This window comes from Peromyscus eremicus, chromosome 5 (assembly GCF_949786415.1).
Source record: "Peromyscus eremicus chromosome 5, PerEre_H2_v1, whole genome shotgun sequence".
NCBI classification, from domain to species: domain Eukaryota; kingdom Metazoa; phylum Chordata; class Mammalia; order Rodentia; family Cricetidae; genus Peromyscus; species Peromyscus eremicus.
Window position 1 is genome coordinate 3210246 of NC_081420.1, and position 144179 is coordinate 3354424.

A 144179-nucleotide genomic window follows, 5' to 3' on the forward strand; every position below is an offset into this window, starting at 1 on the left:
GGGGAATTAGCCTGCGAGGCCACCGGAACATGTCTGTATTTTGCTTCTGGTCCTTGAAGTGACAGGAAAGGCTGCTGAAAAGACAATTCCCATGATGAAAGAGAAGGTTCCATCACTGAAGGGCTTCTAGAAACGTTGATAAGTTCCTGAAATATTATGAACTAGCATAAGGTTGGAGTGTCAGGGAAATATGAGACAGAAAACTCAAAGCCAAAATAGGCTTGGAGGATCCTTGCCAAAGTCAGTGCTGGTTCAGGAACCCACTGAAGTCACTGACCTTTAGCTGCTCAGGTACAAGTAGGTTTAATGAAGATACAATTTGCTGAGTGGCATTACTAAAGGGCAGGCCAGCCGGTGGCAGAGATGAGAGTGTTTTCACAGAGTGGTAGGACTGACGGCCTAGGGGGTCTACTAAGGAAATACAGAAGTAACAACTATGTATTCAGTTGCCTGGAGGGACTGGGGGGTAAGGGGCTGTCAGGACGAGTCCCATGGGAACAGGTGGTCAGAAACAGTGACATACTGAAGGTAGCTCCAGGCCTTGGTGAGGTCCTGGGTGTAATTAAGGAGCTGCTGTCTGTGAAGGACAAGAGGAAGTTAGCATCATTCATGTCCCCTGAATAAAATGAAAAGTGGGATCAAACGACCATAAAACCCATCAGCACCACAACTGGTCATCTACACTTTCACAGGAATGTACCTAAGACAAAACAACCCAAGGATGTCAAGGACAAAAAGAATAGAGAAGTTATGGTCAAAGAAAGTGAAGCAGGCCAATGCAGATTCCTGCTAAGGATGTAAGAGGAGAAGGCACAGGAGGAAAGGAGACACTGACTAGAGAAGAAGTAACCAAGGTGAGTCCTGCTCCCAGCAATGCGGATCTGAAACACACAGAGGTCAAAATATTTCAGAGGACAGATAGGTACATTTTCAGTCGCAGTGGGGAACGTTGTGAGTTCAGGTTAGAGTGGGTAAGACAAACAGCCACTATATATTTTTCAAAGAGGGATGAGTTTGTTATTTGTATCTGAGTGTTTTTCCTGCATGTCTGTCTGTGCATCATGTGTGTGCAGTGCCCACAGAGACCAGAAAAGGGTGTTGGTTCCCTGAGGTGGTTGTGAGCTGCCATGTAGGTGCTGGGAACAGAATGGAGCAAAGAAAATCCACTGCAGTTATTAACTGTCGTCTGACCTTGACTTGTCACTGTTTGTGTATGAGATAGAAGCCCCGGAGTCTTATGCTCCCGTCTGCAGGTCTCCAGCTCTAAGTTAACCTCCAGACAGGCGTGGCATCTTCCTCCTGTTCTTCATATATTGCTCATACGTCTGTTTTCCTTGCCTTTGATGGCCATCCGTTCCAGGATTCTCATTTCCTCTCCTCCCAAGATTTGGCCAGCCTAATTTTGGATCTTAAAAACATATGCATCCCATGTTTTTTCTCATAGCTTCATTTGCATTTTCATCTATTTTGGCTCTTCCCTGCGATGCTGTACATGTGCTCTATTTCCTGTTTTCAGAAGCTCAGTGCAGCTTCAGAACAATGAGGCATGTCTAGGCTAGAGGCTAGTCACTTGACTTTTATTTTCTTCATCTAATATGGAATATTTTGACCTGTGCAATGGACACTGGGCATGACTGATGGTGGACTTGTCTTTAGGGGACACAGACTACAGATGATTTCCCAGCATCCTGCATCTTTGGGACTTGGCATTGTGTCATTGGATAGGACACAGATAGTTAACACATATGTACCACAGCTTTTCATCTCCACAGCAAAGGGTGGAAGTGCCTGTTTTCCTTTCAGCCCCTTTTCTTTGTTTTTTTTATGTTAATAGTATTTTATTATATTCAACCATAAGCACAAATTATGAGTGTTTAGCAAATGATTTTTGGCATCTTGATTTACACACAAGACAGTTCTATGACTTCAGACATCAAGCTCCTTCAACTCCGGTCTGTGGCTGGCCTGCTCTGTCACTATAGTCTTTGATGCTTAAGCACTCAGCACAAAATGAAGCTTGCATGGGTGTTCCCTGCTTACACTTTAGCTCATTTAGGATATTTTGAAATCATGTCATGTTGTATATATTCATATTCTATTTTAAAATAAAAAAGTAATTTTTTTTGTGTGTGTGTGTGTTGCGGAGTAGTATGTGCACATGAGTGCAGTGCCTGGAGAGGCCTGGGAGGGCACAGGATCCCCTGGAGCTGGAGCTCCAGGTGGTTGTGAGCTGCCTGATGTGGGTGCTAAGAATCAAACCTGGGTCATTTGGAAGAGCAGTACTCCATCTTAATTACTGAGCATTTCTCCAGTCTATTGTGTTTTTTATTGCTCAATATTCCTCCATTTCACATGGATATATCACAGTTTACCCATTTTCCTATGAAGAGTGTTGGGCTCTTGCCAATTTTTCTTATTCTGAATAAAATGGTTATTTATGTACAGAGCTTTTTGGTGATTAAGCTCATGCATCAGTTTCTCTTGGACCGTGTCAAGTAGTGTTATGCTGTTGCAGGGTCATAGTTAATCAGAATGCTAAATTGTTTTAAAAGTGATTATAGAATTTTAAACAGGAGTAGTACACTGGAGTGTTCCATGCCATTGCTAACACTTAATTGACTCAGCTTAATTTTTAGCTCCTCTGTTGGATGTGTAGATATATCTCAGGTGGCTTTGCTTTGTGTTTCCCTGGTAACTAGTGATGCTGAGCATATTTTCATATTCTTATGACAATTTAAATATTTTCTTTTTTGAAGTATCTGTCCAAGTCTTTAATAAATTTTCACTGAGTTATTTGAATTTTGAATGTTTAATTTCCCTTTGAAAAATCTGAATATGCTTCAGCTTAGAGCCAACTATTTGCCTGCATTGCCATGGACTTTCAAATTCAAAGCCTGTCCACTCTTGCTTTTGTTTTTGTTTTCCAAATAGGGTCTTACTATATATATATAGCTCTGGATGGCCTAGAAATCACTTTATACACTCTGCTGGCCTTCAACTCACAGAGATATCTGTCTGCCATTGTCTTCTGAGTTCTGAGATTAAAAAGTATGTACTACCATGTCCAGTTCGAATTTAATATCTTACTCAATTTAATCAGATACTGGTCTCAAAGATTTTCCCATTTTATAGAATAAGAAATTTAGGTCCAGATATGCTGTAAACCTCCCTTAGGCTGAAACTCCCCATCCTGAAGTACCAGGCCTCTACCTAGGAGACAATGTTGAAAGGAGACCACTGCAAGAGGGCACACCCACCACTGAATTTGATCCTCCTTTTAAAAAATGTTATTAAACAAAAGTTTTTATTTGTGTCTACCATACAAGCCACGGACACTGCAGAATTCAATGGTTTTACCTCATTGATATGTGCAACTGTAACCATGTCACATTTCTACTGTGCTGTCTGTAGTCATCAGGCTCTCCCAACTCCTTCCAAAAGCAGCCACAAGTGTGCTTCTGTCACCATAGATTAACTTGTCCTGGACTTTTCATAAGGACTGATGATGTCATCCATGGTCTCCTGTGACTGGTTCTTTTGATCCTGGCTGTGTTTAACACCTTTGGCAAAAGATTGTGTACAATTGCTGAGACTCTCTAGTCCTGTGCTTCCTGGGTGCTGCCTACTCACCTCCTCAGGCGTAGTTGTGACTGAGCTCCAGAGAGAAGTGGGGTGTCTGCTAGTTCTAGGTCTTGCTTTTGTGGAGAGTAGGATTCTTGCTATCTTTTTTTAAATCAATATTTTTGTATACTAAAATTTTTTAGTTAAACCTAACAATCACACGTGTTTGTGGGGTGAAGTGTCATATTGAGAAAACACATATAATTATCAAATAACTGGCATGTCTGTCACATCAAACTTTATTTATTTTGGTTTCCTTCAAAAACCAGCCCCCACCAAGCATCCTAACACTGGTCCTCACCCTCCTTTCTCATACTCTAGCTGAGCATGAAGTATTCAGAAGATGCAGAGGAAACAAAGCACAGATGGAATAAACCCTCTTCTCAAGCTGTTGGACTGAAGCCAAGGGCTATAAAGAAATGTTTATTGTGTTAAGTTAGCCCCTGAGATTTAGACCTGTTTACCCCAGCAACTAATCTTAGACTACTAATACACTAAAACCACTCTTTGGAAGCCTGTAATTGCCCTAAATGTGCATCGCGTTTTAAAGCAGTGTATTGGATGGGCCACTCTCCTGACTGGACGTGAAGAACTCTAGTTCCTTTCAGATAAAGCCATGGGTGGTGGCACAGAAGAACACTTTCTCTTACTTCCAGGCATCTTGCAGACAGATCTTTCCTAACTGTTCAGACATTAAGCACTTGAAAAGAGTCAGAGAGGACATTATTTTTATTTTAAATTATGTGTATGTGTGTGTCTCTGGGTGAGTGTATGCAAAGGTGTGCATGTGTGTACAGGTGCACACAAAGGTCAGAAGAAGGCCCCCTGGAGCTAGAAGTGGTGGTGAGCTGCCTGATATGGGTACTTTGAGCAGAACTCAGATCCTCTGGAAGAGCAAACAGTACATGCTCTTACCCACTGAACCATCTCTCTAGGCCCCATACAGGCCATCCTTAAGGAGTAAATCACACACATCCAAAGACATTTATGAACATTCTTAGAACTAATTCCTCAAGCTTCCCTGTCATTCACTGTCTTTGCTCCAATCTTGCAATACACAGGGGCTCCACAAGAAGCCCCTGGAACAGTGCTATGTGCATTGTAGGGCACTGTGTGAATTATAAAAATCTGCGCTGTTCTAAAGATCAAAACGTCTACCCATCTGGGATATATAAATCCCATCACAGAATTTATGAGGGGGGTTATCTTGAATTATGTGCTGGGTGTTGGGTTTGGCACGTAATAAATATAAATGATCCTCTCAGGACAGTAGATTAGCATCCAGGGGGAGAAAAGAGTCAGGCATCTATGGAATTTAAATGGGAAGATGCCCGATCCCTGCAGAGAGGACAGGGCTCCCAACCCCAGGAAACAAAGTGGAATCCTTGTTTTTCAGCCTGGTATGATCTCCTCCCAGAAGGGAAGGCTGATTTATCTTCCTATGGCTTAGAGTACAAGCTGTGCACGTTTGACTCTCTGGAATCACTCTATTCTAGATCTTTCCACAAAAGGGTGTATTTGCTGTGTACCAGATGAGTTACACCAGTGTGACTTGTGGACTTGTTTGTCCAATCCTAAAGGGAGGTGAAAGGAGACCCTCTATTCGTGCCACACCCTCCCAAGCAGCTCACAGATTCCTCTTCATCTACACAGCTCTTTCTGCTGCTTCTGAACTGGGGATATGTAGCCAGAGGAATCCAAGCACTTACCACCCCCTTTGATGCTAACACACTTCAACAGCTGCTATGAGTGAAGCTACTCTGCAGACTGGGTGAGATTCAAAGGCATAAAGGCGGCGGCTTTTAATCTTCTCAGGTGGATCAAAACTCCTTGAAACAGGGAACGGACTTGCAGGAGATGACCTAGAAATAAGGCGTATGTGAGAGGCAAGATGGACGCTTTACCAGGAGTTCAGGTGTGACTGTAGAATTTGATGCCCACGAAGACCAAGTGTGGCATTGACTATGGCTCTTACTAACACTCGTGTGTGGAGATATTCATGGGAGGGACTTTAAAATCAATTTACCCCAACCGGTGTGGTTTAAGTTTCCAGGAAGCTTTTTTTAGTCTCTTTTCTCTTTCTGGTTATAATGGTTTACATGGCACACAAGAACACCCAGGAACACAAAAGCAATGTGAGGATTTCAGATGGATCCCTAATTGTGTATTTACAAACACTGACCTGTACATTTTGAATTCTTCGAAGAACATCTGTGCGAGGGTGTGTCAGCAGGAAGAGTGCTGTTGTACCTGTCAATCATTCCGTGTGAGGGTGTGTCAGCAGGAAGAGTGCTGTTGTACCTGTCGACCTTTTTGTTGTTGTTTTGTTATGGCATTCTTCATCATGTGGGTTTCTCTCCACACTTCTCCTAGACGTGTGCGTTTTCTATGTAAATAGAAGAGCAGACAAGAAGATTTGCCAGGGTACCTTCATGTATTCCTGCCTCCCAAAGAAGGTACTAGTGAGATGGCTCGGCAGTTAAGAATATTGGCTGCTTGCTCTTCCAGAGGACTTGGGTTTGGTTTCCAGCACCCACATGGCAGCTCACAATCATGTGTAACTGTAGCTCCCTCTTCTGGCCTCTGCAGACACTGCATGCAGATGACAGAAATACATGCAGGCATATATACTCATGCACATAAAATAAAATAAATCTTAAAATAATAAAGCAGTGAACACATGCAGCTAAGAGAGTCTCAACAATTATTAGACAGTCTCAAATCCTTCAGGGCATCTGAAAGGCTTGGCAGTTCTCATTCTATATTCTACACTCATTCTATTTTCTATTCTTTATCCCCTCTTTTGGCACGTTGTCTATTTTGTCCTTTTAGCTATCTCAAGTATCCACATTCCACAGTTCCTCCTGTGGGCAGGGTGGTCATATACGGGAGTTCCAGTCTAAGGGACTTTAGTAAAATAACTATGTAGGGCCTGTGGTGAAAAAGTTTTAAGTAGCTGTTTTAACTGGTACAAACCTCTTTGTCTTGGGCCCTTTAACTTCTTCTTGCCTGGAGAGCCACTGTGACTACTTCAATGCATACAATGTTTTCCAAACCTTTTAAGTTTGGAAGCTGGGTGCAAAGGACAGGAGTCTGTGTCCTGATGACATTGTAGAAATGTCACACCAGTCATCACTGACTCCTTACAAGCCATTTCAGTTTGTCTTTTTCGTTACACCTTGCCAACCTCAATTCCTAGCTAATAAAACCCGTCATTTCCAGATTCTTTACTTTGGAGAATGCATGCTCAGCAAGAAGGCTCCTTTCTCCTAGAACATGAGTTTGGTGAAACTCTGACTAAACATTGCAGATGGGACATGTTTCACTTCCATATGATTTCTTCAAGGCACCAATGAGCCTTAGCTTAGCAAGAAGCATCCTTTAAAGTTCAATTTAGTCTGAGGGGGAAAAATCACTTTGCATTGGTTCTTATCTGCAAGGTGAAGAGTGGTAGGCTGTTCAATGGGGAGAGAAGGCCTGGGTTAGCGCAAAGCAGAAGGCTTCTAGTGGCTGGCGAATCTGGGCTAGAGTACATGTCCAAGTCCATTATTGTCCTTTCTCAGCATTGAGTTTGGGAATTGGAAAATGAGCAGGGCCTTGGATTGAAAGAGGAAAGTTCACAAACTAGCTTACCAAGAAGAGACATAGGCAGTCACCTGGGGCCATTTCCTGCATTTATGTGTCCTTCCTTCTCCAATTAAAATTAACATTTTATTTTGTGTGTCTGGGTATTCTGCCTGCATGTATGTCTGTGCACCGTTTGTGTGCCTGGCCTCCATAGAGGCTGGAGGAAGACATTGTGTCTCCTAGCACTAGAGTTACAGATGGCTATAAGCTGCCATGTGGGTGCTGGGAATCAAACCTAGGTCCTCTGACAGAGCAGCCATTGCTCTCAACCACTGAGCCATCTCTCCAGCCCCCATTCTTCTCTCTCTCTCTCTCTCTCTCTCTCTCTCTCTCTCTCTCTCTCTCTCTCTCTCCTCACAGATTATGACCTACAGTATTCCCAGTCAGTGCTGTGGGCTCAGTTCTTTGATCCTCTGAATTGTGGTCAGTTCATTACAGCTGAGTGCTGGGGGATAGTGCGTGGTCCATTCAGTTCACCTGAAACAACTGTGAGGCGTGAGTCTGAGCTTCATTTCAGGGTTCCACTTAAGAAACCAAACTGAAAACTTAGTGGTGTGGTGAGGTTGGTGATTTCCATCTGAAACCAGATGTGAGGGCCGGTGGTGAATCCGGAGGAGACAGGCTGTGTTTGGCAGCCAGAGCCAAACCCATCTGGAAAAGGTTGTTCTTTTCCAGGAAGCAGAATGTGCAGTGAGACCCTAAAACCTGAAGTGAAATGGGGCTTGCTTCCATGTGACATGAACCCCACCACTGGATTCTTATGTCCTACAGATGTGAGACCAAGTACTTAAAAATAATTAAAGCTGATGCGTCATTTAACTACGCACAAGCACACACGGATCCTGAGCCTACCGGTAGGTCTTTCCTCAGTTACCCCTCTATGAACTTGGTCAGCTTTGCGGACTCTCAAAGTGGCACCAGCTTTGAAATTGCTTATGTGGATTGTGGCATGTAAAATATTTAAAAACCAGACTTTGAATGGAGGTAGGTGGTACAGACACTTCACCTTCAATGAAGGTTGGTTGCTTACTTTACCCCCTTTTTGTCAACAACTCTGGGATCAGGATTGGCAATTATGAAGAAGAATTGTCACAGCAGCTTGTATTAGCTGAGTATGTTCAGGTTGTGGGGACTCCATTTCGCTGTTAGCAAATACCACTGGAGCATGGGACTGGATGCTGGCACTGCTTCCAGTGGGCATCCTTTGGACTGTGCTGGAAGCCCCACTGGGTAAGTCTGCAGGCACCTTTGAGCGTCTCTCCACCACAGAGGTCATTTCCCATCGTGGCTGGTGTTTTCATGAGAAAATTGAATCTCGAAGAAGCCGGGTCTCCTGGCAGTGTAGCACAGCTGGTCTAGAGAGCATCGCGGTGGGGGTCTGGTGAGCTGTGCGTTTCCACGTGCAGCACACGGCTCAGATGTAAGGGGCCTCCGGGACCTAAGATGGGGCTGGAAACACCCCCTCTATACATGAGGAATGAAAGGCTCCAGGGGCAGGGCTGGCTGCCCCAGGTCAGGCTGGAATGAGAGCCATAGTCCCTGCGCCTTCCTCTAAGGAGGTAGTGGGAGGTGCATGTGGGGGAGAAAACAGAGAGTTCACTCATTCCCCTTCATTTTTTCGTTTTCTGGCTCCACAGCATATGTGAGGATAAGATCTGGAGTAGACCCACCCTCCTGGCTCCAAAGTATCACATTCCTGCACTACTGATGGACATCTTCTCTTGTGCTGGAACACAGGCTGCTGGAGATTGTGTTTACATTTTTCTCTTATCTCAGGCAGCCTCTCTCTGGTCTCACTCCTCTGTATGTTCTGTTGGATAAGCTTTGCCATTCGAGTCTTCCCATGGTCCATATGACTGACCCTTCACCTTCTCTGAACCTCTACACTTTTCTTTGCATAAGATGCGAGTTGTGCCTGAATGTCTGCTTGTGTAATTCCCTCCCTCCTGGTCAACACTGAGATGTCTCCCCCTCCTTCCTGGTCATACTGAGATGTATGTCTTCTCCATCCGTCCTCACAGTGCTGAGATGTCTACTGCATCCTTCCTTACAGTACTGAGATGTCTCCCCCATCCTTCCTGGCAATTCTGAGATGTCTCCTCCATCCTTCCTCATAGTGCTGAGATGTCTACTGCCTTCTTTAACTTGCTGGGGATCAGTACTGTGATTCTCCCTCCCTTCATGAAAATGTTTTTATCGTAAAATCTCTCAACCCTGAGCTCATCTTTCCCTTCCTAATAACAAATGTTTTACTGTCAGTTTATAGACGGTTAAAGAAACACTGGCTTTAGACTCTTAATAATACAGAAAACATTTTTTGTTCCAAGCCCCAGAACAGTGTTTTGAGGAATTTTCTTTTTTTAAAAAAAAAAACAGAACAAAGGAAAGTTACAATAGCCAAGTTCCTTGGCTCTTGCTGTTTCCTTTCAGGCCCTAAATGGTAACCAGACATGAACTTAAATTCCCTGGCCCCCATGGCCGCCTTCCCCTTCCCCTTTTTCTCTTGAGGTTCATTATTTTCTTCAAATTAAAGCATTCTGGTTGGAGTGAGGGAGGATAAAGAGACAGGGCAGCAGGGAGCTCCCGTTGCTCAGACGGATTACCTCTCAGGGAAGCATTCCTTGCCAGTGTCTGGTATGATTAATTGTCTGAAAGAACATGGTTTTATAGTTAGATGTGATCAGTTTTAAAAGGAAGTCTTCCCACATTACCCATGGTAGTGGGGTTGAAAAACAATTTCTTAACATATTTTAGAGACTCATATCTAAATATGGAACCACACTGCCATGTTGAGGTTTCAGGGTTCCAGGACAAAGCAGAAGCCGACTGATTCCTGCTTTCTCAGGTCTGACAAGAAAGTGGACGTGGCAGATATTTACACTCAGAAGAAAATGTGAACTTCCATATCCTGTGATAGGTACATGGGAAGAGGAGAGGTATGTCACTTCTAGGAGTGTGTGCTGTGCATGTGTTGACATAAGATTCCTCCCAGGAAGGGCAATGGTGTTGGCTGGGAGCAAATTTTGCATATGCCTGAGGGAGAAGATGGTGTGTACAGTAGCCACAGGATGTGGGAGGAGATTACCATGTGCATGCGAAGAAATGAGGAAGAGATGATTTTCTGAGTATGGGATGGAGAATGGAGGAAGGGGAGTGGGAGCCAATGGCAGGCCAGAATGAGCGATTCCCTCTTTGTCCCTGGAGCCAACAATGTGACCTACACTGAGCAATGTCCCAATGACCATTGCATTCGAAAGGACTCCTCCTGTTCCAGCTCAGACAACAGATTTTTTTCAGAAGTGGATTAATTCTAACATTCACCATCTCTTAGGTAGCATAGGCCTTGGCCTTCTCTCTATAGTCATGGGATGTTCCTGTTCTCTGAGAACTCAGTCTGTGAGTGAAGACAGACCCTAAGCAGGCACATATAGAGAGAAGAGGCCTGTCCCCATGGTGGTGAGTATAATGAGGAACATCAGTAGTCAGACAAGAGGATGAAAAAACATCCTGGGTTGGGGGCTTTTATAATAGGATTCTATCAGGTGTCAGGGAAAGCCTCTTACAGGAGGTGTGGGTGTCCAACCTGGATCCAAGCCTGTTACACTGTGAGCTCTTCACATTCCGGTCCTCAGACGTGCTGACTCCAGGGATGCTTCTTCTGCCCACTGTTCTTTTTGGCCTTTGTGTTGTTCTTGAGCAGCTGGACTTAAAAAGAACTTTAAAAACACCTAGTTCAGCTCCCTTGTTTTAAGACAATGATCCATAAACCCAGAGAGGTCCTACTATCCTGACTGGGAGCTGTCCCAGGCTCCTGGTTAGTTTTTCAGCACCCCCACCCCCACCCCCCCACCCCCCTTACCCCACCCCCGCACTGCCGCCCCTCATGCCCGCATTGGCCCTTCCATCTGTGCCGAGTCCCCTGCATACTGGTCCCTGACCACTTTCATCCCTGGGTTTATGGAGACTCCAAATACCTGCAGAAAATGATTAATGATCCATTTTATTTCTTGGCATCTCCTAATGCTAAAAGTCTTGGACAGCAACCAATTTAATTTAGACTCTAAAAACTGCCATTTTTTTCAACCTGGCTTATATTAATAATATTTTTAAATGCCTGAATCTATGAGGCATAGTTAAGACCCTCAAATAGCATTTTTCCATTTATAGAGTTGCATTGAATGCAAAGTCCAGATTTGAAATATATATATATAAGAAAAAGATCCTTCTTTCTTCTTCATTTACTTAAAATTTGAAAAATGAAAAATTAATAAGGCATTTTATAGGGCCCTGGCCCTCCCAAATTGAGTAAGCTGCCGCCTTGCTTGCCGACCTTGACCAGATGTCCTCCCTATGCTAATTCCCTGACGGTTTCCACCCTCCCGAATGCTTAAGGGAAATTCCTTGTTTGTGTATCCTGCATATTGGGCATTAACAGCTTAGATGTAAGATTGTAAACATCGGTAGAAAGAAATCTATTGGAAAATTTTTGATGCAGCCCACTGTGGAAAGATTTCCTGTGTCTTCCTTCTCTTCTGGATGATGCAGATATTTCATGAACTCAGTTTGCAGAGATGAAACTAATGTCCAGAAAAATGAACCAAGCTGCCCCAGTTCAAACAGATAAAGCCCTCATGGCTTTGTGTGTTGGGAGGACATTCTGTGTGGTGTACTGCTTAGATGAGAAGGACAGGGCTCAATGTGGGGAGCCCACCCGGGAACACTGGAATTCATTTTCGAATGTCCACCAGAGGCTTCATTTTCCTCTTGTGTGATTTGCAGAGGTCAAAGTGGCACGCAAGCTTCTAAGAGTCCCCAGGTCAGACCTTTCTCAGCACTGTCACAGTGATTCCCAGGCTGAGATGCATGAGACTGCTTCTAAAGCAGTGACTCTAGGAAGCTGGCACGCTAATGGTCTGATCCAGCGTATGAGTTTCCTTGGGCTGCTGCAACAAACACAACACCTTAACACACCGTAACTTTATTCTCTTACAGTTTTGGAAACCAGAAGTTCAAAGTCAGGGTGTTAGGATGACACTGGTTCCTCCTGAAGGAGCTGGAAGTTAATAGAGTCCTTGCTTCTAGCATTGAGAAGCTTCCAGCTATGACTTGCAGCTGCTCCACACTCTATGCTCTGCATCCGTGGTCCTGTTGCCATCTCATGTCCGTTTTTGTGAAATTTCCCTTTGCTTTCCTCTTTTAAGAGTACGTGCAGTTCAGGTCCACCAAAGTTATTCAGGAAGGCCTCACCACACATAATCTTAGATACAGTCATGTTTTCAGATAACTCACTTTTACCTTAAGGAAGGTCCCAGGCCTTAGGGCCATTACTGACCTTGCCATTCTGGTCCACCATGCTGTGTCATATACTTATGGAGGATAAAGGAAAACCCTGCAGGCAGGAGGCCAGAAGATGAGTGTCTGCTTGCTCACCAGATCTGGGATGAAATGTTATAACCAGACTCTACAGAACAAACGGCTGAGGGATACTTGAGTAAGCCCCACAGCGACCACAGCGCCATGATTGCTGTTGAGTTTGTTTATGAGAGGAAAGAAAGCAGCCATGTTGGGGAGCCATGGTGGTTTTCACATCCTGGAAGCTATGTAGAAACAGCTGTGGAGGAATGCATTCCCCGGGAGTATAAACTGATTTCATGTTCAAAAGGACCACAAGGCATGAACAATGAAAAAAAAAATCTTCCCAGGGTTAAGACTATGAAATGGCTTTCAAAAGGATCTTAAGTCATTGTGATTGTTCTGGCCGATTTTACCCCTGCATTCAGGCTGTTGAAGACACACAAGGAAATGGAATATATGGCCACAGTTACTGAACCTTGTGCTGGAGAAAATTTCCCTTCCTAATCTTATTCCCAAGCCAGCAAGGGAAAGCAGTGAGGGTGCCTCATTAGTTTCCATGTGCAGTCCATTGTTCACTGCTTTAAGTTAAGAGCACAGCAGCATGCCCTTCCAAAGGGGTTCTTGGTCAGTCTGGGTCATGTAGCAATGCTCATGAGAGAAACTTCCAGTAGGTCAGCTTCACTGTCTTGGGACACTTGAGAAATGGCAGTGATGTCCTGTTGGACATCAAAAGCTCTCAATTCCCTGCCTAATGCTTTCTGTTCAGTGAACAGCATGACCTCGGTGGATCTCTAGAGATTAGACATTAGGACAAGCTGTTTTGAATTTATCGATGGATGAAGTGTATCTTCTCTTTGCCAGAAGTCCAAGAACTCATTCCAGGGCATAATATGTAGCAAAACGTGATTACACGGCATTCAGTGACAGTCTTAGACAAGATCAGTTCCAAGGACCTGCTGGCCGTTGGACCTTTTATTTCTCCTTGGGAATACTGTGTAAATATTGCTCCTATAATGTAAATTTCACTCTATACCCGTTTTTCTGAACTCACCAAGCATGTGAAGTAGTGGTCACAGTGTGGAGGACATTTTTTCTTGGCACTATTGCATTGGTCTTGGAGTTGAGTTGAGAAGGCACCATACCCAAAATGGTGGTGATTAGACTGGATTCATGAAAATTCATTGATTGAATTCATTGAAGCCTTCCAAATATTTAGAAAGTTTTGTGTGTGAGAAGTAGTGTAATAATAATAATAATAATAATAATAATAATAATAATAATGATAATAATAATAACTATGAGACAGGGTCTCACCATGCAACATTGGCTGCCCTTTAACTCACTATGTAGACCAGGCTGACCTTAAACTCACAGGAATCCCCCTGCTTCTGCCTCCTGTGTGCTGGAATTAAATGTTGCATTTGGAGGATAGTTCACCAGATAAAAAAAGTATATTCATTATAGGTTTTTTTTGCGCAAGACCAAAAGAGAGACTTTCTAAATCTCCTCTTCTGGTGGAGAAATCAGCAAGTAGATTGGGTCATAAAATGACTGTAAGTTTCAGCCCACTCTTACCACTCATAAATAATTATTCATGGTCCCCTGCTGTGGTTGGAGCATGAAAGTTTCCAAAAGTACATGTGTGGAATTTTACTCCCCAATGCAACTGTGCCAGAGGTGGGGACTTTAAGAAATGTGTAGATCAAGTCTCCAGCATCACGAACGGGTCAATGCTGTTTGTGGGAGTGGATTTGTTATAAAGCAGCTCTAGTCTTCTCCATGTGCCCTCCCACCATGTGATTCCTATTGTAAAGTGAAAAAAGAGAAAGATGGCCTCACCAGATGTGGCCCTGTGACCTTGCTTTGCCCAGTCTCCAGAGCTGTGAGCCAGAGAAGCTTCACCATTTTTAAATTACTCAGCTGCAGTACTTTGCTAAAACAGAAAATTCAACAAGGACAGTACCCTTTTACTTTCCAAGCTCTGTGTATGGACATTAAATTTTATTTATTATCTGTCCAGTTAGAGAAAGCTTGAGAAGTACTCATCCAATAGAACCTGCAAATGAGGTCCTAAGTTGTCTTTGCAGACAAGGTACATGTGTGGATGGAAGTTTGGGTTAGCAGAATAGCTTTGCAGCAGATATGCAAATTTGGTTACCATTTCATAGAAGAGATCAAAGTGTGGTCAGCTGCTCAGTGCTTGAGAATGCATTGTGTCCCACAATTCTAAAGGGCCCAGGGGGAAAATGGTATAAGAAACAAATGCAGTTCTTGCAAAAGAAACACTTCAGAAAGACCGTAAGGGCTGAGATAGAGGAGGGCTCTGAGAACAATGGACACAACTGCCCATGGCACTCACAAATCCACAGCAGCTCTGGTTACCTGCACAAGACTGAGCCTGTCAATCTTCCAGCATGAGTAGTGGAGGAACTCATGAGGGCTGACTTCTAGCTAAGGAATTATTGGAAGTCAGTGGCTGCTGGGGGACAGGAAGGCATTTCTCTTCAGTGGTGTAACCACAGGTTACATTGCCCATGTCCTAGTAAATGACCCCATACCCAAGCTCATGAAAGCAACTCCAAGGAAACACACTGGGTTATTTTAAAAGGGGGTTAGGTGGGTGTTGAAGAGATGCCTGATCAGGTAAGAGTACTAGCTGCCCTTCCAGAGGACCATGCTTGATTTCGAGCACACACGGCATAGCTCACAATCATCTGTAATTCCAGTCCCAAAGCATCCAGTGCCCTCTTCTGGCCTCCATAGACACTGCATACATGTGGTGCATAGTCATTTCTGCAGGCAAAACATTAAAGACTTGGTTCTGACTTCTAAGAGGTTAGGGGTGTATAGCTGAAGCACAGCTATAGAAGTCCATGTGGCTCCCACATCTACTCAGATTATACCATTATTCCTGTCTTGGCCCTGGGAGATATCCGGCCTCATCTGTTTCCGAGAATCATTGATCACCTTTGACCCACATGCACTGACCTGAGTAATGATATGTTGAAACATGGGTTGTGGTCACTCATTAGTTCTCTTCAACTGATGTATGAACACCTATGATTCACACACCCAAACACCACCAGCAGCAAACAAGCTAGGTGCTGGCAGCCGTTGCTTATGGGCTTTCCTCCCACTAAGATCTTACCCTGGACTTTGACATAAGAGTTGCCTCACTCCTCTATTTATCCTGAAAGCAAAACAAAAGGTGACATTTCGTTCTCGGCTGCTGTCCCTAAACCACCAGGTCCTGGGAACCTCTGATAGATTTGTCTGAAGGCTCTTCTTCCCTGTGTGCACAAATAAATCCCAAGGTTTTTGTTTCCTTCAGTTTTATAGGTGCCCCAGGCTGCTGCCTGCATTCTTCTGTGGTCGGCTCACCCTTCAGCGATTCCCTGGAGGCTTACTAATCTCCACCACTCCGTGTTTTATGAGGCTTGAGTTGTGCAGGCTCCATGCTGCTTTTGTTTCTTCTCGCATGGAAATGATTTGCTTTTCCCTTTCAGAAGCCTTGATGGTCTGCATCTTAAACCTGGTCTGAGGATAGAGAGAAAAGAAACTTCACTCCCTAGCTGTCAGAGGGGCCTGCTGTCTAAAATCTGAAGGGGTCAGCTTGAGTCTCTACCTGAGCCAAACTGTGGCTCATCAGAATCCATACCAGTGTTTTCCCAGGATCTACTGGAGACACTTGGAGTCACGTGTTTCTGTATTGCGGTGCATCTTTCCACAGATGGCAGCTGTATTTCTATTTCACATAGTTTTCAACATCTGCCTTCATCATTCTAAGATGTTTTGCACAAATTTGCCATTTTTTCTGCAGTCCCACTCAGGATACTGGAAGTATGGGGACATATTAGTAGGAAACTCTCAGAAAACATCTCTTTCATTCACCCCTTGTTCAAAAACAATGTGTCCACAGTTATCTGTACAGCTTGGCTCAAGGGAACAGGAAAGTTACCCCAAACACTTCTATCCTATTGGCCTGCTAGGGCACTTAAACCCCAGTTGTCAGACCATACTTCCTTACCTGTGGCATGTGGGTTTCTCGGAACTGAAATTAGCCTATAGAAGTCACTTAGCAGTTTGACTTTTAAGTGTGCATTTCTGTCTTCCAGCTTCATGACCCGTGTCTATGAGTGTGGACCATGGACACCAAGCATTTGTTGACATGCTAATCAAGTTTTGAGAATGGGAGCCATGTGTACCTGACTCTGCCAGGAGCTGTGGTGGCCTTCCTGGGATCAACCTCACTCGACCTAGCCTCTTTGGGAGGCTCCAGAGATCAGGTAAGACAAGGAAAGCGGAAACGTGAAGGACTTGGGTTAACCAGTCCTGTAAATCTCCTTTGTGGTCCCCAGGGCTTGAGAAAATGAGTGCCAGAAAAAGCACAAGGTTCTTGACCTATTATTTAAAATTTGCTTTTCATTTCCTTTTTGGTAAGAGCTTTAGTGAGATATAATCATCATACCATTCAATTTACCCACTTAAAATGTATAATCAGCTGGGCTTCATCTGCGCCCAATGTACAATGCACAAGGTACAAAATAAACCCATATTTTCTCAAAACAATAATATAAAAAGTGTACAGCTTGGTGGCTTCATACTGCTGCAGTCTGTCCAGTGGATTTTGATCACATTTTCATTCTTCTGTGTCCTCTCTAGAAAGTCCTTAACCACCACTATTGACTCATTCCCTTCTCATCCCTTGCTTGGTGTATTCTTCTAACTGGTGGTCTTTCTAATCCACCTCTCCCATCTCCCTCCTCACTTCTGGAGGCTTCACCTCTTCCCAGGGTGGACAATGCCTGTTCTCACAGGTCCTCAGTTTCCAGGGCTTGAGACTGTTGTGGTCTGAATACGAAATGTTCCCTACAGGTTCAAGTGTTGGATGTTTGGTCCTTAGCTAATGGCTCCATTTTGAGAGGTTCTGGAAACCTCAGGAGATGGGGCCTGGGGGAAGAATGTGTGTGCTCTCCCAGCTTATACCTGACTCCCAGGCTGCTCCTTGCTCTCTGCTTCCTTCCTCCTCTCTCACGAGTTCCATGGCATTCCGACTAAGCTCATGGTGTACTGGACAAACTCCTGGAGACTGTGAGTAAAACAGTGTCCCTCCAGCCTGCTGTCTGGCCACAGTGATGGTTACAAAGGCAGGTCTGCGTTAGGGGTGGAAGGCAGAGCGGGAGTAGGCTGCGAAGAGACGTGACTGTCGTCTCTACTAGATGTGGCTCTTCCAGTGGGCTGCTGTCAGGGTTCCAGGAGCTGGCAGGGGTGAAGGGAGAGAACATTTGGCCCCAGGATGCTGGGAGCTTGAGTTGTAACCTTCTGTGTGATCTGGAGAAATGCTTTCTCTGAATCCATGAGGGATGAAGGCACACCACCTCTGGTTCCTGCAGCTCTGCCCCTGAGGATGCTGTTGAGCCCTCTGTCTCCAGCAGAGCCCGTGTCTCCAGCTGCCTACCATACAGGCTGCAGCTCTCCTTTTCTCACTCCCCACACCCAGCACACACTCTTGTAAGGATGGAATTTCCTAACGCCTGGGGTCTCAGACCCATGTGGCAGAAGAAAGGGCAGAGCGAAAGCTGTGCTTTGGGTGTGCAATGAGCCAGGGCTAAATTAGTGTGAAAGCCTTGTCTGCAAGTTTACAAACACACAATTACAGCTCACACAGTTATCTAAATCCACTTTCTTGCCTTATAATTTTATGGTTAGAAGCATTACAGTTGTTTTTAGATTTTCATTATAACTACAGTAGCCACAGACGGAACCCAATAGTGTTTGTTTATTTGTATAACAAATTACACCCCTCAGCTAACTCCACTGTATAATTTGCATTGGGTGTATATTCTAAAAAAAATAAAAAGAGTATGCATTGGTCTGAGGGTCTCCTTTTTTAATTCTATTGTCTTCCTAGATCAGCACTTGAAAGTACAATTTAAGGAACAAACTGTACCATATATCAACTGATGTGAGAATTACACATATGCTGTAGGATGGGCAGCTGAGCCAAACTTCCAGTTCCCCACACAGCCTGGTAAAGTTGAGGAAGTCAGCTGACTTCACTTTTATTATTTACCCATGGAGTGAACCCTGGCATTTTATTCCCTTTGTCATCTTAACACAAGCTAGGGTCATCTTGGAACAGGAACCTTGGCTGAGAAGTTGCCTCTGTCAGTTGGCCTCCAGGCAGGTCTTTTTCTTGATTAATGATTGATGTGGAAATCCAGCCCACTGTGGTGATGACACCCCTGGGCAGGTGGTCCTGGGGTGTAAAAGAAAGCAGGCTGAGAAAGCCTTGGGGCTCAAGCCAGGAAGCAGTGTTCCTCCATAATTTTGCTTCCGCTCCTCCCTCTAGGTTCCTGCTTGAGTTCTGCTGTGCCTTCCCTCCATGATGGACTGTGATTGGGATGTGTAAGCCATATAAACCCTTTCCTCCACAAGCTGCTTTTGGTCAACAAGCAGCAAGCTGGGGCAGATGTCAATCACTTACAGATCTTGCTAGAGGAGGAACCTGGTGTCAGGAACCCCGGAGTCACATAAATTCCTTAGTTTGATGTGTCCAGTAAGGTGGGTTTTTGCTTTTTGCTTTTGTTGTTGTTGTTTTGTTTCTTCTTACTTTTTGACTGGCTCATTTCATTTCATGTCTTAGCGGTCCATCCATGTGTAACTTGTGTCACGATTTCCCTCATTTTTAAGGCTGAGCAGTTGTCCGTTGTATGTATGCGCTGCACTTTTAAATGCACCCATTCTCTGATGGACGTTGGATGGCTTCTCTCTTTTAGCTGTTGTATATAACACTCCTGTGAACATGGGTGTGCGATATCTTTTTGAGGCCATATTTTCAGTTCTTTTGGGTAAATACCCAGAGAAGAACTACTATATGGTGTATACAAATAAACAAACTAACATTTTAATTGCTCGAGGAAGGGCGTGCCAGTTTCAGTGGTGGCTGCACATTTTACATTCCTACCAATTTCTCCACATCCTCACCATCATTGACCTCTTTGTCATCCTAATGGTCCACAGGTGTACTTCATGAGGACTTTTCACTCCCCTGGTAGTTAGTGGCTTGAGCATCTTTCTGGATACTTGCTGTCCATTTGTGCAGACTCTGGAAAATGTTCTAGACTTTTCCTGGCTTTTGTTGATGTTGTTCTTATCCATTCTCCGGACATTCTGGATATGATATCTTCTCAGATACAAGATTTGCGAGTATTTTCTCTCATTCTTGCCTTGAATTTTTATTTACATTTAGCTTTAGCCATGAAGCACACTCAAAACATGCTTCATAAATTGCAAGTTGACACACAGAAGAATAATTTTCTGAGTTGTACTGAGTTCGAACAAGGAAGTATCTGAACTTGTCTGAGGATTGAAATATTGCTTAAATATATATTAAAAGTATCTTGAAGAACATAAGTGCTGTCCTTCCCAGCAGGCTAATTTTTTTTGTCCAAGATAACTTTCTGCCATTGACATGAACCAAATTTGGATGAATTCTTTTGGCTCATCACTGGAAATTCCTTGTGTGAGTGAGGACCACTGCCAGTGGGGCCAGCTGAAAGGGTTCTGGACAACAAAACCTTGGAAGCCTCTGCCGAGAACAAATCCTTCCATGTGGCCTTCTCTGGTCTTTCTCAACAACCACTGAGCTGCTCTTGAGACCCTTCTTGCTTGTGGTCACCCAGGGATTTTGCCTGTAGAGAATTCTATCCACCCATACTATTTTTACTTTAGTTTCATTTATGGAACAAATATGTCTTAAGAAATAGTAAAGCTGAATTTATTCAAAGGGAATTAAAAATAAGCAATATATTTAGGAAATTGGGTGGGATGATATTGTCTTTCTAAATAATGAAGCATCTTCAGTAAATTTCCAGTTCCTCATGCCAAGTCTAGACCTTTCCAGAGTCCTCTTAAGTTCGGATGGCCACAAATGGCTCTAAAGAACATCAGGCATTGCTGATGTTCACACATCACGGTGGGGTAAGCCTTACAGCAGGTGGTCTCATTCCTGCTGTAGAGCAAGGTTCACTTGGCCAGGACCCATGCTCAGGAGCCTTTATCTTCCCACCTGAGAAGGTGAGAGCAGTGGCCCTCGCCATCCTTCTGCAAAGTTACTTCTGGCTTGAACATTCACCTTGGAAACCTCTGCTTTTGTTCCCTGTGCCTCCGCAGCTTAGAAGCCAGAGGCCTCACAGTTTCTTGTGACCGGCAGACTTATTTGCAATGTTGAGTGGCAAAATATATTAATTTACTTACCAATTAAATAAATGTAACTTAAATTTCCCTCCCTCCCTTCATCCTTTTGTTCCTTCTCTCTCCTCCTCTCCTTTCCTCCCTCTCTCCATCCTTCCCTCCCTGCGTCTTTTCTCTCCTTCCTTCCTTCCTCCTTCTTTCTCGTCCTCCTTCCCTGTGTTCTCGTCCTTCCCTCTACACAAGTTCTGGGCCCCTGCCTTCACTCTTGCTGTAATAGGGAAGTGAATGAAGCCGCCACTGCCCTAGCTTACAAGACGGTCAGACTATGATGTCATTGACGATGCTTTACTGGATTGTGCTGGAGTGGCAGGTTTCCACAAAAACTGGAAAAGCCCCTGCAAAGTGAGGTAACACGGTCACTCCTGGGTCAGAGATCCTGAGCATGAATGACTTTTCAAAAAGTGGACTAAGTGACTCAAACTGTCAATCATTTTGTAGGAAACTCTAAGGATGATGAGGTTGGGGCTCTGATGGTCAACAGAGAGCTCTGCAGAGGTCAGGTTTATGGGGCAGACGGGGCGGGGCCGGCGAAGAGTCAGCGATTTCAGAGGTCCTTAGGTTTTTCATAGGGAAACAGAAAGTGACGGGGACGGAGCGTCTCAGCAGGGAAGGTGCTGAGGGGCTCCGAGACTCCCAGGACCACAGCAGCTTTACTTCTGGGATGTTACTTCCCAAGTCACCCGGTCTATGGAGCAGGACCCCCAGACTACAGACTCGAAGGAGGAAAGTGCCTGAGGTCACACAGCTCACAGATGGTAAGCCAGGACCCACCCTATGGGAGGGCACAGAGCCCACACTTGTCACCTACACTGGGTTGAGGGGGCTGGAGCAAGAGAGAACTGTGCAGCTTCTGTGGTTTTGTGAATTGCTCCAGCTTCGGGGGCAGTTGTGGGGTGGCTTAGGGACTGTCACTGTGTGTAACCAGGCCACTTCACTGCAAAAACATTTTTGTTTCCTCTTCCTTCCTATCCTGGGTCTCATCCAGGAACAGGGTTCTGATGCCCTAAGCCACAAAGACCGGAGATAATGGACACAGCAGGTCAGTGTTGTCAAGGGGGCAAGCTTTCGGTTAGGAGGGTTATGCGTGGCCACTAGCTGAGTGTGTATTGTAGAATATGCTCAGCAATACGCTGCTAAGGAAAGAAGGGCAGAGTTCCTAGTTTCTATTTTGTTTGTTCAATATCTCCCTTCTTGCCAAGTGGTGACAAGAAATATGCACACACGCTGAGCCAGTGTGTAGAACAGCAGAAGGGCCTAGGCTGCCCTTTCCTCTCTGTCTCTGTTCTCATGGTTGTGGGTCACATCCGGTGCCAGTATGGCCATTTGCAGGCTGGGCTTGCTCTGCTGTCCTCTCTAGATGTAAGGACAGTAGGGGACAGCCTGCTTAGAAATGAGAGTGACCTTTCCCTTAGGGGAAACATGACATCTAATGATGAGGGTCATAGGTAAGAAATAAATATGATATGAAAAACATCAAAGTTTTGTTCTGGAGTTTTCAATTCTCCTATAAGAGAGCCATTGTATTACTTAGACCCCAATGAGTCCTGAAATACAGTTTTCAAAATTGCCTTTTTTTTCTTTGTCACAAGCATATGTTGACTTTTTAAGCTGTGAGAACTGGGGCTGGAGAGATGGCTTAGCAGTTAAGAGCACTTTCTGCTCTTGCAGAGGACTTAAGTTCTCCCATGTCAGGTAGCTCACATCTGCCTGTCATTCCATCTCTGGGGATCCATCTTTTCTGGCGTCTTCAGGCACCTGCACACATAATTTAAAATATTAAAAATATTAAAGAAGAGATATGAGAACCAGTGGGGAGGAAGATGCAAGCTTGAGGACGGAGTTGGAAATCTCAGCACTCATGTTAAAAAGCCAGAGGAAGCAGCATCTGCCTGTGACTCTGCAATGAAGTGGTAGAGATGGGAAGATTGCTCAGTGTGGCTGTCTAGACAGTCTAACCAAGTTAGAGAGCTCTGGGTTCATTGAATAAGGTAGGGAAGTGATAGAAGACACCTGCATCTGGCCCTTACACACACACACACACACACACACACACACACACACACACACACACACACACGCATGAGGGAAGAATCAGAAGCAACCTGTGGAAATGACTTCACATGACTTTTTTTTAGAACTTTCTCTCCTATTGTTGGATTTTGACATTAGACTCCAACACCCCTGGTGCTTCCTTTCTTCACAAGCCTAGACAATACAAACCCATTTGCTGCAGCATGGTCCACATGGACCAGGCGTTTATAATAATAATTGGAAGACTGGGGCTAGGAGCCAATCCTTCTCTGTTGGTCAGGATTCAGGCTCATCCTCTGTCCTTCTGAGAGACACTTGTGGCAGTGCCTCATTTGGCCCTGGAGTGTCTCCGTGTGGCTGTGCTGAGTGCTGATCAGAGCTGATCTGACCTCCTGGGCTTATCAGCTGTATGTCCTCAAGCAAGCGACTTGACCTTCCTGAGTATGAGTGTTCCTGCTCACAAAAACAGGATGCCATGGCAGCCTTGCAGAGTTCTTAGACTCAGCATAAGTGTTGCACACAGGCAGAGTCTACACCATTCTGCCCATGAGAGATGTTTGCTGTGTTTTAATTATTTCTTTAGATCTCCAATATTGTTCCACAGTCAGCAGTAAGGAAGATGGAGGACACACTGTGTCTGAAGCTTGTTGAGGCTTGGGGTGGTATGAGGCCACACAGAAAAGCTGAGGAGGAATAGACCTTCCTTCCTCTGCTTCAATTCCCCTGTGCTGCCTAGGTGCACAATCAGCTTCTGCCTAGGGTTGTCCTCTGTCAACAACCACACCTACTTCCAGGGAAAAACTGAGACAGGTCTACACATCACTGCAGAGGAGCACTGGATTCAGGAGAGAAAGAATGACTCTGGTCCCTGGCCCAGAGCCAACATGGGACATCTCTTCCAGCTTGTGTCCTTTCAACAGGGGTTCATGTCCTCACACTTGTCGTGGCTCAGATGGAAGAGGGTGGGTGATATGTGTGGAAACATTTGGCAACTCTAAGAGTAACGTTAGTGGCAGTAATGGTAGACTTTCTTTTATTCTCTGCTGCTCAGAGTTCTGCTGTCACCCGTTGTATTTCTGGAGTTCCCTTGAAATGTTTTTGCTTAATGTCCTTTTGTTTTTCAGTCTTCTCTTCTCCATGGTATATAAGCTGCCATGTACATACAGACACAAAGACATGGACATGTACTCTACATGGTTTGCACACATACAAGCGCATACACATACACATACACCACAGACCATACCTGCACACACACACGTGTGTGTGTGTGTGTGTGTGTGTGTGTGTGTGTATCTATCTATCTATCTATCTATCCATATCCATCCTTGCATAAATGTATTCACACACCCCACACCACACACTGATATACCCTCTACCATCTTTAGGGTCTTGTTCCCCTTGGTTATCTGAAGGGACAGGCTGACAATATTTCTAGAGCTGTGATGTGTCCCTGTAACACCCAGTTGCATCGGGCAGACAGGATGTGGACCCAGAGTCCCCCAACTTTCTGTAAAGGACTAGTTCATTAACATTTTAAGCTTGGTGGGTCTCACAGTTCCCATGGTGGTGACTCCACCTGGCTGTTGTGACACAAAAGATCCCAGGGACAATTCAGAAGGAGCCTGCCAGGCTGTAATACAATAGAATGGTATTTGCAAAAATGGACAAGGGCACCTTTGTCAGGGGCCAGTGGTTTCTGCGAAGCTCCTTTGCCCATGGGCCTGTCATTTGTCAATCCTAGCTGTAGTAAAAAGGATGAGGATGGCAGTATTATCTCAAACAGGCGACCAGGACAGAGTTTCAGAGCAGCTGACCTTTGAGCGCCCTGACCTTGGGGATCTGACTGTCCCACCCCAGCTCCCCAGGCCAGGCTGTGCGGCTCCAGCCAGGGAACCCTGGAGGCTGCTGTGGTGATTGGTTTCAGGGGCTGGGAGGATGGAAATTTACAAGAGGGCGGGAAGACTGCTCTCTGCCAAGGCCTGATTCAGAGCTCAGGGATTAAGCCTCTGGCTAGGGGATTAAGCTGGAATTTCACATCCATGGATCCCACTCGCACCAGGCTCCAGGCCCGCCAGGTTCTTGTGTGGCTGTCTCAGAAATTTCCATGTGCTGTGGGCACAAGAGTCAAGAAAGAAATGCCAGGCCTCCATTTTCTGCTTTTGGGCTCAATTTTGTATATTTCTTCTGAATCTGAGATGAGAACATACTTTGGAAACAGCCAAGAAACATGAAGGAATCTACTCCCGAGGCCAAGAGTGACTGAATGGCTGAGTGCTGGGCTCCAGTAGGGGTGCAGAGCCACGAGGGTGCAGCACTCACATTTCAGCCCCAGGCTTTGTTCTGCTGGCTCCGGCTAGCTGCTTCCCTAGGGCTTGGAAACTAACCCCTGCTTTCCTAAGAGCTGGGTCCTTGCTCCGCAGCTCCCTATGCCTGGGCCACAGACAGGGTTGACTTCAAAGGGAACTTTCAGTTCCCAGTTGTCGTTCTGGAACCTCCTGGGTGTCGATGCTCTCAAACCGGGAAGGATGCCTCCTGGCTCCCTGGGTCGTCTTGGTTTTCATATAGAAAGCTTGGGATCCAGACAATGATCTGAGTGCTCAAGAGCCCAGCATCCACGGTGGGGAGAAAGAAGGTTTAGAGACCCTTCTCTTCTAGGCTTCCATTCTGATCTGCTTCAGTCCTAGGCACACTGGTGTCCTAGGTGAGATTTTAGTTACCAGTTCTCGATTTGAAACTGTGTCACGGATGGAATTTTTTTTTTTTTTTGACCTCGAGATATAAAGAAGTTTTTAATCTCGTTTAGTTTATCTAACCTTATTGAATCAAACTAAGTCAGCTTTGGTGTAGTTACATGGAAAGTATCTGCTTATGTTATATACCAGTTTGCGTAGGATGAGTTATACTGTAGTAATAAATGACTCCAAAGCTTAATGGCTCAGAAATACAATGTGTTAGAGCTGGAGAGATGGTTCAGCAGTTAAGAGCACTGGCTGCCTTTCCAGAGGACCAGGGTTGGGTTCTCAGCACCCACACGGTGACCACAAATGTCTATAACTTGGGTTTTAGGAGATCTGATGCCTTCTTCTGGCCCCCATAGGCACTGAACTCATGATACTGATACACGCAGCAAACAAAATACCCATACACATAAAACAAAAATTAAAAAAAAAAGGAAACACAATATTTTATGTCTCCCAGGACACATGCTGATTTTTAAGTTGTGGTGTTTCTGTCCTTATCTCCTAAAGCCAAGACTGTGGTATACAGAGCTGCCTTTTTCTGAGGGGTAGGAAACAATTGGCCAATTGTGTCTGGGCACCTGTTTTTGTAACTAAAGTTTTACTGACAGGTATGCATAAAGATTCATTTGCACACTTTTCACGATGGCCTTTTGTCTACAAGAGCAAAACTAGGCAGTTGGAACAGAGGCTGTGCAGCCCACAGCACTGGTCATTTTTTCTCTCTGATCTTTATACGGCCAGGCAGTCGGTCCCAGTATGCTTGCACTGTGCATGCATTTATGCATTCTTTGCTGCAATAGAAGCAGGCTTACTTGACTAAAGCTAGAAAAATTTGCACAGAGGCAGATAACTGCAGTAGGAAGGTAAAGACCAAGGCTCCTGAGGGCGCATGTTCCCACTGCAGCAGTGGCTTCTGCGACTGCGAGCCCCCTAGTGTTCATCTGCCCACGTGTCTCTGAAACCACTGTGAGGAGCTACAATTGCACTTTGGCCTATATATGGCTCTCCTGTGATCTAAAGTGCTGGGTAGGTTCTGCTGACTGACCACTTGTAAGCCACGTTCTGCTGCTTAGAGGCTGGGAAAATGAAAGCAAGATTTCTTCAACTTTATTAGTAGGAGGGGAGCCCCTTGACTGCTGTGGGACGGTCTTTCTGAACGCTGTGATTATGTGTTGCTTTCATTGGTTGATAAATAAAGCTGATTTGGCCTATAGCCAGGCAGAATATAGCTAGGTGGGAAAGCCAAATGGAATACATGGAGAAAGAAGGGCAGAGTCAAGGCAGATGCCATCCAGCCACCCAAAGAACACAATGCTAGCAGACTGGTAACACCACGGCCATGTGGCAAAAAAAAAAAAAAAAAAAAAAAAAAAAAAAAAAAAAATAGATTAATAGAAATGGGTTAATTTAAAATGTCAGAGCTAGCTAATAATAAGCCTGAGCCATAGACCAAACAGTTTGTATTAATATTAATCCTCTGAATGATTATTTTATAAAAAATGGCTGCTGCCCGTGTGGGACTGGGCAGGACTAAGAAACTTCAGTTTACACCTTGACTCCCCTAAAGACTTACATATTAGGGATCCCATCCACATAAGCCCTGCTGAGTGCTGCTGGCAAGAAAGCCTGTATCATCCTCCTGAGCTGGGATGGAAAAAAAAAAAAATGAAAGCAGTAACAAGGGACTTTTGTTTTCTTTCCCGGGTGTTCAAGTGCATTTAGAAGGAAGCCGGGTGGAATGGCAGCCACCGTGATGGGCTTTGCTCTGACTTCAACTTCTTAACTCAGGTTTTTAAAGGTTGCCTTCAGCAAACTGTCCAGAGGGATTTGAAAAAGGAAGAAGAGTAAAGATGTAGCTCAGTGGTAGAGGGCTTGCCTAGCATGTGTGAGGCCTGAGGCTCCATCCCCAGTATCACAAAAATAAATAAACCAAGACAAAGAAAAAAGCAGCTAGAAGGAGTTTCATTTCCTGTGCTTTTTTTTATTTTTGTCATGTTTTCCTCTCCATTTAAGATCTCTAAAAATTTACTCTGCCATGGAGTCATGACCACCACAAGAGGGAGGGGAATGATGCTGAGACTCAAAGACTTGGTATTGTCCTTCTTGTTAGAGATCTGTGTCACTGGGGTTGTGGTGTGCCTATGTATCTGCAGCCTCATAGAGCTGAGTTTGTGTGTAAGGAAGTGAGCGTAGAAGATTCAGATGAGGCCAGGGTGTTGCTCTAACTAGTCTCATTGCCACAAACACCCTCCCACAGAACACTAAGTTCCAATCAAAGTGAAGTTATCACTCTCTATGATTGAAAAAGAATATCTATTGTGTATTTAAAACTTGTATTCCATTTCTGAGCTATAACCTTACAAGTAGGTATTCTTAGTTTCTCTGTCTGGAGACTGACACGGACTGCTAGAGGAAGCCAGGGTGAGGCACTGGGTCCACTGGAGCTGGAATTACAGGTGGTTGCCAGTCACTATGTAGGTGCTGGGAACTGAACCCAGGTCTAGAGCTCTTAACAACTGAGCCATCTCTCTATCCCCTTACCCTCAGTTTTAAACTCTATTTTTAATAGTCTTCCTCCTCTTTCTCCTTCTCCTCCTTTTCTTCCTTCTCCTTCTCTTCCTGTTCCTCTTCTTCCTTTTTCTCCACCTCTTCCAGTGAATGTTAAGTCTCAGAATATGAATCTGCCTGGGAAGTTCTTTAACTCTTGACCTGTCTGAGCTGCTTGAAGAAGAGATAGACTCATCTAAACACTAAGAGGCAGAGCCTATGTATGGTGTTAGAAGTCAGTCTGTCCTAACTGTGTGTGTGTGTGTGTGTGTGTGTGTGTGTGTGTGTGTGTGTGTGTGTACATCCTGATGGTTGATTTGGATCTGATTGTTGGCCAAGGGCTTCCTCACAGTGTGAAGCATTTACCACACCTTGTTACACCCTCATTAGGATGCATCTGATGGAAACAGTGTATGACATAGACCCATGTCTCTACTGGTGATGTCAAATGTGTTTAGAAACTGACTGAAATGAAAATAGTGTTTCTGGAGTTGGCCCAATGTGAGAAGATTCTGCCCTGCCTGGACCACATAGGATTCACTATGTGACTGACAGAGGTTGGAGGTGAGGCTGAAGCCAAGAGATGTAGACTTTCATTTGATAATGAAATGGTGGATTCTGCAGCCTGCCCCCAGCTCTGTGAAGTGATGAGTCTGGGAAGGGGAGAGCTAAACGCAGGCGGACTAGACAAGAGCCCAGGTTCCCAGGTGGGAATAAACCAGCCAGCAGGCAGGCAAGCTGAGTATGTAACAGGACTGGAGTCACAGGCTTGGAGGATGCACATAGCAGGGTCAGAGTTCTCCCTTCTGTCTTTTTCAGTGACTCTACGTTTCATGCCCCAGAAGCTTTGATAGAGGGCCTGCCCCAACTCCCAGTGGAGACTAGTTAGGATCTGAAGTTAGCAGTCTGGTTCTTACTGGAACCAGGACTCCAGCACAGCCAGTTCTTAAATTCCATCTCCACACTGTCTGCCTCAAGGTGTTCTTGGCCCAACAGGTGCTTTTCTGTGAGTTTACTGCAGCATATAACCTGATGTCTTCCAGGTCTTTGTCATTTCCTCTGGCCTTCTGCACAAAATTAGCCACCCCAGAGGTGTGGATTAAACTCAGGTGTCAGAGGAAATGAAATCAAGGTGCTGAAGACAAAGCCCTCCAAGTTCATGGCAGCACTGTCTACAACAGCCAAGACGTGGACCAGTCTGTGTGCATTGACTGATCAAGGAGAAATGGAACATGCATACAATGGACTACTCAGCCTCAAAGAAGGGAGCCCACCATCTGTTACAGTGTGCACGAGCCCCAGAGGCTTAGTCAACTAAGATGTGGCTACTTGAGTGAGAATATCCACCTTAAGCTCTGATGTTTGAACACCTGGTCCCCAGTTGGTGCCACTGTGTAGGAAGGTTTAGGAGGTGTGGCCTTGCTAGAAGAAGCATGTCACTGGGGGCAGGCTTGGAGACTTTGAAGACCTACGGCATTCCAGTTTGCTCTTTGTTTTGTGCTTGCTCTTCAAGATGTGAGCCCTCAGCTTCCTGCTTCTGCTGTCAGGGCTGCCGATTGCTTCCACGTGCCCCTGCTGTGACAGACTCTATCCCTCAGGAGCCATAAGCCAAAATAACCTCTGTTTTCTGTCAATTGCCTTAGCCATGGTGTTTTATCATGACCACAGAGAAATAGCTAATACAATAGGCATGGACAGAGACCACCTTATATGATTTGTGTGCATTTATCTGAAGATCTCAAGCCCACAGAAGCAAAGAAGAGCAGGGTGGTTACTAGGGGCTGGGCTGGGGATGGTGTGGTGTGTGGGAAATAGGGGCACACTGGTTAAAGGGCACAATGTTTCCATTAAGAATAAGTTCCAAAGGTCTATTGTACAACACAATGACAACTGCTGATAATAATTTATAATATATGTGGAAATTGTTGCATAGATTTTAAATGTTCTCATCATAAGTATATGACACAATGATATGTTAATTATCTTGATTTAATCATATCACAATGTATACATGTGTCAAAACATCACATTGCATACTGTGAATATTATTTATACTTGTCCAGTAAAAATTAAAATAATGGACTTGTCTGTGAACTCACACAGCTGGATGTCCATGCCAGCCCCACATCCTAATCTACTTTCTTGTCTTTGCAGATATCTTAGCCAAAAAGGGGGCTGAATGTTGTGGGGATCACCAATGGTTTCCCTGGGGGCTAGTGGCTCTACCAGAAGCCTCTTTTGAAATTCTCAGGCATAAGACAGCTGGGGCAGGGAGGCCTCTGGTCACAAATGCAAATGTCATTCCTTCTCAGTCCTATGTTTGATGCTGCTTCTGGGTCTGGTCTCAAATCTAAAGTTAAGAAAGGAAATGATATCACCATCTCCCACGAGCTTGTGTTTTGTAAGAATGCTTTCTCATGACTGATTCTTTGAGAAGGCCAAGAGAGAAGGACAATTTCAGTTGGTATTCCTTGTGCTGCACATGGTTAAAGCATTTCCACATTCCCATCTAATGGTGGCTTATCTTTATTGATGACCAGTGGAAGATTCTAGTTTCTCTTTGTAATAACTAGAATGCTAAAGATGACCAGCCCTGATAAGAAGATCTGAAATTCAATAAACTCCAAACCCCCAAGACTTCCTGAGCACCAGCTTAACCCTTGGATATCTGCATAGTTTGGAACACTCTGGAATTCAGATATTTTGGGTTAGGTGTGCTCAGCTGCAATGCCATTTTCTATTCTGGCACATTTTTGGATAAGGGATGTATAGTTAACCTACATTTAAGCTTATAGTTTTTTTTAAGGACTTGTGTTCAAAAAGGAGAACTTTAGTATTTCAATAGTGGAGGTAGTTGAGGGGTCCCTTGGTTTAACCTTTAATTTTCCAGATGGGAAAGCTGAAGCAGCAGGAGGAAAAGAACCTTCCCCCAGTAACCCCAAAGCATCCTTTGTTAAAGCTGTTTCCTGTGGTTGGCTGCTTGTTCATTCTCAGGCTTCTCTTCCCCTCATTATTGCAAGGGGAAATCGAATCACTAAGATGTATTTTTATCATTATGTGTGTGCATGTGCATCTGTGTGTTTGTGCAGGTGCACACACACAGTACCTGTGGATGCCAGAAGAGGGCGCTGGATTCCCTGGAGCTGAAGTTGTGAGACATCTGATTTGAGTACTGGCAACCAAACTCAAGTCCTCCGGAGGAGCAGCAAGCCCTGAGACATCTCTCTAACCTCAGTTCTCTGCTTACTACAGAGAAAGGATTATCAAACGAAAGTCTTTCAAAAGTCCAAATACTCTCACTGTGACATGGTGTGAGTCAGACAATGACGTGGGCCCCAGAAGATGTGATATGCCCTCCACGGGGCTTGGCTCTCTTGTGCTATGGCATCTCTGTGTCCAGTGATGAGTAGATCCAGGGAAGGGGCATGGTGGGGTAGGAGATGACTTGGAGGTTCCAGGCCTGTGCAGCCTTCATCTCCAGGTCTGGTTTTCCAGCAGTGCCCTTCCAGTGGGCATCTGCCAGTTCTCAGTTGTGGCTGTTTGGGGGAGGTGCAAGAGCATGCTTTCAAGCCCTTGGGGACAGTGTAATGAGAGCCATGTGCACATGGAATGCTGAAGGAGCCACACCTGGGACACATTCAACCCGTGACAGACACTTGTGTGGGCAAGGAGCTAGGGCCTTTTGAATGTGCACGTTTTATGAAAACGTGTAAGCAAACACAGAGAACTGATAAAAATTCTGTGGAATCTAAGATTTAGGTGCGATTTCTTCCTTCCCTCCCTCTTTTTCTCCCCGTCCCTCTCTTTCTTTTGTCTCAGTAAAATGTAAAAGCCTTGGCCGGCCACACTTAAACTGAGGAGGGCCAGGGAAAGAGCAAGCCTGAGTCAGAAGGGAAAGCCAGCTCTCTTCTGCTTGGTGTTGACCGCCCTCCTCGTGCGCCCTTCCCCCCCCCCTTCCCTCAGGGATTCTCGAGTTACCTTCCTAATGAAAAACAGGCCTTTAAAAATGACTTGAGACCAAATGAAAAATGATTCGTATCTGAGAGTGGCTGCTGGGGATGGGCCCTAGGATTTGTGGCTCCTCCCCCATCCTGGCCCTGGAGTTACCAGGAATATGGGGATAAGAGAGACTGGCTATAACTAATTCCAGCAAAAAAAGAAAGAAAAGAAAAACAACACAGAACAAAAACTCCACCTTGTTTCTAATTCTCCATGAGCCATGTTTTTGTTAACCTTGCTGTGAGTGAGTGAGTGAGCAGTCTCTTGCTGCTTTTGACTCAAGGACCCCAAAGTTCTGGGTATTGCTCAAAGTAGAATGGGGACAAAGGGACTTGGGAGTGAACACTGCCCTGAGGCTGCCTTGGCTGAAGGTGCCCTTAAGAGGGCACGGGGCTGTTGGTCTGTCTCAAGCTTCCTTCTGCCTTGGGCCACACCTATTTCTTAAACTCTGTCCACTTACAGCCCTCTGTTCAGTGTCCCACTGGCTTCCAATCCCCTGTTCCCTGGACAAAGCTGGTACTTCTTGAATTGTGCCGTCTCATCCATCCTGCCTGCACAACCTCACCCATTCCCAGCCTCTTTCTTCTATTTCTCTAAGTGGGTTCCTGTCCCTTCCAGGAGCTGCTTCTCTGTGTGAAGGCACTAATTCAGCCCTACTGCACTGTGGAGGGAAGTATCTATGGTACTCACAGTCCTCTAAGCTCCTTGGATGGAGGGAATGTCTTGATTATTTCTGAAACTCCAGGTAGATCCAGGCTCTCCAGTGTAATCATCAAGGTTCCTATGGTTCAGATCTCCCTGCTCCTGGGATTATTTATTCTTTTAGGCAGCATCCTGTACCCACCCCAGCAAGGGATAATCCAGGCTCACTGTTTCCTAGCTCATCAAAAGTGGCAAAGAGCGGAATGCTTCCTCCTGGACTCACCTACGTAGTCCTGGCATGTATTCTGGCCAGCCAAAGTGAGTCAGGTACCTTCTCTCACTCACTCCATGGCTCTGTGGATTAAGTGCCTTGATGCTCAGGTTAGTGATATTTGACCTATTTCTGAGACTGGAGGTATAGTCTTCAAAAGTCATATTGTAGAAGAAAGGTCATGTCCCAAGTGTCCAAAACAACAGAGAATGGATATTGAAGATTGTCTTAGGGTTTCTACTGCTGCAATAAAACACCATGACCAAAAACACGTTGGGGAGGAAAGGGTTTATTAGGATTACACTTCAGCATTGCTGTTCATCACTGAAGGAAGCCAGGACAGGAACTCAAACAGGGTAGGTCCTGGAGGCAGGAGCTGATGCAGAGGCCATGGAGAAGTGCTGCTTACTGGCTTGCTGCCCCAGCTTGCTCAGCCTGCTTTTTTATAGAACCCAGGATCACCAGCCCAGGGATGGCACCTCTTACCATGGACTGGGCCTCCCCCATTTGTCACTAAATGAGAATATGCCCTACAGCTGGATCTCAAGAAGGCATTTCCTCAGCTGAGGCTCCTTCCTCTGACCACTCTAGCTGGTGTTAAGTTGACACACAAAACTAGCCAATACAGAGATGACAACTAACAGATTGCTACTGCATGGAGACAAAGATGGAGACAGAGTTAGCCTGTCCTCAGAGTCAACCAGAGTGCGGAAGCCATCTTTTGACCATGGTCAAGGCCAGCAGTGCATACACAAAATCTTTCTTTTCCTCTGAGTTGAGAAATGGCCCTGTTCTATATAATGAAGTGAATCCTTGGCTGGAACTAAAAGGTAAAGCTACTTTCCCCAGGCATGTGGAGTGTTCTTTGGGACATCGTTTGTAACTGCCAACTGTATGAATACAAAGAAGATGTGTTCTAATGACTGCACCTTTGTTGGAATTTACTGATAGGAAGCCAAACAAGAACACAGAAGAAGGGGTCAAGCCAGAGACTTTTCAGGTAGGCAGTGCCAGGCTGGAGTGGGGAGAATTGACTGGGAGGGGAGGGGGAAGGAGGGGAGGGACTATTACCCTCAGTGTTTCAATAGCATCTGTGATCATATCCAGGCAGCCATTTGTGGGGAGGTCTCTCCTTTCTTCCTTTTCTCCTTTGTTTATCTATTAAACATTTCCTGCCCCTCTTCTATCTGCTAGGAGGACCTTGCGGTTTCTGGCACACTGTTAGCACTCAATAAATATAACTGAGTGAACAATACCTGGGGAAATGACCCATTGTTTCACAGTTATAGGAAAAGCAAGCTTGAAATAATACCTCTGGTGTTGATGCTCCTGATATGAGCTTCTGCCATGGAGAAGTAGGGTGGTCCCTTGGCATCCCTGGGGAAGGTTCCAAGGCCCCCGAGGGTATCAGTGTCTGTATATGCTCAAGTCTTTCACACAAATGGTGTAATACTGCATATAACCACTCTCATCCTCCATATCCTTTCAAAGATCAAATGCTCTATGTAAGCAATTGTGTTGTGTTGCTTAGGGAATAACAAGGGGAAACCTCTGCACATGCTCAGTGCACATGAACTTGGGAGAGTTTTCACAATTAGGTTGATTAGATTTCAGACAGAACCATCAGAGAGGGAGGATGACATGCAGGTTAATAGAGCCTTTTTGATTTGAATTGTATGATAAAGATGATTAATGAAAATAATACTTCACAACGGGGCTTCCTGGATGCCCCTGCTATTTTTCCTTTGCATCTATTATCTCATTTAACCTCTTACAACAGCTTTATGGCTTACTCATATTTATTATTCCACTTTATAGAAGACAGAATGAAGGTACCGCAATGTCAGCTTGTTTGGCCAGGATTGCAGTGGCTTTAACTGACAGAGCCAGGGTTTCTACAGAAGCCAGCAGATCTCCAGGTAGTGGGGAGGGTTTGGGTGAACAAAGGGGGAGCAGACATAGGACAAAGGTTTTCTAACACTGTCCATCAGATAAATGGCTCGTGTTAAAATGGACCAGGCAGTTTCAGAAAGGGCTTTGGTTATCTCTCACTCTGTGTTTAGTAAAAAACAGTTGGCGTCTTCTCCTCCTCAGGCACGCTGCTGGTCTTTGTGGCATGCCAGGTCTCCTTGCAGCTAGTTTGACATGCCATGCCAAGCAAGCTTGGGTTTGTGTAGCACGAATCTTAGAAGTTCTTATTAATAAAAACAAACCTGAGCTAGGTATTGGGGTGAACTCTGAAAGATCAGAGAAGCAGAGCCAGCTACAGCCACCTCACCTTGCCAGTTCCTCAGCTGATCCTGTTTCCTCAGACTGGAAACCTCTGTGTCCTCATCCGAATGAGTCTCAGCTGAACTGCTGCTCAAAAGCCAAAAGCTTAACCAGCTTTAGTTCCTGGTCCTCACACCTTAAATACCTTTCTGCTTTCTGCCATCACTTCCCGGGATTAAAGGCTCTTGTTACCATGCCTGGCTGTTTCCAGTGTGGCTTTGAACTCACAGAGATCCAGTCAGATCTCTGCCTTTGGAATGCTAGGATTAAAGGCATGTGTGCCACCATTTTCTGGTCTCTATATCTAGTGGCTGTTCTGTCCTCTGACCCCAGATAAATTTATTAGGGTGCACAATACATTGGGGAACACACTATCACCATGGGTTTGACCTAGCTGTTTGTGACAACTGTAAGCTTCCACCATTTGCAATTGGCCCCTGTTTGAAGTGTTAATCCCATTGGGCAAGAATAAGACCACTACAACAAGTTTTGAACCAAATTTGAAGCAAGCATTATAAAATACTGGCCAGGACAATGGACACTGGCTAGATCCATACCTAGAATTCCCAGAGAATGGCTGCAAATTACATTAGTTTCATCTATATGTATAAAGGCAAATCCCACAAGGTTATGTACTTTCTGCTTTTGTCCAGCTGGGGGCAAGCATACATCCTGATGTACCTCCTGCCTATGTGTGATCAAGTACATCCTGTGCAGCTGGGGCAACCAACCTTCTTTACTTACTTGAAAACACACAGCTTGTTATCTTACATGAATAGCTCCAGCATTCCAAGAAGTTATCTGTCCGTGGGCAAGTGGGGCTTACAGGTTAAAGGCAATTTTGTTTGATGGGTCTCTTAAGCACAGTAATTAAAATTAAAATATAACTTTAACTCTTACATTCCCCACTTGAGTTGTATCTTGAGTCAAATCCTTGACTGTGTTTTAGATACCTATGTATATTGAGATCTAATAGCCATCAGCTTAATGATACCCATATGGGAATTTATGTATCCACTTAAGTCATTAATGATTAGCAGAAGCAGAAAGGCCAAAGACCCTGTGATGGCTGATAGCAGAGTTACTATGAGAATAGGAACTAGTCTTTTATTTTGGGTCCCCTTTTTTCTGCAATTTTTTGTTGTTGTTGTTGTTTCTTTCTTTTTTTTTTTTGCAGAAATTATCTCTAATGATTTCTGTGGTGGTTTGAAAGAAAATGTCTCCATAGGCCCATAGGAAGTGGCACTATTAGGAAGTGTGGCCTTGTTGGAGGAAGTGCATCTCTAGCGGTGACCTTTGAGGTTTCAGATGCTCAATCTAGGCTCAGTGTGTCACACAGTCTCTGCTTGCTGCCTTCAGATCTGGATATAGAACTTTCAGCCAGCTCTCTAGCACCATATCTGTCTGCATCCCACTACATTTCCCACCATAATGACAATGGACTAAACCCCTGAACTGTAAGCCAGCTCCAATTAAACGTTTTCCTTTGTAAGAGTTACCATTGTCATGGTGTCTCTTCACAGCACTAGAAACTCCAACTAAGACAATTCCAAAGTGGTTTTGTATAGAAACAACAATTTTCTTTTAAAGCCATTTAAAAACCACCTTGTCCTATATAAAGCAGGTCAAGTGCCCTGTCATATTGTAACTTCAGTTACTAAATCTACCTATTGATCTGAGTCTATTTGGTTTTAATAGGTACACTCCCTGGTATGCCAATAGGCACTATTGGTAGCCATATTTCCCCCATGCCAGGGAGTTTCCTTTTGACCTAACACTCCAGCCTGTTTATAGAGGATAAGGGTGATATATACTCTTCTGTAACTACTTCCTGCTGAAATTAGGACATCACTGTCAGGACCCAGGAGGGCTTGAATGCTAGCCAAAAGCTGGGAGGGGATTCAGGCAACGGGACATTCATCAGAAGCATCTGGTTTGCTGATGCAGCTGAAGAGAGAGCATTCACATCAGCTGGATTGATTCAAATCAACTTTCATCAAGTTCAGAGCCCGTAGCCATTTGGAACAGTTTGTAGTTAGCAGCTAATTCCTGGATGGTGTCTGTCAGCCAAGTGGGAATCTGCTGAGACAGATATAGACTAGGAGCAGAAGTTAAAGTTTAGAACCTAAAGGAAAATCTTACATTTGGAACTTTTAGTCCCATAGTCCTGGTAGTTGGGGAAAGGAGGATTCCCAAGACCAGGGGAGAGAGAGAGAGAGAGAGAGAGAGAGAGAGAGAGAGAGAGAGAGAGAAGGAGAGGGAGAGAGAGAGGGAGAGGGAGAGGGAGAGGGAGAGGGAGAGGGAGAGGGAGAGGGAGAGAGAGGACACCCTCAGAAATAGGCAGGTAGGGAAACTTAGGCTGTACTTATCTGGAGTCTGTTTAACCTGTGGGAAATGGACCCAAGTCTTATGACTCCCTGAAGCATACATGAATTTATTAGTTTAAAAAAGAGATAAAAGTTTTAGATATATAAGCATTACCACTGTTTATAATCTGTACTAAAATCCACATTGTACACAAAGCAGCAAACAGGTGAATTTAAAACAGCTGGAATAGTCTCACGCCTTCAAATCATAGCAAAAGCTATGGCTTTGGGTTAAAAAGTATGAACATTTTTTTCTCTGTCCAGAGGGCTGGGGATATATTATATATACTGGACAGAGATGTCTTTAGCCTGATGAGAAGCACCTTTAAGTCTATACTTAGAAGACAACCAAAGAAAATTTGAAATCTTGAGCTTGTGAGTGATAATAGTAGTCTCTGCTCTACCAGCTTATCAGAACTCCAATGATCAATGTTAAAACTCTGAACCTTTGAAATCTTAGTGTAACAATAGCATAGAGGGGAGAAGAAATCTGAAACATTTTCGCTACCTTAAATCACTTTCTTATACCTTTACAACTTGTATTTACGTACCTTAAAACACTCTCTGAGACCCTCAGAAATTACTTAAGCTTTCACATCCTCAAACTTTTACATACCTTAGAATACTTTCTTAGATCCTCAAGAATTTACATAAACTGAAAACCCTTTTATCTAAAACCTTTCTTTCCATATGATTATTTACCAGAGACATGAGTAGTTATTCCTGAGAACAATTATTGCAATACATTTTTTAAAAGGAATAGTAAAAAGTTACATCTGAAACCTGTTTATTCTTTAATATGAAGTCTATTAACCAAGCAAAACTGTCTGCCTTTCTTGGCAGGAGACCTGGTAGCTCTAGTAAAAGCAAGGCTGAACTTGTACATATAAAATGATGGTAGCCGCAGCATTGTGGGGAGGAGCTGCTTGTCTGCTGCTGTTAAACTGACAAAGTTACAATTAGTCTAGCCATCAATGCCCTCAGAGATTGAGAGGGCTAAACTATAGCAGGAAGTATAATCCAAATGACCTGTGTATCAGTTAAATGACAGAGACTTACCCAGTACCTAGATGGTTGTCCTAGGTTCCCATGGTTTTGTTGGCTTTGCTGGGGGCAGTGTTAAGTCTTTGTCTGTCCTAGAAGACAGCATTTAATCTTCAGCTGCCACACAGAGCAGCTCAGCCTTCAGCTGTCAGATCCAGTTCTGATTTTCCTGTGGAGAAGAAACTTTGGAAAACTGACCTTACTTTGACCAGGCAGAGTAGAGCAGCCAACCCAAAAGTGTCCACAGCTTGAGTAGAGCCCTGGGCAGGTAAAGCATGGGGCAGTTTAGTCCAGTGCTTAGCATTACCACAATCCAGGTGGAGTCATTGTGTTCCATCTGTCTTCTTTGGAGACCTTAAGGTTCATGCTAGGAGAGGGTGTTTCTCTCTATAATGGGAAGCTTTTTATTAAACACTTTAAATGCCACATTTAACAGATCTCTGAAGAATTTGAGGACCATAATCTATTAAGTGTACCTGATTTTAAACAAACTTTACTTGTTTTTAGTTACTTGCTTCAGACTTAACCTTGAAAACATATACGGGGGCTAAATAAAGCTTATTCCTGTAATTAATTACATTTAAAATTAGCATGACTATAAGTATAGTTCTGAATGCATGAAAAAATTTAATCATGTATGATGTGACTGACCATTAACTTTCATGTCTTAATCATCTTTAACGATTTGTAACAAGTTAGTAGCTTTTATAAGACCAGCATTTGCAGCTTTCTCTCTGTTAAGTCTGAGCCCTGCAAAAATATCAATTTCTGAATTGAAGCTCTTCTAGTATCAAAACAAAACTTTAAATCATAAATACAGTCCATAGGGAGACTGGCAACTTTACTTTCCTGGTCCTTTCATAGTGCACCATTACAGAATATTGTAATTCTTTGTATGACTTAGTTTATCAAAATAGTTAAAGCTTAACAAAGTTAACAGAAATAAAGAAGTTAGACATATATTCTTAAGTCAGTCTCCATTAGCCTCAATAGACCTTAGGGAAGGAGAGACCATCAATAGGCTCTTTGCCAGACTGCTTAGGTCATTGCCTCGCTGCATCATAAGAGAGGGATATCCCAATCTCTGGTGTTTAATATTTGGTGCTCATAGCTGTGGCCCTAATTCTTTAGCCTTTTATTTATTTATTTTTTAAGATTACATATTAATGAAGACGTCATAATATAAAACATTTTATAAACTTAAAATGTCCCAGAGCCTCATAAATTTAAATACTTTTAAAACCTATTCTTTAAAATATATCCAGTTTTTTTAAATTTAAATTTTCTGTAAAATTCCAAAATTTTTTCTTAAGGAATGTAGTGGGATGGTCCTTCTGTATGCTGTGAATATGTGTTGCTCTCATTGGTTAATAAAAAGCTGACAGGCTGGTAGCTGGGCAGGAAGTTAGGCAGGAAAGACAAACTGAGACTGCTGGGAAGGAGAAGGGCAGAGTTGAGTCACCAGCCAGACACAGAGGAAGCAAGATGTGAAGGCAGAACTGAGAAAAGGTACCAAGCCATGTGGCTAAACATAAATAAGAATTGTGGGTTAATTTAGGTGTAAGAACTAGTCAGTAATAAGCCTGAGCTAATGGATATAAGCCTCTGTGTGTTCATTTGGGTCTGAGCAACTGCAGGACCATGGGGCTGTGGGAGCCGGGTGGGACCAGAAAAACTTCAACTACACCTTCATGCCTTTAAAACCAATACTATTTGGGTGACTCTTACATTACAAAGTTTGGCTGCCATGATAAGGAACATTCTTGTATATGAATGCATAGAGGTGCAGCTTTTATACCTTATTAAACAAGCATTGTTTTAAAATCTTATCTTTCATAAACTTTGTTTTTGTGGCTTTACTTTCAGGACAGGAATTATCATATAAAAATCCATCTTAATTGAAAATACCTTGGAGACCTGTTATTGTCTCCTTGGTTGGCTTGTGGTCACCTTTAATCAAGATGGAGGTAAAGTCACATGATATCCATCCGCTCCAATTTTAGCAAAGATTGCTGCCAGCCATGGGGTGGCTTCCATTCCAATGGGGGATAGAAGCTAAGACGCAAGCTACATGTTGCTTGTATCCCAAGATGGCATCATGCCACATGGTTCCTTTAAGATGACTTATGTATAGATTTTTAACTACCAACCTCCTGTGTTACAAGTTTTAAGTTAACTTTGTTATCACAGATATTACAGATTTTTAAGCATACCCACTAAACTTACAAATCTTGAGATACAAAAAGTGCACATAATTCACATAATAGCCTTATAAATCTTAAGATAAGATTTATATCTTAGCAAAAGTTTTAGACAGTTAAATAAAACCAACAGTTTTTTTTTTTGGGGGGGGGGTTGGCTGTTTTTCCTTGTTCTCTTTACCCTGTCATAGAGTAAGGTGGATTGTCTGACACAGGACATGGAGGAAACTTACATAAGCATGCTTGAGTCTAGAGAATGCGAGCCATAACCCAACTCTAGAGCCAGTTTTTTGATAAAGTAGAATGGCATAGAACAACTTTAATATTGTCCACACTCAAAGACATTTAAATCCCTCCTAAACTGAACCCAGTGACCAGAAAGCTCAGATATAAATTCTGAGCCCTGGCCATCAAAGCAGCCATGGCAAGAGATGTTGTCTGTCACGGGTGGCAGGCTGGCAGCAGCAGAGATAACAAAAACAAAACCAATAAACACAGAACACAAAAAGTTCACACAGTCAAAGGCGACCAGTCAGAAACAAACATGTTGTGACCCCCTTCAAACATGGCCATCATTCCGCATTCAGTTGAGTCTGATCCATATCCATCTTGGCTCCCATGTTTGCCATAAACCTTACAGACACAGCAGAAAACACAGACCCATTCCCACACACAAAAGAGACAGACAAAACGTCCCAAACAACCAGACCAGGTGGGTAATGTCTTGCTTCTTTCCCTGAGTGGAAGAGTATTTGGGTTCTGTCAATGCATGACAAGCAGTAGGGAAGGGCTTTGAATTTGGCGGTTTTCTCTGTTTCGGGATGGCAGAAGAGAAGCTCTCTTGCTGGGTCACCAGCGAAGGAGGAAGGTCAGCTTGTTGCTTCTCAGCCTCTCTGAGCTAACAGGTTTTCACCCCAGTATCTGACTCTCAAGTCTTTATTGATAAAATAGAATGACAGAGACTTTGATTAAAAAAACAAAAACAAAAATAAAAACAAAACAAAACAAAACAAAAAAACCCTACATTTGGCTGCAGAGGCACAGGCAATTCTTGCTGGATGATAAAGTCCCAAAGGGCCTTGGTCTGAGCAATGGGGCAATAGCTGAAATAACAGTAGATTCAGGCACAGCCACTGTGCCAACGTAAAATAATAGCAACCAACCTTGTTTACTGAAGTGAAAACACATGGCTTGTTACCGTACATGAACAACACCCACCAGCATCCCAGAAAGTTACCTGTCCTTAGGCAAGTGGGACTTAAAGGTTAGGGGCATTTTTGTTTTCTAGATCTCTTAAACACAGCAATTGAAACTTAAAACTTTAGCCCTCACAGAAGCAAGCAGAGGTTGCCATGTGCAAATGATAGAACTTTGGTTGCAAATAGAAGTTATGGAGTGCTTTAGACTTCTGCTGCCATCATAACAAATCGAATGGCTTCAAACACAAATTTATTATGAGGAGACCAGCTGGAGTGGAAGGCAAAGGGCAAGAACACAGTTTCTGGAGCTGTTAGCTTCCCATGTCAATCACAAGACAACCACAGTGTTTTTCTGCTGGGTAGGTTGATAGGTATGAACTCTAATATCTCCCTTGCTTGATGGCCTCTCCTCTTCTCATCTAGGAGGATGGTGCATGGCCTGGCACTTACAGAGCCCACTTTCTAAGGCAGACCTTTCTCTGGAGGAGGCTATCCTTGATCACTATGGTCCCCAAACAGCTTTAGCTCAAGATCTAGATTGATCTAGAACTTGTTCTGCTGAATGCCTGATGGCATATTGCTTTGTCTCTTAAGCAGATACTCTCTCTGGACCCAGGTTTTGTTCTTAGAGGCTGCTGAGAGTGTGTGCATAGGCATTCGCTCCAAACCCAGCTAGAACTGGCCACAACCTGCGCTGTAAGAAGGACCTCATCGCTGACTTTGTCAGTGTCTTTCTCTTTATATTCTTATTTTATTCAGCTTTAATTTACTCCTCTGGAAAGACTATCAGTATGTGGCAAAGGGAAGCAGCTCTGTGGCCCACATGTCTGGATCTGAATCCAGGATCTGTGACCTTGGCAAGCTCTTGAGTCTAGCTGTCTCAGATTTCCTCATCTGTAATCAGAACCATCTAAAAGAAATGCACAAAATGAGAAAAACATACCTAAGTATTTATAGCAGTTCCTGCTGTGGAGCTGGTATTTATTCCATTTGTGTTGATTATCATGACCGGGATATTTGGATGCTTTTCTTGATGTGAACTCTGCTGTTTATTTGGCAGTGGAAGAAAAATGTGATTATTTCAGTCACTTCTCCCTTCATTCTCTTACACATCTAAAACACCTGCACTGGTAGGGACAGAGCTAGATACTGGGAGCTGGGGAGGGGCAATGGAGTGCTTCCTCAAATTCAGAGCTCATAGCCCAAAGGGGAATACAGATGGCAAAAAGATAACACACAGGTGCTTAGTGATTACGTGGAGAATCTCTGTGAAGGAGGCATGCTGAGATCTGTGACAGTGCTAGGAGCTTCAGCTGGCAGGTCATGGACCTGGTGTTGGGTCTGCTGCTACGTCATTTCTGGAGCAAGCAGGTGTCACATGGCATTTGCCCTGTGACCCAACAGAGTGGCCAGCACACACCAGCTCAGAGCACTGAAGGATGTTCCTGTAGATATTATAATGCACAAACCTGCTTAGTATACCCTCCTGCCACGGCTCCACAAACATTTCACAAGAAGCAGGAGAGATGAGAGCCAGTGCTGAGGAGGGCTGGTGAAGTCCTTCCTGCCTAGCCAGTGCTGAGGAGGGCTGGTGAAGTCCTTCCTGCCTAGCCAGTGCTGAGGAGGCCTGGCGGGGTCCTTCTTGCCTAGCCAGTGCTGAGGAGGGCTGGCAGGGTCCTTCCTGCCTAGCCAGTGCTGAGGAGGGCTGGCAGGGTCCTTCCTGCCTAGCCAGTGTGAGGAGGGCTGGCGGGGTCCTTCCTGCCTAGTCATGCTTTCAGTTTTCTGCACTGGACCTCACAAAGCTGGCAAGTCAAGAATAGCTCTCTGTGTTTAGAAGTTATGATACATTTGAAATCCCTCACGGATCAAAGAAATAATTGCCCTGGAAAGCCTTCTATGTGGAAGACCAGGGATTGAACATGAACACTTGTGAGATCATTTCCAAAAATGACATTGAAATCTTGATTATTCTAAAATCATTTGAAAGGAGGAGTCAATGTTAAGAAATCCTGATCTCAAGAAGACATCAGATTCCAACAAAGATACCACAATTCCCAAATGGTAAAGGTAATATGAAGGGAGCAATTCACTGATGAGGATAGATATCACAGACCAAAGTAATGATAACAGGCAGAAATCCTACACAAAATGTTAGGAAGTAGCTCCTCCAGTGAGCAAGTTGGGTTTGTTTTAGAAATAAAAATTGAGTTAAGAAGAAAATAAATAAGTATAACAATCTGTATAGACAGATTAAAGGTGGACTTGCCAATTTACAAAAAAAAACTCCCATTTATTCTTTGTGTGTGTGTGTGTGTGTGTGTGTGTGTGTGTGTGTGTGTGTGTCTGTGCACACATGTGCATGCATGCATGCATGCATGCATCTGTGTGCCAGCCTGCCTGTGATTGCGTTGCCTATAGAGGCCAGAAGGCATCAGATCCTCTGGAGCTGGAGTTACAGGAAGCTGTGAGCTGCCTAACACGGGTGCTGGGAACTGAACTGTGGACCTCTGGAAGAGAAGCAAGTGCTCTTAACTGCTGAGCCATCTCTCCAGACCAGGACTTGTAATTTTTATATTTGAAGAAGCATTTTCAAGTATTTAGCAATACTAATTTAAGAATAGGAGAGGAACATTGCCTATATATATCTTGTCAGTATTTATGCCCAGTGCTGTTTCCTTTGAGATGATAAAAATGGCAGAGATATCTATGTTTTCCAGTGTGGTGCTGAACATTTGAGCCTGAACAAAAAAGAACATGAAGGAAATGGACCAATATTCACACAAAAAGAAACATATAGGGATTTCTTGTTACTTAGAGGAACCCCTCAATAACAAATCATTAGAATAAGGAAATGTAAGCAAATTTTCTTGACAGATGATTGATACACACATCATCTCTTTTAAATAAAGCAGTGGGCAGTGAGAGTCATGTCAAAATAAGTGTACTACAAAACTTGTAAAACTTTTATAGAGAAAACTAGACAGCACTATTAAAGCATGTCAGCAAATTGTGCTCAATAGGGTTGTGTCCCTTCCTGAGAGCTGTTAGGTAAAGCACTCTAGATGGATGAAACACACAAGCTTATTCTCCCATGGTTTTGGGAGCTGGGGTCCTGAAGCGGCCACAAGGCCAGGTTAGTCAAGGAATTCTGTTCTGGATGTGATCTTGTCTCTTCCTATCAATGATTTCTGGCAGCAGCTGCCAACTTAGAGTTTTTGGCTGTGGCTGGTTGTCTCTAGTCTCTGCCTTCGGGTTCCCATGGATTTCTTTTCCTTCATCTTCATCTTTTATAGGCAGTAGTTAGATTGGATTAGGGCCTGCTCTGCGTCAGTGTGGCATGATTATATCTGCAGTGACCCGTTTCCAAATAGGGCCACATTCAGGACAGTGGAAGTTAATAGTCAATGCATCTTAGAGGAACAGTTCAACCTGTGATTATGGATAAGCATAATGTTTATGAGCATCTCTCATACGTGACATGCCAGTGGCTGGATAGCTTTTACAATGCCAATTTCACCACAAATTCTGGCAGGGTTTATTTTATAATGTATATCAAAGATAAATGCTAGAAACAGCCAATGTAATCTTTATGAAGAAGATAATCTTCATGCTTTCCAAGAAGTAGAGACACTGTGGAATGAGAGAAGCTAAGACAATGACTTACTTGAAAATAATAAAATGAATGAGATACATAAACCAGGAGTAGTTCCACAGAAACTTGAAGTTTTTATTTTTTAGAGAATTATTTTAATCATGTCTGTATGTGTGTCTTTGTGTGGGGATGTGCATATGAATGTGGCTGCCCTTGAATCCAGGAGAAGACAGATTGTGAGTCATCCAATGTGAGTGCTAGTACCCAAACTCAGGTCCTCTGCAATAAATATTTATTTTTGACAGATAGCATTGCACAACCATGGAAAACTGGACTATTCAGTAAGCAGACATATGTGCATATAGAAAAAACTGAAATTGAATCCTAACCTCATACTATGTCAAAGGTAAGTGGCACGCCAGCCAGGGGTTTACAGGAGCAGCGTGAATCACTGCACACTAGAGGAGTGGAGAGTGTCTGTTACCTCAGAGTCAGAGAAGACTTCTGAGATGAGCTATGGAGAGCATACAGAACCATCAGTCACCTTTGCCACTTTAAATTTCTGTGTTAAGCCATCAAATGTATCTGTTCCAATGCCCGCCTTTCACTACTTTATACATTCTGGGATCCTGGTAGAGACGGAAATTTTGGAGTGGAAGTCTCCTATGCAGTCAGGCAGATACATATCTAGAAAAACGCTCACTTTTTGTAGTCTTCTGAAGGAGACTTACCTGGAGCACTGGGAAAGGGAAAGCTGAGGAAAGGAGGTGGGTGGAAGTGAGTGATGGGAGGTGAGAGGAGCAAGCTCAGCAGCTCTGAGAACCACGGCGTGGCCACTTGGAAGTGTCCAATGCAGGGTGAAGTGAAGAGAGCTGAGGAGAGGCCAGCATCAAGACGAATGTGACAAGGCCATGTCCTGCAAGGGCTGTGGCTGTATCTAACACTTAAGCCCCAGTCCAGGATGATGGGGAGACCTTCCTAATATATAAATCAAGGGATTATATGGTCCGATGGGAAATTTCCAAACCTCCCAGGTAACCTGGAATCAGTGAAAGCATGAGTGTATGTGGGAAGGGCGTGCCCACCCATGTCTCCATTTCCACCCTATCTCATCAAATCCCATCCCATCCCACCCTACGCATTCCTCATCTCACCCCATCCTGCCTCACCTCAGTCCCCAGCCTCATCTCATCCCACCCATTCCATCTCATCTTGTCCTATTCTGCCCAGTCCTACCCCACTCTTCTACAGCCTGTTCATCCTACCCCACTCCATTTATTCCATTCCATCTCACCCCACCTCAGTCCTATGTACTCCCTTTACAATTTTGCTTAATGCTTTTTCCCAGCAACATTTAAGCTAGGGAAGTGAGAAAGCTTAAAAAAATTATATAGTGTAATAGTAACAATGATAGCAGATTTTTTTCTTTGAGACAGGGTATCACTATGGAGCCCTGGAAGTCCTAGAATTTACTACGTAGATCAGGATAATCTTGAACTTATAGAGATTCATTTGCCTCTGACTCCTGAGAGCTGGGATTAAAGAGAAGCATCATCATGCCAGGCTGGATAGTAAATATTTAACACAAGTCAGTAATGGTTATAAATTCATAATCCATTTAATTTCCTGTCTCTCTCCCGAGGCTGCTACTTTAGTTCTTTGGGTTTTTTTTTATTTTTAAAGATTTATTTTATTATTTTATTTATAAGTGTGTGTTTGTGTGTGTGTGTGTGTGTGTGTGTGTGTGTGTGTGTGTGTGTGTCTGGGTATGTGCAAATGTTTGCCAGTGCTTATGGAGGCCAGAAGTATTAGAGCCTACTGGAGCTACAGGTGGTTGTGAGCTGCTCAGTGTGGGTGCTAAGAACTGAACTTGGGTCCTGTGCAGGAGAAGTGTTTGCTAGTAACCACTGAGCCATCCTTCCAGCCCACAGACCCTCCTTTTAAAGAAGAAAAACCATTGACTTGTCCCACTTTCCAGGACCTGGAACTGAACCTTGCGTTTGTCCTGAGTCTTTGCTCTAAGCTGCTACACTAAGTTGGCCAGAATAAGCAGAATTAACAGGATAGTGGCTGGATACCCCAGCAAACTATTTTCAAACTCAACTAAGACCCAGTGAACACAAAGTGCTACCATATAACCACAGAAGTGATGGGGAGGAGAGAAGAGGCCGTGCTCAGCGGGGTACCAACATGCTGCTCTCATCCACACACACAGGCCAGAGGCATCTGACACTACCCCCCATCCCCAGCTTGAGTTACACAGTGTGACCAGCTACCTCATGCTCTCACCTCCAGTTCTGCTCTGTCATAATGAATGGTATCTTCAAACTGTCAATCACTATAAACCCCTCCTTCCTCAAGTTGCTCTTGTCAGCCACAGCAACAAGAAAAGCAGTGACTGCAGCCGGCCATCCACCTCTTCACACCATTTTGGTATGCTCTGGGTGTGGGTCAGACACCGAGGCCAATGCTGACCTTGAATAGCACTATGGCCACATTTTAGACATTGTGTAACAGAAGTGTTCACACATTGTTGGGGCACGAGGCTTCCCAGGGCCTTAGGAGACTTTCTCTTTGGGAGAGTGAGTTCAGCCTGCTTCCCAGGAATTGAGGGTCTGTTTGTGCTCACAGCACTACTGTTGGGTGCCCACACAGGATCTATGAGGACTGAGAAGGCTGGGGTAGGGGTCCCTTTGAGAAGCTCATGGCTATGGTGGCTGCAGGAGGAGAAGGTACATTGTGAACCCAAGAGTGGGGTGTTCTTGAGGTCACTGTTTTTTAGCACATGCTTTATTAGTATAGCTTTATTTTCTTCTATCCACTGTCATTAGGGTTGTGGCAGGGTCCGTTCTATGAAATGCTTCTGGTTAGTGCTGGCATCAACCACTCCATCTGTCGTGATTCCAAATGCACAAGGTCATTGCGGGCAGCCAAAGGCTGAGAAATGGATGGCCAGAAAAAAACAGAGATAAATGCACCCAGCAGTGTCAGCTCACTTCCACTGGGTGGGTCTGTGGAAGTACAGGCAGCCTCATCTCTCAGCCTGTGTGATCCACACAGCAGAATGTGTGACCACTGTTGTTAGGCGTTTCTCCTGTGTTGGCTGGGGCTTCGAGCTCAGCTACTTCCAGTCCTATGATGAGTCAGGTGAGCTGCTGACCACTGCAGCCTGACAATGGATGCCTCCCAAAGCAGTCATTCCAGTATGAAAGAAACAAAGCACCAGACTGTGGGTGAGGGAACTAGAACTGACTGGCTTTTGTCTGGCTTGATTTGGTTCTCGATAGCACCTCATATACACGTTGTAATTTGCAAAGCCTGTTAGTATACTTCATTTGTTGCTCTGAAAATTTACGGAGAGTATTTAAAAAATCGTTAATAATGATATCCTTTAAAGAGAAAGGGTATGGGGACTTTTACATGGAACTTAATTTTTTATTTTTCCAATTCCAAATTCCAAGGTTTAAGAATACCATGGAGAAAGAAGAATAAAGAAAATGGGGTGGAGGCTGGAGAGATGGCTCAGCAGCTTCGAGCACTGCCCGCTCTTGCAGAGGACCCAGGTTCAATTGCCAGTGCCCACTTGGCAGCTCACAACCATTTGTAACTCCAGTTCCAGGGCATCTGATGCCCTCTCTGGCCTCTGCAGACACTGCACACACATGATACACATATAAACAGACACATACACACCTAGATAAAGAAAAGGACAGTGGGACAAATGTAAATAATTAAGAATCTGGTTAACGACATACATTATTCTCTCCTCTTCCCCCTACCCTTTTAAAATTCTTTTGAGACAGACTCTCAGTCCCCTGCCTCAGCCTGTGCAGTAGAATGGCAAGTGTGTGCCACAACTGTGAGCCTTTTGTATAATGTTGACATCCTTCCAAGTTTAAGATTATTTTGGAATAAAAAGTTAAAATGATGGAATTAAGTGATCAAAAGTATGTCATTCTTGAACAGTGTTTAAAAGGGGCAATTACAATAAATTTACTTGGGCCTTACTTCCAAACTTGAGAAATGTGAAGCCTTCAGGCTTTGAAAGAGTCTCTTGTTCAGTTTGAGCACGGTATGACAGTGTGTTCACTCACAGCTCTTACCGAAATACAAAACTAAGCAAATTCTTTATTTTGTTGTGTGTATGTGGGCACTTACAGGCCAACACTCTGATTTTTTTCTTAACACAGCATCTTCTATAATTATATATGGAATGACTCTGTTGTAAAGCTCATTTGCTTTAAGTTCAACTATACTTACTAAATATAAAGAGCTGTTCACCCACCATGGCAATCCAGTTCTGAACAGTCTCCATCCCCTGGAGGCATTGCTTGGGCCCATTTTCAATACACTCTTAGTCTCCATGCAGATCTAAGCAGACACAATGTTCTGGACATTTTACAGGAGAGGAATCTTGGCCTGTGTGTGTGTTTTTATCTGGCTTCTTTCATCTAATGGAAAGTTTCTGAGGTCCATCCCCTCCTGCTTTCTCTAGGATATGAAGTTACTCAGAGCATAAGCAAGTAGCTGGTACGTGGCCCTAGCAATGAAGAAAGTGACCCCCCCCCCAAAAAAAAAAAACCAAACCACTCCATAGCAGACTTCTCACAAGTAAGCCTCCTTATCAGAATCATCCTGAGGAACTTTCTTACACAATTCTCCCAATAAATACACACACACAAAGTCAGGGGACTTTCTGTAACCCCTCCCAGAATGTGGGAGGCTGCCACTGCTCTCATTTCCTAAGAAAGACGATAGCAAATGTCATGATGTGAAGATACCAGACTCATGGGGAAATTTTGGAAGTTGCATTTGTTAGAATTATAAATCAACTTGCAAACTTGAGCAGTAGTGGGTGTAAACACATGTGCATTTTCATTCTGGTAAGATGAGGATGATAGTTGATGTCTGTGTGATAATATCTCATAGCAGTCAACATCTTCAGAGACTAGTATCTGGGATGAAACTCAGAAGCCACAGTAGAGAGATGGAATTGGCATCTCTGTAATAAGCATAAAATGTGATAGCCAGGACTGACCCAATGTTCTGGGATCTCTCTAGGTGACTCAGCTGAGCCGCATCCTATGGCTGTATAAATGGGCTACAAATGTGAGTGACAAGAGATGCCAGAGGAGCCCATTAGAGTGGGTATCATACAAGCCATACTATATTTGTTATTGTTTTCTAGTGATTTGGAACATCAGGTTGACTAAAAAGGAAAAAACACATTAGGTCTAAAAGTCTCATGGGTGAAGTTCTGATAACTTAAAAAATGAATTTGTAATATACACCCTTTCCTTGCAATGAGAGAAGAAAATATGAATTTACCTATAAACACACATGTGAATATATAATTTTATTTTTCAAGGAATGTTATACTGTGGTGGGACAGGAGTTTTCTGCCAGTCTGGTGCCATGGCTGTTGAGGGCAGAGGCTGGGCAAAGCTCACCCCACAACCTCTAATTCTTGGTTTAATCTCATCTTCCAGTGAGGGGCTCAGACTGAGCAGCAAGTGTCTTTCATGCTAACCATGAGGTTTTTCCATCCTGACCTTGTCCTCTGGGCGCCTTGTTATCGGTGCCTTACTTTCCTTTGCTCTTTCTGGGTCACTTAGCTTGTCATGCTGTCACTCTTTTGTGCATGTGCAGTCAGTCCTGTGATGGCCTATGTCACAGGCAATTGGACCTTAGTTGTGTTGGTATGATGTTCAAATGACAAGTGAGCTATTTCTGTGGTCTGTGGTTTTGTTTGTTTTCTTGTTTTGAGGCAGGGTCTCATTCACCCCAGGTTGGCCTCTAACTTACTATGTAGCTGGCAATCACTTTGAACATCCTCCTTTCTCTCCCTGAGATTACAGGTGTGTGCCACCATGCTAGGTGTGTGCTAGGCAGTGCTAGGGATTGAGTTCTGAGCTTTGTGCATGCTGGGCAAGCACTCTGCTAACTGAGCTCCCACTCCAATCCTCAAGAAGACCCATTTATGAAAAGGCTCCTGCAGAGAGAGCTCTACTGTTGGGTACTTCAGGTTTCACAACCTAAGCTACTTACCAAATCTAACTTTTGCTCATCTGTTTCCTCAAAGCACAGTAATTTATGGCAGAGAGGAATTTGACAACATTTTCCTCAGCATTCAAGGGTTTACATGATTAACATCCCACTAGATTATAGGCTTCTCAGGTAGAAAGCAGAAGCCACAACAGATCAGCATCTCAAGTTCAATTCAGCAACACTGTTATGTTCAGCCCAACTCCAACCCAACCATGTGGCCATGATCTCTTTCCTCCCTATATGACACAATCCCCATAGACAGAAGCAGTTAGCTTCTTGGCACCAGTGGCAGGCCTTGCCCCACCCCATGACAGGTGCTCCAGAAGAAGAAAGACCATGCCAAATGTGTCTTGTCTCCATGACAAATGGCTCTCTTCTCCACAGAAGCAGGATAGTAAAGTAAGACCAACATGAGTAAAGCTGGGATTCATGGCTGCAGAGGACTCTGGGGATGGGGGAAATCTCTTCATTAACCCCCCTGCTGAGGATGTCAGAGGAAAGGAGAAATCATCAAAGTTTTCCAACTGAGCCAGCAAAACTGGCATGTTAGAATATCTAGCACTGAAGGCAGACTCTCCTGTAGAAATGGGGTGTCTGGATGGGCTGGAATCCATTCCCATCACCCTTGAGATGCTGAGTATAAGACTCAGGACCTCAAGTAAGATAGACAGATTTTGTTCACCAAACTACACTCTGAACCCAATTTTGTCATTTTTAAGTTTAGACAATTCTTGGTTTAGTTCCCACCCACCAGCCTGTATTAGTCAGGGTTCTCTAGAGTAACATAACTTATAGAATGAATCTCTCTGTATACATACATACATACATACATACACACACACACACACACACACACAGGGAATTTATTAGAATGACTTATAGACTATGGTTCAACTAATCCAACAATGGCTTCCTATGAAGGAATGAGCCAAGAATCCAGTAGTTGTTCAGTTCGCAAAGCTGGCTGTCTCAACTGGTCTTCAGTACATGTTGGAATTCCAAAGAAGTAGGCTCCAGTGCCAGTGAAAGAACAGACTTGCTATCAAGGTGAAAGTAAGCAGGCAAAGAGCAAAAGCTTCCTTCTCCCACGTCCTTATATAGATTTCCAGCAGAAGGAATGGCCCAGATTAGAGGCAGGTTCTCTACCTCAAAGATCCGGATTAGAAATGGACCTTTCTACTTCAAATTCAGCAAAAATCTCTCACAGGTGTGCCTCATTTGGGGGGTTTTATTTAATTCCAGATGTAGTCAAGTTGACAACAAAGAATAGCCATCACACTGCCCGTATTTAATTTTCTCTTTACTCCTTCCCTCACACCTGCACATTGTTGAAAATGTGCAGGGTTCTGAGTCACCATCATGACCACTGTGACTTCAGAGTGCTGAGAAATTGCAGGTGAGCAGCAGCCACTGCGGAAATACTGAGGCTTCGGAAGAGAAATCCTGCCAGCTTCCTGGTTGGCAGATGGCAGCTAAGCCCATTGTTTCACCGTGTGCTTCCACGTGTCAGCTCCCTCAACCTCTACTCTTGGGGAATACCAGGACAAGCTTTTAGCATGAACATCCACTGTGGACAAGATGTGACTTTTCCTTTTGGAATGTATCTGTTGTGGCTAGATGAAACCAAACTAGCCACTCTGGAGATCCAGTCCTGAGAATTGTCTCAGGTTGAGGTTAATGAAATTCAAATGGAACTTGAATTGGAGAATTGAGAAAACACTTGGTGTGTGTGTGTGTGTGTGTGTGTGTGTGTGTGTGTGTGTGTGTGTGTGAAAGTACATGTGAATGCACACATACACAGACAGAGAGACGGCGGGGGTGGGGGGGGGAGGATTAGGATCATTCACATTAGGAAACAGCACTGTTTTTAGCAACAGAGAAAAGTTGGTTTGAAAGAAATCTGTTAGCTGCCTTCTCCTGAAAGTCCAGGAAGAAATTTGGATGGCCGATATGTTAGCATCAGCTTGTCCAAGCACTCGTCTTCAACCTCTTCTTCTATGTGATGTCCCAGGAGTGGTATAATAATGGTAGAAATAATAGCAATTAGTATTATTCTGTTACTAAAGGAAAATACTATTTTAGGATAGGCCTTGCTCTTGTATTTTGAATTTAATAAATTGATAGCAACTGCTTGAAGCATGGTGTTGAGATAGCTTCTGGGATCATGTTGTAGATAGTGAGAAAGGTTCTGTGATTGATTAATGGTGTCTGTCTTGGGATGTGAACACACAACATGTTCACTTCCCATGTATTACATTGTCGATAAGGATAGACTATGATGAAACACACCAAGAGGACTGGAACACTGTGATGTTCAGAGAAGGATGCAGGAAAAACACGAATAAGGAGGTAGGATGTGAACTGAGTTGTGGTAGAAGGACAGACTTGACAGGCAAAGTTGAAAGAAGAGAGAAGTTCTAAAGGAAAGGGAATGATGTGAACCAGACAATGAGGGACAAGCATGAGGAACAGCCAGTGCTAGGGACCTGCCGTCCCTAGCACTAAGAAGGCAGCGTGGGAATTAGCTGGGAAGCATTTTGGAAGAGAAGCAGAGGGTTTGCGTATTGACTGAAAACAGGAGAAACAGAGTGGGACTTGTTATTTTTCATTCAATGGCTATATATAATGGGTGTTTCTCAAAGATCATTCTAGAAAAGTACATAGAGGCACAGTCTGACTGTAGCCGAACGGTGCAGTGATATCAGGGGGTAGAATGAAGTAGCCTTGACCTACTGGTCAATTTTAAAAGTCATTAATTTTGGAGGCCACATACCAAGTGAGATACTGTAGATATTGCCAAAGTTATTCAACAATGTAATGCAGTGGGTAGAGGACATTAGCACACTTTGCCCACCTAGGAAAATCACTTTGCTCTAGCTCTCATTTCTTCTCTGAAGAAATCAGGCCACTTGCTGCCTTCTACTGCCTCTCAGCAAAGGACCCTGTCTGTATCTCAATAACCAATGCAACACTAAGTAGTCCTGGGACATGAACTTTCTAACAGGTCACTTTCTTCATATTTACAGAATCTAGGACTCCAGTGGGATGCAGATACCAGCAGTCTGAGTCAGAGCAGCAGACAGAGCACCCACAGTTCTAACTGTCCTGGTGCCTGCCCTCTGGATATGCTCCCCTCCCCCAGATTCCAATGTAGCCTTGGGCCTCCGAGCACAGCCTGTCAGTGGGTAATGGTCAGGCTACTGTGGCTTTAGTAGCTTTTCCAAATGAATCCTTTTCCTTGACTCAACAACTTGTTCTCAGGTCACTGGCTTTTTTGTATGTTGAGCAATAGATGTGGGTTCTTGGTTACCACACTAGGGAACCAAATGTCTCTGAAAATGTCCTTGGTTTTGTGCTATCTTCGGAAAAAAAACAAGTGAAATTTCTGTTTTCCCAGAGTCATTGTTCTCTTCTCTGCTTTTGAAACACGCAGAAGACGTGGAGAGGAGTTTCTTAAATGTTTCTTAAAAAATTTATTTTTATACTTTTAAGTATGTGTGTGTGTGTGCATATGTGGTCATTTGCACATGAGTGCAGAATTCTGCAGAGTCCAGAAAAGGGCACTGAATCTCTGGGGCTAGAGTTATAGGCAGATGTGGTTGCTGGGAACCAAACTTGGGTCCTCTGAAGAGCAGTGGTCACTCTTTCCTGCTGAGCTACCTCTCCAGCCCACTCCACAGGAGTTTATGTGTAATTTCAGGCATGAAAAATGGGTGTAGAAATAAAATGTTTACTGATAATAAGTCCTGAAGAAATGAGTTCTAAAATGATTTTGTATATATAATGTCAGTTTAAAGACAGAAGCAAATGTGGATACTGAGGTGAATGTGCTTGTTCAGTTTTACATGAAGAATTATGCCTTGGCTGAATACTTGATATTTCAAGACTTAGAGCCTCTCCAGTGTTTTTTCGAGTTTATCTGTGTTTTGATTTTATAATCAATGCTAAGAATATGCTTCCCAAATAAGGCAGATAAGTCATTTCTAGATCTAGGTTGGAAGTCCATATCTAGGTAAGTAGTCAATAACCAAGGATCTTTACATTGCCTCTGCCTAGAAACAGGGACTCAGCAATCAAGAGAAGAGAACAGAGCTGCAGCAAAGTATGTACTGTGTGTGCTCAAGGCCTTGGGCTCCATAACTACAGAAGGGAAAGTCAGAAATCGAGAGGAGGAGGAAGAAGAGAAGGAAGATGAGGAAAAGAAGGATGATAATGAGACAGAGGAGGAATAGGAGGCAGAAGAGGAGGAGGAGGGAGAAGAGAAAAAGGAGGAGGAAGAAGAAGGGAAAGAAGAGGAGGAGGAGGAAGAAGAAGAATGATGACCAAAACTCAAGAGAAAACTTCAAGAAAATTCAGTTTCTCACATTTGCACAGGACCATTCTGGGAGACTAGAGCAGGTTCTCCTGAGTCCAGAGGACTGTGAGACCCAACACTGCCTAGGGACAGCTGGGGTCAAGAGCCAAGTGACATCATCCTGACCTCTGCCACCTTCATTTATGTTATTATGATTACCACTAGGGTGCATGCTTTCCTTTTTGCAGTCTGTCTCTTGTTTCTTGGTGTTACTTATGCTGATTCCCACCAGAAACCATCCTGTGATGTCTGAATGAAAATCAACAAATGAACTCTTTAAGAAGATTGGAACTTTCCAGAGTGGATATTTGCATTATTCCTAAAAGTGCATATAACTGTTGTTTTCAAAGGGTGCATTATGTGTCACCTCAAGGCGCTTCAGGATGAAATTCTTCAAGCTGTGTTCTGGTGCTTTTCACTCACTGGTGTCCTTCTTTCCCCAACTTTTTACCCCAACTTTTTATTGGGTTCTCTCTCTCTCTCTCTCTCTCTCTCTCTCTCTCTCTCTCTCTCTCTCTCTCTCTCTCTTTCTCTCTCTCTCTCTCTCTCACACACACACACACACACACACACACAATTACTGATAATGACAGAGTGGTAAACAACATAAAAAGTTATAATCACCCTTGGTTTGTAAGATACAGGCATTAATAGACGTAAAACTTTGATTTTGAAAATTATTCTTTGGTACATAACTGTTCCATAGTAGCAACATTTGCAAATAAAGTTGGCTTCCTCTGGTTTTCTGAGCTCAAGCTCCTCCTTCCCTTGGTGACATTTTGGTGTGGTGACCTTTGGCAGTCACTTTCTCCAACACTGTATTTCAGAATGGAAAAGGCCAAAGACCCACCAATTGTGTTCAGTTGTAGTTTTTTGTGCCTATGATGTGGGGAGGAAAGAAATGGAAACGGAACCTCCTGTCATCCCACAAGACACACTGCCTGGCTCCAAATGAAGGTTCCCACACAGATTGATTTCTATATCATGAATGTAAACACTTTCCAACAAGCCTTGAGATGCATTTCAACCTTCTGCAGCTGAGGCCACAGAAGCATGAGCGTGCACTCAGTTACTTTGGGTGTTGCTTTGTTGAGTGATGATCACAGCCCTCTGGGAGATGGCTCTGCTTTGGTGTGTCAAGCCTCCTGGAGGTGAAGGAAGATTTGCTGAATATGGTCAGGAAGGTCCCCATTATGAATGATTTCCTGACCGAGTTTTGAAATGCTGCATGTTGTAATTAAAACACAAAATTCACACACTGCCAAACACAGAAAAGATCAGGAATTTTTCCTGAAAGTTAGTTTTCTTGCTTCCTTCAGGTTTCATCTCTCTAAATCTACCTGGATGTTCTTTCCTCCTCCAGAAGCAAACTGATTCCTTCTGATTCTTTAGAACAAATTTGTCTCTCAAGAAAAATGGGCATATTTTTCTCTGTTGTGACGTGTATTGTTAAGTTGGTTTTTTCTCTTGAACCTGGAACCTGGCCTTAAGCTGATGCCCTGGCAATTAATATTGTGGTACCAGGAAGATGAAGGAACAAACAACTCTAGAGAAAACAATTTTGTATTCTAACCTGGGAACACGTACTCTGTGTATTACAAGGCTATGTTATTGGGTGCCTACAAGTTTAAAATGCTTTTTTGCTGAATTGACTGATCATTTTGTGGTGGTCATCTTCATTATTTGTAAAGGACTAAAATTTTGCTCAGTAGTAATATAGCTGTAAATATTTTCTTTTAGTTTACAACTGTAGTATTTGCTGTATCTTTATGTAAAATTTTCAATTATTTATTATTTATTTACTTATTTATTTGTGTGTATGTGTGTGTATGTGTACGTGTGCACGTGTGTGTGTGTGTGTGTGTGTGTGTGTGTGTGTGTGTGTGTGTAGGTCAGCTCTTTCTTTCCACTGTGTGGATACAGGGATCAAACCCAGGTCTTCAGACTTATCAGTGAGTGTCTTAACCCATGGAACCATCTCGTTGGCTCCCATTGTTTTTTCAATATTTCCATGTATTTTCTTTCATTTTCCATAATTGTTGGAGTGTTAGGGCATGAGAAGCAATATAGGTCAGAAATCAGAGAAGAGGAGAAAAATCACAGGTGATTGAGAGAAAGACACAGACCAAGAGACAGAGAGACTGAGAAAAAGAAAAGGACTGCATTAAAGGCACTCCTGAACTATAGTAATTATGTAAATGCAGTTATTATCTGCATATATGCATTAATAAGCTTTAAAGTAGACAAAGATCTAATAGATCACATAACTAGCTGTCATTAGACAGGGAAAATAGTTAACAGGTAGTAGAAAGAGAAACAATAATAGAATATACACAGAGTGCCAACAGACAACCATAACCTGATGAGAATGTAGTGACCCAGCCTATGGATTGGGAATCTATGGGAGCACAAATGGAAGGGACTATAAACAGATCTTAAAATAGTGAATTCATTATCAACAAAATGCAAATTAAAACAAATTTCTGTGTTTCATTCGAGTGGGAAATATTTCAAAATTAAGCAGTATAAATGTTGGCAAGGTCTCGTGGGAGAAGGCGACTCTGTAAGGTGAATCAGTGGTTTGAATTGGCCTCTCCACTGCCTTTCATATCTTTCCAAAGTGTGCTTGCCTTCTGAGCCTGAAGTATCACTTCTTGGTGTCACCCCAAACCATCATGGCCACATGTGTGTAGAAGGTAGATACAAACTGCTCCCTGGAATATTTTATGCAATAGTTAAAAAAAGAACCCCCAAATTTCCTTATTGTTGTGAAAGTTTTTAATTAGCAAGCTATCTCTAAATATTTCCTTCAGTAGACTGTTTACCTTAAGAAAATTGCTGCATAAAATCTCCAAGATAGATTGCAACCATGACCGTTTCCATCCTTATCCTGTTAATGGAAATCCAGAGAAGTCAAGCTGGTGCTTTCATCCCTACAGACTAGTGTTCACGGTACTGTAAGGGTCTCTGCATGCTACTGGAGGAGAAGGTAACCACCAACCCAGATACAAATCCTGCAATCAACAATGGTGGCCTGTCTGCACAGTACACTGATGCAATGGTGGTGCAAATGTTGTGAGAGTAACCAACCACTCTCTGACGGATTTAAGGCCCACTCCACTAGATGGAACCCATGCCTTGATACTACTCAGGTGGCCAAGAACCTGAGATGAAATAGGCCAGGGCCTAGGGGAAAACCAGATACTGTTGTTCTGCTGAAGGAACTCGGCATTAAAATGACTCCTAAGGACATTTAGCTGTACTTATTGATCAGTGTCTCACTAAGCCATCATCAGAGAAGCTTCCTCCTGCAGTAAATAGAAACAAATACAGAGACTCACACCTGGACAAAGTGTAGAGAGTGAGAGACCTTGGAACACTCAGTCCTAAGTAGGTTGTCTCATCAATTCTCTCTCCTCCAGGATCAGGGAACTATGTGCATGCTACCACACTCATAGAGACTGTGGTAGCATGCACAGGTTCAAGCCTGATAGGGTTCCAGTGCTGAGAGGGGAAGTGGACATGATCACCCATCTCAAACCCAGAAGTTATCTCCAGCTGAGTTCTTACAAAGGAAAAATTAGTTGTTCCTATGGAGTCTTACTAGGTATCAAACTATACTGAAGGGCAGAACCCATGCACAGCAGTAGATGGTCAACACAAAGCAAACTCAATGGAAGTTTTGGATTTTTTAAAAATATCATATTGCTTTGTTTGAGCATCCTTTACATTATTGTTTCTGTTTTTTTGTGTTTTTATGGTGTATGTGTGTGTAGACAGAGTTTTCCTACCTCATCTTCCTGCTCCCAAATAACCATTCAGAGTCTTAACATTAATTACAAATATTCAGCCAATAGCTCAGGCTTGTTACTAGCTAACTCTTATACTTAAATTAACCCATATTTCTTTTCTTTTTCTTTTTTTTTTTTTTTTTTTGTTTTTCGAGACAGGGTTTCTCTGTGTAGCTTTGCGCCTCTCCTGGAACTCACTTGGTAGCCCAGGCTGGCCTCGAACTCACAGAGATCCGCCTGGCTCTGCCTCCCGAGTGCTGGGATTAAAGGCGTGCGCCACCACCGCCCAGCTAACCCATATTTCTTATCTATGCTTTGCCACATGGCTTGGTACCTTTTCTCAGTATGGCATGTCCATCTTGCTTCTTCCTGCTTCTGCTTGAGACTCCTCAGACTCTGCCCTTCTTCCTCCCAGCATTCTCAGTTTGGCTTTCCCATCTAACCTTGTCCTGTTCAGCTATTGGCCAGTCAGCTTCTTTATTAAAGCAATCACAGTGACTTATACCCACATAGTGTAAAGGAATTTGTTGCTTGTTCTCTAAAGAGAGAGAAAGAAGATGTGCAGTTGGAAGAGTGGGGGTGGTGGAGAGGATCTGAAAGGAGATGAGGGAGGGGAAGCTGTGATCAGAATATATTGTCTGAACAAAATTATTTTTAAGAAAAAAATCATACAGCAGCTTTATTTTGTCTGCTATAGTGTTAAGTGATTTAAAAATCAGCCTTGAGATGTAATTTATACACACCAAAAGATCTTCTTTTCCCTTCTTTATTCCCCTTCAGTTCCTTTCCCTACATGCATGCATACATGAGCATGTGCTCAGGGTTCCCTCCTAACAGTAAATAAAAGCCAATTCTATAAGCCAGAAACATCACCAGTTCATTGCTGACACTGTACATGGAGGTGCTGAGGATTCTTGTAATTTCTTAACCTCTTCTACCTTCTGGTTCTCAGCATTGCTGTGGGGGAGGAGGGCAAGACCTGCAGTTCAGGCATAGGTGAAGACACTTTTGTAGCCCCTGCCTGCCCCCTGCCTTGTGGACTAGGATGCACAGTGGCAGCCAGCATTTCTATCTTCAAGTTGGATTTGTCTGGAACCGCCTTTCATGACTAGATTCTGAGAATGTAGCTGCTGGTGAAAGTGCTTATGTGTTTATATGACCACAGGTATGTGCCCTTGATGACAGTTCTGCTTTATGTCATATATTCCAGCAGGCAGAGGAACATATCAGGGAGGCAAAGGAATGTCCCTGAGATTGCCATGCCACCTCAGGATATCGAGACTCCCTGAGGTATAGATCAGGAGCTTGGGGGAACAATGTAGCATTTTAAAGAACTGGAGTCTAGGTGGACAAGGTGTCTGTGAATGACATGTTACATTTAGCTGTGATGTTTTCCTGCTGTGGAGAGGGCCTGCCTCACCAGTAAGAAGCTGCCATTCTTCTACTTTATTAATGTGTTTTTTGAGTGTGATGAGGCCCTCTCACAGCTGCAAGCTCAGATCAGGTGGGACAGCAATCTCTGTGCCTGCCAAGGAACTTTGTGCCGTAAGCATTTGCTGTGGAATATTCCTTCTGTACACTCTGTGAATATATGTTACTGTGATTGGTTTAACAGAGAAGCTGAGTGGCCAATAGCTGAACAGGATAAAGTTAGGTGAGAGAATCAAATTGAGAATGCTGGGAAGGAGAAGGCCAGAGTCTGGAGTCGGGGCAGACATAGAGAGAGCAAGGTGGGCATGTAGAACCGAGAAAAGGTACCAAACCATGTGGCAAAGCATAGACAAGAAATATGGGTTAATTTAAGTATAAGAGTTAGCTAGTAACAAGCCTGAGCTATCAATCGAGCACTTGTAATTTTTATTAAGTTTCCGAGTCAATTATTTGGGAGGAGACTGCTGATTAGTTGGGAGTAGGTGGTCAGGACAGAAAACTCCATCTATAAGCACTCACATTTCCTGAGAGAGTTTCCCACAGATCAGAGAGACATCCACAGAGCACAACCTTTCACCTCCCTGGGATAAAATGAATAGATAATGTAATCTGTCTGCTTATATGTTTTAAAAATTCATGTAGAGCTGCCACAATGCTGTGGGATGGTCTGTATGTCAAATGTGTTGCTGATTGGTCAATAAATAAAACACTGATTGGCCAGTAGCCAGACAGGAAGTATAGGCGGGACTAACTGAAAGGAGAATTGAGAGAACAGGAAGGTGGGGAGACACTGCCAGCCGCCGCCATGACAAGCAGCATGTGAAGATGCCAGTAAGCCATGAGCCACGTGGCAAGGTATAGATTTATAGAAATGGATTAATTTAAGATATAAGAACAGATAGCAAGAAGCCTGCCATGGCTATACAGTTTGTAAGCAATATAAGTCTCTTGGTTGGGTCTGAGCAGCTGTGGGACTGGCAGGTGACAAAGATTTGTCCTGTCTGTGGGCCAGGCAGGAAAACTCTAGCTACCTCCCAACTTTGATAACAAGGAAAAATACTGAGGTTTATAATAGAACAGCACATATGTCAGGACATGAGACCTGGATGGGACACATTTAAGTAGGATTTCCCACACCTATGTGGAGTGAAGATTGACAGCACAGTCCACTAAAGGGAACGTTCTGTGGGTGACTGGACACTGGAACATTGATGTTACTGTCCTTCACTGCTTCTTCTGAGTCAGCTGGTAACAAGTCATCCAACCTTTGTGTTTCATCTAGTTCTTTAAAAATTGCTTTATCATTATTATTATTATAATATTATTATTATTATTATTATTATTATTATTATTATTATTTATTGAGTGTGTTGTATTCTGGCATGGTATGCATGTGTGTGTGAATGTGGAGGTCAGGGCACAACATTGTGGAGTCAGTTCTTTCCTTCCACCTCTATGTGGACTGCAGGCATAATTATGTAGCCAGTTCCTTTACCCACTAAGCCATATTGCTGGCCCTTCATTTAATTCTAAAGCATCTTCCATTCACCAGGGAAGCCTGGTGATTCCTAATTATGCTACAGATACATCTTCTGGTAACTTACATGGCTTCTCAGGGGCTGGATTATACTGTGGCAGAAAGACAACCATGATGAGGCAATGGACACAGGGACCTAGTTCAGCCACAGGTATGAGGTATGTGACATGGAATGCTTCACTTTAGTGTTTTTGGATCACAAAATGAGGACTGAAATCTGTTTGTCATAGACCAAGAGGATGGTGTGAAACACTGAAGTTCTTAGAAACTTGCAGATAGATGATTTAGTCTGTACCTAAACGATGTCAAAACCGTGAACATTACTAGTTGGGAAACTGTTAGTGACATTACCTGAAACACAAAAGGGTTGTTCCAGGTTTCTAAAATTATTGCTTTCTAAGTAAGAGCATACTACCAAGGCAGTGAAAGAAAACTCACCTTGGTGTTGCTGTATGGAAGGAAATATGAGGGGCTTTTCTCCATCTTTGCCACTCTTGGTCTAGCTCTACAGGTAGAACAATTAGAACTTTGTAACAATATTGTTGTTGAAGCAGGAAATAAAAACTTCCCTAGATGGTTCAAGTAAAGAGACAAAGGATAAAGGCACAAGCAAGAGATGGTGAGAGCTATGGGACTGGCTACAGGAGGAGGTAATCACCTGGCAAGGGCGGACTAGGTCAAGACTTCTTCCCTCTCTTTCTATTGGACAGTGCCTCTCTGACAGTATCCATATCTCTAGACTACTCCAAGAGGAGAGGGAAGAAGCTCTTTTCCTAATGCCCCATCCTGCTCCCTCATGTGCCTATTGGCTAAAACCAAGGGAACAACAGCAAGGGACAAGCCTTTGAAGCAAAGTCCACCTCAGTCACCAGAGGAAGTGAGGAAAGGAGAGAACAATGCAGATGTATGTGGTGGTTTGAAAGGAAATGGCCCCCCCAAAGGGAGTGGCACTATTAGGAGTGTGGCTTTGTTGGAGTAGGTGTGGCCTTGTTGAAGAAAGTGTGTCACTGTGGGAGTGGGCTTTGAGGTCTCCTTTGTTCAAGCTGTGCTCAGTTTGGTAGATAGTTCACTTCCTGTTGCCTGCAGATCAAGATGTAGAACTCTCAGCTCCTTCTTCAGCATCATGTCTACCTGTATGCTACCATGTCCCACCATGATGATAATGGACTAAACTTCTGAAACTGTAATCCACTCCAATTAAATGTTTTCCTTTATAAGAGTTGCCATGACAAAATGGTGTCTCTTCACAGCAATAGAAACCCTAAGACAGAAGTTGGTATCAGGGACTGGGGTATTGCTGTGATAGGCCTGACCATGTTTTTGTTTGAAGGAATTTGGACTTTGGTACTTTCAGTTAGGAAAGCAGTGGGATGCTTTAAGCATTGCTTAATGGGCAACACTAGTAGGAGCATGGGAGATTTGAATTGTGGGAAACTGGCTCAAGATGTTTCAGAGAAGAGGAATTTTAGTACGTTGCCCATTGCCCACAATTCTTGTGATATTTTGGTGAAGAATGTGGCTGCTTTTTGCCCTTGTCCAAAGAGTCTGCCAGAGGCTAAAGTGAAGAGTTTTGGATTTATTCTGTTAGCAGAGGAAGTCTCAAAACAGCCTAGTATTGACTCTGTCATGTGGTTATTAGCGTTCACTCTCATATACTGAAAAGGAGCAAGCTGAGCAAGGAAAAAAACAATATGTACAATTTGAGGAGAAAAGAATTACCAGGGAGTGGAATGTAGATAGTTCCTGTGTTCAAGGAGATAAACAGATTAAAAAATGGAATAAAGTAAGTGATAACCTTAGGGCAAGATCCTGTCTAGCTGAGGTTGCAACTTGTAAAAAGGAATTAAAGAAAAATTTAGAGTGGGTGTGGTGGCACATGCCTTTAATGCCAGCACTCCAGAGGCAGAGGCAGGAGGAGGACATCTGAGTTTGAGGCCACTCTGATCTACAGAGCAAACTCTAAAACAGCCAAGCTTAGACAGTGAAGGACAGAAAGCTGGTAAAGATGTAATGGAAAGATCTCTGAGTTCAAAGCCAGTCTCATCTACAGCGCAAGTTCCAGGACAGCCAAGCTTAGGCAATGAAGGTAACCATGGGAAACAGAAAGCTGGTCAAGATATAATTGAACAAGGGAGATGTTCATGTTTCATGTTCCAGCCCCAGTAAGCAGCAGAACTTGGCAACTTTGGCTGCATGGTTCTGGCTTTAGAGTCAAGAAATAGAAGAAAGGAGTCACAGAATCTTCCTCAACAAATAAGAAAAGCCACTGAGGCCAGGAAAGTGTCAGGGGTGTCCCTAAATGGAGGACTAGGGAGGCCATTGCACGAAGCTGTGAAGGTTAAGCCTGCATTGCCTTGGAGACCTCAAGATGTTGGAGATGCCAGACCCAGGGGATGCCCGTCAAGGAAACTGGCTAACAGAGAGTAAAACTAGCCCAAGAGAGAGAAGTGTGTTGCAATCAACAAAGCTGAATGAAGTTGGAGATCTGAAAAGCGTTTTGACATCAGACAGAGTTTGGAGTTTGCCCAGCTGGTTTTTAGTTTTGCTTTGGTCCAGTATTTCCTCACTATGCTCCCTCCCCTACAATTTTGGAATGTATATCCTGTGCCATTATATGTTGGAAGTATGTGATCTGCTTTTTTATTTTGATTTTATAGGGGATTACAGTTGAGAGATGGCATGAATCTCAGAAGAGACCTTGAACTTTAAGCTTTTAAATAAATTTGAGACTGTTGTAGACTATGGGGACTATAGTCTGTAGTGAAAATGTCTTGAGTGCATTTTTGCATTATGATATGGCTACAAGTCTTTAGGGACCAGGGAATAGAATGGGGTGGTTTGAAAGAAAATGGCCCCCAAAGAGAGTGGCACTATTAGGATTTATGTCTTTGTTGGAGTAGGTGTGGCTTTGTTGGAGGAAGTGTGTCACTGGGTGGGCTTTGAGGTCTCCTTTGCTCAGCTCCTTTTCCAGCACCATGTCTGCCTGCATGCCTTCATGTCCCACCATGATGATAATGGACTAAAACTCAGTCAGCCCCAATTAAATGTTTTCCTTTATAAGAGTTGCTGTGGTCACAATGCCTCTTTACAGCAATAGAAACTCTAACTAAGACAACATTTGTCTAGAGTATTCCAATTCTGAGAGACCTATGTTGGTCATACTGGGCACAGAATGGGGCCACAGATGGCTCACATGTAAGAGTTTTGTTTTGGGTCCATTTATAAGGACTTGAAACAAACCAGAATTGGAAAAATACTGTGCAGTTAAAGCTTGTTCTAAGATTGTTGATCTTGCTTTCACTGTTTTAAGGTTTCAGGTTCAAATTTAGGTCTGTGCAAGACATTGTGCTGTTCCTCTTACTTAGAACCACAGCTCTCTAGAGAGGCCTGCTGGATTCTCTGAATATCTTGCAGAGTAAATGGTAACATTGTTACTGAGAGAGGTTGTGCATACTTAAAACCCTCCCCAACACCAACCAGGGCTTTCTTTATAGATCTTGACAACAAGAGGTTCCCACATAATATTTAGATAGTTTGTATTATTTATCTATTATCAACCATTCATCTATCTATCTATCTATCTATCTATCTATCTATCTATCTATCATCTATCTATCCATCCTCCTTCCTTTATTTTTTTGAGGCTGGGTATCATACAGTCTAAGCTAGCCTTGAACTCTCTGTATAGCTGAGGGTGACCTTGAACTTCTGACTCGCTAGCATGAGGCACCAAGGTCAATGCTGGGACGGAACCCAGGGCTTTGTGTATGCTAGGCAAGCACTCTACTAACAGAGCTGCATTACCAGTCCTCTTTCATCACCTCTTAAATATAAGTTAAAAGAATTTGAGGCCATTTTTCTAAAACTGTATAATGGAGGAATGGTTAATTGTATTCCTTCTTAAACCTACTAATGAGTTGTTGGGGTTTGCTTCAAATGATCTTGGAGTCATGTTCAGAGAAATAAATTCCACACTATTTTATTACCAATGTAATTTTCTCATAATTTAATTGGCCATGCCTGATTTTTAAAATATGTCCAACTTAGAGCCTGTGTTGGCAGAGGCAGTGAGAATTGCCTCAGTGCCCACAATGAGGGGAAAGATTGAACAGAGCGGGTTGGAGCATAGAAGGGCCTCCTGAGGAGGCTGCCACTGGAGAGCCAGTTACTAGCTGCCTTCTGAGTCCAGGCATTCCAAGGCCGTGGGGGAACCCACCTCACTAGGCTGCTGTATCAGACAGGAGGTCCCCAGCCTGCTGCTGTGTCAGTCACACGGGGAGAACAGTTATACAGCTGCTGGCCGTGCAGGCAGCAGAGTGCGCGTTCCCGAGCTCACATTCACCAGAGCTGCAGTCCAGTGTGGCTCCATCTCTGTGACTGACCCTTTCCCAGGCTTGTTAAATAATATCAGATTTAAGTAATACACAGAGAAGGTGAGGAAGACCTCTTAGCCCACCTGATGAGCAAGGATGGTCCCAGCCTTCGCCTGTACCGTCGTTTCTGTGGATTTGAATTCTAACTTTGACAGTGTCTAATCAGTGCTTTAAATTGCCTTATTTAAAAAACCAATTATGTTGTAATATACTCCACATGTCAGAAAGATGCAGATATTTTAAACACACAGTTTAATGAATTTAGTAAACTTACAAAAAGGGACCCCTTTGGGAAAAAAACCCACTCAGGTACTTCCTCCCCCTCCTCCTCCTCCTCCTCCTCCTCCTCCTCCTCCTCCTCCTCCTCCTCCTCCTCCTCCTCTCCACCTTTGGTGGAAGAGGTTTCCGGGGCATGGGATGGTCATATGTCTTCAACCAAGCTGCACTAACTGCCTCTGTGGTTCTCCCAACTTCAGTTTCCCCTCTGACCCTCCTAGCTGCACACCTTCCACACCACAAAACAGCATTTGTCATAACCACAGAATCTTCCTTCTCCAGGGAAGCTTTGCTGCTGGGCAGCGAAGAGTAGGAGGAGTCAGCCTAACTTAGGGACACAGGGATGGACACTGGGGGAGATTGCCTCTCAGAATTCACAAAGTCTGTTTATTTTGCTGATTTAATAAATAGTTAAATCTTTTTGCTTAGTTTTTTTTTAAAGAAATGAGTGCCCTAACTGCTCACATGCATTTTAGAGAAATTGTTGACTACATACAGAAAGTAAAAAAATGTGTTAATATTAAGTTCATAATAGGTCACTGTGGTTGCTGTTGATCTTAAAGAAAGAATTAGAAAAGGACGAATGCTTCATTCTACTAACTAAACACTGTAGCCAGTTCTGTTCTGACTTAAGGCTCTGCTTTCCAACTGCATTAGGTGTAATGGGTCTGTCAAACTGTTCCTTTCACAAAGGTCTTGACTTAAACCTCCTTTAAGTCAGTTGCAACTTGAGTTGGCTCAACAGTCTTACCTGAGTGACTTTAAATCTGCAGGGATAATCACTTGGCTTTCCACTCAAGCCCCACCCTGAGCTGCGGCTTTCGGAAGCGTTGTCAGAGCTGACTGCACACACCAGCGAGGGGAGAGCATCCACAGAGGAGAATCTGGTGGTTGGATGGCTCCTGCTGAGGGAAGATCTAGGAACTCCCCTGTCAGTGATCTGATGCTATTTTTGTGAAATTGGGCTGGTTTGCTCAGCTCTGCAAGTTTTCCTAGTCAGAGGTGAGGGTGAAAGAGAGGGACAGCAGCCTTCACTTGGCACAGGGATCACTTCCTAATAAAGCCGTCCAAGCATGTTTCTTGATAAACTATATATTTTACTTCTAGATTTTTAAAAAATGAAAATAAAGTTCAAGGCTGTTAAAATAATATATCCAGATCACTAAAAATGTCAAATATAGTAAAAACAGAAAGTTTAAAACAAAAACAAAACAGCCCTCCCCTCAAAAAACCAAACCCAAACCCCAAAACCAAACACACAAAAAAACCGCAAAGTGTAAAGAATTACCACTTAGAATTTACCTGGATTAGCATTTTAATTGTTAAACTGGACAGAACATGCCTGTTGGATACAGTCTTTCATGAGTGTTAACATGTATTTTCCTGTATCAGCTTAGATCTTCATTAGGTTAGAAATGACTTTCTACAGAGTTCTCGGAATGTGGATTTTAACATCGCCAATGGGCTTTATTTTATTTTAATTTTTTGTTGTTTTTTATCTTGGCCTGAAACTCACTATGTAGATTAGACTGAGCTAAGGCTCATCTGTCTCTGCTGGCATTAAATGCATGCACCACCATGACTAGCTGTATGTGGATTCTGAAGTTATTTATGGACTTTATTCTGTGTCTTCTCAGCATGACTGTTATAAACATCATTGAGATTAGCACAGTTTATATTTTGTGCAACTTGAACCAATAGTTTGTGGCTTTGTGGTTTTTGTTGTTGTTCGAGATTGAACCCAGGGCTTCATATATTAAGCAAGCATTCTACCACTGAGTTGTATCCCTAACTCTTTCTTTAAAATAAAAGATAGATAGATAGATAGATAGATAGATAGATAGATAGATAGATAGATAGATAGATAGATAGATGCAAATGTTTCCCTTCCTCTTCTGTGTCCTCTCCATCTCCACTGGCTTTCTAGTTGCCATTAGCTAACCTTTAACTCTCAGTCTTTCCATTATGGTGACTTTCCTATTGCTTCAGAATTGGAGCTCATGAACACCATTTGGAATAGGGTCATTTTCTTATAAAATTTTAATAAAACAGGTCTGGGTCTGGCTTGTCAGGAACCCACTAGGTATAAGTTTGACTATCTGGCTCTTGGTATTTTAGAACACTGTTCACTAGGGCTACCTACTAGAAAATAAAGTTGTCTTCAACCATCTTTACTTCCCCCCTGAGGCCAGGTCTGGCCAAAATTTGTGTAAGAGGTATATCGTCTTGTCTTTATATCTCCCCTTCTGGCTCTCTTCTCTGATTACCTCAAAAACTAAGTACTCAGCATGAAATGGAGCCAACACTTCTTCACTGATAATGTCGTCGCACATGTTTTCAGTCATAACCACTGCTAACATTTAAATGCATGTTTCCATCTTTCCTTTCCAGTGTTACCTGTGTGTGCATTTGCTATGGGCTTTTGGAAACCGGTGTCACATATAAAGGAAGGGTTGGATCCCACTTCTCTTACTGAAGTAAGGAGGGACTCTCACTGGAGGAATTGCCTTGGTCTGATTTGTCTGTGGGGCATTTTCTTGAGGGCAATTGATATAGGAGGGCTCAGCCCACTGTGAGTAGTACCATCCCTGGCATGGGACCCTGGGCTAATGTGAAATATAGTTGAACATGATCATGGAGCAAGGCAGCAAGCAGTGCTCCTCATGTTCTCTGTTTCAGTTCCTGCCTCCAGGCTCTTGCCTTGGCTTCTGTAAATGCCTGACTGTGACCTGTTAGCAAATCAACCCTTTCCTCACCAAATTGTTTTTGCTCGGTGTTTTATCGGTGATAAGAAACCAACTCATGCACTCAGCATACACTTGTATGAACACATTAGCAAGGTGCCATGTGACATATATATATATATATATATATATATATATATATATATATATATATAATTAAAATTCAAATAAAAGAAAAAAACATGAAAGGAAAGGAAGATATGAAACCAAGAAGCAAGATATTTTTCTGAAATGAAGGCAGGAACATGGGAATAAGTGAATGTCTTGACTATCACAGTCAGAACTTACAATTAAACAGATTAAAATGATCTGATGAGAAGTGTGAGCCTTCTTTATATGAGGTCACACATTTGTGTAAATTAGATAATGATGAATGGAGGAAAATTTGAAAATTTTCCCAGAAGTTGCTGGCCATGGACATTTCCCTTGCTAGAATAGGAGACTGTAGCTTCATGTGGTGATATATTGTGTACACCAACAAAGCTTGTCTGGGGATCAAAAGACAGAGCCAGCCACTAAGTTAGACATAGAGCTCATACAGTGGTGGCACACACCTTTAATCCTATCACTTGGGAGGCAGAGATCCATCTGGATCTCTGTGAGTTCAAGGCCACACCGGGCTACATGAGAGAAACAGAGCCAGGCAGTGATGACACATGTCTTTAATCCTAGGAAGTGGTATGGCAGGACACAGAAAGGTATATAAGGCATGAGGAAACAGGAACTCACTCTTTTGAGGCTGAGGATTTCATAGAAGTAAGCTAGTGGCTGGCTGTTCTGTTTTTCTGATCTTTCAGCTTTCACCCCAATATCTGGCTCTGGTTTTTTTTTTTTAATTATAAGACCTTTTAAGATTCATGTTACAGTTTCAACTCTTCTGAAATCATTGCCTTTAAATATTTCACTATGATCATTTTTTACCACTATGAGAAGTAATGATGTAATGTGCAATTTCGTTCATTTCTTGAGCCTTCTGTGTTTGCCCTTTGGTGTGGCTTGAGGGGGGTTCCGGTTCCCCTGCCTTGTGCTGGTTTCTCTTCTTCTTTCAAAGCCCCAGTTCAGGATGAAGAGAAAGTTTTCCAAGCCTGGGCTGTCAGTAGAGGTGCTGACTGTTCTCATTTTTGCATCCACTTGCAAGGCAGAGGGACTTAGAGCTTTGAGCTCCTGGCCCAGCCCACGTTTCTCCACGCATGTTCTGCTGGACAGGGAGGGACTTCCTTCTGTCTGTGTGCTCCTTTGACTGGTGGAAACATGGGTTACTGGAGAGCATTGTCATTGAGTCACAACTAAGTTGTTAAAACACTTTTAAAATTAGAAGCTTCCCCTAGTGACTTTTTAAAATATTGATGTCCCCTGCCCGTTACTACTGTTTGTATAGATAATATTCTTTATGTTACTCTTTCTTTTAAACCTGGGAAGATTTATTTTTGACACTACAGAGATCATAGCAGCCATTCATATCCCACATTATATAACAAGCAGTTTGTACCACAGATGGTTTGCACACAGATTCCTGTGGGAGGATAAATCAGGGGGAGGGATCAATTGGCTGGCTGGCTTTGGAACAGCCAGGGTGTTCATTCTCCACCATGAAGTCCACCAGGTACCCTGTACAGAGCCCCTCTACTCTGAGATTTGCTCAGTCATTTCACACATCCAAGGATAAACAGTAATGCTCTATCAACCATCTTCTATTAAAAAAAAAATATTCCCCATTGGGATGGAGAGATGGCCAGAGGTTGTAAGCACTGACTGCTTTTCCAGAGGACCCAGGTTCAATGCCTGGTACACACCTAGCAGCTCACAACCATCTGTAACTCCAGTTCTAGGGGATCTGACATCCTCTTCTGGCCTCCTTGGGCATTCCATGAACATGGTGCAGACATACATGCAAAACAAATGCTCATACACAAAAATAAAATAATACACATTTTAAAAACCTCCCGGTTTGTAAGTGAAGATAACACCTACAATTCTAACTTTAGTTGCTAATAAAGATCTTTCTTCCCATATTTTCATTTATATTTTCATAAGTGCTGTTGCAATGGTATTCTTCTTCCCTTGGTTTCAGAGGGTGATTCCATTTGCTTTTCATTTGTTCTTGGAAGAATTGTACCTTGAGTTGTTAGTGATCTAGTTTCCCAACACTCTTTGGTAGCCTCCTCCTGGACAACCTGTATCCCTTTTCCTAATCATCTTAGAACCTTTTCTCTCTTCCCCAAAGTTTTTTCTGGGCACAATATGCATGAACACACACACACACACACACACACACATACACACACACACGCACACGCACACGCACGCACGCACGCACACACACACACACTCAGACTCACACACACATCCCCTGTACACCCCCCTACTCTTCTCTGTATTGCTCTGAAGAGGTGACCCAAAATGCCTTGTCAGTGCAAAGTCCCTGTCTACATCACCCTGTGGCTTCCCTGTGGCTTTTGATCCCATGACCTGTGACTCGACACAGAAGCTGTCTACCTCTTTGGCATGCATGCCTTTCATTCTCTTTCCAAGGACAGACTGTAATGCACTGGATAGAGTCCAGTCACAGGTGGTTGCCATTAACTTTCTGTGTGGTAAAAGCCAGGAGGTCAGTGTTCAAGGTTCTTTGTCTCCTAGCTGTGCTAGGAAGAGTGCACAGAAAGACGCAAGTGAGACCACTGCTATCATAATCTTTTCATTCATTTGCTTTTTTATTTATTAAGTTACTAAGGTTGCTCTTACGTTGGAGCCCAGGCTGGGTCTCTCTATGTAGCCCAAGCTGCAAGGTAATCCTCCTGCCTCAGCTGGGATTGTAGGTGTGAGCCACCATGCCTGGCTGCTGTAACATCCACTCAACAGCTATTATGAGAGTCTTGTTACATGTAGGAAACTGTTGCAACAAGGTCCAGAAATGGAGTATTGTGAGGAGGATTCTGAGTGCTTGTGAGAACACTCCAAGAAAGCAAGGCAAGAGTCTTGTGACCTCAGTTTCTTCAAAACGCAATTGTTCTTGGAACGTTTTTGTGCCCCTCCCAGGTGTGAGTTTACTTCAGATTCTATATTACAATGGGCTATTGTTATTTGTTTATATGCCTCTATGGATAAACATGTTTTTACCATGTGCCCTTGTGAGTGTATACAGCTTGAACTCATGAAAACTCTATTCGTGTGACTGTTTTAACCCTCAGAGTGCAGATTGTCTGAGGCGCTGAATAAAGCTGGCTATTGCATGAGACTTTAGTGTGTCTCATTTATTGACTCCATTCTCCCAGATCCCATTGCCTCTAGAGCAGTGACAGGAGCCCATGCTGGGAAAGACGGGCAGGGCTTTGCTTGGGCTCTACAGCTTCCATAGGGAGCTATCAGAACGAATCACAGTTGTAACTGTGTTGAGTCTGAACAGGGAAGACCTAAGACAGCCTGAATGAAGAAATATGAGGGGAAGGTTGGATTTCTGACTGGAGAAAGCTGTGGGGAGACCCTAAAGAGAAGCCATTGAGCTGCAGTGGTTATGGGTAGTGGATCAGCCAGACATTGGGAGAGATTTTCATAGAACAAGGGCCCTAGGGAAAGCAGGAGCTTAACAGGTCCAAGGCTGGAAAGAGGAGCCACAGTGGCCAGTGTACAGGAAGAGGTAAGAGGAGACCCAACCTTGTGGACCTTGCAGTGCCTCAGAGGCCATGGCAGGATTTGATATTTAACCCCAGAACTCCTGGGAGCATATGTAGTCTAACCGGCATCTCCCTAAGCTCCTCCTCTAGGGTTCTAGGAAAAGGTTATAGTGAGCACAAAGGAACTGCCACTTATTTTTTCTGTGTGCTGACTGCTCTTCCTTTCCTCAACTCTGAATTGTAGACTCCCCTCTAGCCATTAATGTTTAGCTACCTGCTGTATATGTCTGCCTAAAGACTGTAGACTATCAAACATATCCTTTTAATCTCTGATGATGGAACCATGGAGAATCTCTTCCCTTCTTCTCTCTCTCTTGTCCCTTGTATCTAATCAGTCCTCACTCACATCTGGTGGGTAAGAGGCAATAAACAGCACCCCACAAGAACTTCCTGGGCCATAACAACAGTGCCTTTCCGGTCCTCATCTTGGTTTTCACACCTTTGGTCCCATGCTGCCACACCCATTGCTGATGCTGTCAGACGAACATTCCAATAAGCATTTTCATGAACAGCTTTCCTCTGGCTAGCTATTGACAGTCTTTATCTACATCAAACATTTGAATCCAGGGGTCCACTCTCTGACCTTGCTTCCTTGCCTCTGTCTGTGGACATGCTGGTGTGAGGCCCCCCAATGCCATGCTTCATTTACTTCTATATGTTGGAACCTAATCTTTTTATGCCTTAGAGGAAATGCCACTGTTGACAGGAGACTGTCATATACTCCTCCAAATTATTTACATGGTGCTTCCTTCTCTGATCCTCTTGTAGTATGTCACCCTTCTCTTTAACAATACTTGTCTCACTGACATTTGTATGTGATGTCAGTCCCTACAGATGTCTCTCCTAGGTAAGAGTTACAACTGCCATATTTGGGCCTTGTGCAGGGCAAATGCTCAAATCAGCCATGTGTCAGATCAGTTTCTGTTATGATAATAAATGATTGTGTATTTGTATTTTGAACACATGTCTATTCCTTACCATATGTTTATTGTATCATTTGAAGGCTTTGGAGCAAATGATTATTTCATTATCATCACCTGACTAGTCCATTAACTCTTTCCCATCTCTGGGTACACAACGTGAGTAAGGAATATTTGAACTATGTTCGGAACAGAAGGAAAAAGAAGGCAAACTAAACAATTCCTTGTATGTTTCACCCTGGTTAGATGCCAGTGTAAATGCTTGTTCTAAAAGAGCAACCGTGTTTCTGCCACGGAGGCGTGGCTGCCTATGCCAAGACCCTTCTCTACCGCCGGCTGCCCTCAAAGGACTAGTAACCCCTGCCTTGAGCCATCAAGCTAGATGTGGGTTTCTTAAGTAAATTATGGGGTGTTTCACCACATGTAGTTTTTGCAGTTAAGTGTTTCCAGCTTTCAGAGCATTCTGTGGGAATAACATCACATTTTTCCTCCAACCTGTTAGTTAGCATAATTATTTATCATCCTTAAACCGCAGCTTGAGTCTCTTAAGCAACTAGCTCCAGATCTAGTCTCCAGATGAAGCCAGTGCTGCTGCAGAAAACACAAGTTTAGGGGCGTAGGGGTGGGGGCGTGGGGGTAGGGGTGTGAGAGGAGTGGGGACACACTCTGATTCCCCTCTTGCTCCTTGGGACTAAGCATCTGTACCTCCAGGTGTTGGCTGGACCTACCAAATAACCTGTCATCAAGTCCAATTTTCCTCTAAGACTGAAGGATTTGCCATGTGACAGCTGAGTTTCTACCCAGTTCTCATACTTGAAATCGGTCTTTGTAAATCTAAAGCCTAAAAACCATGAAGCTTCAATCTTTCCATCCTGTTCATCCCGTCACTCTCCAATCTCACAACAGGTCTTTGCATCTACTGGGCTCTCCTTTGTATGGAAATCAAACATGCACTGGCAGTGTGTAAGTGTTTAAATACTCCAGAGCCACTTTGAGGTACTCCACCATGAGCACACCCTCTCTGGAGACTCGGCCCACACATTACTGCAGCGTTGTTAGAAGACAAAGTTAGTTCAGAATGAGAGAAGCTGGAGGCTGTGCCACTCAGAGAAGGGACAAGGCTGGGGGCCATTGCTCGATTGGAACACTGGAAGTCTACACATTTCCTCCTGTTCCTTGAGAGCAGAAAAACCGTCTTTGGAACTGAGCTCCTGCCTCCACTTTGGGTTTTGCGAAGGCAGCAGTTGGTAGCTTGCTGGGAATTCCTTGTAGAGTCACAGCGGCTCCGGGCTGGACCAGAGAGAGAACCACACTCCAATGTGTGAGGAGAAGTTGAACCACAGAGTGTTTGGATCTGAGTCCAGTTCCCGTAAAGTCAACCCCATCTTGGAACTTCCTGGGACTGTACTCTGCTTCTTTCAGTTGGGTGAGCCATTCCAGAAAACAGTGGCTCATTAGCACATTAGGGTTCACCCTCAAAACTCCGGACCACAGCCACGAGCTCTTTCCTTTCACTTTGCTGAACCCATCTAGTGGCAACTTCAGGCAGGTTCCCGAAGCATAGGAAATGTTTATTGACTATTCAATTAGCCATAGATTTGAAGGGAAATCAGAAAGATAGAAACCGAGATGGGACAGAAGTAGAGGAGGGGGAGGAAGATGGAAAATTAAAACTGTCGGGACCTGCCTGGTGGGAAGAGATGCCACGTGAGTCTCCCAGGTTCAACACACCTCGTGACTCTCAGATGAGCTCAAAGCCATGGTTAGCATTATCCCCAGTTCTGGTCTGAGACAGCGTCTGTGTTAGTTCCCTTTTCTCACTGTTGGGACATCATACCTGACAAAAGTGATTGAAGTAAGGCAGGGTTTGTTTTGACTCACAGTTTGAAGGTGCAAAGAAGGAGAGGGCTTGGGAGCTGCCCCAGCAGTGGATGCAGCAGCAGGAGGCAGCTGGTCCCAGCCAGGAAGCAGAGATAAAGACGAACATTGGCACTTAGCTGACTTCCTCCGTTCCCGTCTTTGTTTAGTCCAGGACCCCAGGCCATGGGATGGAGCCACCCACATTCAGGGTGGGTTGTAGCAGGCTTTCTTTTGGGGCACCAACCAGCTCCCAAAGCACGACACAGGGACTTATTATTAGTTATGAATGCTCGGTCTTATCTTATGCTTGTCCCACTAGCTCTTATAACTTAACCTGTTTCTCTTCTTCTACATTTTGCCTCAGGCCTTTTACCTTTCTTTCCTTCTGTATATCCTACTCTGTGTTTGTCTGGCTGATAGATAGTCTCCCTCTATCGCCCCCCACACACACCTTTTCACCTTTCAAGCCTAGATTCCTCCTCCTCCTTATTCTCTCTGCCTCTCAGCCCTGCCTGTCCCTCTCCTGCCTAGCTGTTGGCCATTCAGCTTTTTATTAGACCATTCAGGTGCCTTAGGCAGGCCAGGTGAAACAGCAACACATCTTTACAGAAACAAATGCAGCATAAACAAATATAGCACACCTTTACATAATTGAACAAATGCAGCACAAACAAATGTAACACATCTTTACATAGTTAAAGTAATATTCCACATTTCCTCCCTTTTGTCCAAATAAAAAGAAAGGTTTTAGTTTTAATATAGTAACACTATGTACAATAAAAACAATTATCAAGTAAGAATTATACTTATAATATCCAGTCCATTTGCATTTGGCAAATTCAGAGAAAAGACTTAATTGTCTATCCTATCTTGGTGAGTCCAAAGTTGTGTACCTAATTTACTTTCTATCATAACTAAGAAAAACTGTAACCATAATTATCTAGTCTTTAACTCCATCAGATACCCCAAAAGGATATAACATTGCCTGAGTAAACAGAAAGTGCAGAGTTGCTTAACTTCCGAAATTATAGAAATGACAGAAACATCTGGCTACCTGGACACTCACTCAAGCTTCCTCTGCAATGCTGGGGTCCATCTTTAGCCTACAGGCCTGGAATATCTGGCAGACTGTTCTACAAAGCAAGAATTTTGAAGGGCTGTCCAGCCTTGTTTTGGCAAAATTCAGGCGTTTTTTTCCCTTTGTGTCCTGCATGTCCAGTTTGTACAGCATACTGTCATTCATCAAGGCAACAGCAGTTTCTGTCTATCTAAATATATCTGCTTAACCTTGAAAACATACCTAATGTGACTACAAGTTTGATTATTATAGATGACTAACTACTAACCTGCATTTATTTTTTTATTAATTAAATTTTTTTCATTTATTTTACATCCCAACCACAGTTTCTTTCCCTCTTCTTCTTCTATTCCCTCTCCCTGATGCCCCCCCATCCATTCCTCCTCTGTTTCTGTTCAGAAAGGTGTAGGTCTCCCATGGGTATCAACAAAGCATGGCATATCAAGTTGAAGAAGGACTGAGCTCCTCCCTTTGTATTAAGGCTGGGCAAGGCAACATAGTATAAGGAATAGGTTCCCCAAAGCCAGTCAAAGCATTAGGGATGGGTCCTGCTCCTACCACTAGGAGTCCCACAAATAGACTAAACTACACAACTGTCATACATATGTAGAGGGCCTAGGTCAGTCCCATGCAGGCTCCCTGGCTGTTGGTCCAGAGTCTGTGAGCTCCTATGAGCCCAGGTTAGTTGTTTCTGTGGGTTCCTTTGTGATGACCTTGACTGACCCCTACTGGCTCATTAAATCCTTCCTCCCTCTCTTCAACAGGATTCCCAGAGCTCAGCCCAGTGCTTTGCTGTGGATATCTGCATTTGTTTCCATCAGTTATTGGATGAAGTCTCTCTGATGACAATTGGGGTAGTTACCAATCTGATTACAGGAGATGACCAGTTCAGGCACCCTTTCCACTATTGTTAGGAGTCTTAGCTGGGATCATCCTTGTGGATTCCTGGGAGTTTCCCTAGCATCATAACTTGCATTTTTTAATTGTACATTACATTTTTAAATGAGCTGCATAAGCACAATACCCCAAACAGGAGTATAAACATACATATAGTATAACAAAAATTATGGTAATATTTTATTTGTACTGAAATGTGATTTTATTTGTATGTTAATAAATAAAGTTGCCTGGGGGTCAGAGCTAATAGTAAGCCATAGCGGAGCTGGGCGTTCATTGTGCATGCCTTTAATCCCAGCTCTTGGTAGGCAGAGCTAGGTAGATCTCTGTGTGGTCAAGGATACAGCCAGCATTGGAGACACATGCCTTTAATCTCAATACCAACCATAGAAGACCTAGAGGTCTGTACAGACAGGCAGTGACGAGGCGGTCATGTGGTTGGGTTTACAACCAATGAGAAAGCAGAACAGAAAATCTATATAAAGACAAACACACAGGAAGTAGGTCTTTCTTGACTGAAGAGGATCGCTGAAGCAGGAAGGGTAAGGCTCTTAGCTCTGACCTCTTGGGCTTTTATCTTTACATTGGTGCTGTGGGATGGTCTGTATGTCAAATGTGTTGCTGATTGGTCAATAAATAAATCACTGATTGGCCAGTGGCCAGGCAGGAAGTATAGGCGGGACTAACAGAGGAGAATTGAGAGAACAGGAAGGTGGGTGAGGGAGACACTGCCAGCCGCCACCATGACAAGCCGCATGTGAAGATGCCGGTAAGCCACGAGCCATGTGGCAAGGTATAGATTAATAGAAATGGATTAATTTAAGCTGTAAGAACAGTTAGCAAGAAGCCTGCCACGGCCATACAGTTTGTAAGCAATATAAGTCTCTGTGTTTACTTAGTTGGGTCTGAGTGGCTGTGGGACTGGCGGGTGAGAGAGATTTGCCCTGACCGTGGGCCAGGCAGGAAAACTCTAGCTACACATTGGCTCTGTGTTTCTTATTTAATAAGACAGTTACTTCTACAAAAAATAATTTTAAATTTATATCAATATACCAAAATCAATACCATTGTAAAATATTTGCAGTTAATAGTTGTCTTTTTATTCTTTATTCCTATATCCCCCACAAATGATGACAAAAATCCATAGCCCACTGAATAACCAAAAAACCACCCACCCCACCTCTTGGGAATGTTGGTTTTGTGTTCCCTAGACTGCTTCCTCTTGTCTGGGGGTGATGGCATCTTTAGGGAACCCTGAGAAAATTGAGATAATAGTCAAGTCCTGGGGAAACTAGTTGTAACATTTTTTTTTTTTTTGGTTTTTTCGAGACAGGGTTTCTCTGTGTAGCTTTGCGCCTTTCCTGGAACTCACTTGGTAGCCCAGGCTGGCCTCGAACTCACAGAGATCCGCCTGGCTCTGCCTCCCGAGTGCTGGGATTAAAGGCGTGCGCCACCACCGCCCGGCACTAGTTGTAACATTTGTTCTCCAGTCTCAGAACTGTTTCCATGCAGAGGAATTAGTATATACATCACCTGTCTTGTAGTTTTTCTTGGTTTATGTCTTTATGTCTGTAGCCAGGATGTGGTGGTATTATGTTCCCCAAAATATTGTGCATGCTAATAAACTTATCTGGGGTCAGAGACAGAACAACCACAATATTAAACATAGAAGTTAGGCAGTGGTAGCACACGCCTTTAATCCTAGCATTCCAGAGGCAGAAATCCATCTGTTCAAGGATACAGCCAAGCGTGGTGACTCATGCCTTTAATCCCAGGGAGTGATGGCAAAAACAGAAAGATATATAAGGTGTGGAGACCAGAAACTAGAGGCATTTGGCTGGTTAAGCATTTGGCTGGTTAAGCTTTCAGGCTTCGGAGCAACACAGTTCAGCTGAGATTCATTTTGGATGAGGACTCAGAGGCTTCCAGTCTGAGGAAACAGGATCAGCTGAGGAATTGGCAAGGTGAGATAGCTGTGGCTTATTCTGTCTCTCTGATCTACCAGCATTGACCCCAATAACTGGCCTCAGGTTTGATTTTATTAATAAGAACTTTTAAGATTCATGCTACACCAGGATTTTCAGGAGGTCTCTCTCAATCAAGCCTGATCTCTATTAACCTTGAAGGAATCCATAGCCTTTTATTTTCTGTGGAAACAAAAGCATAACCTCTTCTGTTGCAGTATCGCCCGTGCAACCGCTACCTGTTCACCATGTCCGAGCGAGGTGCTGTGGATTAAAAAATAAGGGACAAGAGACAACAAGTCATTTGCCACAGCTGAATGCCAAATGCCGTTTATTGAAAGAGGGAGGAAACCTTAAATACAGGCTTACAGCACAGTGGAGGATCCCCGGAGGGCAGAAGTTCGCTACCGAATGTTCTACATTCTTGCATCTAAGCTGTTTACACCAAATGCAGGATGCTATGGGATGGTCTGTATGTCAAATGTGTTGTTGATTGGTCAATAAATAAATCACTGATTGGTCAGTGGCCAGGCAGGAAGTATAGGCAGGACTAACAGAGAGGAGAATTGAGAGAACAGGAAGCTGGGTGAAGGAGACACTGCCAGCTGCCATCAGGACAAGGAAGATGTAAAGTACCGGTAAGCCACAAGCCACGTGGCAAGGTATAGATGAATAGAAATGGATTAATTTAAGCTGTAAGAACAGTTAGCAAGAAGCCTGCCACGGCCATACAGTTTGTAAGCAATATAAGTCTCTGTGTTTACTTGGTTGGGTCTGAGCAGCTGTGGGACTGGCGGGTGAGAGAGATTTGTCCTGACTGTGGGCAAGGCAGGAAAACTCTAGCTACAGCAGGATACACAAACTAAGAATCTCTGATGAACACTCAGGAAGAAGGAAACCAGCAGGGAATCTGCATAGGGAGGACATCTGGTCAAGGTCGGCAAGCAAGGCAGCAGCCACTCACAGTGGGGGGCCAGGGCCCACACTCTTCCTCAATGTGATATATTTCCTGAATTCCATTTTAACGTTAAGACATGCCTAAAGTGTCTAGGCTGGTTTAATTCAGCAGCCCCTTTTACAATCCCATGTCTCTCAGCAGCTGTCATTTGCTCAGCAGCATTCAAAAAATTCAAAGTCAACACAACACCATACAGGATCTAGACTCCCTGTGTATTTCCCATCTTTACTTGGCTTTTTCCCTTTATATTACTTTACTCTCTTTTTAAAGACTTCATCATTTTTAAATTATTTTTTCCTATAACTGTCTATGAACTTTTCTTTCTTAAGCCTATGCACATTTTAAATACACTGTAATCTGTTTAGAGATTTTTTTCCATCTGGATCTGTCTTTACTGTGTGTCTCTAGTATTTTCTGACTATGTGAGCCAAACCTTAACCTGCTAAGTGGCTTTGCACTGGTGGACAGCTCTGTCCAGCTCAGAAATGTGAGAGCTGAGCCTTAAGCTCATTTAAGTGTTTAACTGGGAGCTGCATTTAGGAAGCTGGTGCCCTGCACTGTGGCAGACTTTTTTTCAGCTTTTTATTTCTATTTAACATGCCAGCTACTGAAGTGCTTACTGTACAGCAGAGCCTCTTAAAGGAGCCATATCAGGTTTTTGTTTGTTTCTTTGTTTTGTTTTTCAACTTTCTCAAGCCCTATGTGGAAATACAAACCCTACATTGGAACACAAAATGTAGTAAGCTTTCTTTTGGGTCACCAACCAGCTCCCAAATCATGATACACAGACTTAGTTATGAATGCTTGGCCCTCATAGTCCCACTAGCTCTTATAATTTAAAATAACACATTTCTCATCATCTACATTTTGCCTTGGGTCTTTTACCCTTCTTTCATTCTGTATGCCTGTCTGTCTGGCAGCTGCCTGGCTGGTCCTGGGTATCTTCCCTCTTTTCTCTTTCATGCTTTTCTTTCTTTTTCCTGAGCCTAGATTTCTCCTCCTACTTATTCTCTCTGCCTGCCAGCCCACCTATCCCTCTACTACCTAACTATTGGCCATTCATTTTTTTTTTTATTAGACCAATCAGGTGCCTTAGGCAGACAAGGTGAAACAGCAACACATCTTTACATAATGAAACAAATGCAGCATAAACAAATGTCACACATCTTTACATAGTTAAAGTAATGTTCTGCACCATAAACAAATGTAACACCTCTTTACATAGTTAAAATAATATTCCACAATAGTGGGTTTCCCTCCCTGGAAGCACCTTCATAGACAGACCAAGAGGTGTGTCTTCTAGGTGATTTCAAACTCAACAAAATCAACAAAGAAGATTAACCCTCACTTTAAGTCTTAGAGAGGGCTAGAATACAATAATCCTAATATTAATCATCTTTCATCTTTACAGATGAGTTTCCATGAGTTTGCCAACAAGCCCGTGTTCCTTTATGCTTAAGCACACAAACCTGAGGACAAAGGGTACCTAATTGTAGGGGAGGAGGCAGAAAGCCCTTCCCTTCCCTGTCCCCAGTTAAAGGTTACCCGATTGTAGGGGAGGGGGCAGAAAGCCCTGCCCTTCCCTGTCCCCAGTTAAAGGGTACCCGATTGTAGGGGAGGAGGCAGAAAGCCCTGCCCTTCCCCATCCCCAGTTTCACAGCAAGAGAGCAAAACATGGTTGCTGGTAATTAGAGTCTACAGATGCCTTTACTTTTTGTACTCTTTTGGGAAAAGAGGAACTGAGGAGGAATTAAATCATCAGGACCCTTCTGAAGCCCTGGCCAGAGCTAGTCTCGAAAGCAGTAAATCCAGACAAATTCACACTGGGGTGGGCCTTTCTCAGGAAACGGTGGACATTCCCTTGGTCACTGCCCTCACTGCAAATTACCTATGGAACTTTCCTGTTTTCTCTGTTCATGGGCACAAGTAGACCTTAAGTCCTGGGAAACTAAAATCTAGGAATGTCTCTCAGCCCAGAGCATGGCCATGGTCACTACAAATCCCAGCAACTCACCCCTCAGGTGCAGTGTCTTCACAGCACCCCCAGCTTCTCAAAGGAAGGAGCCTCAATTGTCCACAGTGTGTTTTGTTAATGAGTGTGCCCTGTTTTGACTTTCATCTTATTTTTTTCAGGGCCACTGTTCTTCCCTCTCTTGGTTCTTCCTGGGATCACTTCCTAAATAAACCACATTCTCATGTCAGGGCTGCTTTGGGGCAAATCAAGCCATTGCCTATTCCCATCACCCTACCAGAATTTTCTCCCATGGTTTAATCCTTCTTCCCAGTACACAACTCCTCTAGGAAATGCTCCCATGTTGATTTATTTTATACTCTAGAGTAGATTTAATCCCAATAGCCTGTGTATTATCTGTCCCTAGAATGTTTTCTGCTGTCGAGGAAGGCGACCAAACTCTGTGTGCTTGTTTTAGCCTGCATAGAGAGTCCTGAGGGAACTTGCTTCTTCTGCCCATATTACTCTACTGCTTGGCACCCAAAATATCAAGTTTTGTTTCTCCTTCTTTTCCAGATGATCTACTGCTCTATGTGTGTGTTTGTATGTGTGTATACACTCATGTATGCACCTGTGTAAGTCAAAGAACATGTGTCATTCTTCAGCATGCATGCATGCATGCATGCATACACACACAAACACACACACACACACACACACACACACACACACACACACACAGAGAAACAAATAAAAAACAATGAAACAAGAAGTTAAGCCCTGTTGCCAGGTCACTGGGAAGCACTGGAGATTAGAGCTCCCTTCTTCCTAAAGTTCATGTAAAGGAAAAAGACACTTGACGGAGTACTGTGTGTTTGCAAGGTCACATGGGAACACTGACAAATGGGCCTCAACAAGGAATAACTGATGTTCTGTGGAGACATATGCTTGTGGAACTACAGGTGGCTATTGCTTAGGACCATGGACCCTGTAAAATTATTTCAGCTTTACCAGAATGATTGAGTTGAAAATGGCTTCTGTGTGAGGGAGAAGCAAAGAGCCTGTTCTACTAAGAAGAGGGACTACACTGCTGAGCTGGCTTCTGGCACTACTAACCCCTCCTAATGAGCTCGGTGGACCTTTGAAATATGTGTGTGTGTGTGTGTGTGTGTGTGTGTGTGTGTGTGTTTGTGTGTGTGTACCTTTAAAGTATATGTAAAATATGTGTGTGTGTTTTCTGAGTTATGCTTTTGAACTCAGAAAATTATAATTTTACAATACTGAGTTTATACATTGCTACTATGCTCAATAAATGCTTCTCATTCCAAAATGCAGGCAATATAAACCCTCAACTCCTTCCCTGTTCTATCAACTTTAGACAAAGGCTCACATATCCTCCTGATAGCTTGCCTGAATATTTTGGTTGTGTCCATCAATTTTTAGAAGTTGACAGTCTTAATGACACATCCAGGCTCTGCTCAGTCTGCATCTTCAACTTGATATCCATCTGTCAGTCTTCTCCCACCAGGTGGGGAGACATCTGCATGAAATACTCCCCCAAAGTGGATTTTGAAGATATCACATATTCTGCACCTCTCTCCCACCTATGTGTTGCTGACAACATCTGTGGGAACATAGTATATGTTCAGTAAACACACATGAACAAAATTTAACTTAGCTTTGTGTATCAGTCTTTGCTATATCTTAGGATTTTCCAGATTAATATTTAAGCAACTCCAGACAAAACAGTTAGGCATTTAATCTAAGAACAGGGGTCTTTAAGAAAGAATAGTAGAGACCAGGAAGTTCTGGTATCACATGAGGAGAAATGTCTTATGTAAGTTGGAGAATCTAATATTTAACCTTGGATTGTGTTTTCACAGTTCAACTTCATTCCAAATGCCACCTTTCTACAGAGCCTGCCCAATCCAATATATGCCTTTCTTTTAAACCATAATTATGTATAATTTCAAAGCAAGAATAGATAAAATATGCTAATACATAGCAAGTCTCCACATTGGTTTTCATTGCACAGTCCTCTTCCAGTGTGAAATCTTGGTTTTTCTATGGACTCACAAATGATTATTTTTGTTACTGAAAACTCCAGGCTGGTGAAAAAACAGATGACTGAGTCAATTTCAGCCTAGTGCATGAGATTATCTTCCGGATGACGCTGTGCTCTTTGTCTTGAACATATATCGGAATTCATCTATGTGCATATTGTGGGATGTTTTAAAATAAGTGCACTTCTGTATTATGGGGCAGTAATAGGAAATCCTTGGAACTTTCCATTTAGTGCTGGTGGGAGTAGTAGTGGGGCTGGGAGTGGAGTGAAGGGAGGTGGGGGTGGGGCTGAAGGAGATAGTGGTGTTGGAGGAGGTGGGATAGGGTTGGAGAATGTGGTGGTGGGATTGGGGGTGGTGGTGAGGCTAGGTGAGGTGGTCACAGGGCTGGAATCAGGGATGATGGGAGTTGTGTTGCGGGGTTTTGTGGTAGTGATGGTGGTATGCTTTAGGAGTTGAAAGCTTTTGCACTTGAGCTGTAGGAGCCTACTCTATGCACTGAACTATTTAGCGTGCTGTGTGAGCCACAACCCCTCACATCTTTAACCAGTGTAGAGAAGGGCTGAGAAAAGGAGTGTGATGGTGAGCTAGCAGCCACAGGAGCGTAGGGCTGGAATGCTGGTTCTCACCACAAATTTGCACATGGAACGTGTGTTTTTCATTAGAGCTGCTGCAGTAATGCTGGTTTCTAGCATTCCAAAGGATTTCAGACTTATAGTAAATTAAATTCTCCTTTAAAAATCACTCCATGTTGGAAGAACATAAAGGATCAGACTGCAATCAAGAAAACTCAGGAAAAATAAAACTAAGGCTCACCCTAGCCTTGCCTGTGCCACTGATTTGGATGCCTAGTTCACACTGCCATGGCTGGGTAGGTAAATGGAGTGCACACCACCATGGCTAAGTAGGTAACTGGAGTGCATCTTGAGGCAGCTTCCTTTGGGGTTTTAATTGACTCCATAACTAAGGTTTTTCTTTCATATTATTTGTGGATTACAGAAGACAATTCTAAATGAGCAGAGTTTGTTTATATAGCAGAGAGAAACAAACACATGCAAATATATTGTTCATGGACACTTATTTATACAGTGTATGTGTTCAGACACATCTATATACCCGCTGGTACAATTTATACCTAAATGTCCAAAACTGACTAAAATTAAGCAATTAAAGAACCTGCATCTTATTTTAAATTAGATCCTCATTATTGTAAGTTCTTTTTTCCTTCCAAAGCACATGTGTGCATACCACATACATGCACATGTACACACACACACTCACACAATATGTGCACTTATGTTTCTGAGTTTATAAACAAGCACATGTATTAGTCAGCATAGGCCAAGGACTGCTATAGTAACAAACAGCTCCCAAATCACAAAGTCCTAGCACAATCCATCCCAACTCCCTTATATGAGCATGGATAAATCTGCAGAACACCTGTCCTTCATTAATTGACTGAGCAATCTGGGCTATTGTGTTCTTATAGCAATTCCCCACCCATACATATATCCCAGACTGTAGCAACCAGCAAAGAGTGTTAGAGGTCAGCCATTATCATATATTATCTCAAAGGGCATCTCATTGGCCAAAGTAGATCACATGGCCACACCCAACTTCAAAGGGAGAAAGGTCTGAAAGTAGGAATTCTGAATAAGCAAAGTTCTATGATATGACCAGAATTAGCCCAATGCATATATCTGGGTTTGGAATCAATCAGCCAATTGTTTCTGTTCGTCTTACACACACACACACACACACACACACACACACACACACACACACACAGAGACAGAGAGAGAGAGAGAGAGAGAGAGAGAGAGAATGGGGGAATTCTGCTCCTCTCTTGCTCATAGAAGATAGCATCCTTAGGAAAATTTGTAGGACTTTCCTAGAAATTAATTCTTGTGCTAGTTAGTTCTGTCAACTTGACACAAACTAGAGTCCTAGAAAGAGGAGATCTTGTTGAAGAATTGCCTCCATTAGACTGGCCTTTGGGCAAGTTTGTGGGGCATTTTTTAAAACCACAATGTGCAGTGCCACCCTAGGGAACGTGGGCCTGGGTTGTGTAGGAAATCAAGGTGAGCAAGCCATGGGAAACAAGCCAGTAAGCAGAGATCCTCCACGGCCTGATTTAGTTTCTCCCTTCAAATTCCTGCCCTGGATTTCCTAAGTGATGGACTGTAAGCTGGAAGATGAAATAAACCCTTTCCTTTTTGAGTTGTTTTTGGATATGGTTATTTATCAGAGCCGCAGAAAGAAAACTAGGACAGTCTTCCCAAGTAACAGTGCTGGGGAAACAAAGAAAATGCTAAGCAGGGAATGTGTGTGGGTGTTCAGCAAACTAGATTCAAGAGTTCCACAGTTTAGTCACAGGTCAACAACACAGTGTGGAATGCCAGGTGAACAGTGTAGATAGTGGAGTAGATAATAAGTTATAGAAAGGAGTCATGCAGCTTCCATTTACCCAACACTTTCTCCGTGGTATGTCTCCCATGTGAAGTCCAGGAGAGAGCAGAGAATGGAGGAAAGAAACACCGTGCCTCCTGGAGGGCTGCTCAAAGACACTCAGCTGCATTGTGGGTACAGAGCCCTCTCTACATTTTACAATGGTGCAACTTGTGATTTTGAGTTCTATGATGATACAAAAGCAACGTCAATTCAACAATACCTGAACAATGGCTCCCGCAATGCCTATCTATAGATTACAATATGTGTTCTGAGCCTGTGGAAGGGAGGTGGAGCCAAGCCAGGGTGCTTAGAGGGTAGAGTTTAAATGTATTTCAGTTTAGAATGTTCCCATTTTATGATGTGTTGATTCTAAGTATAGGGCATCTATAATGGCAAATTTTGTACATATCCGAGACCCTGTCTGTCTAAGCCCCTGCCTGCCTCTCTCTAGAATTGTCCCAGAATCCTCTATCCCCACAGCTTCCTGACTTTTGTTTCCAATCTTCCACTATGCTGCCTTCTGCCCCTTGGATGATCTACCCTCCTGTGATGAGCCTTTACAGTTAGTACCAGTGGAGAAGAACATTCTTCCTTCCTAGGTAAGAAGGGTCTCACCTAGCAAATCTTGTTCCTTCTTCCGATCTCCGCACAAATGCTGCTTCTTGGAGATGCCGTTCTTGACCACACAGGGCAGTACTACTACAGCTGTGGCCCAGGGCTGGAGGCGCTGACCTGAGCAGTAGTTCTCCTGCAGCTGTGGCCCAGGGCTGGAGGAAGTGACCTGAGCAGTAGTTCTCCTGCAGCTGTGGCCAAGGCTGGAGGAAGTGACCTGAGCAGCATTTCTCCCTCTTGGTCTGTTATTACCATAGCCATTTTCTCTGTTTTTTTTCTCATCGTTGTTTCTTTCTCTCTTCAGTGTCCTGAACATATTAGAAATGAAACAAACATTTGCTGAATAAATGTAGAATTATAAAAACAATCTTCATCTCTAATGTCTATGCAGCCCTATTTAGGTATTGAGTTCTCTTACATCTGTTAAATGTAGAGGTTGTTCAGGTTTGGAGACAGGAAGCTGAGATAAATGCCCCTTTGGATGAGCTTTAGGAAGATGATGACAGCATCCTCACTTAAAGGGGAGAGTGATCGAGGCTCTGAGTCTAAAGAGGATCTTCATCGGGAGAGATCCGCCATCATGGATAGACAGAGCCCCTGGAGGAGCCTTCAGTTCCCAGAGTAGTAGGAGGCTTCAAGCATCATGACCACAGGCATCTATGATAGGGCCCTGAAGGGAGAGATGAGTGAACCAGGTTTGCTTCTGGTTTCTGCTGAGGGGGCCATTTCCTATGTCACAGCTGCTCTACATGCAGAGGTGCCAGTTTGTAACTCAATATGTATTCGTGCTACGAGGGCATCAAGAGAGATGTGAAGTGCAGACTCAAGGATGCTACCCATGAGGCAGCAATGGGTACAATGAAGAGATCTGTGGTGAGTCAGATGTGATGAGGAGAGAGGAGACGGAGAGAACAGTTTAGTTTTCAAAAGAAAAAATGTTTAATTCTGAAGAAAAAACTTGAAGCAATGTGTACAAAGGGATGCAGTCTGGATCCTTTTTATGTGCATCAACTCGTGTGGGCTGAACTGGAATGCTGGCATGGATGGGGCCTGCATTTAAGGGAAGAGATATTCTTGTGCTTGCATTGGTCCCTGAAGCTTGATGGACTTCAAGAGATGGAGAGATTTGGGCCAAGAGACTGACAGGTAGATCAGCCTGAATAGAGAGCCTTCCTAGAATGTTCCAGAAGACATGGACTTCTAAAATCGGTCACAGTAGCGTACAAGAGGGATCCTCGGTGCTTATTGGAATTCAATTTTCCACCAGCTCAGTGACATGGGATTTAGAACAGATTATTTTTGATTAGGAATAAAAATATAAATGTATTTCTCTCACTGTAGTATGTGAAAGTAAATTCCTACCTGCCCCCAAAGTGTCCAATGGATGAGGAGAAGTCAGCGAAGAGTGATGTTTCTCAGTGGTAGCCTTTGCAGGGAGAATGGATTGGGGAATGTTGAGGGGGCTCAGCTAGACTTTGCTCTGTTTATTTTTATTGGTTAATTACTTACCAGAGGCTTCATTATAGTATTAATTACAGAAAACACAGATACTGGGGGATAGACCCACACATCCTGGAAAGATTCTGATAGCTGTTTTTCATGGTGTTGATGCTGACCTCCTCTTGACCATCAAAAGAAGAGAGTGGTCCAACTAAGCACACGCTCTTTCCACACCTGTGGGTTTCAGGCTTACACTCCCACCAATCCAGGGTCAAGTGTAACTGAAGGAAACTGGGTTTGAATTGTACTGGACATTTTTCTTGTATCCTTATCTTCTAAATTACTCTATACCTATTAGCATAATATTGATTTAAATAGTCCTGTACAAATTTAGCTTTGCAAAGCAACTTGTATACTTTTAACATTTAAAAATAAGTATCTTTTCAGTGAAAACAAAGAAGAAAATACCAAAATAAATAAAGTAGCAAAAGAGAAGGTTAATTTCTAGCAGGACCTCCCAGGTTTTCCCACTGAGCAGCTGTGCACAGGCCTGGAAGTGGTGTCTGTGGCAGGGCTTGGAGGAGAAGGCTGTGCAGGTACCCCTGGTCTGCGGCCTTCAAGGCTGGGAGGAGAAGGCTGTGCAGGTACCCCTGGTCTGCAGCCTTCAATCTTTTCAACTGCATCATATGCTAGCTCAATTTTAAGCTTTTAAAGGAACCTCCATACTGATCTTCCCAGCAGTGGCACTAATTTACATTCCCATACACTGTGTGGACTTTCCCTCCTGTGTTTCATAAGCATTGTTTGGTTGGTTGGTTGGTTTTTGTTGTTTTCTTGATAACTATTTTGATTGAATTTTTCTTTTTTTTAAATTTTTGATAAGACAAAGTATAGAATCAGCCTAGATGTCTATTAACTGGTGAATGGAAAATGAAAATGTGGTACATATACACAACAGACATTTATTCAGATATAAAGAAAAACGAAATTCTAAAATTTGCAGGGCTATTGATGTCACTGTAAAATATTTTATCAAGGGAGGTCACAGAGGCCAGAGAGTCAAATGCCCTGTGTTCTTTCTCAATTGTGAATCATCGCTTTGAATATTTGAATTTATGTATTTAAATTCATTTTCATTCAGACCACCACAGATGCACACTTTGAATCAGACTGTAATTAAATTTTTAACTTTTTGAGGAACTCCCATACTGTGTTCTACAATGGCTCTAGTATTTTCACATCGCCACCAGTGATGTGCAGAGTTTATTTTCTTCACATCTCTATCAACACTTATTATTTTCTGTTGTCAATTTCAAAAATTAAGTTTCTTAAAATTAAGTAGCCATCATAACAGGTTTGAGATCGTATCTCGTTGGGTTTTAATTGAAATGATTCTTGGCATTTGTTTTTCTTATTTATTTATTTATTTTGTTAAGAAAATGTTTCCATTCATTTATACACCAAAGATCCCCCTTTTCCCTCCTCCTGCCTCCCAGCCTTCCCCTCCCAACCCACCCTCCACTCCCCTGCCACAAAAAGGCAAGGCCTCCCATGGGGAGGCACATCCAGTAGAGGCAAGTCCCAGCCCCTCCCCCTGCCTCAAAGCTGCAGAGGTGTTCCACCTTAGGTAGTGGGCTCCAAAAAGCCCGCTCATGCACCAGGGATGGATTCTGATCCTACCGCCAGGGGGCCTCCCAAGCAGATCAGGCAGTCCAGTGCTAGCTCAGTCCCATGCAGGCTCCACAGCCATTGATCCAACTTTCATGAGTCCCCACTAGTTTGGTTTGGTCGTCTCTGTAGGTTTCCCCATCATGATCTTGATGCACTTGCTCATAGAATCCCTCTTCTCTCTCTCCAACTGGACTCCTGGAGCTCCCTGGTGCCTGGCTGTGGATCTTTGTATCTGCCTCCATCAGTTACTGGAGAAAAGCTCTGTGTTGACAGTTAGGGTATTCACCGATCTGGTCACTAGGGTAGTTCAGTTCAGGCACCCTCTCCACTATTTTTAGTAGTCCAAGCTGAGGTCATCCTTGGGGATTCTTGGGAACTTCCCTAGCATCCGGTTTCTTTCTATCCCATGATGTCTCCCTCTATCATGGTATCTCTTTCATTGAAAGCAATGAAAGGTGTTTGTTTTTCAATGTCAAGTTTGGGCTTCGTGTTTGTACATCTACGGTAGTCAGACACATGGGTACATCAAGAGTAGAGGACGCAGACCAGACATGTTAGTTACTATACAAGCCACCCTGGGTTATCCCAGGAATACTGAGGGAAGGTTTTGTGTGAAATACATTTAGAGTGAGCAGCTGAGGATGGAAATACTGTAATAAAACCAGTTATTTTATACGGGAACAAAAATGATTATGGGTCCATTTTGCTCAAAATAGAAGAAAATAAGACACAGGAAGAAAAAGATTTTGAATCTATTTGCTAACTGGCTGCTACCTGGAGCCTGGTTAACACACACACACACACACACACACACACACACACACGCACACGCACGCACGCACACACACACGCACACCTAGATTCTACATAGGAAAGGAGGTGTGATAGTTTCCTCTGCCCATCACCCTCCTGTATGTCCTTCCACTGTCCCCTCAGGCACTTCCCTTTCCTCACAGCGCTCCTTCTATTCTCATGTCACACATGTGAGTGTGCATACACATGTATATATGTACATATTTATATTGGTTATATGCACACATGACAGAAAATATGTAATTTTTTTTCTAACTCTGATTATTTTGTTTGAAAAGGGGCCCAGCTTAGGGGGATGGAGAGGTGACTTAGTGATTAAGAGCACCTACTGTTCTGCCTGAGGACCAGGATTCAGTTCTGACACCCATATGGCATCTGTAACTCTGTAGAAACTTATCAACAAAAACAAAAACAAAACAAACAAAAAAATAAACTTTAAAATGCAGGCCAATTTTAATGTCAAGTGAAAAGTGAGAGAAGTGAGTGTGTGTGTGTAAATGTGCACATGCACACATCTAAGTTAGAAGAAATAGTTTTTACAATATGAACAAACACATACAAATACACTCTCACACACATATGCTCACACACACACACACACACACACACACACACATAAACACACATACTTTTATAGACTATGGATAAGGCCATAGTTCTCAGAGTTTTTGAGCACAGAATCTGATTAAATATAAAACCAGTGAACAGTAGCTGTATTCTTAGTAGAGGAAAAGATTAAGAAATATCTATATCTCTGTATCTGCGGGGGTGGGTGGGGAGGGAAACTGGAGCACGCTCTATATAACTCAAAGTGCTAACGAGATGGTTTGTAAGAGACTGGGTGCATTCAGGGTGGCCTAGCTGGAGACAAGGGACAAGGTGGGGTTCAGGCCTGGTAAGAGCTCAGGGGGCATTAACAATGCCATCACAAGAGGCTAAAGCAACCAGGGCTGAGAACCAAAGGCAGTTAGGTTGATGAGCTCTGCAAAGCCTGAAGGAGTGTGAGATGAAGCTTGAATTGCTTTGGCAAAGAAAGAGGTTACAGTGTTTCTCTGAGCTTGGGAGAGAGGTGACCTTTAAAAAGGGGGCAACTGGGTTGAGATTCATGCATTAAGTCTCTGAAATGTAAAAAAACCCTGCAACTTCCTTTATGCTCTCCTATTAAACTCATCTTTCTCTGGAGACTTCTCGCCAATGTAAACTTGCCGAATTGAAAGTAGAAGTCTCTGCTGTTCCTACTCAAGTTCAATTCAAGGTTAAAAATCTCTTCCCTCCTTCCCCCTCTGCCTCTTGGGATAGGAGTCTAAATGCTGTCTTCCAGCTCCTCCATGCTTGTAATACACCGGGAACAGAGAGAGGGTGGGTAGATGGTGTCATTGGCTCCATAGTGTGGTCCTGGGCAGCTGCTGTGCACATGAGTGATGTCAGGTGTGGTTCCTTATGTCTTCATGGATGAGTGACCAGTGCTCTCAGGAGCTTAACTATTGCTCCAAGTTGAATAAGCCCAGCTGACTTTGGATATGAAATATCGTCTCAAAGGGTTTATATGAGAAGGCTTGATCCGCAGCTGCTGATCATAGAGAAGTGACTGAATCCTGACTGAATAGGTACATTTAGTCCTTGATTGGTTTCTGGCATAATGGCAATATTGAGAAGTGGGATATGGTTGGAGGAAGTGGGTCTCTAGGGACATTTCTTTGGTGGCTGTATCTTGCCCCAGGTCCATTTCTGCTTCTCTCTGCTTTCTGGCCACCACAAAGTAAGAGCAATCTGTTGACATGTCTGTAGTGATGTTTCTGTCTTTCCTAGGGTCCTAAGAGCACTAGCACTTGCTGTGAAACAATCTTTTTGTACATTGTGAATATATATTGCTCTCATTGGTTAATAAAGAGCTGACTGGCCAATAGCTGGGCAGGAAAAGGTTATGCAGGACTTGTGGACAAAAAGATACCACAGGGTACAAGAGGATGGAGTCACCAGGAGATGTGGAGAGAAGCAAGATGAATATGCAGTGCTGAAAAAGGTACTGCCCTGTGGTAGAGCATTGATAAGAAATATGGGCTAATTTAAGTTGTAAGAGCTAGTTACTAACAAGCCTAAGCTATCAGCCTAGCACTTATAATTGATATTAAGTCTTTGTGTGGTTACTGGGGAGCCAGTGGTCCTGACAAAAAAACTCTGCCTACAAGCACTAGCTGAATGTGGACCAAACCTCAAAGCCATGAGTCCAAATAAACCTTTGTGCCTCAAAGCTGTTTATGAAAAGTATTTTTTCACAGAAATAAAATGACAGCTTACACTCTGTTCTTCAAAGTGTTTTAGGAATGACAAGGTCTTGCCAAATCTATAATACAATCCCACATGGGCTGAGTATCCACAAGAACTTTGCTATCACTGTGGAGGGTATCCTGGGTGACTGACTAAGTTGGCTTTTTCTTGTTTGTGCATCAGCTACATCACTTCTAGAAGCTGTTGGGTCCCCAAGGGCTGTGGAGACAATGGAACACCATTCCAAGCTCACAGTCTGTACATCTTACTTTTGCTGGTTAGTTATGCCTGTGCACCAATGGTCTCCACACGACCATAGAAAGCCTGCACAGACTTTCTGTGGTATTGTGTTTCCCAAAATATTGTGTACCTTAATAAACTTATCTGGGGTCAGAGAACAGAAAAGCCACTAGTTAGGCAGTGATAGCACACGCCTTTAATCCTAGCATTCCAGAGGCAGAAATCCATGAGTTCAAGGATATAGACAGGTATGGTGACTCATCACGCCTTTAATCCCAGAAAGCAAAACTTTAATCCCAGGGAGTGGTGGTAGAAAGCAGAAAGGTTTATAAGGCGTGGAGGACCAGAAACTGGAAGCATTTGCCTGGTTAAGCATTTGGCTGGTTAAGCATTTGCCTGGTTAAGCACTTGGCTGGTTAAGCATTCAGGCTTCTAGCAGCAGTTCAGCTGAGAGCCATCGGATATGAGGACACAGAAGCTTCCAGCCTGAGGAAACAGGACCAGCTGAAGAATTGGCAAGGTGAGATAGCTGTGGCTTGTTCTCTCTCTCTGATCTACCAGCACTGACCCCAATAACTGGCCTCGGGTTTGATTTTATCAATAAGAACTTTTAAGATTCCTGCTACACTTTCCTTAGTCTACCTGCGATTTCCACTAGAGTTCCTTGGTGTCAGCCTCTTCCTTTGAGGCACAGCCTCTGATTCACAGGGACCAGGCAGCATCCTCATCAAAATTTTTCTTCATAACTCCTCTGCTTCCTGTTTGTCCTCTTCATGAGGACTTCCTTTCATTTTGTCAGAGTAGAAGTTTCCTTCCTCATATTCTCCTTCCTTTCTGTCTTACAGCCACAATGTTTTTACAACATTCCAGGACTAGTTAGACAAGGGGAATAATATTGACTAGGGTTCCCTAGAAAAAAACAGAACTTATAGATTGAATCTCTATCTTCTATCTATCTATCTATCTATCTATCTATCTATCTATCTATCTATCTATCTATCATCTGTCTAGGGCTTTATTAGAATGACTTACAGGCTGTGGTCTGGCCAGTCCAACAATGGCTGCCAACCAACAGAAGGTCTAAGAATCCACAAAGTATTCAGTCCACAAGGCTAGAGGTCTTAGCTGGTCTTCAGTACACACCAGAATTCCAAAAAAATAGGCTTCCATGTGAAGAAATGAACTTGCAAGCAAGAGCAAGCATCCAGAGAGCTTAAGCTTCCTTCTTCCATGTCCTTTATATAGACTGTCAGCAGAAGGTGTGGCCCAGATCAAAGGTGGATCTTCCCACCTCTAAAGATCTGGATTAAAAGTGGATCTTCCCACTTCAAATGATTTAACTAGGAAAAAAAATCCCTCACAGGTGTACCCAGCCACTTCGGTTTTAGTTCATTTCAGATATGGTCAAGTTGACAACCAAGTAGACATTGCTATTATTAAAGGTCAAGAGCACAAAAAGAATTTAGAAAAACAAAGTCTGACTTAAAAAATAAAGCCAAAGAGCCATCCTATCAATTCAGAATAATCAACTAAAAATATAAGAGGATGAGAGAGGACCGAGCACAGGTCATGGACACAAGTTGTGGAAGAGGATGTAAAGTTAATAGTTGGCAATATTCTGATTATGTCATGGGTGCTTTTGTTTTGATGGTTTCTGTGGGATGGTCTTTCTGTAAGCTGTGAATATGTGTTGCTACTATTGGTTAATAAAGAAGCTGTTTTGGCCTATGGCAACACAGGATATAGCCAGGTGGGAAATCCAAGAGAGAGACAGGGAGAAGAAAGGAGGAGTCAGGGAGATGCTGTGAGCCGCCAGGGGAATAAGATGTAATGGAACTCAGGTAAAGTCATGAGACACATGGTGATACATAGATTAATAGAAATGGATTAATTTAAGATGTAATAGCTAGCTAGCAATAAGCCTTAGCCATAGACCAAACAGTTTGTAATTAATATTGAGCCTCTGAGTGATTATTTTATAAGCTCCTGTGGGTCAGGAAGGATACAGAAAAGTTTCCAGTTACAGATGGTGAATAAATGCACAAATATATGCAATACTGAAAGTGTAAATATGTGGAACTCCACAATTTCCATTCTGAATGCCTAGTTTAACTACACAGAATTTCATTGAGTTGTATAGACTTTGGGTGTGGTTAATTTAGGTGTGTGATGTTTTCATTTTTTTGCAAGTTTTTTTTTAATAATAAAGTTTGCAAAAAGTTTAAAAGAGAACAAGTTCTTAGCCTAGCTCATATCCTAACATTATCATCATTTTTGTCTTTCTACAGACAGATCGGCAGTGACTCTCTGAAACATATTTGTAAAGTTGGGGGATGTGGAGGTTGGGAGAAGGGTAGAGTACCAGCTGTACAAGCATGAGGACTTAGTTTTAGATCCATAGCACCCATCAGTGCTGGTTGAGTGAGGTGGCCCACTTACAATTCCAGTGCTCAGAAGTGAGAGAGAGACTCCTGGAGCAAACTGAGTATTTGGATTAGCAAGAATCAACATGCTCTTGGTTCAGCTGAGAGACACTGCTTTAGTACTTAAAGTCTAGGTCAATTAAAGAAGGCACCAGACATTGACCTGCACACACACACACACACACACACACACACACACACACACACATACACACACACATATGAATGCACCTGCAAACATACATGTGCCTGGGAACATGCATACACATTTATGTATGCCACACACATGCATGTTTATATAAATACTGTGTAACTAGTTTAAAGAAAACAAAAAATAAAGTATTTAAATTTCCAGTCCGCACTCAGTGAGAACTTTGTGTATATTATTGGTTCTCTGAAGATGCTCTTGTTGTTACTTATTTCAGAACACAGGTTGGCATGTTCAGTTTTGTTGGTTCCATTTCTCTTCTGGACCATTGCCTTTTAAGTGTCTGTGGTATAGCAGGCTGGAGACAAAAGATGACAGAAACCAACCAGATCTCAGTGAGGAAAGACTTCATACATTCATGAGAATAACAAGCACATCTCTGTAGGGCTTTCCACTTCACGGTGTACATGCACACCTTGCCTTGTTTCATTTTATCTCATAATAAAGAACTCTGCTAAATATCAAAGACACTTCAGTTAGGAAATGGACAACTGGCCCAGAGCCACCAGAGTCCCAGATCCAGGGTGGGAGGTTCATTTTCTTCTGGTTTGGGGAATAACGTCACCTTTTGATTTTTGCCCTCATGCCCCACTTGCCCCTGAGCCTGGGACTTGTTCTAATGCTGTGATGTGGGTGGTTAACGAGGGACCAGTTCTGGCCTGAAATGGACCACTTTCTTGCAACATATATGACAAAACAGTAGGGGGACAGCTCATGCTGGTCTCTGAATATCTTGGTCTTCATTTTCATTAAACTAGTTATACTGTGTGTGTGTGTGTGTGTGCGCGTGTGCGTGTGCGTGTGCATGTGTGCACATGCACTGTGTATACACATGTATATGCATGTTCCCATGCTCATCTTATAAGGACACTAATTCTAACATGTGACTGTAGCTCAAAACCTAACAGGTCTAGGGCACACAATGTATCACCACATGTGACCTCCCCCAACATGACAACGTCTAAATATAATCACTTACCTCAAAATCCCTCATCACAGCTGCAATCTGAGAATTTGGGGAAACAGGATTACTTCATTCACAACAAGGGAGGACACTAAAAAGATTTAACTATTAGAGTGGAACCAGTTATTTCTTTAAAGGAAGACTTGAATACCACATAACATTACAAATTTAGACAATATATTTAAGTGGAAAAACAAGATGCAAGCATGCTAAATATCAAACAGCCATTATTACTCAGTTTAATTGCAAAGCTGGTTCAAACGCGTAACTTTTAAAGTAAAACTTTTGACTTGTATTGCTTTTTGCTGACGACTTTGTATAGCTTGGTTTCCTTTCTCCTCTCTAGAAAGCAGAGCAGTACCAGCTAATGTAGGGGAAACACACTTGGGCTCCCTGGAAAGTCGGGGTCAGTGTGGCTCGATCCTTAAACAAACAACTGGGTTGAACTTATTGAGCTCAAAGAATGGTTATGATTAACTCCCAGAATTTCTTGGTCCTGTCTGGATCTCTGTTTTAGTTGATTTAAATTCTGTATGCTATCAAATTCCTGCTTTCCAAGTTCAAAGAGAAGTGGATGATCCAGAGAAATGAACGTTAGTGATGAGAACAGGACAAAGCCAGTGCCCAGACTATCTAAATGAAAACAATACATTCTGGAGCTTGGCCACTAATGAAAGACTGAACCTCAGGTCACAGAAGAGCTTTTGGCCCCAGGTTTTTTAGAGAAATAGAGAGCTGACAATTTATAAAAGGCGGTTGTGGAAGACTTGTGTTTATAGAAATAACTCATCATTATTTATTCATACTTGTCATGTTCTGAGACCAAGTCACATGGATGATATTGCTATATAGAACAAATAAGTAAGATATTTGCTGATTTAAATGGAGTTGAAAACCTTGAGTTAGTTTTAGGTTTGTGCTTTATTTTTAATAAACAAATTTACAAGCCAAGATAATCAATTTCTTTAACTTGGTTCCAGTATCTAGCAATATCTTTCATAGTCCCAGGACGCTTTTCATAGAGAGACAATTGTTCTTTCAATTGGATACAGATGAACCGTAGCTCATTGCTGGTCAGTTTGTTTTGGACGTAGCCCCATCCTAGAAGTGGAATGTCTCAGAGCAACTGCTTTTCAGTTAGTCATCCTTGGTCCTACTCGAACACATCTCTTCCCTCCGTGAGGTGCCTTGTCTTTGCAATTAGCACTCAAACGTCCACCTCAGGAGGACAGTGTAAGAATTAAGTGGACTTATGTAGAGGAAGCATCAGGTAGTTGTACTATACTGGTTTACTTTTCAGTAAAGGGTTACTGTTCTTTTGCTATTGATGAAAGTCACCTGTTCAAAGTCAAACAGTGACATCAGCGTCAGGTTTATGTGAAGTCTTCTCTCCCTCCTCATCTACCTGCTGTGTCTTCATCTGCTTGTTCAAAACACAACTGTCTAGTTTTCTTTCTCTGGATGTAATTTCCCACCTGAATTCCTTTCTACAACCTCCTAAGATCTCTATCGATGTTTAAACAGGGCTTTTATGATAAAAATATTGACAGAGAGGTATTATTTTACATATTGTACCTTCAGTTGTTGTATCTAAGATCTTTGTATGACTCAAACTTGTAAGATTTTCTTCTAGAAGTTTTACACTTTTATATTTTACACAGTTTATAATCTATCCTAGTTAACATTTGTGTATGGTACAAAGTGAAAATTAATGTTCATTTTATTGACATGTAGAGGATTCTCTCAGACTTATTTACTCAAAAGATTAATGTGGTGATATTGTGTCCCCCAATATATTGTGCACCTTAATGAACTTATCTGGGGTCAGAGAACAGAACATCCACTAGATAGACATAGAGGCCACGCACACCTTTAATCCTAGCATTCAGGAGGCAGAAATCAATCCAGATCTCTGTGAGTTCAAAGCCACACTGGAAACAGCCAGGCATGGTGACTCACGCCTTTAATCCCAGGAAGTGATGGCAGGAAGCAGAAAGGTATATAAAGCATGAGGACCAGGAACTAGAGTTCTTTTAAGCTTTTACCTTTTTAACAGCAGTTCAGCTGAGATCCATTTGGGTGAGGACTCAGAGACTTTCAGTCTAAGGAAACAAGATCACCTGAGGAATTGGCAAGGTGAGGTGGCTGTGGCTTGTTCTGCTTCTCTGATCTTTCAGCGTTCATCCCAATACCTGGCTCCGGGTTTGTTTTTATTAATAGGACCTGTTAAGATTCATACTACAAATGTTCTTCTGTGCTGTGCCTCAGTTCCTGCCTCCATGTTCCTGCCCTGACTTCCCACAATGATGAACTGTGATGTGGAAGTGTAAGCCAAATAATTTTTTTCTCCCCAAATTGCTTTTGGTCATAATGCTTATCACAGCTCCATGGGCAATATTTTTCCTCTTTCTGGTTTGTGGATAACATTTATGCTTTAATAATTTTATCAGGAAAGTGGAAGTTGAGGTCATTTTTTTAAATAGTGACTATAACGTTTTTAGTGCTGTTTCACCATTATCAGATACATTTCAGTTTGTTGTACCTTTATTTTTATTAACTTAAAATATTGTTCAGTTTCTCTTTTTATATCATTTATTACAATAAGTTATTCAGTAACACATGTAGCTTTTAATAGTTCAGTCTGGTTTTCCTGTTTAGCTCCATCATCATCAGAGAAAATTCTGGATGGACTTGAATTTTAAAATACATTTCTTTTGACTATTATCCTAGTATATATTTCTCAACTATATTAGACTTAATCACTTGTTTTCATTTTCTTTTTGTTTTAAAAATTACTTTAAATTATTTGTGTGTGTGCATGCATGTGTGTGTGCATGCATGTGTGTGTGTGTGTGTGTACATGTGCATATGTGTATGAGTGTATCTTGCTCAGAGTCATATGATTTTATTGCTTGAGAGTTGTAAACATACAACTTTGATGGGTCCCAGTCTATCTGCAGGTGGTATCACACCACTTTGCAGCTAGCATCACGGCACTGTATCTGCTTCACATCCTGCCCTTCCCAGCCTTCACGATAATTGCTAGATGCTTTAAGTATGTTCTGAACCTCAACTTTATGTTATTGTCTTTATTCTCCTTTAAGTAGCCAGTTGTGGGTTTTGTTATTGTTATTGTTGTTCTCTGTATAGCTCTGGCTGTCCTGGATCTCGATCTGTAGACCAGGTTGGTCTCAAACTCACAGATCCACCTGCCTCAGCCTCCGAGTGCTGGGATTAAAGCGTGCTCCACCACCGCCTGGCATAGCCAGCTGTATTGTTTAAAGCAACTTAAATAATAAATAGTCATTCATGTAGCTCCCCGGTTTTGTACTTTCCCTTCATGGTTTCCTTGGGGCATTATTTTGCTCAGTGCCTGAAGGATGCCCTGGAAAGCTTTTTGTGTGCAGGTTTTAGCTGTGGTGTTCCTGAAAAAGAGACCCAATTTTGCCTTGATTTAGAATGTATTTTCTTAAGTGTACATTTCTGGCCTGATGGATGTCATCTCTAGTTCTTTAACAATGGTTTGCTTCCATCTTCTGCCTTCTGTGTCCAGTGAGAAATTCACTGTTGAGCTTTGTGTGTGCCTGTCTTTAAGATATGCTCTATTTTATTGATTAAAAAAACCCCAATATTTGTATTGATTCTTTGAGAATTTTGGACAATGTATTTTGAACATATTTACTCTTAGCTTCTCCCATAACCACCCTTTTCAAACTCCTTTCCCTTCCCATCCAACTCTGAGATTTCTTTTTGTTTTCTTTCCCAGTCGAGTTCAGTTGCCCAGCTAGTCTAGGAGGTGAGAGCTCCCAGGTGAGGACCTACCATATGCCACATCATTAAAGGAAACCAACTCTCCTTCTCCCAGCCACCATCAAATGCCAACCTCCTCAGCTAGGGGTGGGCTTCTGTGCCCACCGTCCCTTTCTCCACTCGGATTGTGTCTGGGCACAACTTGTGCAGGTTTTTGCTAGTTGCCACAGTCACTGTGAATTCATATGTGAAATTGCCCTGGTCAGTCAGGAAAACACTGTTTATTTGATGTTATTGACCAGACCACAGAAACACACCTGATTTCATCTATTTCACTGATTTTTAAGAAATTTGATAATGATATTTTTTTGTGCTGGTGGTTACTTGAAATTTGTGTTTTTATTTCATATCAAATATAGAAAACATTCAGCTTTTGATTTTTCTCATAATTTTTCTGCCCTCATTTGTTTCCAGGGACTTGCTCTATGCTCATGGACAAGTAACCTCCTCCCGGTATTCTTTCCTCCATGTTTTATCTGGAGCTTGAGCTCGCTCATCTTTTCCTCTATTCTGTCCAATCTGATGTTTGTTTTTATTTTTGTGACTTTTAGGTCAGGCATTGTAGTTTTTATCCTTAGACATTGGAATGTGCTCTTTGTTATATTTTCTATGTGTATACTAAGAGTTTTGGCCATTTCTTGGTTCCTCTTTTGGATTTCTTTTTATATGAGTGTTTGCCTGCATGCATGTGCATACACCATATGTGTGCAGTACCAGTGGAGGTCATGAGAGTGTGCCAGATTCTCTGGATCTATAGAGCTGGAGCTCTATAGAGTGGTTATGAGGCACCATGTGGTGCTGGGAAACAGTCTGGGTCCTCTGCAAGAGCAGCCAGAGCTCTTTTTGGCAGTGGGGGAAGGTGGGGAGGGGCAGGGTTGAGACAGGATTTCTCTGTGTAGCTCACATTGTCCTGAAATGCACTCTGTAGACCAGGCTGGGCTCGAATTCAGAGATCCACCTGTCTCTGCCTCTTAAATACTTGGATTAAAGGCGTGCGCCACCACCGCCCGGTGCAGCCCGAGCCCTTAGCTGCTGAGTCATCTTTCCAGCACATCTCCTGTCTTAGAATGCCAGCATGAGCACTCTGTTCCTCTGCCAGTCCTCACCAGGTTGTTTGTGACGACTGGGTTGTCTCCTTAGTGTGTACTGTAATTTCTTCTCTCTATTCTGTTGGCAGTTTTTAAAATTGGTTGTTAGACGTTGAAAAGTCCACTTGATTGGGCCTTGGAAATTTTTGTGTTCTTGTGACTATTCCTTTAAAAAAATGAGATTTGGGATCTTTTAAATTTTTAAAATATATTTTAGAGTGTATGTATGTGCATGTGCTTGTGTGTGTATAATGTGTGTGTGTGTGTGCAAGTATGTGATGTGCTTGTGTGTGTGCCTGTGTGTGTGTGCCTGTGTGTGTGTGTGTGTGTGTGTGTGTGTGTGTGTGTGCATGTGTGCACGTAATATGTCTGGCCATCTGACAACAACTGTGGGAGTTGATTCTCTCTTTTTACCATGTAGGTCCTGGGGATCAAAGACAGGTTGTAAGTCTCAGTGGCAAGTGCCTTTACCTGCTGAGTCATCTCACCAGCCCTGTAAATATTATTGAGACACATGTTTGGATAATTATGAAACAGTTTGATCCTCATGGGGTCCTTTTTTCATCTTAGTGTGTTGATAACAGATTCACATGTGTGATTGATGCTAACTGATTCACTGATTGGGCAGGTCCCTCCTGGGCTCTGTGTACAGTATGCCATGACTTGGGATATTTTTCCCTTGGGCTAAAGGAGACAGATTATTGCCAACTTGTCTGAGCCCCAGGAGTTTTCCTTTCTCCTCAACATTTCAGTGAGACTGCTTGCCTGTCGTATCTCTCTCTCTCTCTCTCTCTCTCTCTCTCTCTCTCTCTCTCTCTCTCTCTTTCTCTCTCTCTCTCTCCCTTCTCTCCCAGGCTTTCTTTCCTGTGTAAAGCAGGGGTGTATTTAATTATCTGATTTACGTGTTACCAGCCAGAGTCAAACAAGGTGACAATGTTTTCCTGTGTCAGCTCTCATACCCTAGTGAGTATCTTTTTCCTGGAATGTTTGGCTGTATTATCCACATTTTTGTTGGAGACAATGTTGTTTGTTGTGCTGAAATACTATACTGTTGCTGCTAAGCTCAACTTTCAGAAGGCTATGACGAACCTCAGGGGAAGAATGTGCAAGAAAATGTGTGGGCAAACACTGGGTCCATTCCTGAGGAAGGGTAGAAGTGTATCAACAAGACTCACAGAGGCATGGGCTCACACAGGACCAGCCTTGAATTACCCCCAAGAATGATGGTTCATTATGTACTCAATCATGTAGGGACTTTATAAATGGGAACTACCACAGACAATGGAGACCAAGTGTGTACACACAAAAAAACCTCATAAATATAAGATTTTACAAAACAAACCAGAAAACATGAGTATTGTCCAGAAGATATTGAAAAGTGATTTTCATGCACTAATGTGAGCAGATAACTTCACTTAAAGTGATTAGTCTTAAAATGACTAGTAAGACAATTAGAAAGCCGCTTACACCAAAAGGAGGAATGACGTATTTAACAAGTACTTAGAACATGAAGTTCTCTAGAAAGGCTTAGAAATAATCGATGCTGGCTCATTACATCTTAAAAAACAATTTCTAAATTTAATAAGTATTTAAAAGAAACAGGGTGCTAGGGAAGTTTCCAGGAATCCACAAGGATGACCCCACCTTAGACTACTAGCAATAGCTGAGAGGGTACCTGAACTGGCCTACTCCGGTAATCAGATAAGCGAAAACCCTAACTGTCATCATAGAGCCTTCATCCAGTAACTGATGGAAGCAAATGTGGAGATCCACAGCCGGGCACCAGGTTGAGCTCCAGGAGTCGAATTGATGAGAGAGAGGAGGGATTCTATGAGCAAGGGACATTGAGATCATCATGGGAAAATGTACAGAGATGGCCAGCCAAACTAGTGGAAACACATGAACTGTGGACCAGTAGCTGTGGAGCCCCCATGGTACTGGACTAGGCCCTCTGGATAGGCAAGACAGTTGTTTAGCTTAAACTGTTTAGGGGGCCCCCAGGCAATGGGATTGGGATCTGTCCCCGGTGCATGAGCCAACTTTTTGGAGCCCAGTGCCTATGGTGGGACACTTTGAGCAGCCTTGGTGCAGGGAGGAGGGGCTTGGATCTGCCCCAACTGAATGGACCAGGCTCTGCTGACTCCCCATGGGAGACCTTGCCTTGGAGGAGGTGGAAATAGGAGGTGGGTTGCGGGGGGAAGGCTAGGGTGTGGGAGGAAGGAGGAGAGGGGGAATCTTTGGTTGGTATGTAAAATGAATAGAAATTTTCTTAATAATAAAAAATATTTAAAAGTCTATTCTGAATCATTTTATTTAGTAACTAAAAGCAAAACAAAACAAAACAAATTTCTCATGTCATGAAAGCTGAATTTTTGCATCAAAGCAATTTGAAACAAGCTGATAAATTTTGTGAGTAAATACAATAGGAGGATAATGAGAAAGCATTGCTAAATATATGGAGAAGAATTCACTAAAATAAATAAAACGTGAGAGACTTACACTGAAAAATATTCTTAATGTGGTTATATTTAAAAGATATATTTGTTTCTTTAAAGGTATATTTAAAATGTCTACTGTATTTAAAAAATTTTAAGGGTACATTATATATTTAACATATATGATTTAAATGTATTTATATGAATATTTTAAAATATTTAAGAGCTATCCAAGTTCATTTTGTATCTGGGTGTACATGTGAGTTTTATGCAGATCTTTTTCTGGATGGTGCTGGGGATTAAACCCTAGGCCTGCACTGAGCATGCTCTGTACCATTGAGCTATATCCCTAGTATCAGAGTTAACCAAGGTAAAGCTCATTTGAGTGTGTGTGTGTGTGTGTGTGTGTGTGTGTGTGTGTGTGTGTGTGTATGTATGTGAAAGAGAGAGTGAAATAGAAATGTGTGTATAAATTGTGTGCATGTTGTGTGTGTGTGTGTGTGTGTGTGTGTGTGTGTGTGTGTGTGTGTGTGTGTGTGTATGTGATCGCAGACTCACATGCAGAGGTCAGCAGGCAGCCTCAGGTTTCAGTTCTCCGCTTCTCCTTGCTGAGACCATGTCTATACTTGTCCACCATTGTTATACTAGGCTATCTAGCTCATGAGCTTCCAGGCATTCTCCTGCCTCTGACTTTACCCTGGTGCACTAGAATCACAGATGCTCACTACTCGGGCTTTATGTGGGTTCTTGGAATCTGAAGCCCTGTCCTCACACTTGTTTAGCAAGTATTTTGTCTGCTTAGCCATCTCTCATCTTAAGCACAGCTAACATTCCATTTAGCAATCATCTCAGTAAAAAATGATACAAGGTTTAAAAAAAAAAAGACAAAAGATACTAAAACTATAGGCCAGTATTTCACAAGAAACAGAATACTGACATAATCCCAAACTGCCCTCCAAATATTATTAATCACAAAAAGGGAAGCACACTGGAACTTTACAGCAGAGAAATGTGATAGCTATCCCTTTAGCCACACAACTGAAGTTAGCATAATCACTAAGAATGCAGAATGGCAGTGGGCACTGTAGCATGAATCTTAGAGAGTCTTATTAATAAAAACAAACCCAGGCCAGGTATTGGGGTGAACACTGGAAGATCAGAGAGACAGAACAAGCCACAGCTAACCTCACCTGGCCAACTTCTCAGCTGGTCTTGTTTCCTCAGATTGGAAACTTCTGTGTCCTCATCCCAATGGCTCTCAGCTGAACGGTGCTGCTCAAAACCTAAATGCTTAACTAGCCAAATGCTTCTAGTTTCTGGTCCTCACACCTTATATACCTTTCTGCCTTCTACCATCACTCCCTGGGATTAAAGGCTCACTTCCTGGGATTAAAGGCGTGAGTCACCATACTTGGCTGTATCTTTGAACAGATGGATTTCTGCCTCTGGAATGCTGGGATTAAAGGCGTGTTCTACCACTGCCTATCCTAAGTATCTAGTGGTATTTCTGTTCTCTGACCCCAGATAAGTTTATTAGGGTACACAATATTTTGGGGAACACAATACCACCACAGGGCACCTCTTGGTAAGACACTTTCAGAGGACACAGAACTCCTTTTAGTGTCTTGTTGCAAAAGCAAGTGGCCCAGTTGTAACCATGATAAAGCAAAGCCAAGCTGCTTGGACTTTAAAAACATATTAAAGTTAGGGGAGACAGAGGCAGACTAAGGAACTGCCCCAGATCAAAGAGCATGGAAGAGGACTACCTGTTAAATGTGGCACTGGATTACTTCCTCAATGGAGATTCTGTTCTTCTTGTTCTATGAAGGGATTACTGGAATGGCTGGTGAATGCCTGTCCGCTGAGAGCAGTGCTCCTCAGTGCTAAGCACTGGTACTGATCATAGATAGCCCTGTGATTTTGTACAGGAATATATCCTGAACTATTTAGACATGGGGGAACAGATAGCTAATAAACAATGATATGTGTACATATTTAGAGAGAAAGATAATGCCAGCATGGTGAGATGAAAACAGTGAAGAATCCATGTGGGGGATCCAAGAGCCCTGTGGATTTTTTCTATGACTATTTCTCAATAAAAAAGCAAATGAGTTTTCTGTGGTAACAGACATGGTTAGTAGTATGTCACTTAGCAGACATTTTTTTTGGAAAATGAACTTAATCTCCTATTAGAAAAAGAGACATTTGAAGCCATAAGTGGTTAAGAGCAATGCTTCTTAAATAGACACTTTTGTCTGCAAAGGAGCATTCTGGGAATGGTGTTTGGGGATGTTTACTGTTGCCATGGCTAAAGCCATAAAGAAGCACTTGTGTCTGTCCTTGAATTAAAACCTGGCTCTAAACTTTTCTAACTTGTTTAAAAAGTCTTCCAAATGTGTCTGTTCGGTAGAACGCTCATCCAGAAAACTATCACATCATAAAACCACTTCCAAAATGAGGGGCTGAAGGTAACTTATTTTCCCTGCAGCCTGGGTGCAGGCAAGAGGCTAGATGGCTCCCCCTGAACATTCTGCCTACCTCTTCAGTCCACAGCGAGGGAGGCAGAAGTTGTCTGGGGTCTAGACAAGGAAGACTGGCCAGGCATCTCTTTTCTTCTCTCCCCAACAGCACTGTTGAGGCTTCCTCACAGTTTGGTGTCTCTTAAAGGCGTGTGTCCTAAGAAGGGCAGCTGCCAGTCTCCAGAGGTAGCATCCTGAGAGAAGCCAGCTATGATGGTTGACTTTGTGTGTCAAGTTGCCTGGGCTGTAGATACAGAGCATCTGGTTGAGCATTACTGTCAAGTGTGTCTAGGAGAGTGCTGACAGAGGGTCCTAGGTGATGTGAGGCGGGACCTCCCAGTGTGTGAGGGGAGCTCAGGACATCTCCCATCTTCAGTAAAGGGTCTCAGGCCTTTGGACTCAGCCCAGAGTCTGCTACGTGGGCTCCGTGGCTCCCAGGCCTTCTCACACTACTGTCCTCTAAGGCAGAAGGCAGACTGGGGGGCTTCCTCAGATCTTAGCTGTTTTGTTCCTCTTGAGATCCCTGTCAAACATGTGGATGAAAATCAAAAGGCTTCCTGTGACGAGTCAGATAGCATTTCTTTTATGACATTCTATTGTCTGAAGCAGTCACAGGCCATTGAGGTTCAAGGGAACAGAACAGACATACTTCTGCATCGGGTGATGGCGTGTACGTGGTTATCTTAGCTACCAAAATTGTAAGTCCAATTTGTTAGAAAAAAATTTAAAGTGACAATTCTGGTTAGTTTGTAAGAAAATTGCTTTGGAAATGGGTATTTGCCAGCCAGACTTTAGGAAAAGACTTTGGTGAATTGGGACACAGGACTTAACACTAGGTACCATGGACTAGTGAGGACTGTGGGAGACAGCGCTGTATGTCTTCCTGTAGAGTGAGCTCTGTGCTGAAGCATTTCAAACCATAACAAACTTAGGACTAGAGTTTGAAACAGCTATATCAAAAATATTAAAGTCTTTTTTTCTCTCTTGGAACAGGGTCTCACTGTGTAGCCCTGGCTGGCTTGAACTGGCTATGTAGACCAGACTAGCCTGTAACTCAGAGATCTACCTGTCTCTGCTTCCCGAGTGCTGGGATTACAGTGTCTGACTTTTGAAATAAGTGCTGGGAGTTTGAACCCAGGTCCCTGTGGCTTCAGGGCAAGCACTTTACCTCCCGAGCGATCCCTCAGTCAAGTTTACGATTATTTTGGAGACTGTTGGAAGGACCCGAGCACTAAGTTAGAGATTTTGTTTTGTTTTTGTGTTTCAATAATTATGTAAAACCTGGAATGGTGGAAACAGGCAAGCAGGTGTTTTTGTTGTTCTTAGCCAAAGACTTGTTTGTTTTTTAACTAAACTTACAGGTTCTTTTCCTACTCAATATTGTTAGCAAATAATCACTTTTTGTTTTTGTTATTTATTTTAAATATTTTGTTATTTATTTAATGTGTCTTTTATATCATGTATCTTGATTCCATTCATTTCCATGTCCCTTTGCACCCACCCTCCACCCCTGAAAACTCCCAAATAAACTTTAAGAGAAAAAAAGAAAAGAAAGGGAAAAACTTAAAAATCTCATCATGTAAGTTGCAGTGTGACACAGTGAGTCACGCTGTGAACCTCTCTGTCCATTTATATTTACTTGCAAGTGTTCATTGCAGAGTTGTGGGTCTGGTCCAAGGCCTCTGGTTTCTACTACCCTATCGATGCTGGTCCCTCAATAGGACTCCTCCTGGATATCCTGCTGTTGCCCTGTGTTGTGGAGATCCTGCAGCTTTGGGTCTGCAGGTCAGGTCATGTGCTCCAGAAGATCATAGATGGGGTGGATCACAGGGCCAGCCAAGTCATATCCTTGGGTCTGGGCCTGGGCAGCTTGTAGGGTTGGTCTGCCAGATGTGAAACGGGGACTGTCTTCCATGCTTACAACTTCAGAGCTGGCTTGCCCACATCTGCCCTAACATGGTTGGCTCTATTGTGCTGTCCTGGTGAGGTGTAGGGCCTGCTCTCTCTAGTGTTACAGCTGGTGGGGTCAGGGAGAGCTCTCCCCCTCTTATGACCACAGGGCCAGCTCTTCCACCTGCCCCAGGTGTTGCTGGGCAGGGGAGGGGAGAAGAGGGCAGCTCTCTCCCACCTACACCACTGCCAGACAGATGGGTAATGGGGACAGCTTTCCCATGCTCACAGTTTCGGGGCTGGCTTACCCACACCTGGGTTCACAGGGTTGGCTCTGTTGTGCTGTCCTGGCGAGGTGCAGGGCCTGCTCTTGTGAATATTGCAGCTGGTGGGGGTTGGGGATGGGTCTCTCACACTTGTGACCACAGGGCCAGCTCTCCCATCTGCCTCAGGCATTGATGTGTGTGTGTGGGGGGCTCATTCCCAGCCCATGCTGCCATAAGACACATGAGAAATGGGGAGAGCTCTCCCATGCTCACAACTTCAGGGCAATGACTTTTAAGGTAGGCATTAATTTTATTCAATGGCCAGGTAATGGAGAGGGGCACTCTCACTGCTGTGGATATCCTTCTGTATAAATAAAACACTGATTGGCCAGTGGCCAGGCAGGAAGTATAGGCGGGACAAGGAGAGAGGAGAATTCTGGGAAGTGAAAAGCTGAGTCAGGGAGACACTGCCAGCCGCCACGATGACAAACAGCATGTGAAGATGCTGGTAAGCCACAAGCCACATGGCAAGGTATAGATTTATAGAAATGGGTTAATTTAAGATATAAGAACAGTTAGCAAGAAGCCTGCCACGGCCATACAGTTTGTAAGCAATATAAGCGTCTGTGTGTTTATTTTATAAGTGGGCTGTCGGACTGCCTGGGGTTGGCAGGACCCAGAGAGAAAACCCCAGCTACATCTCACTATACAGGCATTCTCCTCCTGAGCCGGTGTGAGCTCAGTTGTGAAGGCAGGTGCATAGGGTGTGTGAAGGCAGTGTGTGTGACGGCAGTGTGTGTGGTGTGTGAAGGCAGTGTGTGTGGTGTGTGAAGGCAGTGTATGTGAAGGCAGTGTGTGTGAAGGCAGTGTGTGTGTATGAAGGCAGTGTGTGTGAAGGCAGTGTGTGTGAAGGCAGTGTGTGTAGTGTGTGAAGGCAGTGTGTGTGAAGGCAGTGTGTGTGTGTGTGTGAAGGCAGTGTGTGTGAAGGCAGTGTGTGTGATGTGTGAAGGCAGTGTGTGTGAAGGCAGTGTGTGTGGTGTGTGAAGGCAGTGTGTGTGAAGGCAGTGTGTGTGGTGTGTGAAGGCAGTGTATGTGAAGGCAGTGTGTGTGAAGGCAGTGTGTGTGTATGAAGGCAGTGTGTGTGAAGGCAGTGTGTGTGAAGGCAGTGTGTGTGTGTGAAGGCAGTGTGTGTGAAGGCAGTGTGTGTGAAGGCAGTGTGTGTGGTGTGTGAAGGCAGTGTGTGTGAAGGCAGTGTGTGTGGTGTGTGAAGGCAGTGTGTGTGAAGGCAGTGTGTGTGGTGTGTGAAGGCAGTGTATGTGAAGGCAGTGTGTGTGAAGGCAGTGTGTGTGTATGAAGGCAGTGTGTGTGAAGGCAGTGTGTGTGAAGGCAGTGTGTGTGTGTGAAGGCGGTGTGTGTGTGTGAAGGCAGTGTGTGTGTGTGAAGGCAGTGTGTGTGAAGGCAGTGTGTGTGAAGGCAGTGTGTGTGGTGTGTGAAGGCAGTGTGTGTGAAGGCAGCGTGTGTGGTGTGTGAAGGCAGTGTGTGCGAAGGCAGTGTGTGTGTGTGTGTGTGAAGGCAGTGTGTGTGGTGTGTGTGGTGTGTGAAGGCAGTGTGTGTGGTGTGTGAAGGCAGTGTGTGTGAAGGCAGTGTGTGTGTGTGTGTGTGAAGGCAGTGTGTGTGAAGGCAGTGTGTATGGTGTGTAAAGGCAGTGTGTCCTCTCTGGATGCTGCCCACCAGCAGGGGAAAGCTGTGCTGTTATGAGCAGACTACCTGCAGCGGGGAGACGCAGCAGAGTGAACAGGACTGGGGGCTGGGGCGGGGAGTGCTCTCAATGACAAGCTCCCTCCTTAATTTCAGTGAACGAATGATGATGATATGATTAATGGCAAAGCAGAAAAGAAGAGATCTGTACTTTTCTTTCAAACTTCCACATTTAACAAAAGAGTTCTCCATCTCACTGTGGACAAATAAAACTTAAATGAAGATGGTGACTGGAAAGATGGCTTAGTGGTTAGAGCACAGGCTACTCCTGCAGAGGACCCAGGTTCAGCTCCTACCACCAACAGCAGTTCACAAGCATCTGGAATTCCAGTTCCAGATGACCGGATACCATCTGGTGGCGTCCAACGTGGTGGCAAGAGTTTCCACCTATAAACTGAGAAAAAAAGATTCTAAAACGGAGCTAAAAACAGTTCCTAATTGTCTCTCTCAAATGAGCAGCAGCTGCCGGTTTGAGCTACTGGCGGGTTCCTAGAGCATGTGCTTGATCTGCAGTAGGGCAGAAATGAGGCCTCTACAAATGGCACATTAAGCTGCATGGTGGATTTAGCCTTTGCTAGTACAAAACAACAAAAAAAAGAGGTTTCTGGGCTACATGCTGCTTGGATAAAAGCATAGACTCACGATAGCTCCCAGAGCCAGTGGTAAAGTACCACGGCCATGTTGGGAAGCTGAGGTGGGCGGAGCCAGCAGCCACAGCTGCTGCAGTTTAAGGCAATAGATTCACAATAAGACAGATTCAGATGTAATAGTTTGCAATGTGTAAAATATACGTAGCCTTGAAAAAAAAAAGGTGGTATATACAGTTATAGAAACAAATACATAGTTTTAAAAAATAAAGTCTTTAAAGAGACAGTAAAATTAATATAAAAAAAAGCCACGTGAAGATGGATATTACACAGAGAATCTGGATTGTGTTATCTTTGGGATTTTTAACTGCAGAAAAACATTTGATTGTAAAAGCTGTTGAGTTATGCCAAAATGTATATTTTAAAGGTACCTTGACTTCAAAATTTGGATATAAGGATATGTTGCTTTGGAAAAGAGTCTCTTTTGTTCCCACAGAAAGCCAGAGGTTATGGATTTGTTCAAGATTAAGATACATCAGGTTTGACCAGCCAAGACCCCCTGAAAGATCTCCGATGACACCATGGCCCAGATGATCCAACATCCAGAATGGTTTGAAGGCATCTGGCTCAGACGATACAGCCTCATGGACTATTCCATAATTCTAAAATTTTCTTTGTTTCCCCATAAGATACAGCGCCCCCTTCCAGCAGGAAGTAGCAAGAGAAGCTACGCCCAAATTCCCAAATTATATGTAATTTTACTTTGTTAAGGTTAAAACCTTCTTTTTTGGAAAAAAAAAAAAAGGGGGGGGGGGAAGTGCTGTGGGATGTACGGCAAATGTGTTCCTGATTAATCAATAAAACACTGATTGGCTGTTGGCTAGGCAGGAAGTATAGGTGGGACAAGGAGGAGAATAAAGCTGGGAAGTGGAAGGCTGAGTCAGAGAGACACTGCCAGCCACCACGATGAGAAACAGCATGTGAAGATGCCGGTAAGCCACAAGCCATGTGGCAAGGTATAGATTTATAGAAATAGATTAATTTAAGCTGTAAGAACAGTTAGCAAGAAGCCTGCCACGGCCATACAGTTTGTAACCAATATAAGTCTCTGTGTTTACTTGGTCGCGTCTGAGCGGCTGTGGGACTGGCAGGTGAGAGAGATTTGTCCTGACTGTGGGTCAGGCAGGAAAACTCCATCTACAATCTGGCCCCGGTGGGCACCAAGCATGTGCGTGATGCAGATATACACATGCAGACAACACACCCACACACATAAAATAAAATAAATCTAAAAATTTTAACTAAATAAAGAAACAAATGGAAATAAAAATGCTATGGAATAATGCCCACTCACAGAGATGAGGCTGCTCTGGCTGAGTCTGCGTTCTAGCCTGACTTCCTTGAGGACAACCCTGAGAGCGCTCACCCAGCCCGTTACTAAATCCGTATTGTGCAGCACCCCTACGTCAGAACCACTTTTGAGAAGTCCTAAGCACAATCAGGGCTTGAAATATAGCTTCGCGGTATGCCTCGATTCATTGGCACTTCTCCAAAGAGACCAAACAGAACTTCAAATATTATTTCAGAACACTGACGGAGAAGGGGAGAAGTGAGATTGATTTCAGTTTAAATGACTTGTGCAGAGCTCTGCATGGGCCAGCCTTTTCTTTGCCGTATTCCAGTGGCTTTTGTTGGCCAATTAGGGGGAGTCACCTGGATTCAAAAGCTGGGAAAACAATGTGCTCAACGGAACAAAGGTGGCAGGAGATCCACGGCCCCTCAGCAGCTGTCCTGGTGTCAGCGAAAGTTACAGGCGGGAACAGCTGCGCACGGCCCGTGGGCCTGGGAGGAAGCAGCCTCCATCAGCCTAAGTTACAGGCGGGAACAGCTGCGCACGGCCTGTGGGCCTGGGAGGAAGCAGCCTCGATCAAACAGAAGGAGCAGCCCAGTGCCTCTTGACTCTGAAATTTCAAAAAAGCAACTTGATCTTCTAGGGGAGCCCTGGCGTCTACAGCCAGGGGGAGTCTAAAGACAGACCACAACCACAGTCACTTGGCCCCAAGAAAACCAGAGTCAAATTCTTGAGGCAGGGAAGGAAGCATTCAGAGTGTGGCAGGTGCTCAGGGCTGGGGTGAAGGTGGGAGTTTAGGATGAGAAAAGGTCAGTCTTGGTGTCTGACTGAAGGTCATACTGGCTGACTGCACCGTATTCATAGGTAAGCGTTTGAGCAGAGGACCAGTGGATGAATGAGTCTGGTGGGGAACCCAGAAAGAACTCTCTAGACAGTCAGCAGCCCCTGTGCAGTGAGCAGAAAGCTACAGGGAATGTGTGTTGGGGTGTTGCAGGGGCAATCTTCAAGTTCCTAAACCTAGGCCACAATAAAACGCTTTCATTCCAAGCAGTGTCCTCACAGGGATCACCGAGGAGTCTAACATGGACCAAGACGAAACAATATCCCCATTAACATTAAGCCTCTTCCTATTATGGGATAGATAGTAAGCCTTGTTAGCTGAAACCCTGGGTAGGTTTACCTCACCCAGACTTTAAGGGACCACTGTGATAAGGCCCTGGCATTAGATACAAAGGACTGTGGGTTCTCCTTCCTCCCTCCCCCTCGTGTGTGTGTGTGTGTGTGTGTGTGTGTGTGTGTGTGTGTGTGTGTGCATTCTGTACACGGTTGGCTTTAGTTTAGTTTTTACTTTTCATAGACACCATGTAGCTCACTAAACACAGTGTATTAACAGGCAGGACACCAAGCTCCCTCCCATCCCCCACTCCCTTGTCACATGGTCTTTCAGAGATTTCAAGTTTATACAAATCCATACAAACTCAGATCACAATCTCTTTTTTATTTGCTACAGGAGAACAAGTGATACTACACTTCATGTCTACATTGTTATTTTTGCTTTAGCATTTATAACTTTCCATTACATGAATGCACAAGAGTTCATTTAGCCAGCAGCCTATTGACAGACATGATATTCTTTCTATTTTTCCTTAACTGACAGCAGTGTCACCAGGAATAATACTGTACACAGGTCACCCCACTTGTAGATGGCAGCTTGCTGCAAGAGGAACCGCAGAACTGAATAGCAAGTATGTAGATTGGAGAGATGTGAACACACTTTTCTAGATTTCTCCCTGAAGCATCTGGGAGAACCCCCATTTTCTCACCGCCATGCACCTCCAAGCTCCTGTTTTCACCACTCTGACAGGTGGGACTCAGTCTCAGAATAGTTTCATTCTCCCTGTCACGAGTGAGGTTCACGTCTGTGTTGCCTCGTGTGGGTCTACGCTGCCCTTTGCCCACCTCCTATTTTGTTTGTTTCTGCTCTGGGTCTGTCTAGTCACTTGAAAACTCCACTGTCATGTTACTCAGCTTTAAAACTTCCATTTGATTCCTCCACACAAGTTATACTTCTTTGGTGTGAGTTTGTCTATTCCTCATGTGTTCCAAATATTAATAACTTTAAAAAAATTAAAGCATTGTTGAATATTATTTGAGAATTCTCATCAGATTATTCTGTCAACTGAGTCATCTCAACTGCTTTTGGACTCTATGCTAGGTGTTTGCTGTTTGATTTCAGTTGACAACTCATCTTTTTATTATTGTATATTTTTAAAAATTTCATACGTAAGTATTGCATTTGTATCATTTCTACTCCACTCTATCTCCACCTTCTCTATGTCCTTCCACTCCCTCTTGAATTTATGATCATATATATATATATATATATATATATATATACACACATATACACACACACATATATACACACACACGTGCACACACACATATATGTGAATGAATGGTTATATATAGAAGTAGGAGGCATGTGCTTGTGCTCACAGATAAGCACTAAGGGAACCTGATACATTAAAAACATGGGGTTGTTCCTTCAAATGGAAGAATGCATACCTGTTATCTGCCCAGAAGGCTGGGAGAGGATATGGTTAATATCCTGGTGACCTTTGCCTTGTCTGTGAGGCCAAGACCACATCAGTTCCTCCCTGAGACCCTTATTGTGAGCTTATTTTTCTCAATCTCTAGAATCCATCTTTATAGAAGATGTCCTGTTGTGGGATATTTGTATACTGTGTGAAGATGTATTGTTGTGATTGGTGTAATAAAGAGCTGAATGGCCAATAGCTAGGGAGGAGAGAATAGTCAGGATTTCAGGGAGAGAGGAAGAAGAGGAGGAATCAAGGCACAGATTACACCAGTGAGACACCAGGGAGACACTGAAGAGGTCGGACATATGGTACAGAGTAGAGGTAACCGAGCCATGTAGAAGAACGTAGATTAATAAAAACAGATTGAGTTAAGTTATAAGAGCTAGTGGGACAAGCCTAAGCTAATGGCCTAGCTTTCATAATTAATAATAAGTCTCCATGTCATTATTTGGGGCTGGCAGTACAAAGAAAGACTCAAATCAGTGTCACATGTACTTTATAAAGAGTATGAATGAGCCGGGCGGGCGGTGGTGGTGCACACCTTTAATCCCAGCACTCAGGAGGCAGAGCCAGGTGGATCTCTGTGAGTTCAAGGCCAGCCTGGTCTACAAAGTGAATTCCAGGAAAGGCACAAAACTACACAGAGAAACCCTGTCTCGAAAAACCAATAAATAAATAAATAAATAAATAAATAAATAAATAAATAAATAAATAAATAAATAAATAAATAAGAGTATGAATGTAGTCACCTCCATTCTTTATTTGACTTAACTTTGTTCCTCAATAAGATATATGTATGCTTTATTGTATACACAGAATTGAGTTAATAGTCACCAAGAAAGTTTTCACCAAATTGTTCTGTGTGCTTAAATATGCCTAAAATTAACTACTTGGGGCCAGACTCCTGACGTTTGAACCAACACCAGCTACTTAGTTGTGTTGAACCAAACCCCAGCACACATCCCACTAAATCCTTTTGGTGTTGTTCTTGTGTGTGTGTGTGTGTGTGTGTGTGTTTAGGGCTGATCACTTGGGATTGGGTAACCTATCACAAAGCTTATTTCTGGAGAAGAATGACTCCCTCTCTCAGCAGCCATTAATTACCTGTCCTTTTGCATCTAGGGGTGGGACTTTGTGAGGTTCCCCCATCCAAGCTGACATGTCAACTGGCATTGCCATTGTCTGGGTCTTGTTTAGGAAGCCATATTGAGATTTCATGGGTGTAGCTTCCATGTCATATATAGGAGACATTATTTCCCAGCAGATATGCTGGTCCTCTGGCTCTTACAACTCCCCACCTTTCTTCGATGTTCTCTGAGCCTTAGAAGTCTGTCGCAGTGTAGATGTGTCAACTGACTTGGAGCACCCTGAGCCTTAGAAGTCTGTCGCAGTGTAGATGTGTCAACTGACTTTGAGCACCCTGAGCCTTAGAAGTCGGTTGCAGTATAGATGTGTCAACTGACTTTGAGCACCCTGAGCCTTAGATGTCTGTCTCAGTGTAGATGTGTCAACTGACTTGGAGCACCCTGAGCCTTAGAAGTCTGTCGCAGTGTAGATGTGTCAACTGACTTGGAGCACTCCACAGCCAGTTGTTCTCTGCATTTTGACCAGGTGTTCTTTCCATCACCCTTCCAGACAGCAGTTTCTCAAAGGCAGGAACAGGCCCATCATCTTGGTAATCTGAGTGCACAGTGCACAGAGGAGGTATACTCCAGAACAGGTGACAGGACAGAATTCTGGCTTTCCACTGTCTACAATGCTGTTGTTCTGTATGAAATGCAAGGAAATGGGAAGGGGGACATGGAGCTTGCCAACTAACTTCCTCAGGAAGAGTGGTATTTCCCAGAATTCCCTCTTCTGTGGGTTTTTAATTAATGTTGGGTACAAGAGAGACTCTTGTGGGAAAATTGGAGTGTGGAAGGGAAGCAACAGTCTATCAAGCTCACACACACAGCCACTTGTCACTTGTGACTCCTCTTGCTTGTGTATGGGAGCAGCCAGGCTGACAACGGCTCCTTCTTCCATTGCAACTTTGTCTTCTCTGATTCCGATGCCAGCTCTAGGGGAGAGCACCAACCCTTGCATGCAGAGTGCTCCCCCATCCGAGTCAGAGGAAGCCAAGCAGGTATGTGTTCTAGTCTGTCCCCATAGCTTCGGCTCATCCTGATGGGTGCAATTCTTTTTTTTACAAATGCTTATTTTTTATTTTTTTATGTGTGCGTGTGTGTGTGTGTGTGTGTGTGTGTACATGTGCATGTGTTGGAGGAAATCAAAAGAGGGTGTCATGTCTCCTAGAGCTGGTGTTACAGGCAACTGTAAGCCACTCAATGTGAGTTCTGGGTACTCAGGGTTCCTAACTGCTGAGCCAGCGCCCTACTGGACTCCAGTTGTCCTTTTCTTCTTGTTCTCTGCTCTTGGCACAACAGACTTATAGAGATTGCTGAGCCAGCACCTGCCACCAATCATTCTGTAAGACAGAGCACACACACATATACAAGCAGATAGATGTGTATGTGTATATGTGTGGTGTGTGTATACATACATCTGTAATACATATATCACGTCCCAATTACTCTTCTAGTCTGAACCATGACTGATATAGGTAAAGAGGATCATAAAGAAGAATTTGAGACACTTCAAAACCAATAACAAATTATCTGCTTTCTTCAGAACTATTGCTATAATAAAAATACAATTTGGGGGGCTACAGAGATGACTCAGCAGTTAACAGTACTGAATGCTCTTGCAGAGGACCTGGGTTCAGTTCCAAGCACCCATATGGCAGCTCACAACTCCCTGTAACTCCATTTCCAAGGGATCCAACACCTTCTTCTGGCCTTACAAAGTACAACATGCATGTGGTTTACATACATACATACATACATACATACATACATACATTCAAACATACACACATTCTCAGGCAGAGCATACATACACATAAATAAACAAATGTTTTTAAAATAGTAATGTAAATTGTCAGATCTTTTGCTAGCATCCTTCAGGACAGTGTATGAATTAACAGCCTTTGGAACCAGAAGGTGTGGGTCCAAGCTGTCCCAGCACTTCTTAGATGTGGTCATGGAAAGAATCACAAACCTCTGTTTTTTCACCTGTGAAATAGAAGCAACTGTTGAACATACCCAGTGTGTTTATGGAGGATTAAGAAAAAAGTGCTTATGAAATTACTGGCATGTAACTAAGATAGAATGAAATCAAGTTAGCTAATATTAACTGTATGAAACACATAATTATCTGTAGCATACTTGCCCCTATAATAATTTATATACTGCTGGATTATATTTGGACACCTAACTCAGGAGCTGCATGTGTATGGTGAAATGAATATAACTGCAGAGTGCTGCAGAGATAATCACTGTAAGTATTTTTTGGAGAGTCTTGGCAAGGTAAGACTTTACTGTTGATCAAGAGAGTGTGCTGGTCTCAACAGCAGAAGAGCAAGCACATAGGGCAGGAGATGCACTTGGGCTTTTAATTAATGTATTTTTTAGAATACCATGCAATGTATTTTGATCATATCTCCACCCCCCAGCTCCTCTTAGCTCAACTTTTTGTTCTTTCTCTTAAAACAAACAAACAACAAAGAACAACCTAAATCCAAAACCAAAACAAAACCCTCAAAGCACACACACATTACCCACAGATTCTGACTTGTGTTGTGCAACTACCCTTGCACATGAGGCCTGCCCTGGGGTACAGTTGACATACCCAGTGTTATCTCACTGCAAAAAAACTTATTTTTTCCTTTCACAGCAAGAATAAATTGCAAATAGTTTCTTGGTTAAGGCTGGGGCTTTCCCCTTCTCCATGCTGTGATTTTGTCTGGTTTGAACATGGGCGGGTCAGACATGTGCTGTCAGAGTCTCTGTAAGTTCACAACCTTGTTGTGTCTGCAATATAGTGTTTCCTTGAATTCATCTACCACCTCTGGCACTTGCATTCTTTCTGCCTCTCATCTCAAGGAAAGAACAACATTTGTGATGCTGTTGCAGCAGTATATCTTGAAGGCAAGTTGCCATTGTTGCTCACAGGGTTTGTAGTTGAGTGGGACTGATGATTACTCTTCTCCTCTGGAATCCTGAATAGTGCCTTCAATACCACGAACACTAGTCAACTTCTAGTTGAGCATCAGCTCAATTTCTCTATGTTTGATGACATAAGCATGTGTTGCCCTCAGCAATAGGGTCTTACCATCTGGCTGTGGAGAGTGATGAATAGCATTGGCATTAGCCTATGATGTTTGTGGGGCCTATGGGACCCTTTCGGTCAATGACTCAACAAGATACAAACCTTTCCTGGTCCTGGCAGTTTTATTTAATGGCATGTAATGTCTAGTTGAATTAAGTTGGGGAAAGACATTTATTGTTTCCCCCATTATATGTAACTCCATTTAAACTCCTACATATGTGTATGTTTTTAGGAAGCTTCTATAGTAATGTGTTTCCTTTGGCTTTCCAAAAAACCTTTATTGTTAGTTATACCATTCTCCCATCCCTTTCCCCTTTCATTTTCTTGGTCTAATTTCCCCCTTTATACCCTTTATAATAATGCAAACTGTATTTCCCCTTCCTTGGAAGATCTGCTCCTACCCCCTGGTCCTTTACTAGTTACCTAATGTCTGTGAATATTGTAAATGCAACACACATATGTCTTAGTTACTTTTCTATTCCTGTAATAAAATGCCATGACCAAGGCTTATTGGGCTTATTGAGCTTATGGTTTCAAAGGGTTACAGTCCATGGTGGCTGAGCAAAGGCATTGTGGAAGCAGTAGCTGAGAGCTCACATCCTGAACTGGAAGCAGAAGACAAAGAAAGCTAACTGGGAATGATGTGGACTTTTGAAACCTTAAAGCCCACCTTCCATGACATGTGACATGCTTCCTCCCAACCAGGCCACAACTACTCCTTCTCAAGCAGTTCCGTCAAATGATAATTAAGTATTCAAACATATAATGGAGGCCTGTGGAGGCCACTCTCATTCAAACCACTACAATATCTAAAGCACAAATGCTAATATCCACATATAAGATAAGACGTGAGATGTTTGTCATTAATGACCTTACGAGTTCACAATAATAAAAAGTCAGACACTAATAAATGCTGATAGAAGATCTAAGACGGACAGCTTGGAATGATTGGGCCCAATACGAAGCAGGCAACTCCTGCCATTCATTTTACTCTCAGGGATCCTCCTTTAGCCTAAGAGTTCTAAATTTTCCCTACTTTAAAAAATGAATCAATCCATGTGTTTAAAAACTCAGTGGTAAGTTACAAGCCATACATTTGGGTCTTTTACATTCTATCTTTTTGGAGAGTCATTTTAAAAGGTTGCACCAGCGAGATAGGTTCAGTGTGTAAGGGTGCTTGCTGCCAAGGCTGATGACATGGGATTAATCCCCAGGATCCACGCGGTGGAAGGAGGTGGTCAGATCCTTCAAGTTGTCCTCTGACCTCCACATGTTTGATGTGCCATGCTCTCACTAAATAAATGGGGGAAGAGGGGAAGATAGACACAGTCATAATTAATATTCAGAGCCAGCCTAAATACCAATCCATTTTGAAGTCTTCCAAGGCTTCATTTTCTCAGAAAAAGATGTAGAAACAGACACTGTTCTTAGCTGGCTCATTGTCTTTTAGGCATGGAGTTGTACAAATGAAAAATACAAAGTAAGAAGGGCCTGGAATAATGTGACTTTTCGATTTTTCCTTTCTGCTTTTTGGAACATTTGATTTTTTTTTTTTTTTGAGTTCTCTTTGTTTATGAACTGAAGGCTTTTGTTTATTAAGCTAATTAAATTATTTTTGGAACATAAACAATGCAAGATAAGGGACTCAACACTGTCAGCCACTCTGTCTCTCTCTGTGCTAACAAATGGTCGGTGTCACAATAAAACCCATCTCTTTCTAAATAAGGTTACAATGACTCGGTCCCGCTGAAGGAAGCAGAATGCAGACAGAGCACCCTACTGTCTCTGCTACTCCAGTGTGCACTGGGACCTTCGTGAAACCCCTTTATACAGCAGAGACCAAAGGTTCATTTCAAACAACAGGACAATGACTTTTATGCTGGCTTATCACCCACAGTGAAAAGAGAGGTCAGTTCAGTTGTGAGAACACCAGGCAGGGCCTCCTCCAAGTCTGCCTCAGACTTCCAGAACTGTGAAGGACCAGCCCACATGTTCTGGTAAATCCAGCTTGGGTTTCCACTCATCATATAGAGCCATTGGAAAAAATAAAATCAGCTCCTAGAGCAATGGTTCTCAACCTATGGGTCGTGACCCATTGGGGGGGATTGCATATCAGATATCCTGCATATCAGATATTTACATTGTGATTTATAACAGTAGTAAAGTTAGAGTTATGCAGTAACAGTGAAATGATTTTATGATTGGGGGTCACTACAACATGAGGAACTGTATTAAAGGGTTGCAGTATTAGGAAGGTTGAGAATCACTGCTCTAGAGGATGAAAGAACAGTTCATAACTTTTTAGGATTCCTTTAAAATATAATGTTTTATTCTTTGGCTTGCAAAATTAAAGCCAACACTTTGGTCACTTGTTTCAGCCTCTGTGGATGAATGCCCAGGAGTCTGTAGAACAGGACTGAAGATAAATGATAAGAGGAAAACTCTTTTATTCCCTGGGGCTTCTTGCAGACACACTCAAATGTCATATTTGCTTTTCCTGTGTGTGCATGTGTGTCTTGCATGTGTTTGTGGGTGGTTATGTGCGCAGGTGCAAGTGTGCACAAATGCATGTTTGGAGGCCAGAGGGTAACATCAGGTGCCTTTCTTGACTACTTTCCTCCTTCTTTAGGCATGGGTGCAGAGTCTCCCGTTTTAACCCAGAACTTAACAAGTCTAGTTAGCCATCTTGCTCCAGAGATCCCCAGTCCCACCTCCTGGGTGCTAGGATTGCAGTTGGGATGCTATGCCACCTTCCACTTACTGTAGGGCTGGTGATCCAAATTCTAGTCTTCACACTTGTGAAGCAATACTGGAGCCAAGTCCCCAGCCCTCAGTGTCTTATTCTAGATATGTATCTTGGGCCAGAGACAGAAAATGTGGGTCTGCTTGGTGCGTTTACGAGGGTGGCCTTCAGTGCTGGGCATGACTTCTGGTGATGAGGGTGGAGCCTAGCTCTGTATAGTCTCACACTCCAAGCCTACCTTCACAGGGATAGGCCTGCAGGGCCAGGCTCCAAGGGCTTATCATACACTGGCACCCACCTGTCTGTAGCTCTGTCTCCCATACACGGGCTTCCTAGGGGGTCTGAATCACCACAGCTCTTAGATATTCAGGGAATGATTATGGCTAGAGTCCAGGTGCACATGAGGGTCTGGTGAAGTAACATCAGGAGGCTGTGCAGGGAAGGAGCCATGCTAGAGCCGGAGAGAAGGCAGAGGCAGAGCCAGTTGAGGATGAGTTCACTGTCTCCAGGGAACTCATTGTCCCATGGGAGGACACATGTTATGTCTCATGATATGGAGCTACCTTAAGGACCAGATTTGTGCTGCATCTATCCAAGAGCGGTTGGGTGTAGAGCAGGATTCTGACTTTGCTCAAGATGGTTGGCCATTGTGATTGAAACAAGATGCACAAAGCAATCTAGCTTGTCCAGTTTCTAAGAGTCCAGTGATGTTTTCATGGTCTCAAAATTAATATCTGGAGGCCAAGGATGAGGATTTTCTGCTTTTGGAGGAGGATTGGGTGAAAGGAAGCTGGAGCTGGACAAGGTCTCCTGTTCTGTTTGTTCATTTGAGACAGGATTTCTCTATGTAGTCCTGGCTGGCTTGAACTTGCTATGTAACCAGGCTGGCCTTGAACTCACAGAGATCCTTCTGCCTCTGCCTCTTGAGTACTGGGACCAAAGGCATGCGCCACTACACCCAGGGACTCCTGCACTTTGAAATCTGTTTGCCACTTGCTTCCTGTTGGCTTCACTGGTTTGTTGGTGGCTCTGAGGGGAGATGAGGAGGATGTTTTTTTGTCTCTGGGACACAAGCCTGAATTATGAAGACACAGCAGTATTTTTAAGCTTTATTTACTTTTATTCTTTATGTATAAGTATTTATATATGTATGTGCAGCCTGGTGTCCATAGAGGCCAGGAGAGTGTCAGATCCCCTGGAACTAGACTTACAGGTAGTTATGAGGCACCCAGCATGGGTGCTTGGAATGGAACTCAGGTCCTCTGCAAGAGCAGTATATGCTCTTAACTGTTGGGCCATCTCTCTAATCCATATTACACAGGTTTTTTTTTTTTTTTTTTTTTTTTTTTTTTACTTTTAAAGAAGTAACTAAAACAAGACACTCAACTTTAAAGTTACTTCTTCGGGTAAAAGAGATGAGAGAAGTGGCCTTCATGCCTGTATCAGCCATTCCCCAGGAATTTCTGTTCCCTCTTTGTCATATCCCCTAAGTAGCAACTCAGTGGTCCCCCTCCTCACCTCTTGTAAGGGACTCCTGCTGGAGGGTGGTTCATAAAGATTCCAGGACAAATACTCAGACACATTGGAAGGCCCAGTCTGTCTCTAAGAGGTTCACAAGCATGTGATGGTGGTTGTGGTTGGGCCTTAGAGGAGCTGATGGTCAGGGGAGTATGCTGATGGAAGAACAGAGATGGATAAGGCAGACCCTAAAATGCCTTTAAGACAGTGGTTTGCAACCTTCCTAATGCTGTGACCCTTTAATACAGTTCCTCATGTTTGGTGACCCCCAACCATAAAATTATTTCGTTGCTAATTTGTAACTGTAATTTTTCTACTGTTATAAATTGTAATATATATTTCTGATATGCAGGATATTTGATATGTGACCCTAAGTGGGTCATGATCCACAGGTTGAGAACTGCTGATCTAAGACCCATCAGCAGAAAATGAGGTCTCTATTACCCCCAGCCCCTTTGGAACAGCCACGCGAGCCACTCAATCCTGGTGACAACTTGGTTTCCCTTTTTCTGTACCCAAATGCTTACAGGGTGACCTACATTTTCTCACCTTCACAACTCTCCAAGGAAAAAGGAAACTCAGGATGATCAAAAGGCCCAGGCGCACCCAGCAAGGGGTGAGATAAGGGTTCAGGTTTACAACCTCATCAAAGCAAGCACGGTGCTGCCCTGCTCGGTCTGAAGGATGCCCTGCAGACTTCAGAACCTGAATTTGGGGCTGGAGCTTGGGTCCAGGGGAAGCCCAGGAGGCTCATCTTCCCATCTGCTTACTGCAGTACTTTTGGTGAAATTCTGCCAGGCGCCCTGGAGAAATACCTCACAGACCGCTGTAAAATCAGAGTCCGTGGTGACGGTCTGGGGGGTTGGCACGTATGTTACTTTTTCCACTGCCACAGGCCAGGCGGGAGGCTGGGCCCCCCAACTTGGGCCTTGTTTTCAGTCCCCACACCTGTAGCCCCCAGTTGTTAAACTGCCCACATGCCCTCCTGGGTTTATTGACTGGAACCAGGCTTGATACCTGGTTGGCATGTTGGAAGCCATTCGTCTCCTACATTCCAAGTCAAAATGGTTTGTATCTCCTGGCCCTGCTGGAGGGGCCCAGAGAGAGATGCTGCATTCTAGGCAGCTTACTTTGGCTGGGAATATGTTTCTCCCATTGTCCATCAACACTGGATCTCTGTCTCTCTCTCTGTCTCTGTCTCTCTGTCTCTCTGTCTCTGTCTCTGTCTCTGTCTCTCTCTCTTTTGTCTGTCTCTCACACACATACACTCACACTTTCCCCTGGCAACATCTGAGCTTCAGCAGAGGACATTTCCGTCTGGAGGTGGGGGGATGGGACACTGGCTAGGCCAGCTCCTTCCCAGGCTACAGTTGCAGCTGGGATGACCTCATGACTCTGAAATGGCTGGTAGGGCTCAGAACAGGGCTGGGATTGTATTCAGGGAATGGAAGGCAGCAAGTGTGACAGACACCATGCCAGCCTCAGCAGCCTGCTGCATTACTATTTCCATTATTAGTATTAGGAAAATCAATCTTATCTCCAGTGCAAACTCCCTAAGCACTTCTGCTGGCTCCTTGCAGCTGCTCCAGGGGTGGTGAGCTGGGAAAGTCTTTCAGGGCCTGAGATGCAGTCAGGTGTGAGGTGGAAGGAATGTTAACATGGAACCACCTTTTACGTGGGTTTTAACTTTTATGGGAACTAGTGAAGTTATTTTTTGTGCATGTGAGTGTCAAGAGAATCGCAAGTCAGTTTGAGAAAGGTATTTGGGGGTGAAGTAGTGATGGTGGAGGTGACAGCCCTGTTTTCCCTGTTGGAACCACAAGACCCCTAGAGTCCAGCCATACCAAGGTCCAGGCCCCCATCTAATTTGGTTGTCAAGTGGCCTGACATTTTGTTTGGTGGTGATTGTCCTAGCCGTGCCTGGATGTTAGGATCACATGGACGTGGGTAGTCAGATGTGCGTTATGATGGTGAGAAGATGCAGCAAGCTAAAGCCCCCTGTTTCTACGGTGAGACTTTGCACAGCAGCCAAGGTAAATATCTGAGATCTGGATGGACAAGCCTGGGATAGTGTTTAAAAGGGGAAAATAAATGAGCACTTTGCAGAATGGCAACTCTGATATGAAACTGTTTCTAGATGAAAAGGAAGAGAAAGAGAGAGAGAGAGAGAGAGAGAGAGAGAGAGAGAGAGAGAAGAAGAAGAAGAAGAAGAAGAAGGAGGAGGAGGAGGAGGAGGAGGAGGGGGAGGGGGATGCAACTCTCAGAGTGGAGCTGAGTTTTCTGTGCCCGACGGTGCAGTAGCTAAAATGAAACCAGCAAAAGATCGGGAAGACGGAGGCCTCAAGTCAGCCCTGGAGTCAGTGTGGAGGGATGGTGCTCCCTGAATCACACAAAGATACCGTGAGGATGAACATGCAGAGTTTCAGATGGCAGTGAAATCACTTGTTTCTTGTGTAATTGAAGATTCGTGATAAAGTGGAGGAGAATGAGGCATTGGTGGTTCAGAGGCTTCTCCCGCCCCGAACCGCAGAGGTGGAGCTCCGGGTTCTGACCCAGTCCTGGCTAATTAGAGGCTTCAGTTCTGGTTTTCTTTCCCTTCAGCTGATTAAAAGGTGGAACTAGGTGTGGGATAAAGTTCACAAGTGTTCATAAGTCAGCAGGTGGTATGGTAAGGAGGGGGCACCTTTCCCTGACGTCATGGAAAGGTCATCCTTGGTCTTTCTGACCTCAGGGTCTTCATCCTGTCTGCGTTTCTTCTCTAATTGTGCTGCTCAGAGGGCAGAGCAGCAGCATCCAGGCAGACCCGGTCTGCATGTAGATTTACCATATGGTCCACTACACAAATTTGGAAAATCTATAATAATTACATTCTTATTCTAGAAAACTCAGCATTTAAAGACACATCCAAGTGACACAATTTAAAGCAGATAAAATTCAGCAATGACTAGATTTTATTTCTGTGTATGGCATCCTGTCTGTAAGAATGTCTGTACACCACATTTGTTCATTGCCCAAGGAGTGAAGAGGACATCAGTTGCCCTGGAACTGGAGTTACAGATGCTCTGAGCCACCACGTGGGTGCTGGGAATGGAGCCAGGGTCCCCTAGAGGAGTAGTCGGTGCTCTTAGCTGCCGAATCATGTCCCCAGCACCAGTGACTAATTCCTGATGATTAGATTATAAATATTTTCTATGATATTGTTTTACAGTACAATTTTTTCATCCCATTGACATCTGAGAGTTCCGGACTTGGAGAATTTCCTTCACGCCGTTTTCTGGTCTGTTTCCTGTCACCCATGCTTTGGTAACACTGGCTAAGCTTCTGTCTCCCACTCTGAGGTTGCCTTTTGCAGAGTGGCATACGATTGGCATCACACACAGCACACCTCTCTGTGACCGACTTCCTTCATTTAGCACACTGCTTCTGAATTTGTCTGTGCAGCCTTCATGGCACAGGTTCTCGACATGTCACAGGCTCCATTGTTACTGTTACTGGGTGGGAATAGAGCCCAGGGCCCTGTTTGTGCCGAGCCCCTACCCTCTGAGTGATACCCCAGGTAAGGATGTCTATTTATGTTGCTTAAGAGAACCGCACTGTGTTGGTCTTTTTATGATTTTGTTGCTTTGGAGTACTTAGAACTGTGGGTTGATGCCTTCATCTCCTTTGGGACACACTTGAACGTTGTTGCCATCTGTTCCATTCCAGGTCCTTCTGTCTCATCATTGGCTCCCTCTTCAAGTGCTCCGTTTGGATCTTTCTAATGTTGCCATGAGCCCTGTGCAAGCACAAGTTGAAACTGTACCCCCATTGCTCTTTTCTTGGGGTACACTTAGCTACCATCCAGACTTCACTCTCCAGGAGCGAGTCTGCAAGATGATTCCAGATTCCTGGTTACACACTTGCAAAAATGGCATGCTCCTTTCCCCTTGACCAACAACCAGAGCTGTGGGATTTGTCTACCTTCCCCTATACTATAGTCCATACGGTACCTAAAATACCGTGTGACCCCAGTCTTTTCAATGGCTGCATGAGTCCCTTCCAGTTACTTGGAGACCTATCTCCCAAGAGTCTCCATGTTGCCTGACCACAGCTAGTATCCTGCCTGCTCCTGTCCAGATTCCTCCTGTGTATTGGAATAACAAAGCTTTGCTATAACCCATGAGCTCAGGTGCAGAGACAGTTATTCAGAACAGTACGTGTATAAGATTATAAGGGGAAGAAAAACAAAGACTGAGAAAGTGTTTTCTTAGCTTAGACTCACCTTTAGTTTTAGGGAAACTGAACCTTCAGCAAATTTAACACATCACTTTGTTCAATCCCTCTGATATTCCAATCCTCATCACGGTTCCCTGTTCTCTACCCAAATACCATGCATGAGTCTTCCTAGAGACTTCTGTGTGTGCTCTGGAACACTGCAGACTTTAAAATGGAAGCATTTACCAAACTTCACTGTGGAGTACATTCTTCTGGAATCTTCCAGGCTTTCAGTCCTCTTGGGAAATGCTAAACCAAACTCTTATGTTTTGTTCCTTTCTAGCCACCCAGATGGTTTGCACAAACCAGGCGGGTAATGAAAACCGAAGACAGAATAAATCAAAGACTGCACTACAACTGTCCTTTCACAGTTCAAGGGAATCAGAAAGTGTGTATTGGTGAAATTATTAAGGCCACTCCATGTAGTTAAAAGGGAGGTTTATTTTGTGGGGTAACTCACAAGTGAAGGGATAGGTTGCAGGGTCTGGGAAAGGTGTGTCACAGTCCAGCGGTGTCCTCTGGAGAACTCTGCTCGGTCTACCTTCAGTGTCCAGGGTCCAGGAACCAAGAGAGCTGGCCCATCTGCATCTCGAGTCTTCAGGGTCCTCTCTTGGCCCTGCCTTGTAGGCGTAACAGTTACCGAAGCCTCAATGGGGGTTGGAACTTCCAGATCAAAGCTGGAATGGCTACCCACTAAAAGTGTGTGACCCTAGGAAATGTGAACTATACTCAAAGCAAAGGTGAAATGCAGAATCAGGGACTGGAGAGATGCTTCAGCCATTGAGAGTGGCATGTAGCTCTTACAGAGGACCAGAGTTTGGTTCCCAGCACCCACATTTAGTAGCACATTCAGGGAGGTGTAACATCCTCTTCTGAACCTTCAGACATTTGCACTGATATGTGCATTTTCCCACATTCTCTCTCTCTCTCTCTCTCTCTCTCTCTCTCTCTCTCTCTCTCTCTCTCTCTCTCTCTCACACACACACACACACACACACACACACTTAAAAGAATAAATCTTTTTTAAAAAGAAAAGCATGGTCAGTGTTGATGGGCATTTTGATAATCCAAGAGAACCTGGACACGAACATTTTGATTTATTCTGTCTGTGGTTTTTAAGGATGCCAACCGAAACAAAGCAGGCTTAAAACTCTACGTGGGTGAATATCATGCAGAGCCAAGTCACACACATCCACAAACTGAATCTGGTTTGTCACAGCCAACTTGGCCTTTGCCATGTGGCAAGATTGTGATGTCTTTTTCCTGTTTTCACTCTGCAAGGACACAGAATTATTAAATATAAATCTCTCGCTTGGTGAAGCAATATGCCAAATCTTTCTGTTCATTTGTCAGGTCAAATATAAACTTCACACAATGTATATATTTAACTCACTGCAGTCACACCCATATTTGGCTAGATCTACCTGGCTTTAAGGGTTGGTAATATTATAAGTAAACTATAGGCTTCTCTTCCACATTCACAAAGGGAACATATTTTAATAAGTACCATCTAAGCACAGACTGCTAGACCAATATGGAGGTGACTTAAATTATTATTATTACTCTCTTGTGAGTGTGTGTGTGTGATGTATGTGTAGGCACGTGTGTCATGGTACATGTGTGGAGTTCAGAGGACAATTTTGAGGAGTCAGTTCTCTCCCTCCACCTTTAAGCTGGTTCCAGGATAAAACGCAGGCAGCTAGGCTCGCAGAGACTGGGGTTTAAGTGCCCTCATCCCTTATCCATCATGCAGCCTGTCTATAGCAGGCTCTTGGGGGAGGTCAAGCAGGCTCCAGCTGCCAACAGTAGTCACTGGCCTGCTAACTCGTGCTCCACTGGCCACCCTCCCCTCCTATGCTTCCTGGGGTTGTCTCGTGAGTAGATGGCACACCCTCAACCTTTGCCACCAGATCCCTTTGGTCCCAGGAGTTTTCTTCCACATGGTACATCATAGTCAGCCCACACTGTCCCTCTAATGTAGAATGAAACTCAACAAACAGTGGCTCTGAGGCAGAAGACTCAGGAGGCAGTAACATGGCTCCTGGCTAGAGAGGCAGACAGGAATACAGCGGGATTGGTGCTGATTCACAGCTCCCACACCTACAGGCTAAGACAGCCTCTAGCTAAAGCAAATGGTGCAACCTAAAGTCTGGGCAGGCCTCAGCCGTGGCCAGCATTCTGATGTGCAGACTGTACCCACCCCAGGATGCACTGTGATGGAGGAGCACTTCACAGCTGAAGAACAACATGTTCAAACATCAGAGGGTTCAGTGGGAGCTTGCCAAGGAGACAGGTGAGAAGTGAACCCCAATCCATGCAGGTTGCCTTCAATGTGGAGCCAGTTAACACACTGAGACTGAGACAGTAGATTTTACAGTGACTTCGGGGAGCTGGTTTACAGGATCCCCACAGTGGATGGACTGTGCTATTAAACAACAAGAACAGAGTGGGCACTTTTTTCCTAATTAAAATGAGATTTCTCAAGGAAAAAAATATAACTGCAAACAACACAAGATGTTGTTGAACAACCCCTCTTCCCCACCCCGAGAGTGACATGTCTCAGGGTCAGTACCGCCCAGCAGCCCCTACCTGGGGACGGCCATATGAATAGCTGAATGCAGAGATGTGATACGTTGACTGTGTGACCAATAAGCACACCCAGTTCCCCGGGAAGGGCTGTTAGTGGGAAATGAGCCACGGGTTTGACGGATGTACGGATTCTAGCCTGGCATAGCTCTGGCTGAGAAGATCCACTTTTATAACTAGAAGGGGTGCATGCAGGACATTTTTTATTCTCTTTAGTTAAGAAGGTCTTTGCCCCACAAAACAGAACTCCAAGACAGTCACACGAGGGCCTCGATGCCATAAGCCAAGCACAAGGTCCTTAGAGGGCACCCTCTACCTATTCCTGTTATACCAGATCGTCCAAGCTGATTGATGATTCTATATACATTGAAAACTACTCAACTCTGGAATTCTGGAAAATTGTAGAATGAAGTGCCTGAAAAGGAAAAATATTTCAATGGTCATATGTCTCTAAGTGACTCTTGGAAAAGATTGTTTTAAAAAGTCCTAAATTGGCTGCTTCAGAGCAGCTGTGTCAGGGCCGTTCCTGGAGGCTGCTGGTTTTAGCTGGACAGTCCAGAGGACAGATAAGAAACCCACCTGCTGCCCATATCTCCCACACCACCGGTCAAACCTGAGGAGTCTCTCTCCTAACCTCTTGCTCAAATGAAGGAGCTCAGCTACTTTCAGTTCCATATAGATTCAGGTGAGTTCTTCATCTGGGGAGACTCTGGGGGCATTTCACTGTCCTCTGGTCTTTAGGGGAATTTCAAAATCCTGCTGACCAGAACTTGGATAACCACCTCCTGTGTCTTATTTTGCCTTTTGTCCTGATGAAAGGCAAGCCAGTGGGGACCAAGCACTACACTGTGATACTATGTAACGTTTCTTTGCTCCTCAAATCTCAGCACTTTTGATCTATAAAATCCTGGATTCCAGAGTAAAATAACGCAAGTCAAAATCTTGGGGTTAAGCAAGATTGTCTCACTGTCAGTTCAATAAGCACAGACATGAAAACGGGTTTAGCTGACATGCTGCACATTGAGCTGATGTCACATTCATTATTTAGTTTTATCTTCTCATCAATACTGTTATGCAGAAGTTAACAGCCCCCCTTTTTTCATGTGAATAAACACATCTCTCTGAGGACCAGAAGCATTTGTCCAAGTTCATCATCCACCCAGGGACAGATTTAGAAGGATTCCAGCTGGAAACTGTGTGCTAAGCCCCTGGTTCTTTCCATTACAGATGTCTGAGCAATAATTTAATTGAAATGACAGCAGAGAGGAAAATTTGAATGTACCAATAACTTCATTTTCCTGGCTTCTCTTAAAAAGCAGGAGTATAATTTGAACAAGAAATCATATTTTAAAAAACATGAACATCTAAAAATTTTTTCCTCTTGCCTGGCAACAGACTTACAGTATCTTTCTCAATTAGGTTCTCTCCTTTCTCTGCTAGACACCCCCTCCACTCTACCCCATCGCACCCCACCCCCGCTCCCTAATGTATTTAAGATCTTACAACCATGTGTCCTGAAATGTAGGAAGGCTGGGCAGGGTTGCTTTTGCATGTCTCTTGGAAACATAATAGCATGCATTTGCTGTCGCCAACTAAAATGAGTCTTCCATGCACAGCACAGCTCCCTCCAGACTCACCAGGCTCACACATCTGCGGCCGTTCAGATTCAGACCTTCTGATCCCCTTCGTCTAGGTCCATTTCCTCTTTCTTTAAGCACTGAGAGGTTTTGAGTCTTAGTTGGCATGGGAAGGCATAAAGATCTACTTGGTACTGGTTTCAAGTTTGATAAAGTAAATAATGACACAGGAAATGCAAACCATTAAAAGTTTATTTTATTACCCACTTGAGGAATGCCTCTCCTTCCTGTTCAAATACAGACTCTTTATAGGGTTTTGAATCAGAAGTCGTAATTGAAGTCATGATTTCTGAAATCTCAGCAGAGGGCCTCCATCAGAGTTACACCAAATGCTTTGGGGCTACATCTGCCACTCCAGACTGAGACTACAATGGGAGACAGACTGATCTTCCAGGGATAAGGTGATGCCTCAAACAGAATAGTAAGAGGGCGTTTTCCTGCCCTTGAGGGGAAAATGACTTAATTGACTCTCAAACAGTATTGCAGCCTTGTTATGAATATCCCGTGGCTCTCAATATCTGTCAGGTGACCAATTAACTGGTAAGTAAAAGACATCATTTTGAAACCTCTGGGAAGCAAGAAAACCAGGACCTTGAATACATTTCATCTTACGATCAGAAGTGTTCAGTAACCTGAACAGATTTGGCATTATACAGATTTATTTCTATTAAATCTGCTTGCATTTTAAAATTATTCACTTGCTTTATAAGCAAAATCAGGCATAACAAAAAGTATCCTGGAACCAGGGAAGGAGCCCACAGCTCTCTGGGAGGTAAGCCATCTACATCATCTAACCTGACTCAGGGTAGGACTAGCAGCATGGCCTCTTATGCATTATAATGCATTTACAAATTGTCTCTGTAGCTATTTATGAGAGAAGTGTCAGATACAAGCTCTATAAATCCATATGTGGCTTTGATTTAAATCCTGAGGCCCGGTGGGCAGCAGAGGGTGGGAGCAGCGGTCTTCAATAAGCCATCTGGGTACTGTCATGGGGACCATGTCAACTCGCATTTGCTGTCGTTCAGCTCACCTGGCTGTCTAGTCAGAAGCTCAGGCTCTATTTCCCTAGCAAAACTGCTCCTGTGTCTCACTTAGTTAATGCAACCAGTGACTTTCAGGTGCTATAAAGTTTCCCTTTCCCCCACTTACTCCTTTTTTAAATGGATGTTTATGTCCCAGAAGGTCATGGGAGACTGATCACGGGAAACAGCATGGGGATACAGCCATGAGCAGTGCCCAGCCATTCTCTACATTCTAAAGCAGAGGATGTGGGGTGCTGGAAATGACCAAGCAAAGGACATATCTTCAGCTCTAACAAATGTGGTTTATTCATACTCCAGAGCCACAATAGGCTACACCTTTAATGGAGGGCACTTCCTTTCATGAGTCCCTAAGGTAAACGTTCTGTGCTCAGGGACTTTATAGCTACATGCTGGCTGTTCTCTGCTGTCTATCTTGGATGTATCTCTTTAGATTTTAAAAATTTAGATGATAGCCTCATCTCTAAGGTAATATTTAAAGTAAAATTGGCTGACTTGACATTAAGGAACTAGACATCTGGTAGCTCTTTCAGTTGGTCATAATCAACACATTTTAGTAAAAATTTATGTTTTCTGTTCAATGTGGTAACTATTAGATACACACAGGATATTTAAAATCGACTATAGGGCCTGGAGAGACATCTCAGAGGTCAATAGCACTGGTTGCTCTTGCTGATGACCAGGGTTCAGTTCCCAGCACCCACATGGTGGCTCACAACTGTCTGTAACTCCAGTCCCAGGGATCTGATGCCCTCTTCTGGCCTCTTCAGGCAATGCAGGCCTACGGTATAGAGACATACACGCAGGCAAAACACCCATATGCATAAAATAAAAACAAATTTTTAACAAAATTAATGAAATTAACTTCATTTAATTATAATGGAATTGAGTTAAATATTTTGCATCTTGGTCTCATCAGACACACTTCTACCGCCCTAGAGGCACACAGTTAGTGACAGAGTGTACTGGATGCAGATGGAGCTTTTTCATCACCCCTGCAGCAGGAATGCAGGTGGACAACACAGGGGCCCTGCAGGTACACACCTTTGCAAGCCTCTGGGAGGTCAGAACCATCCAGTTGAAGAAATTAATCATGGGAGAGGAGGCCCTGTCTGGGCAAGCAGCAAGTGGTTATGTGTCAAGTATGTTCACAAGTACCACTGACCCACAGACCTGGATGGTCCTTAGCAGGGAAACAGAGCCTGTGCACACCAAGCTCACACTGTGACCTGAAGTCTGTGGGCAGAAGGGAAAGGGGAGAGAGAAAACTTGGAAGCTTCTGCACTATGCTGAGATGACCTCAGAGTCTCAAGGAATGTTGTGTTGGTTTCTTGTTCCTATTAAAACAAACAAACTTGGACTTTCTAGTTTAAAACAACACGTTTGTTATCTTGCATTTCTGCAGGTCAGAAGCCTTGCTGGGATGAAATGAAGGGTGGGATGTGTTTCTTTTTGCAGGCTCTGGTTTCCTTGCTTTGCTCCGTTTTGTAGACCCTTTCATCATCCTCTAAGCATGAGACACAGCATCTCCACACTCACCAACTGGCCTTAGTCTGGTTCCCACCATCAGATCTCCTTTTCTGCTACACAACCTTCATCCCTCCTCCTCCTCCAAGGTCCACGGATAATCAGGACAAAAATCCTAATTGTGTTTCTTTAGCCTTGCATGGTAGCATCACTGGTTTGGTGGTTAGGACATGAACTTTGTGGGACATTAATATGCCTATTGTAAATTCAATAACACCGAAAGTCAACTTGAAGATTAGTGATCTCACAGACTTAAAACTTAGAGGTTGCCAAAGTTTTAGACCCAGAAATTATTTATAAATACACAGGCTACATAGCTCCATAAATGTAACAAAGTGTACATACAATAGATAGCTTTGGTTATAAATAGGTTAGTAAGAGGAGAAAAATGGAGTATGCATCAAAGAAACATTCTTTTCTGTAGATGCAACCAACCTTCTTATTAAATAAGAGACACAGAACCAATGCAAAGAAGAAAGCCAAGAGGTCAGAGCTAAGAGCTAAAACCTTACCCTTCCTCCTGCAGTGGTCCTATGCTGTGGGATGTATGGCAAATGTGTTGCTAATTAATCAATAAAACACTGATTGGCCGTTGGCTAGGCAGGAAGTATAGGCGGGGCAAGGAGGAGAATAAAGCTGGGAAGTGGAAGGCTGAGTCAGAGAGACACTGCCAGCCGCCACGATGACAAACAGCATGGGAAGATACCGGTAAGCCACAAGCCATGTGGCAAGGTATAGATTAAAGGAAATGGATTAATTTAAGCTATAAGAACAGTTAGCAAGAAGCCTGCCACGGCCACACAGTTTAAAAGCAACATAAGTCTCTGTGTTTACTTGGTCGGGTCTGAGAGGCTGTGGGACTGGCAGGTGAAAGAGATTTGCCCTGACTGTGGGCCAGGCAGGAAAACTTAAGCTACAAATGGCGTCCAATGTGGTGGCAAGAGTTTCCATCTAAAACCTGAAAAAAGATTCTAAAACGGAGCTAAAAACAGCTTCCTAATTGTCTCTCTCAAATGAGCGGCAGCTGCTGGTTTGAGCTATTGGCGGGTTCCTAGCGAGTGTGCTTGATCTGCAGTAGGGCGGAAATGAGGCCTCTGCAAGTGGCACATTAAGCTGCATGGTGGATTTAGACATTGCTAGTATAAAACAAAAAAAGAAGTTTCTGGACTACATGCTGCTTGGATAAGAGCATAGACCCACGATAGCTCCCAGAGCTGGTGGTAAACGTAGCCATGTTGGGAAGCTTAGGTGGGTGGAGCCAGCAGCCACAGCTGCTGCAGTTTAAGGCAATAGATTCACAATAAGACAGATTCAGATGTAATAGTTTACATTGTGTGTAAAAGATACGTAGGCTTGAAAGAGACAAAAAAGGTGATATATAGAGTTATAGAAACAAATACATAGTTTTAAAAAATAAAGTCTTTAAAGAGACAGTAAAGGTAGTATAAAAAATAAGCCACGTAAAGATGAATATTACACAGAGAATCTGGATTGTGTTGTCTTTGGGATTCTTAACTGCAGAGAGATATTTGATTGTAAAGGAAGCTGAGTTAAACCAACATGCATATTTTAAAGATACCTTGACTTCAAAATTTGGATATAAGGATATGTTACTTTGGAAAGGAGTCTCTGCTTTTGTTCCCACAGAAAGCCAAAGGCTATGGATTTGTTCAAGATTAAAATACATCAGGTTTGACCAGCCAAGACCCCCTGAAGGTCTCCGATGACACCATGGCCCAGATGATCCAACATCCAGAGTGGTTTGAAGGCATCTGGCTCAGACGATACAGCCTCATGGACTATTCCATAATTCTAAAATTTTCTTTGTTTCCCCATAAGATACAGCGCCCCCTTCCAGCAGGAAGTAGTAAGAGAAGCTACGCCCAAATTCCCAAATTATATGTAATTTTACTTTGTTAAGGTTAAAACCTTCCTTTTTGAAAAAAAAAAAAAAAAGGGAAGTGCTGTGGGATGTATGGCAAATGTGTTGCTAATTAATCAATAAAACACTGATTGGCCGTTGGCTAGGCAGGAAGTATAGGCGGGGCAAGGAGGAGAATAAAGCTGGGAAGTGGAAGGCTGAGTCAGAGAGACACTGCCAGCCGCCACGATGACAAACAGCATGGGAAGATACCGGTAAGCCACAAGCCATGTGGCAAGGTATAGATTAAAGGAAATGGATTAATTTAAGCTATAAGAACAGTTAGCAAGAAGCCTGCCACGGCCACACAGTTTAAAAGCAACATAAGTCTCTGTGTTTACTTGGTCGGGTCTGAGAGGCTGTGGGACTGGCAGGTGAAAGAGATTTGCCCTGACTGTGGGCCAGGCAGGAAAACTTAAGCTACACTTTTCAGTGGCCTCTCCTCTTCCACCAGCATGTTCATGGGCATCTTAAAGGCAGAACTCTAAATAAGAATCTAACAGTTGTCTCAGTGAGTCAGGCAAGGATGCTGCTGGTAGCTTCCAATGGTCCTCCATGAAGGTCAAGAACTGTAGGCATAAGGACAAACTTTTTCTTCCAGCTTACTGAAGCAGAATTACCCTTCTTTCCCCTTAGTATCTACCATGTTCGCTTTGGCAATAATTCTATTCAGCTTCTTGGCTAAGTTTGCCATCTATTTATTAATCTTCCCTTGTTTTCCTAAGTATTTATTATCTGGTAATTTCATACATGTACACGATGAAATGTAGTCATAGCCATCCTCATTTCCCCCTCTAGTTCCCCCAACAAATCCCCCACCCCCACACATCCCCCAACATTCCCCTCATACATCCCCCACATATTCCCCAATATCCCCACAACACATCCCCCACATCCTCCACTATCCACACACATACCCCATATCCCCCAACACATCCCCCAACACATTCTCCTAACACATCCCCACACACATCCTTCCACATCCCTGCAACCAACACATACCCTCAGATCTCCACCCACATCTCCGCCATGTATTCTCCCACATCCCCCCCACATCCCCCACATCCCCCATTTCCCTCCCAATTTTATGTCCTCTTCCTTTTTGTTGTTGTTAATACCCCACAGCATACAATTAGTGTTCTCTATATGTGTATAGGTCATCCCACTGCAGCTTGCATAACCTACCAATAGCCACAGGCTCAAACACAATGATTCTCCCTCTCACAGCAGTTACCAACTGCCAACATTTCCATGGTAAGGCTTTGAGGGCTTATTTCCTCTTGCAAGAATCTTAGCTGGCTTGACCTTGTATAGGTCTTGTGTAAATAACCATGACTCCTGTGAGTTCATGAGAGCAATGGCCGCATGGTGTCCAGGATACAGCATTAAGTAGCACCTCATCCGCTAGCTCTTACATTCATTTCATCTCAGCTTTTATGGAGTCCCCTGAGCCTTGGCAGAGGGGACTGATAAATTTATCCCACGCAGGGCTGGGCACTCTCAGTCACTTTGTCTCATCAATCAGACTAGTTGTGCATCTCTGTGTTGGCGTCTCCCCACTGCAAATAAAGGCTTCTCGGACCATGGCTAAGAGCAGCCAGGGGCTGTGGATATTAACACAGGTATTTAGAAGGCAATTTGACAACATGACCATTTAGCAAAGTAACAGGAGCAGGTTCTGTCCTTGGGGCCCATGACTTCTCTACCCATGAGCTTTTGATCGGGTTTATGGTACCAGGCATGAAATTCCCTCCTGTGGACCAGGACTCAAATACCATCAGAAAGTGGTTGGCTACTGCAAAACAGGGCTATGCCACTGGGCACATCTTTTGTCCATGTCTTTTATAGTCCAATGTATTTGAGTTCTGAGACCTCAAGGATATTTATAATCTCATATTTACCAATGTTTAGACCTTACAGAATTATTTACTAACTGCAATTTTACCTAATTTCAGAATGAGACACTTGATTACAGCAGCTTATGGAACACGGTACAGGGTCAGATATACTATGGATTGGAAAAAGAAAGACACTAGGGAAAACTACAAAGAACAAGGAAAGGTGACTTAGCACAGTGTGCATTAACATAAAGTTTGGATAGGTTGAAGAAGTGACCCAAATCTGGCCACACCTACAATTAACAAGATATTTAAGATGGAAAACAGTAAGTACACCAGGGAGAAAAGCTCATTATTTTTGTTGTTAATAAGTAACAAACCATCATAAATATGATACAATAGCTAACATCCTCTCCAACGGCCTGTCCCTGGACATTGGAATGCTTCATTTTTCTCAAATATTTGCCCTTTATTTCCTTTCTTATATTCTCTGAAATAAATTTTGATTAAAAATGACTCTAAAATCTTTTTAGATTATGAATTAGCCTATAGAAAAATGTCTGCCATAAATCAAACAGTGAAGGGGAAGATGAAGAGGAATCTCACACAACTTAAGTAAAAAAAAATCGCTCTCTGAACAGATGAAGATAGTTTTTTTCTGCATCCCAGAATCTAATCAATATTTATATGCATAATCCAGCTATTATTTGGCTTAAAAGGGCTTATTGGGAAATGTTATCATTTTTACTATTTTCTACAGAGAAAATATTTTCCTGTTTCAAATAACCCTGGACTTTTGAATTATAACCTGTTTTTATGTTCACGCTATCTGTGTATTATTTCTCCTGCAGTTGTACATAAAATGTTTTTACATTCAAAAAAGGACAAATACTATAGAACTTTATTACATGAAATATATAGAATATACAAATTCATAGAGACAGAAAGATTAGATGTTATCTCAAGATGGAGAAGAAAGCAGTATAGAGCAATGATTTTCTAAGTATAGAATCTCTGTTTTGTGTGATGGAAAAGCCCCACAAACAGACAGTAGTATCAGGACATAATATCATGAATGTAATAAATCAATACAATTAATATAATTAATGAATATCATAAATATAGTTTTTGAATGAATACTGTGAAATGTAATCAATGAATATCACAAATGTAATTATATCATGAGTGTAATTAATGAATATCATGAGTGTAATTAAAAAAATGACTCTATAGAGAGTTAATAAAATGAAGACTGTAGTCTAGGCTTCCTTGTTATCTTCTCTGAGGGAGAAGTCAGCTTTGAGCACTTAGAAGAAATGGTCACTGATCATCTGATTCAGTTTTTATTATCTTTTCTTGTCATTGGACTTTTGAGTAAATATTGATCACATCAGCTTGATATTGGTCTATCCACAAAGTAATCAGAGTACATTACCACATGCTACCCACTTAGCTGGATAGAGCTCCTCAAGTATGACTAGAGTTTTGTTACCTCTGCTAGAAAGAAGGCTGGGACAGTCACCATTGACACAGCCTTTAGAACATAGCCAACAGTCTTCTCCAAGTCACAGGAAACCATCCAAGAACTGACAACTAAAGTAGCTGTCCGATTTAGCACAACCCAGGAGAGTTACTCTGCCACATGTCCCTTGATGCTGTCAAGACAGACTGCATCAACCAACACACTGTCTCTAGATTGTGCTCTGGTCATTGGATGTTGCAGACATTGCTTTGGAGATATATAGTCAACTAAACGAGCAACGCTTTGAGCAAAGAATGCCCCAGATATTCTTGCAGAGCCTATAAACCCCCAGCACTTCATGTTTTGTGAGAACATAGGGACAAGGGCATGTCTGGGGAAATAAGTTTGCATTTCATTTCATTTCTGTCCTTCCTTCCTCCTCCTCCCCCTCCTTCCCCTTCTGCCCCCCTCCTTTCTTTCCTCCTGCTCCCCTGTCAGACCACCCTCTTGCTTTCTTTCCTCTTGCTTGACACAATGACAAAGTGTTTTCAAAGTTCTGAAAAGCAAGAAACAATACCTGAGGATTGTCAAAGGAGTTGTTATTTACTTGTATGCATATGAATGTTTACCTGCATGCATGTGTGTTTACCATGCACATGTCGTGCCTGTGTAGGGCAGAAGAGGACATTGGATCCCCTGCAACTGGAGTTACAGATGGTCATGAGCCAGCATACAGGTGCTGGGAACAGACTCTGGGTACCCTACCATAACAGTAAGTGCTCTTTAACTACTGAGCAATCTCTCCAGCCCTCAAAGAGATGGTTCCAGAATAAAGCCTCAAGGGTACCCAGGTGTCATATGGGACACTGTTGTATGTGTCATTTTACCTCTCCTGCCTTAGCACATATGTCATGAAATTCAGGGTCAGCTTACTGAAGGATGATGCTAACTCTGGAATCTTTCACTGTGATACCACAGAACTGAGGAGCTAGCTGCTGGGTCTGTATCAGGTTAGAAATCAACTGCCTGTGTTGGTCCACATGCCCTGGTGCTTCTTACACCAAGCCTCACAGCCAAGGGGGCATTGTAGCGCTCAGCTTGTGAGCTTCTCAGTGCAACCATAGTCCTTGTCCTTTATCTTAACCTTCCAGGAACTGGCACCACTATAGACATTACAATTAACTCATCTCACAGGATGTTTCCGTCAGGGCTGAAAAATCTTCAAGCATGTGGTTTGGGGGTTCTCGGAGGTTCATCACTTGGAGGGGTACAGAAGGGAAACAGTACTGTGTTGGAGAAGGCAGAGGCTGAGGTGGGCTTGGAAAGAGAAGTGTGTAGTGTTTGTAAAACTCAAGGACAGGAGGGTCTGTGTTCCTGCATGTGCACTCCCAGCCCTGCACATTGCATGTGATCTGCTCCCTGAGAAGTCTTCTGGCATAACTCATCCCATTGATCTTTCCTGTGGGGAAGTCTTGTCTTCCCCATAGCCCATGAGGATCTTCTCTAAAGTTTCTCAACCTGTGAGCAATTTAAGAGCAGCCTTTTCATTTGATTTATAATGTAGGGCTTGGCAAGATGGGGGTCCACCTGTTTCTGCACCACATTTCCTCCCCATCCCAAGTTCTGGAGTTACAGTTGTGCACCCACACTTGGTTTTCACTTGGGAGCTGGGATCCAAACTCAATTCTTCATGTTTATGCCACAGATACCCTACCTCTGAGTCACCCTCCAGCCCTTCATGTTCATTATGTTTTTTTAACGGACACATGACATTGCTGTAAATCATGTCCAACATGATGTTTGAAGTACATATACATTGTGTTACAGTTGTATTTGGATTAACAAATATATCACCTAATAAAGTCATCAATTTTGAGGTAAGATTGCAAGACATTTTCTTCATATTTTAAAGAGTACAATATAGTATTAACTATACCGATTCTACTCTGCAGTGGATTCCTTGGAACTTATTCCTCCTAACTGTGATTATATTATCTATAGGCCAATGTCACCCTGTCCCAAACACCCCTAATGGATAAATAGTTCTGGGCAGAGAAGAGAGAAAATTCTTAAGCCCTAGGCAAAACCAAAACTAGAAACCTAAAAGGATAGCAACAAATGAAAAAAAGTTTACTATCATTTGGATTACTAGAGAAATAAGTAATTAATTATTTTCTAATCAAGTAATCAGTATTAGAGAAATAGCCATGTCATTGTGTCACATTGAGCAGAGAGCCCTCGAGACAAGCTAAGAGCTATAGACACTGTCCTCAGTGGCAGTCCTAGATGGCTGATGTTCAGGGTTACAGTTCACCTGTCCGTTTGTGTTTCCTGGTTCTTCCCATCAGAGCAAATGCCACAC